The sequence below is a fragment of the Homo sapiens genome, chromosome 1 (genome assembly GCF_000001405.40).
Source record: "Homo sapiens chromosome 1, GRCh38.p14 Primary Assembly".
Classification (NCBI taxonomy): Eukaryota; Metazoa; Chordata; class Mammalia; order Primates; family Hominidae; genus Homo; species Homo sapiens.
In genome coordinates, this window is record NC_000001.11 from 89,336,091 (window position 1) to 89,480,269 (window position 144,179).

Genomic DNA, 144,179 nt, shown 5'->3' on the forward strand with positions numbered 1-144,179 from the left:
CTCATGAGATCTGAAGGGTTTATCAGGGGTTTTTGCTTTTGCTTCCTCCTCATTTTCTTTTGCTGCCTCCATGTAAGAAGTGCCTTTTGCCTCCCGCCATGACTCTGAGGCCTCCCCAGTCATGTGGAACTGTAAGTCCAATTAAACCTCTTTTTCTTCCCAGTCCCGGGTATGTCATTATCAACAGCATGAAAATGGACTAATATAGTAAAGTGGTACCAGTATAGTGGGGTGTTGCTGAAAAGATACCCCAAAATGTAGAAGTGACTTTGGAACTGGGTAACAGGTAGAGGTTGGAACAGTTTGGAGGGCTCAGAAGTAGACAGAAAAATCTGGGAAAGTTTGGAACTTCCTAGAGACTTGTTGAATGGCTTTGCCCAAAATGCTGATAGTGATATAGACAATAAGGTCCAGGCTGAGGTGGTCTCAGAGGAACTCAGAGGAGATGAGGAACTTGTTGGGAACTGGAGTAAAGGTGATTCTTGTTATTTTTAGCAAAGAGGCTGACAGCATTTTCCCAATGCCCTAGAGATTTGTGGAACTTTGAACTTGAGAGAGATGATTTAGGGTATCTGGTGGAAGAAATTTCTAAGCAACAAAGTATTCAAGAGGTGACTTGGGTACTGTTAAAGGCATTCAGTTTTATAAGGGAAACAGAGCATAAAAGTTTGGAAACCTTGCAGCCTGACTATGTGATAGAAAGGAAAACCCCATTTTCTGGGGAGAAATTCAAGCCTGCTGCAGAAATTTGCATAAGTAGCAAAGAGCCTAATGTTAATTCCCAACACCATGGGGAAAATGTCTCCAGCCCATGTCAGAGACCTTCAGAGCAGCCCCTCCTGTCACAGGCCTGAAGGCCCAGGAGGAAAAGTGGTTTCTTGGGCCAGGCCCAGGGTCCCAGTGCTGTGTGTAGCCTAGGGACTTGGTGCCCTGTGTCCCAGCCACTCCAGCTGTAGCTGAAAGGGGCCAACATACAGCTTGAGCTGTGGATTCAGAGGGTGGAAGGCTCAAGCCTTGGAAGCTTCCACATGGTGTTGAGCCTGTGGGTGCCCAGAAGTCAACAATTGAGGTTTGGGAACCTCCACCTAGATTTCAGAAGACGTATGGAAACTCCTGGATGCCCAGGCAAAAGTTTGCTGCAGGGGTGGGGCCCTCATGGAGAACCTCTTCTAGGGCAGTGCAGAAGGGAAATGTGGGTTCAGAGCCACCACACAGAGTCCCTACTGGGGAACTGCCTAGTGGAGCTGTGAGAAGAGGGCCACTGTCTTCCAGACCCCAGAATGGTAGATCCACTGACAGCTTGCACTGTGCACCTGGAAAAGCCACAGACACTCAACACCAGCCAATGAAAGCAGCCAGAAGAGAGGCTGCACCCCGCAAAACCACAGAGGTGGGGCTACCCAAGACCATGGGGACCCACCTCTTGCATCAGCATGACCTGGATGTGAGATCTGGAGTCAAAGGATATCATTTTGGAGCTTTAAAATTTGACTGCCCTGCTGGATTTTGGACTTGCATGGGCCCTTTTTCCCCTCTATTTTGGCCAAATTTCTCCCATTTGGAACAGCTGTACTTATCAGTCCCTGTACCCCACTATATCTAGGAAGTAACTAGATTGATTTTGATTTTACTGGCTCATAGGCAGAAGGGACTTGCCTTGTCTCAGATGAGACTCTGGACTGTGGACTTTAAGGTTAATGCTCAAATGAGTTAAAACTTTGGAGGACTTTTGGGAAGGCATGATTGGTTTTGAAATGTGAGGACATGAGATTTAGAGGGGCCAAGGACAGAATGATATGGTTTGGCTGTGTCCCCACCAAAATCTCAACTTGAATTGTATCTCCCTGAATTTCCACATGTTATGGGAGGGACCCACGGGGAGGTAATTGAATCACGGGGCTGGTCTTTCCCATGCTATTCTCATGATAATGAATAAGTCTCATGAGATCTGATGGGTTTATCAGGGGTTTTCACTTTTGTTTCCTCCTCATTTTCTCTTGCTACACACACTGCATCTAACAATCACACAGGGTGAGAATAAGCTGCAGCCGCCACCCAGGCCTCAGGGTAGTCTTGGGGGCCAGCTCTTTCCCCTGTTAAAGGAATTTATTTGCATAGAACAAGAAGATTTTCTCTCCAGGCACCTCTGCCAACACTTATGCTTAAGCCGTCTCATTTTTCCTTTTCTCCACCATGTCAGGAAGTCATAGCCCTGCAAATACAGGGAATTTTTCTATGTGAGAGGGTTTTCTTTTTCCTACCTTAACACTCTGCTTACCATAGGGATGAAACAGAGGGGTGATCCCACCAGCGGCTGGCTGCAAATTTGGCAAGGGCCATCTGGGACTTAATCTAAAGGAATCCATGCACTCCCCTGAGACAACTTTTTGTCCCAAATTCAATTCCAAGCTTCAGGTTGAAGTCCTAGGTCTGAGGGATTCAAAAACTAGGTCCGAGGGATTCAAAAGCAGGTAACAATGGAAGATACGTGCACAACTTAGGTGGGCAAAACTAATCCTGCCAATTAAGCCCCTGTTTCATGGATAGAGGTCATGCTAGTATCCATGGCATAAATGAGGTCCAGGAAACTCAAAGGTTATCAACAGCCAGGGGGATAGACAGTGTAGGTAAATGCAAATAACTCCTGCCTTCTAGGCCCCCTGCTTCATGGGTGCAGGTCACACCAGGTCTGTGTCACCAGGACTTGGGGATGAAAAGATGGAAGAGAAAAGGGGACATTCTTCTCTCTCTCCCTCACACACCCTGAGCTTTTGCTGAAAGAGAGAAAGGAATTAAGGAATGCTTATTTTTCTCTCTTTCAGATGGGTAACTAGCTATCATCAGTCTATACTCCTCTGAAGTGTATCCTGAATCATTGGGACTGCTTTGACCCTCAGACTCTGGAGAAAAAATACCTCATGGTCCTTTGCACAAAAGTTTGGCAAAATTTTGATTTGCAGGATGGACTGGCTTGGTCTCAGGAAGGAGCCGTTCATTTCGACACCATCCTGCAGCTGGATTTTTTCTGTAAACATAAGGGCAAATGGTCTGAGGCTTTCTATGTGCAGGCTTTCTTCACCTTACAGTATAATTCGGACCTTTGCCAACATTGCAGGATTGATCCAGCCCTCCTGTTTGTCATCTCAGGAGAGGCTGCCAAGGGACAATCCCAGGGAACTAAAGGAACAAACCCCAGAGGCATGTCTAGCAGGGGAACAAGCTTTCTCTGGCCCTGCTCCTCTGGGTCCACCCCATCGTCCCCCTCCAGTTTCTCTCTCTTGTTTGCCCCCTCCTAGAAATCCTCACTCTAGACAGGCCCCAGTCTCACTCCTGCCCCTACAACAGATGCCTAGTGAATACGGCCTCAGTAAGGTCCAAGTCCCCTTGTCTCTACAGGACTTAAGGCAAATGAAGGGGAATCTTGGCAAATTTTCAGATGACCCTGACAGATACATAAAGGCTTTCCAGAATTTCACCCAAGTATTTGAACTGTCCTGGAAAGACGTTATTACTTTTGAACCAAAGCCTGACAGATACTGAGAAGCAGGGTGCTCTCTGCTTCTCAGAGAGAAGAGAAGCAGCAGAGAGATTTGGGGATAGCATCAGGGAAGGCGGCAAACTTTATTCAACTGAAGAGAAGCAGTACCAGTGGATGACCCTGGATGGGATCCCAATGATGAGATGGGAGACTGGAAGAGGAGGCACTTTCAGGCCTGCATAATGGAGGGCTGATGTAGGGCTAGGACCAAGCTTTTCAATTATACCAAGTTCTGCATGATAGACCAGGAATTTGATAAGAATCCCACTGCCTTCCTAAAAATGCTAAGCACACCTTTCTATCTCCTGATTCGGCCGAAGGACAACTTATCTTGAAGGATAAATTTATTACCCAGGCATTCCCCGATATCAGGAGGAAGTTTCAGAAACAGACCCTGGGACCAGATAGAATTTAGAGAACCTCCTGAAAGTGACCACCTATGTTTTTTTAATAGAGACAGGGAGGCCCAGCAGAGAGAGAGGTAATACAGGAAAGAGACAGAGGCTTTAATGGCCACCACGAAAGCCCTGAAACCCCATAATTCCCAGGGTGCACCTGTTAACTGCTACAGATATAGAAAGCCAGGACATTTCAAGGATTACCCAGGCAGCATGAGGAAGCCACCTCAAGCCTGTCCAGTCTGCATCGGGGGAAACTGGAAGGTGGACTGTCCCCAGGGATGTTGGTCACTGGGTCCAGAACCAATCACCCAAATGGTCCAGCAGCAAGACTGGTGGGACCCTGGGCTCCTCTCCCCACCTCCAGTGGTCCAGACCTCCATTACCATCCAGGGACCCTGGGTGAATTCTAGAAATGGAAAGGAGGAAATTGGACCTCCTTTTGGAACACCAGGGCTGGTCTCTCGCTTCTCCTCTCTAATCTGGGCCCCCTCTTCTCTCTTAACATGACCATGACGGGTGTCTCAGGAAAGCCTTTAACCCGATATTTTTCCCAACCACTTAATTGTAGTTGGAGAGACCTTTTGTTCACCCATGCTTTTCTAATTATGCCTGAAAGCCCAGCTCCTTTGTTGAGAAGAGATATTCTGGCCCATATGGGGACCACCATCCTCATGGCCCCTGGGAAAACTCTTTGTCTCCCCATAGTACAAACCAATATTAACCCAGAAGTTTGGGCAACTTGAGGGAAGATTGGCTAAGCTACAACCACCATACTGGTCCAGGTCCACCTTAAGAATCCCACCTCCTTTCCTAACGAGAAACAATATCCCCTGAAACCAGAGGTTAGGAAAGGACTAGAAGCCACTATCAATAACTTGAAGATGCAGGGCCTCCTCAAACCCTGCAACAGCGGTCTAATACCCCAATATTGGGCATACAAAAACCCAACAGGGAACGCAGGCTAGTTCAGGACCTGTGCCTCAATTCATGAGGCTGTGGGTCCAATACACCCGGTGGTTCCCAATATGTATACCCTGCTAGCTCAAATACCTGAGGAAGCTAAAATGTTCACAGTCCTGACCTAAAGGATGCCTTCTTCTGCATACCATTACACCCTGACTCCCAGTATTTGCTTGCATTTGAGGATCCTTCTAACCAAATCACCAAGTTAATCTGGTTGGTGTTACTTTAGGGGTTCCAAGACAGCCGTCACTTGTTTGGGGAGGCATTACCAAGAGACCTCTCTGAGTTCCTTTACTCTCAGGTTAAAGGTTTGCAACATGTGGATGACCTTCTCCTCTGTGCTCCAAATGAGGAAATCTCTCAGGAGGGCAGTAAGGCTCTTCTAAATTTTCTGGCTAATCGAGGATATAAAGTTCCAAAATCTAAAGCTCAGTTCTGTCAGACTTTAGTGAAGTACCTAGACCTGGTCTTGTCAGAGAGAACCAGGGCATTGGGCAAAGCAGGATTAAACCCATCTTCTCCCCTGCCCGCCACCCCCCTTTCCCGACCCCAAAACCCTCAAGAAACTGCAAGGCTTCTTAGACATTACAGGATCCTCCAGACTATGGATACCTGGGTATGGTGAAATAGCTTGTTCCTTATATCACCTAATAAAGGAGACTCAGGCAGCTAAAACTCACTGTCTTATTTGTGAACTGTAGGCTAGAAAGGCCTTTGACCAACTAAAATAAGCTTGCTTAAGGCACCAGCCTTTAGTCTCCCCATGGGGAAAACATGTAATCTTTATGTGTCAGAAAGAAAGGGAATGGCACTGGGAGTTCTACCACAGGCCCAGGGCTCAGCCCAGCAGTCTGTAGGCTCCCTGAGTGAGGAACTAAATTTGGTAGCCAAAGGATGGCCAGCCTCACTCCTGGTAATCACAGCAGTAGCCCTGCTGGTACCGGAGGCAACTAAGTTAACCATGAGGAATAACTTAACCATTCATATCCCACATAATGTGGGAGGACTACTGCCTTCTAAGGGAAGTCTCTGGCTAACATACAACTGACTCCTCAGGTATCAAGCTCTGTTATTAGAAGAATCTTCAGTTCAATTAAGAATCTGTCCCTCCCTAAATCCAGTCACCTTCCTCCCAGAGGAAGCCGAGGAGCTTGAACATGACTGCAAGCCAAATAGTAGTACAAACCTATGCAGCCAGAGAAGACCTCAAGGAAACCCCCTTAGAGAACCCAGGCTGGATTCCCTTTGCAGATGGAAGCTCTTTGGTAGAACAAGGAACCCATAAAGCAAGGTATGCAATAGTTACTCTGAATGATATTGTTGAGAGCACACCTCTCTTCTCAGGTACAAGAGCTTAACTAGCCAAACTAATCACCCTCACAAGGGCATTTGAATTAAGCAAAGGAAAAACAGCCAACATTTATACTGATTCTAAGTACACTTTCCTAGTCCTACATATCCATGGCACTATCTGGAAAGAGAGGATCTTCCTCACAGCTAATGGGTCTCCTATTAAATACCATCAGGAGATAAATAGACTATTATCCTCCATTTTCCTCCCATGGAAAGTGGCAGTAATACATTGTAAAGGCCACCAAAGAGGGATAGATAAAATAACTGACAGAAATAGGCTGGTGGGCTGAGCAGCTAAATCAGCAGCAAGGGGGTCCCAGATCTCTGACCCACTTGAATCCCCACTAATCTGGGAAGGACCCATCAGAGAAATAAAACCTCAATATTCTTTTGTGAAAATAGAAGGGGCCACCTCTCAGGGATACATCTTTCAATCCTCAGCATGGCTACAACTGGAGGATGGCAAGCTTCATCTACTGACTGCCAACCAGTGGAAAGTTCTTAAAAGGATAAAATCTATCAACTGGCCCAGAGATTGTTCTCAGGTAAAAAACTGATAGAAATGGTTAAACAGGTTGTTAATGCTTGTGAGACCTGCCTTAGAAACAATCCTCTTAATTGACAGCTTCTTCCCTCAGGAACCCAAAGTATAGGAGGCTACCCAGGGGAAGACTGGCAAATGGATTTCACTCATATGCCAAAAGCAAAGGGCATCCAGTACCTCCTAGTATGGATAGATAATTCACTAACTGGGTAGAAACATTTCCATGCCAAACAGACAAAGCCTCTAAGGTGACAAAAGTACTAATCAATGAGATAATTCCTTGCCTTGGACTCCCTAACTACCTCCAGAGCAATAATGGTCCCTTGCTCAAGGTGGCTGTCACCCAAGTGTTCTCAAAGTCACTAGGCACACAGTACCATCTTCATTGTGTCTGGAAACCACAATCCTCAGGAAAGGTAGAAAAGACAAATGATATTATCAAAGGCATCTCAGGAAACTATCTTAGGAGACTCACCTCCCCTGGATTACCCTTCTCCCCGTAGCCCTACTGTGTATTAGAAACACTCCTTCAAAGATAGGTTTGTGTCCCTTCAAAATGATGTATGGACACCCTTTTCTCACCAATGATTTCTTGCTGGACCAAGAAACCTCTGATTTAATTAAACACATAACCTTTTTGGCCCATTTCCAACAGCAACTGAAACAACTGTCAGAGGCCCAATCCCATGAACCAAGGCCACTTCTATTAAACCCAGGGGTCCTAGTGCTAGTAAAGGTACTTCCTTCCCTCTCTCCCTCTATAGGTCCAGGTTGGGAGAGACCTTTCACTGTACTTCTTTCTACTCCTATGGCAGTGAAGGTCACTGGAATAGAGTCTTGGATTCATTATACTAGATTAATGGCCTGGAAAGCCAATGGAGTCACCTGAGGTGACTCTGTCAACCCAAAAGAGCACTCAAAGTACCAATGTGAAGAGATTGGGGACCTCAAGCTAAAAATCACAAAAGATAAGTGTTAATAATTAACCTTCCATGGATATCCTCTTTATAGTCTTTCCCATGCTTGCTGTTCTTACCTTTGTTCTGTTCTATACAGTGAGGCACAATATTTTTTTCAGAATGATTAGTATATTTCACTTCTTATTGCTGTAATATTTGGCAGTAGATTCCTTCCTTGTATAATACACATGTTTAACCCATGCATACTTAACCTTATAAAAACTTACTTTTTTTTCCTCTCACCTAGAGGCTATCAAACTCCAAATTGTCAGGCAATGGAACCCCAGAAGAACGGCTCCCTTCTGCTTGGGACCCCTAGATAGACCTCTGGGAGAAATCTGACTGCTGTTTTCCCTGAAACAATGCCCCTTATTAGCAGGAAGTAGCTAGGATTGGTCATTGTCCATATTCTAATGGCAGTTAGATGTGCCTCTTCAGAGGGGAGAAATGATACAGACAGGAAACAGGGAAATACTGGTTAGAAGAGGGTGGTTCCCCAGGAAAGACCCTGCCCTCAAGCCTGAAAAACTATGGCCCTAAATGAGAATAGGCATTCTGTTTTTGCAACAGAAAGTTGTCTTTTGGCCCACCACACACCCCTATTTTGTACCCATATAAACCTCAAACCCCCAGTTCCACAAGGAGACATACAGGAGAGCAGAATGGCAGAACAGCAGAGCAGAGAGGAGAAGGAGCATCTGAATATCGAGAGTTCAGTTGGAAATGGTTGGAGAGATTGGCCACTAGACAGGCAAACTCCAGAAGAAGATTATCTTCCCACTCCATCCCCTTTCCAGCTCCCCATTCATCCCACTGAGAGCCACCTCTACCACTCAATAAAACCCCCGCATTCACCATCCTCAAGTCTGTGTGTGAACTGATTCTTCCTGGACAATGGACAAGGACCTGAGTACCAAGGGGGCACTAAGCTGGTTAAAACATAAGCCATCTGCAGATGGCAAAGCTAAAAAAAGTGTACTGTAACACACACCCATTTGGGCTTTAGGAGTCACAGGCACCCACCTCTAGATGCTACCATGGGGCCGGAGCCCTAAAGTGCATATCCCAGCTCCTGCACCTGCCTGACTGCCTGCTCATGTTCCTGTAAAGGGATTGAGCACATACGATGGCTGAAAAGATGAGACATACCCTGTCACACGTCCTGTGATGGGGGTCACGGGACTCTCCCATTTCACTACCGGACACTGGCTCTGAGCTGACATTGATTGCAAGGGACCCAAAACATCATTGTGTTCTTCCTCTTAAAGTAGGAGCCTATGGAGGTCAGGTAATTAATGAAGTTTTAGCTCAGGTCCAACCTACAGTGCGTCTGGTGTGTCCCTGGACTCATCCTGTGGTCATTTCCCCAGTTTCAGCATGCATAATTGGCAAAGACATACTTAGCAGATAGCAAAACCACCACATTGGCTCCATGAATGGTAGAGTGAGGGCTAATTATGGTGTGAAAGGCCAAATGGAAGCCATTAGAGCTGCCTCTACCTAGAAAAATAGTAAATCAAAAAGAATATTGCATCCCTGGCAGAGATTAGTGCCACAACAAGATCTTGAAAAATGCAGGGGTGGTGATTCCCACCACATCCCCATTCAACTCTCCACTTGGCCTGTGCAGAAGACAGATGGATCTTGGAGAATGACACTGGATTATTGTAAGCTTAACCAAGTGGTGACTCCAATTGCAGCTGCTGTACCAGATGTGGTTTCATTGTTTGAGCAAATTAACACATCTCCTGGTACCTGGTATGTAACCATTGATTTGGCAAATGCCTTTTTCTCCATTCCTGTCCATAAGGCCCACCAGAAGCAATTTGCCTTCAGTTGACAAGGCCAGCAATATACCTTTACTGTCCTACCTCAGCAGTATATCAACTCTCTGGCTTTGTGTCATAATCTTGTTTGGAGTGATTTTGATTGCTTTTGTCTTCTACAAGATATGACACTGGTCCATTACACTGATGACATTATGCTGATTGGATCCAGTGAGCAAGAAGTAGCAATCACACTGAACTTACTGAAGTCTGTTGAGATATTTCTTCCAAGGTGAATGATAAGTTTCTGCATTTGGCCCCTCCTACAACCAAGAAAGAGATGTAACGCTTAGTGGGCCTATTTGGATTTTGGAGGCAACACATTTCTCATTTGGGTGTATTACTCTGCCCCATTTATCAAGTTACCTGAAAGGCTGCCAGTTTTGAGTGAGGACCAGAACAGGAGAAGGCTTGGCAACTGGTCCATGCTGCTGTGCAAGCTGCTCTGCCACTTAAGCCATATGACCCAGCATAGTGCTAGAGGTATCAGTGGCAGATAGGGATGCTGTTTGAAGCCTTTGTCAGGTCCTCATAGGTGAATCACAGTGGAGGCCTCTGGGATTTTGGAGCAAGGCCCTGCCATCTTTTGCAGATAACTACTCTCCTTCTGAGAGGCAGCTCTTGGCCTGTTACTGGGCTTTGGTGGAAACTGAACATTGGACTATGGGTCATCAAGTCACCATGCGACCTGAACTGCATATCATGAACTGGGTGCTTTCTGACCCATCTAGTCATAAAGTGGGTCATGCACAGCAGCATTCCGTCATCAAATGGAAGTGGAATATTAGTGATCAGGCTCGAGCAGGTCCTGAAGGCATAAGTAAGTTACAAGAGGAAGAGGTTCAAATGCCCACGGTCACCACTCCTGCCACCCTGCCTTCTCTCCCCCAGCCTGCACTGATGGCCTCCTGGTGAGTTCCCTATGGTCAGTTGACAGAAGAACAGAAGACAAGGGCCTGATTTACAGATTCTGCACGATATGCAGGCACCACTAGAAAGTGGACAGCTGCAGCACTACAGCCCCTCTGTAGCACTGCAGCCGGTTTCTGTCCCTGAAGGACATTGGTGAAGGAAAATCTTCCCAATGGGCAGAAAATTAAGCAGTGCAACTGGTGTGCACTTTGCATAGAAGGAGAAATTGCCAGATGTGTGATTATATACTGATTGATGAGCTATAGCCAGTGGCTTGGCTAGATGGTCAGGGACTTGGAAGAAGCATGACTGGAAAATTGATGATAAAAAAAAATTGGGGGAACAGGTATGTGGATGGATCTCTCTGAGTGGTCAAAAACTGAAGATATTTGTATCACATGTGAGTGCTCACCAATGGGTGACCTCAGCAGAGGGAGATTTTAATAATCAAGTGGATAGGATGACTCGTTCTGTGGACACCACTCAGCCTCTTTCCCCAGCCACCCCCGTCATCGCTTAATGGGCCCATGAACAAAGTGGATATGGTGTCAGGGGTGGAAGTTATGCATGGGCTCAGCAACATGGACTTTCACTTACCAAGGCTGACCTGACTATGGTCACCACTGAGTGCCCAATTTGCCCATGGCAGAGACCAACACTGAGCCCTCGATATGGCACCATTCCTTGGGGTGATCAGCCAGCTACTTGGTGGCAGGTTGATTATATTGAACCTCTTCCATCATGAAGAGGGCAGTGGTTTGTCCTCACCAGAATACACTTACTCCAGAGATGGGTTTGCCTATCCTGCACACAATGCTTCTGCCAAGAATACCATCAGTGGACTCATGGACTGCCTTAATCACTGTCATGGTATTCCATATAGTATTGCCTCTGACCAAGGCACTGACTTTATGGCTAATGAAGTGCAGCAGTGGGCTCATGCTCATGGAATTTCCTGGTTTTATGATGTTCTCTATCATCTTGAAGCAGCTGGATTGATAGAACGGTGGAATGGCATCCTGAAGTAATAATTACAATGCCAACTAGGTAACTATACTTTGCAGGGCTGGGGCAAAGTTCTCCAGAAGGCCGTGTATGCTCTGAATCAGCATCCACTATATAGTACTGTTTCTCCCACAGCCAGGATTGATAGGTCCAGGAATCACGGGGTGGAAGTGGAAGTGGCACCACTCACCATCACCCCTAGTGACCCACTAGCAAAATTTTTGCTTCCTGTTCCCATGACATTACATTCTGCTGGCCTGGAGGTCTTAGTTACAGAGAGAGGAATGCTGCCACCAGGAGACACAACAATGATTCCATTAAATTGGAAGTTAAGATTGTCACCTGGACACTTTGGGCTCCTTCTACATCTGAGTCAACAGGCTAAGAAGGGAGTTACAGTGTGGGCTGGGGTGATTGAGCCAGACTATCAAGATGAAATCAGTCTACTACTCCACAATGGAGGTAAGGAAGAGTATGCATGTGAGATCCCTTAGGGAATCTCTTAGGATTATCATGCCCTGTGATTAAGGTCAATGGGAAACTACAACAGCCCAATTCAGACAGGACTACAAATGGCCTAGACCATTCAGGAATGAAGGTTTGGGTCACTTCACCAGGTAAAAAACAATGACCTGCTGAGGTGCTTGCTGAAGGCAAAAGAGATATAAAATGGGTAGTAGAAGAAGGTAGTCATTAATACCAGCTACGACCACGTGACCAGTTGCAAAAATGAGGACTATAATTGTCATGAGTATCTCCTCCTTATTTTGTTAAGTACCTGGTTGTACATGTGTACACTTGTACTAAGAAAATATATTCATTTTATTTCCTTTTTTTCATTTGTCATGTGACATAAGATTTATTGACTTCATGTCAGCATTTAAGTGTTGTTAACTTTGTGTAATAGCATTTGGATTGGGGATTGGAGCATTTCCGATTGTACAAAGGATAGTTAGTTGTATTATGTTAGGTGTAATTATGACCCTATTATTTTCTTTATTTAAAAAATATGTATGATTTCAGGAGATGTGTATGTGTTCAAGTTGACAAGGGGTGGACTTGTGATGGTTAATACTGAGTGTCAACTTGATTGGATTGAAGGATGTAAAGTATTGATCCTGGGTGTGTCTGTGAGGGTGCTGACAAAGGAGATTAACATTTGAGTCAGTGGACTAGGAGAGGCAGACCCAACCTCAGTCTGGTTGGGTAGCATCTAATCAGCTGCCAGCATGGCTAGGATAAAAGCATCCAGAAGAACATGGAAGGACTAGACTAGCTAAGTCTTCTGGCATCCATCTTCTTCCCGTACTGGATGGTTTCTGCCCTTGAACATTGAACTCCAAGTTCTTCAGCTTTTAGACTCTTGGACCTACACCACTGGTTTGCCAGTGGCTCTCAGGCCTTCGGCCACAGACTGAAGGCTGCACTGTCGACTTCCCTACTTTTGAGGTTTTAGGACTCGGACTGGCTTTTTTGCTCCTCAGCTTGCACACGGCCTATTGTGGGACTTCACCTTGTGACTGTGTGAGCCGATACTCCTTAATAAACTCCCTTTCATATATACATGTATCCTATTAATCCTGTCCCTCTAGAGAACGCTGAATTTCATTTACTGAGTGTTTTGAATATTCTTTGCTCTCATATGCTAACATAACGGGAAAACTTAAAATGGAAGTATTCTCTTTGTCTTCTAAGGCCAATAACTTTTATTAGAACTTAAAATTAATAAATCTGTTTTGTTATTTATTAGCATTCAGTACCAATTTACATTTATAATTCATAAAACATTTTCTTAGTCATTACAGAATTTGATTTAAAAAATAATAATCCTGGCCGGGCGGGGTGGCTCACACCTGTAATCCCAGCACTTTGGGAGGCCAAGGTGGGCGGATCATAAGGTCAGGAGATTAAGACCATCCTGGCTAACACGGGGAAACCCGTCTCTGCTAAAAAAAATATGAAAAAATTAGCCGGGCGTGGTGGCAGGCACCTGTAGTCCCAGCCACTCAGGAGGCTGAGGCAGGAGAATGGCATGAACCCAGGAGTCGGAGCTTGCAGTGAGCTGAGATAGTGCCACTGCACTCCAGCCTGGGTGACAGAGCGAGACTCCATATCAAGAAAATAAAAAATCCTTCTAGGTATCACCATTATACACATATAACCAGTAAGGAAGCATACTCAGAGTTTAAGCACACAACTAGTGCACGGCAGAGCTAGGACTCAAACTCATGTCTTCCAACTCCAGCATCTATGCATGATAAGGGCTTGATGAAAGAAGCAACTTTGGGGACATATACAAATTTAAATTATTCCTATTACTTTTAACAAGTTAAAATGATCCTACATATTTCAAAATGTCTAATTAAAACATTTTGATAATGTCTTTTTAAAATACACCATCTGTGATTCAAATATTGTACATAAATAACATTAATGATTAATCTGTGGTTCATTTTTAGTATCTACATTATTAACTCATAGTCAAAGTGAATTGCAATCCTAGTCTAAAAAGTTCACCAACAAATACATCTATCATTAAAGGAAAAATTTCTCAAAGTTGTTCTTTTAGCTAATTATTAATAAGATCTTGAAAGTAAACTTTTTCAATTCTACCACGTTGATATGTAATAATACATCAGGTTGGGGAAGTATTTTAACTACAGCATTGTCTTTACTCATAAACTCTTACGTTAGCATATGGAAAATTACATTTAAGAAGACCTTCCTCCCTGCCCCTGTCAGCAATTGATAACTGTGTTACAAAGATTTCTTCCACTGTTATTCTAAAATACAAACCTGATTTGTAACCAACAAAAACTAACTGGAGAGAGAGTGACGCATTATTACTGTTATGCAAATGGAGATTCAATCCTGATTCTCAGAATGTGTTTCTATAAAGCAGACAATTATACTAGGTGCAAAAGCACCATGCTGGGTTTTTTGAACTGAGCAGAAGTAGCGCTGCATTTTAGGGACCACAAAATAAACCCAGAGACTGTTTCACTAATCAAAGAACAATGCTCATTTACCACTACAAAGAAGAGGCCAAAATATTTTCTAATTCTCTTTGTAACTTTTTTGTGACACATGGGTCATTTGAAACATGTGGATATTTTTCTAGTTCTTTCTCATTACTGATTCCTAGCTTAATTTATTGTGTCCAAAGATATACTCTGTATGACTTCACCCCTTTGAAATTTGTGGAGAATTTATTTTAAGGCTCTGATATTTATATACATAAGAATTCAGAAATATTTTGTCTTTCTCTTGAATTAAAACATTTATCATTTTGAAATGACTCTCTTTATCTCCTTTCTTTTCTCCTGCTTGTCTTCTTCCCCTCCTGCTTCTCCTTTCCTCCTCTTTCTTCCTTCTCCTTTCACATACTATACATACATTGCTCTAGACAAAGCAAAAGAGGTTGACTTTTAATTTATGAAAAATGTTAATCCAATTGCTCTGAAAGAAAGTTGAATGATTTACAAAAACTATGTCAATCTCATTTTAAGAAAACAGTGTATATTTCATATGACTTCATGTGATGGGTGCATTCAGGTGGCGGGAACTTAATGACACCGCCAGTTTGCTGTGGCACACAGTTCTTTCCTTGTGGATGAGGAAGTGTCTGCTAACCACCAAATACCTTCATTTACCAATATCACAGGGGATATCACTGGGAAGACTGCTTTGTATGACCTGTCCTAACACAAATTTTCTGTTAATTTGATCTGGGTTTTTCCTTCCCACAGCAGGTTCAATATTACACTAAACTTCACTGAGGACAAAAGGATTCTTCCCTAGCACAGAAATGCAGGAATATGGTATTAGGGTTTCAACACCAGTTGATGGACTGGCTATTGCCCTAAATGCTGTTACCCATGACTAGAGCATTTGTTACATTTATCTTTCTGAACAGATATTGATCAATGGCTATTTTCCTACCAACAATAGAAAATACGTGTTTATTGAGCCCTCATCCTCTGCCAGCATTATAGAAGTGTGTATCATAGAGGTATTTAGTCCCCAATTTGATATAATCATCCTGTTTAAAGGAGCTAAATTGGATGACACAAATGGTCATTGCTCAAAGGAAGCTGAAATACTCCTGTCATTTGTATGTTCATAAACACTTGCAAAATACTTCCTAAGACTTCTCTAATCCTCAGGATGACTTCATGGACAGCTATTATAATAAAGAGCTTCTAGTAGAGGGAACTGAAGTTTAGAGATGTTAAGTAATTTATCCAAGTTCCCTTTAGTGGTGGTAGAGTAGGGTGCCAGGGCATAGTAGAAAGGGCATGGTGTCAGAGTCCTGAATTCAAGTTCCACCATCTCCATCATTTCCTAACTGTGGTACCTTGGACAGGTTTCTTAAATATATCTGAGCCTGTTTTTGATATGTCTTGGCTTTGACACGGGGTTCTTGATGGTTTTAAATTAATGAGTGTGGAAGTGTCTGGAACCTGAAAAGTGTTGTCAGAGTGTGAGTCACTATTATTTAATCTTGATGTAAGTGATGACAGTGTCACAGACCACATTTCAAGTCAACAGAACTGGCTCTAATTAGCAAGTGCTCCATGAATTTGAGTGTGTTACTTGAGCTCTCTGGGTATCTGTCCCCTCAGCTGTAAAATATGTATTATAATGCAACCTTTTATGTTGTGAATATTGACCAACACAGCAGAGTGAAGTGTGGAGCATGGCTCACAGGAGGTACTTGATGAACGTCAAGGCTCCTCTTTCTGGCTTCAGACCACTGTCTGTTAGGACAGCACCATCTACTCAGGAGAGCACTGCCTGGCTTAGTGTAACACAGAACAGCTGTAATGGACCATGCACTATTCCATGGGTGAGAAATCTTACATAGAGTGGTGTGTATCGTACATATCAGAGCCTTTTTCAGGTCACAGAGCTAATGGCAGAGTTGAGAGTTGAACTCCATTCTGATTTCAAATCCAGTACTTTTGAACAGTGTTACAGTAATCTCAGTAACAGCATTCTTTTTACTATCCTTGCCCTATAGAAGTGATTCATATTAAGAGCACCTCAGTATATGTAGATAGCATTGCTAGTGCAGTTGAATCAAACCTGAATTGTTCTACATCACAAATAGCCAGTATAGGAGTTTAAGCACAGAAAGGGTTTCTCTGTATATCTTCTAGTATTCACTGCAACCGAATCACAGAAATTATTTGGTTTCTATGCCTGGTGTTCATGCCTGTGCTCCCTTGGAAACAAGTTATCCACTTTTAATGTCTATGTTTTACTTGTCTTTTAAATTCCCTGTACCTATCATTTCAGATATTTTATACTTATTATTATTATTATTATACTTTAATTTTTAGGGTACATGTGCACAATGTGCAGGTTACATATGTATACATGTGTCATGCTGGTGTGCTGCACCCATTAACTCGTCATTTAGCATTAGGTATATCTCCTAATGCTATCCCTCCCCTCTCCCCCCACCCCACAACAGTCCCCAGAGTGTGATGTTCCCCTTCCTGTGTCCGTGTATTCTCATTGTTCAACTCCCATCTATGAGTGAGAACATGTGGTGTTTGGTTTTTTGTCCTTGAGATAGTTTACTGAGAATGATGATTTCCAATTTCATCCATGTCCCTACAAAAGACATGAACTCATCATTTTTTATGGCTGCCTCCAGGAGCTGGTTTTGTGAAAGGATTAACAAAATTGATAGACCGCTAGCAAGACTAATAAAGAAAAAAAGAGAGAAGAATCAAATAGACGCAATAAAAAATGATAAAGGGGATATCACCACCGATCCCACAGAAATACAAACTACCATCAGAGAATACTACAAACAACTCTAAGCAAATAAACTAGAAAATCTAGAAGAAATGGATAAATTCCTCGACACATACACTCTCCCAAGACTAAACCAGGAAGAAGTTGAATCTCTGAATAGACCAATAACAGGCTCTGAAATTGTGGCAATAATCAATAGCTTACCAACCAAAAAGAGTCCAGGACCAGATGGATTCACAGCTGAATTCTACCAGAGGTACAAGGAGGAACTGGTACCATTCCTTCTGAAACTATTCCAATCAATAGAAAAAGAGGGAATCCTCCCTAACTCATTTTATGAGGCCAGCATCATCCTGATAACAAAGCCGGGCAGAGACACAACCAAAAAAGAGAATTTTAGACCAATATCTTTGATGAACATTGATGCAAAAATCCTCAATAAAATACCGGTAAACCGAATCCAGCAGCACATCAAAAAGCTTATCCACCATGATCAAGTGGGCTTCATCCCTGGGATGCAAGGCTGGTTCAATATATGCAAATCAATAAATGTAATCCAGCATATAAACAGAACTAAAGACAAAAACCACATAATTATCTCAATATTTTACACTTGTTGACTGTAAGATGCAATGGAAAGAGCCTAGCACTGAGGAAATCAAGAAATGCAAATTCCGTTTTCAAATTTGGCATTACCTAGCTGTTGCACCTTATTAGAAACATAACTACTACTCCTACAACAGCTTGAAATGTTACAGGTAGATAGATAGGCATGAGTGGGACAGGAGAGGCCTCTCCCCCAATGCAGTAGAAATGTTTGGTGATAGGTAAGCCATTTTCACATTGCATTTCTAAAAGTGATAAATTGGCAGCTGGTGTCAGGGAGAGACCCTTTCCTGATGGCCCATACCTGTTAACATTAAAATGTTAACTAAATGCAGACCCCAGGGAGAAGCAACTTCCTGGGCGTGCAGTTAAGAGACAAAGTGGTGAAATATGACCTTCCAGTTACACTCCACCAGAAAAGGGAAGAAAGCCTCAGATGGGCATGCACACGACTTCGTAAACACACTGCATGTGCTCAATTCCCAAGGTTAAGAAGAGCACTGCACATGCAGGCAGCCCACCCTAAGGGAAGAATCCTGGGAAAGAGATCAGCCTATCAAGCTCTGGGATCAAGGTTAAAGGCTCTTTTTCTCTCTTTGATCTTCAGGTGCCCACTTGGATTTCTTTTGGATCAAGGTTAAAGGCTCTTTTTCTCTCTTTGATCTTCAGGTGCCCACTTGGATTTCTTTTAGATCAAGGTTAAAGGCTCTTTTTCTCTCTTTGATCTTCAGGTGCCCACTTGGATTTCTTTTAAGAGTTCTTTCCTTTCTTTCCTCTTCTAAAGCCTTTTTAATAAACTTCCCCTTCTGCTCTGGAACTTGCCTCAGTCTCTTTTTCTGCTTTATGCCCCTCAGTCAAATTCTTTCTTCTGAGAAGACAAGGGCTGAAGTTGCTGCAGACCCCCATGAATATGCTATCAGTAACTCAGGGTAACTCAGATCTCTTCCACCACTAACAGAAATACCACGAAGTGAGTCTGAATTATTACTAACTATATTAGTTTCTTGTTGCCACTGTAACAAATTACCACAAAGTTAGTAGCTTAAAAGAACACAAATGTAATCTCTTAGTTCTAGAGGGAGGTCAAGGTGTTGAGTCCTCCTGGGGACTCTAGAGGAAAATCCATTTCCTCACCATTTTCAGCCCTTAGAGGCCCCTGCACTCCTTGATCATGGCCCCTTCCTGGGATCACTTCCACCTCTTGCTTCATTATCATGTCTCCTACTCCTCTCTGACTTCTCCTACGTCCTTCATATAAATACCATTGTGATTTCATTGTGCCCCCTTGAGTAATGCAGGAGAATCCCCTCATCTCAAGATCCTTGACTAGGACACAATTGCAAAGTTTCTTTTACCATACAAGGAAATATTCAGAGGTTTTGGAGGTCAGGATGTGGGCATATCTAAGGAGCATCATTCAGCCTACCAAAGAAACTGTAGTGGTCAATGATGGAGAACTAGGGAATGGAGTTAAAAAAAAAAAAAAAAGAACTTATTTTTGGTAGCTTCACTTATTTCTTAATATGTGAACAGATAGCAAGGAATATAGTGTATGAGATTCAGAGTTATACAGACCTGCATTCAAATCCCAGCTATGCCACTTACTAACTGTTTGACCTTAGGCAAATAACATAAACTCTCTGAGTTTCTGCTTCCTCATGGGTAAAATGAGAATAATAATATGGCTAGTATATGTGCACATGCATTATGTATTTGTTTTTAATTAAATGGGATGTACAATACATTTACAACTTTTTTTCACTCACTATTGTGTTGTTCAAGATTTGTCCATCCAGCATGCTAGTTATCCACTCTGTAGTGATGGCCATCTAGGATGCTTCAATAACCCCTGGCAAAGATGCATATGCATGTGTGTGTCCCTGTACAGGACTTGGAAACAATTGCTCTGGCATAAACATCCAGTAGTTGAAAGTACAGTTATGGGATAAGTATTGCCAGATTGCTCTCTAAAAAGAATACACCATTTCTTCTTTCACCGGAGAAACAAATGTTCTTTTTCAGCATCTTTTTGCTGACACTTAATGTTTTCTGACTCTACTTTTTCATATGATGGGTACAAAGTGGTGTCAGACTTGTTTTTTAATAGTAGTAGGGTTGAACACTATACATTGACCAGTTTTCAGGTTTTTTCATTCTATGAATATAAAAATATATGTAATTTATATTAACATAAATTTGTTGCTTATCACTGTTTTAATTAGTTTTTTGTTTTTATTGATTGTAAATTTGTTGGTGTCCCCTGAATGTTCTAGATACTACTTCTTTGCTGGGTTAATACATTTAAAATTTCTTTCAAAATCTCTCAGCTTTTTGTTATCACATATGCATGTGTGTATATATATTATAATGTTGAATATTCTACATATACCGAGATGTAGACATTACATCAATTTTACGTGCTATAACTAGCTTTGCCAAATCACCTGTATTTTGTGGATCGGGAGATTCTCTTAATGAAAAGAAATTCAACAATTTTCCCTCTATCATGTGTGATTTTTTGGAGTCTTCTTAAAAACATCTTTCCCACACCAAGATAACAAAGATGCTCTCCTATATGGTTTATTTGGCCTTTCTGAAAAGTAACCAGTTGCAGAAGAGACTCATTCAGGCTAAATCAATAAATACAGAAGAAGCATCACTTGATTACTACAGCAGCTCAACACTAAGGAATATGATGGTTGTTTTGGTTAAATTTTACTCAAAGTGATTCAACTTAAGCTTCGAAAATAAAAAGTTTAGGCCAACAATTACCCAGCACCTAGTCTCTGCCATGTGTGGACTGAATCTCCAAAGCCATGTTGGAGTTGGAAAGAGCTAATGGGAGGAATGAAGCGCGAGTCATGCTGAGTTCAACTCAGGATTCTTGGCATGCTCTACAAAACCCTGCTGTCCGGACTGCCCACAGAGTCACTGGGGCAAAATGACCAACAAAACTGTAAAAGTGTGTCTTGTGGAAACAGCCATTTTAAAAAACGCTTTGATGGTGACAGGAATGCATGTGTCAACCGTGGATCAAGAGAAGAATAATCACACTTTGTAGCAGATCTTAGACACACACTGCTTGCTTGTGGTGAAAGTCCTAGAAAGCTACTTGCGGAGCTTAACAGCTTCTACTTTGTAACTATCTAGTTACCTGGAACCTTTTTAAAGGTAGAGATCATGTATTACTTGTTTGACTTCCTAACACGCAGCACAGTGCCCATTGCAGAGTAAATGCTTAGCTAATATTTGCTAATGGGATAACAGCAGCAGATTAGTGCAGGGAGCAGCTTCATCATCTGTCTATGCAGCAAGGCCCATCATTCTGCAAGGTTGTGTTGACATAAGTTCACTGGAAAAACCCTAAGGTCTTCCAATGAATAGTCAGTCACTTTCATGTTTAAAAACCAGAGAAGAGTGCAAAGCACCTAAAGCCATAGATAAGTTTATCAGCCTAGGTAGCTGTCACCTAGCATTGGCTCCAAAGGAATGACATTATATAAGACAGTAGAAATTGGGGATGAGGGTGTGGGCCTAAGGGCAAAGGTAAAAGAAGGAGACAGGTTAAAGGAAAAAGAAATCAGAGTACCTTAGGGGTACTTTTTTGGAGGACAAAAAAGATGGTTCTGTATCAGTGGATATTCAGACTTCTGGGCCTGTTGGACTATGAGAGCGTTTCCTGTGTATCTATTGCGTACGGCAGTTCAGAAGCAGTAAGTAAATGGTCTTTGTTGTTGTTTTTTTAACATACTATTTTTAGAGCAGTTTTAGGTTCACAGTAATACTAAGCAGAAGGTACAGAGATTTCCCAGGTACCCACTGCTCCCACGCAAGTATAACCTCTCCCACTATTCATATCCTGCTCTAGCGTGGCACTTGTGTGACAATTTACGGAACTCCATTGACACATCATTATCACACAAAGTTCATAGTTTACATTAGGTTTACCCTTGGTGTTGTGCATTCCACGGGGCAAATGCATAATGTCAGGTATCCACTATTATAGTGTCATACAGAATAGTTACACTGCTCTAATAATCTTTACTCTGCCTATTCACGCCGTTCTCCCTTCAACTCTTGGAAATCATTATCCTTTTACAGTCTCCATGGTTTTGCCCTTTCTGCAATGTCATATAGTTGGAATCACATATATCTAGCCTTCTCAAATTGGCTTCTTTCATTTAGTAATATGCGGGTTCTGGGGGATTCAGATTTCCTTACCTCTTTCTTCTACTGCCTTTGGATTATTTTCCCTGAATCTCTTCCTGTAAACTTTCACGTTTATAAACTTTTTTTCCCTAAATAACTTTCACTCACCTCTGGAAGCACTCACTGTGTTTTGCCTCTTGGAAATCCAGCCTTGTCCCAAAACGAGAATATGTAAACATAGCTGTTTATTAATTCTTTCTCTTTTTCTGTCTTCCTCCCTCTCTCTGTCTCTGTCTCCCTCTCTGTGTTTCTCTCTGTTAGTTCTGTAGAGAGCGCTTCAACTCTTAAAATCCCTCTGCTGCCCTCACGTGGACATCTGCTGAGAAGCACGATGTCCTCGAAACTGAAGGCCAAATGGGGGAATTGGTGGAATTATCACCTGTCTCCCACCAATGGGCTCCTGGTGCTGCAGCCAGGACTTTGACCCACAGTCACAGCTTTTCCAGGTCTTTGGCTTAATTTGATAGACTCAGCTCGTCTCCTGGGGGTGCTGGTAGTACATGAGTAGTTCTTCCTTATGTTCTTGTCTCAGTACCAAGGTCTGGAGTCAAAGGAGAAAGCAAAAGCAATTTCTTCATTAAAGTGCATGAAGCTTCTCCATGTAGATAGTTGATAGCTCACTTTGGAATGGAAAGAGCTGCCACCTGTTGGACTGTTTCTAGCTGGGATCAGGACGGTCCTTGTCTGGTGTCCAGATTGACCTTCATCCTGGGCACGAGAGAGTTCCTGTGGGCCCTTTCTGCTGTTGCTTTATTTTTCCTCCAGGTGTGAGACACCATGCCAGGTCCCCTCTTAAATGTTTTTAACACGGCAAGAATGTCTTTGTGCAGTAGGACAATTCTTTTCTCCCTTTCAACATTGTAAATAGAAATATTTTAAACATACAGTACAGTAAAAAGAATAGAGCGATGAACACCCACATAACTTTGATCAGGATTAAAAATGTGTTAATATTTTGGCAAACTTATTCTGTCTCTGCACACTTTCTATGATGAACCATTTAAAAGTAATTTGAAGACTTTGTCATACTTCATTATTAAATATTTCAGCATGCATCTTCTTAGGATGAGTATATTTTCCTAAATAAACACATTGCTATTGGCATACCTAGGAAAGTTAGTAATAATAATAATTCTCTAATATAACTTAATAATCTGCCCATATTTAAATTTCCCTTTTGTCTTTAAAGATACTTTTGTAGGTACTTGGTTTACACATATTAATAGTTTTGAACCAGGATAAAAACAAGGTTTATACTTTGTATTTGCATATCTATTAGAATTCAATCCAGAAAGCTAGTTTAAAAAATTATTATTCATTTTCAAGTCACATTGATGGTCTCAAAAATGCAGACCAGTTTTTTTTATGTCCCTCAGGATCTGCTTCCCTATTTCCACATGGTGTAGTTTGCCTTGTTTTTCTTTCTCCTCTGTTGGCCATAGACTGGCAACTGGATCTAGAACCTTGCTCAGGTTATGTGATTATAATCACTGATAGTCATGATTCTTTGTGATGTTCCCATTGTCCGGAATTTGTCTGCAGCGAGTGTCTGTAAGCTAGCTTCTGTCCCTTTTTCATGTGATCCTGTTAATCTCTGAGTGCGCTTTTGCTTCTTGTCACAGGAATATGTCACAGCCACACCTTGTGTTTTCTCCCTATTCCTGGAACCTGAGATTTCTCCAAGGAGCACTGCTTTGTTTTCTTTTTCTTAAAGTGGGTAAAAATTATTTGCAAACAAAAATATAGATGCTGGATTTACTCATTAATATTAGAGTGCTATTTCTTCAAGAATCTTTTAGTGGTCTAAACCAATATCTATATCTATACCCACATAGATATAGATGTAATTTTATTTTTCAACTCAAATTTATAAGGTTTCTTCTTCTTTTATTTTTCTATTTGTATTTTAAACATATAAAAACCAAAATACATGAGGAAAAATTTAGATGTTTTTTCCTGCTGCAGCAAGGAAGAATGCAACCATAGAGAACCATAGGGCATCCAAAAGTGGGGAGGTAGAAAGGATACAGGGGTTTGGGGTTAAAATAGGATGATCTTGGCAGGAACTGGTCAGAATTTATAAACTAAGTGAGTTACTGCCACAGTCAGGAGTTTCACCTTTAGAAATCATGGGTTCCTGATGAGTTGTTAGATCAGTAGACCTGTCTGCTCTTCAAGAAGCTATGTAGCTGAATGAGCTGGTGTTAAAAAAAGTTTGAGCTTGGCCAATTTGTTTTGCATGCTATGATTTGGTGCAGTTTATTTGTTTTGTGAACCGCAGAACAGTTTTGCAAGTTAAGGTTTTTATTTCAATTATCAATTTCCCCTACCTGCAAACAAGAATATTTATTTATCTATTTATTTTATAAACAGTTTCACTGAGGTATAACTGACATATTTTAAATGCATTAATTTATTATATATAATTTAATGAGTTGCATACACTTAAAAAATTGTCACCACAATCAAGGTAATAGATATACCCATCCCCTCCAAGTTTCCTCATGCCTGTTTGTTGTTGCTGTTGCTATTTGCTTATGTTTTGTAACAGCATGTAACATGGATCTAGCCTCTTAGCACATTTTCAAGTGTATAATACAGTATTTTTAACTATAGCTATGCCCTATGGTTCTTATGTTGTACAGTGGATCTCTAGAATTTACTTATCTTTATGACTGAAACCTTATACCCATTGAATATACTCCCCATTTCCCTCCCCCCGAACTCTTGGCAATCAGCATTCTATTCTCTGCTTTTATGAGTCTATTTTAGATTCCACATATAAGTGAGGTCATGCAATTTTTGTCCTCTGTAACTGGCTTTATTTTTTTAGCATAATGTCCTTCAGGTTTATCCATGTTGTTTCAAATGACAGAACACACTTGTTTTTTAAAGTTGAATAATTCTCTCTCTCTCACAGACACACACACACATACACCAAATTTTCTTTATCTATTTATCTGTTGATGGACATTTGTGTTTTCTCATATCTTGGCCATTGTGAATAATGCTACAGTGAACATGGGAGTGCAGATATTTCTTTAAGATTCTGATTTTTATTCTTTTGAATATATTCCTAGTAGTGGTATTGCTGGATCATGTAGTAGGTAATTTTTTGGGAAACCTCCATACTGTTTTGCAGCGTTGCCTCACCATTTCACATTCTCAACAGTGTAAAAGGATTCCGGTTTCTCTATATCCTTATCAATGCTCATCTATTTTTTTGTAATAGCCATCCTAACAGGTAGGAGGTGATATATCACTATTGTTTTGATTTGCATTTCTCTGATTATTAGTAATGTTGAGAACCTTTTCAATATATTTTCAAAATATTGTATTTTATTTCTGAGCTCTCTATTCTGTTTCATTCATCTATGTGTCTATTTTTATGCCAGTTCCATACTGTCTTAATTACTGTAGATTTGTTATACATTTTGAAATCAGTAAGTGTGATGCCTCCAGCTTTGTTCTTCATTCTCAGGTCACTTTGACTATTCTGGGTGTTTTGTGCTAAGCTCCTGGCTTGACTTCATGGACCATCCAATATATGCAACCCCATAATTAACACATTTTCTAGTTTCCCTATCTAAAGCTTTAGACATCTTGGGGCTTTGCTGATCCTGGAGAGACTGACCCTCCCTGGGCTTGCCAGTTCTTAGAGATACTACAGGATTCTCCTGCAAGTGTGCCTTTCATATGCAAACCAACCAACCTGGAGCCCACACCCCGCCACTTTCTCTGTTGGCTCTCATTCTCTGGGCCACTATCCATCTGCCCTACTCACCGAAAGGCCAAATATCAAAAGTAAGAACAATCCCTCTGCCCCAGAGCCCACTGAAATTATTCCAGCTAGCCAGTCCTAAACCTGCTTGCCCTGCTAGTTCTAGTTCACAGTTGCTCTCGACATTTACTCCAGTTCTTTGCCTCCTTGACTGCAATTGGAACCACCTGGAGGTGGGGCGAGGCTTTAAAAAAACACTCACACTCACCCTCAACTCTAGACTTACTAAATCAGAGTCTCTGGTGATGGATCAGAGCTCAAGTTTTTAAGGAGAACCTCAATTGATGTTTATGTGCAGCAAGTATTAAGAATCACTGGTTTAGTCTTATAACATCTAAAGGAGGCCTCCTACTAGACTCTTTACTTTAGACAAGCTCTGGTCTTTGACTTTTGGCCTCTTCATAAATGCCTTCCAAACTGAAGGTCACATTCCCTTGGTTGGCAAATGCTATTAGAAAAAAAACAGCTTCAATACTCCACTTAACTCTTTGGGCGTTCACCTTCCCTTGGAATTTGGTCTTTAAGATCATTCATGACAAATTAGTCAATTTTTAATATTGCTTTTGAAAATATTAAACATTTTTGAATCCAGAATTTTCCTTTTTTTTTGAGATGGAGTCTCGCTCTGTCGCCCAGGCTGGAGTGCAGTGGCACAATCTCGGCTCACTGCAAGCTCTGCCTCCCAGGTTCACACCATTCTCCTGCCTCAGTCTCCTGAGGAGCTGGGACTACAGGTGCCCGCCACCACACCCGGCTAATTTTTTTGTATTTCTAGTAGAGAGAGACAGGGTTTCCCCCTGTTAGCCAGGATGGTCTTGATCTCCTGACCTCGTGATCCGCCCGCCTCGGCCTCCCAAAGTGCTGGGATTACAGGAGTGAGCCACCGCACCTGGCCCAGAATTTTACATTTTTAACACAAGTCTTTGTCTGAATAGAGTATTCAGATTAGTCTACCACACTCCCCAAATCCTCAGCCTAAGTTATTGCCAAAACTCATGTCTGCTCATTCTGCCACTTGCTTCTGTTCTCAAATCCATTTAGCAGTGCAGCCATGGTAGACAGTCCCAGCATGCTGCTATGTCCTCTGTAGAGAGTCTTTCTCCTTTTCTCACTCAGATGTTTCTCCAAGCTGTGAAAGGGTGTCTATTTTGCCCAAGGGCAGCTTGTGAATTCAAAATAGTTAAAGTCCCTGGGGATAAGACTCAACCAATGGAAACTGTGGGTTGTTGGATAAATAGTCCACATCAAGGGTCCCAAACCCCCAGAGCATGGTCTGTTAGAAACTGGGCCACACAGGAGGTGAGTAGGGAGAGAGCACTAAGGCCTGAGACCTGCCTCCTGTCAGATCAGCAGCAGCATTAGATTCTCATAGGAGCTTGTACACTGTTATGCACTGCACATTCCACCTTCTATGTCCATGTATGCAGATTTTTTAGCTTCCACTTATGAGTAAGAATGTGGTATTTGACTTTCGGTTTCTGAGTTGTTTCACCTAAGATAATGAACTCCAGTTCCATCCATGTTGCTGTAAAAGACATGGTTCATTCTTTTTTTAAACCAGTAATATCTTTAGCTCTCTCTCTTTCTCTCTCTCTCTTCTGTGTGTGTGTGTGCATGTGTGAACACATTTAAAATATCAAAAGTTCTTCACTAACAAAAGACCCCAGAACTCAAGAATTCCCACTAAGAGAAAAATGCTTAAAATATTCTTGGTTTCTAAGGCTTTGCTTATGTGACTACTGTAGATTTCCTGTTTTTCTTGTGTGCCTAGGAAACTAAAGCCACCTGGGAACGGTATCAAGAAGAAAGCCTGTGAAGCCTTCTAAGATGGGAAAGACAAAAGAAAGCTGGCAGGATTGTGCTTGCTAAGGTGTGACTGTGCAGTATCTGTGGCTTTTTCTGACCTCCTCCCACCCCTGCACCCAACACCCATCCTCAAACTCACATCGGATGATTCAGGCATGGCTCTGCTAACACTTTATTAAAAGCATGGATTAATTTTACTTCCAAGTTTATTTTTACTGCACCATCCCATTTGTGGAAACAACTAGCTTACTCAGCTTTTTTTTCCTTTTATAAAGGAAAGAACAGAAAAGTAAAAGGAGGAAAGAAAACAAGAGGTGAGTGAGGCAACTGAAAACTGTTCTTGGACCTGCGGTGCTATAGAGCAGGTATGTTCACTTTCTTTTAAATGCAACTTAGTTCCTAACTCAAGACTTGGTTTCTGATTCAGAGTGGTAACTGAGGAATGGGCAGGAAGGGCAGGGTGCCTGCTGCCTGGCCTGCAGGAGTCTGTGGCTGGCTTTAGTTCTGGGGAAGCTCAGCTTCTCCACTTGAACCAGTGACAGCCGGGCACGCCGCGTCCCCCTGGATGTGCTGTTCCCTGATCATCAACTCAGGACAGCAGTGAGTGGCCTGGAATGAGCCCTGGTGGGCGCCTGCCTGGCTATCTCTCTCAGGTCCTGCGGCAAGCCCCAGAATGCAGAGAACAAGGAGCTTCCAGGCAATTATACCGGAAGGGAGAGTTTCTTGTCTATCTTTCTAGTGGTCACACTTAGGAAAGCTTCAGAATAAGAGCTCTATAAATCTCTATGTAGAAATAAACTTAGGCCCCACATCACTGGTCTTTATTACTTAAAAATAATTATATAGTCCAAACTCTGTGTGTGCGTGTGTGTGTGTGTGTGTGTATGTGTGTGTGGGGAGGGGGTGGGGGAGGAGGGGGGTGTTAGTTTCCCATAGGAACATCAGAGTCTCTTGTAGCTCTTGCTAAACAGATGGATACTTAGGCCTGGGAATCTGGGTTTGAACAATCCTCTCAGTTGATTCTTTAAAAAAAAAAAAGATGAAGAATAGACACTATGTTTAAAATAAAAAAGATTTTTTTAAAAACCACCATGTCCCATGGTGGTTTGCTGCACCTATCAATCCGTCATCTAGGTTTTAAGCCCCGCATGCATTAGGTATTTGTCCTAATGCTCTCCCTCCCCTTGCCCTCCACCCACTGACAGGCCCCAGTGTGTGAGTTTCCCACCCCCACCCCCAGCGCCAACCCCCCGCCGCCCGTGTCCACATGTTCTCATTGTTCAACTCCCACTTACCAGTTAGAACACGCAGTTTTTGGTTTTCTGTTCCTGTGTTAGTTTGCTGAGAATGGGATCTAATTAAAGAGCTTCTGCACAGCAAAAGAAACTATCATCAGAGTGATCAGGTGATTCTTATGTACATCAGAGTGTGAAAACCAGTCCTGAATAGGATTGAACAGCTGTATTTCATTTAGTAGAAGTTAAAAGGTCTGTGGTTCCCACACAGCTAAGAAACCAGAGACCTGGTTTATATAAAGTTGTTTGCAGGAGCAGCCACATCTTCCTAGAGCTGCCTTTATTGTTCACTTTAAAGAAGGGACTGTACAGTTGCAGTCACTGTAATGTGATGAACACGTTACACATCACATTACAATGCATTTCACTGTGGAAATCAGGACCTCGTGTTTGATCTCCATTTTCCTTACTCCCCTCAGTGAAGAATCAGACAAGAGCAGGTTGTACAGCAACAGCGTGCTTGAACTTTACAGTTTTGCTTCCGTGAAAAATTTATTTGTAGTTTTTGTTTCTTAGTAACTTATAGTTTGTATATTTTGTTGAAATATATAATCTAATGGACCAATTGTTATTGTAATTATTGTAGTAACCTCCATTTAATTCAACATTTACTGAAATCCTATTGTGTGGTGCATGCTATGCAAAGATATAAACTTATAATGTCTCGTTTTATTATCAAAACACCCTCCAGGTTGGATGTATGATTTAACTCACAGACCCCTATAATTAACAGGCTCAGCTAGCTTGACCTCCTTGGTCAAGGCCACATAAGTAGTGAATGATAGAGCTGGTATTTTTGGTGGCATTAGATGCATCTTGAGTGTCTGACATATCAATTCTAAACTGAGTATTTGAGGCATTTGAAGACAATATTATGTTTACATTTTTCTAATTATAAGGAAATACAGGTATCATAGAAAACCATTTTAATATAATGGCAATAAAAATGTGCCAGGAGACCTACAGAATAATTGTACTTTCAATACTAAATTTATGGAATTAAACTTCACCTCTAAAAATATTACAATTAAATCCCATATGCCTTTCACCTCGATTCACCCAAAAGTGACATTGACTTTATCTCTCAAAAAGAAATCTCTCTAACTTATCTATTAATATGTATGTACATAATTTCTCTCTCTCTCTAGATATCTATAATTTATCTCCATAAATAATATGCAATATTATATGTATTGTTATTCTTATTCTTTTTCTTATTCTTGTCTGTGGGAGTAAATTGCAGAGAACCTGACCCTTCTAGGCTACGTATTTCAGCCTGTACTTGAATTCTTTAGATTCTGGACATTCTCCTGCTTCCCTTTTGGAAAGATAGCCTGTATTCTCTAGAGTTTTCTCATCCCATAGTGGATCCTTTCCCTTCTCCCTTCTATTCCCATCACTCTTCCAAACCTGTAGATAAAAGACAAACATATAAGGTCACACTGATGCATTAGAGAACAAGTTTCAGTATATGATGATCATTAAAAAGTTACTGCAGGTTGTCGATCAAAAACCTTATAGCATAACCACTGTCTTTGAGGTAGGTTATTTTGACAGATAAGTGGTTGCAGTAGCATAACACAGAGGAATAGGTTGCCCGATTATCCAGGCTTTTGTCTTTTACTCTCTTTTTTGTTGGTAAAATATACATAATAAAATTACTATTTTACTAATTAAGAAAATACTTCGGTGACATTAGTTGTGCAGCTATCTCCAGAACTTCATCATTGTAAACTGAGACTCTCTACCTTTAAACAATGATTCTGCATTCCCTCCTCCCCCAGCCCATGGTAGCTACACTTCTACTTTCTGTCTCAATGTATCTGATTATTCTAGTACCTCATACAATATTTGTTCTTTTGCGCCTGGCATATTTCACTTGGCATAATGTCTTCAAGGTGATCCATGTTGTAGCATGTGTCATAATTTCCTACATTTTTATGGCTGAATAATAGCTGATTGTAGGTATATACAACATTTTGTTCATCTATTCATCTGTTTAGAGTCATTTGAGCTGTTTTCATCTTTTGGCTATTGTGCATAATGCTGCCATAAACATTGATGTACAAATATCTGTGTGAGTCCCTGCCTTTAATTTTTTGGAGTGTATATGTAGAAGTAGAATAGCTTGATCAAATGTTAATTGTATGTTTGGTTTTCCAAGGGACCATCATACTGTTTTCATAGTGACAGTACCAGTTTGCATTCCATGAACAGTGCACACAGGTTCCAAATCCTCAACATCCTAGCTAACACCTGTTTTCAGTTTTGAAGTTTTGGGCTTTTTAAAAAAAATAACAGTCCTAATGGGTGGGTCTAACATGTACCTCATTGTAGTTTTGATTTTCATTTACCTAGTGATTAATGATGTTGAGCATGTTTTCATGTGCTTATTGGCCATTTCTTCTTTGGATAAACGTCTAGTCTACTCTATCCATTTTTGAATTTTTATTTTTGGCTATTGTTGCTATTGAGTTTTAGGAGTTCTTTATGTGTTCTATCAGAAACATGATTTGCAAATATTTTCTCCCTTTCCATAGATTGCCTTTTTACTCTGTTGATAGTGTTCTTTGATGCACAAAAGTTTTTAATTATGATGAAGTGTGGTGTATCTAATTTTTTTCACTTGTTTCCAGTGGTTTTGATATCATACACAAGAAATCATTGTGTATGACATACCAGAAATCCAAGGTAGGCAGAACAGAAACCAGAACAGGTAGCTCCCAGTCAGGTTAGTGTGTTACAAATAAGGTCTTCTTTGCTCCCTCCACTTCAAGGGAGAGAACTGGGAAGTGAAAAACCACCTCCTCCAAACTAAGACTATGTCACTGAGTGGAGTGGGCAGAACTGGCAAACAAAATGCCATGAAATCGCCTACCATTTTGAATATGCCTTTTAAAAATATTGGACATTTGCCTGGTTGCTATAGACTTATGACTGTTTTCCAGAGCTCCTATAAGATCATTTTAGCCATTTTTTTAAAGTTGTTTTGTGATGTCTCCAAGGAGAGAAAGACTTAGAACTTCCTAGCCTGCTATTTTAATCAATTGTCCAGGTTTGTAAGCCGGGTTCTATGATTTCTGCATTCATCCTTTGTAAGACTCGTGATATCATTTGTGTATTTGTGGCTATAATAATCTACAACTTGCAGATTTTTGTGTCAGTGGGGTTGGATACTTAAGGCATGCATCACAGGACTTGGAGTATTAGTGGGCCCCCTATTATGGTAACAATTACTTGGATTTTAATAGTACTACTGAAGTAAAACTTTAAAGAAGATAATGTTCCATGTTTCATCACTTAATATCATTACAGACTTGGGAGAGTGATAAAAGAAGCCTTGTGCAGTCAGCTAATGCTAGATTACATGTTGTCCAGTAGAAACACAGAAGTCTCATTAGTCCTATGTTGATGGGTGCTTGGGAAACACTGAGACAGAGAATGACAATGTAACGTTATTTCTACTGGGAGGCTCTTCTAGGTTGGCAGTTGCCATGGAATCTGGACCCAAAATGTTGGCCCCCGTTTGCCTGGTGGAAAATAACAATGAGCAGCTATTGGTGAACCAGCAAGCTATACAGATTCTTGAAAAGATTTCTCAGCCAGTGGTGGTGGTGGCCATTGTAGGACTGTACCGTACAGGGAAATCCTACTTGATGAACCATCTGGCAGGACAGAATCATGGTAAGTGGTATCCTGGGACACAGGCCAGTTGCTTGATTCCAGCTATATCTCAGCTTCTTGATTCTCTACCCCAGAGCACATGAAGGTAGACTCCAATTCCTTTCAATAAACCAACCTTCTCATTCCAATTCTTACCACCAAACCACTACCTTACGATAATCCATTCTCATATTTTTTCCCTCATTCCCATTAAGGAAACTCTACATTACTAGTGCCCAGAATCCTACCTTCCCTTGTGTATTCAAGTCCTGGGCTCCTGTAATTGTGTCTCCTTTGTCTTATAACATATTTTGCTTTCCTCATGTAATATTCCCATCAACATACAAAGATGTTTTAATCTATGTAATCTTGAAAACGCTTCCTGAATTCCACATCCCATGTGGCCACCAACTTCTGTTTTGTTTTTGTGTTTGTTTTAGTTTTTAATCACTTTTCAATGCAAAAAAAGATCTCAATTTCCCTTTTTGAGTTTTTTCCTTCTCGTGTCTTTCTTCAACCCACTCTTCTCTGACTTTGAACCCCACCACTTTTCAAGATGTTCCTGTTATCAGTGACCTCCTCTTTGTCTGATTCATAGATTTCTCTTTGTCTCCATTTTGAGCCGTTACTTGGCATCATTCTCACATTTAATGTCCCTCGCTTTTTTATATAGATTATTCACAAAGTAAGCCATTCTTGAGGAAATACAGAAAGGACCATCATGTATGTTGGGGTAGTTACAATCCAACCAGTCTGATGCTGTGGCCCCAGGGCGGCTTGGCTGCTCTGCTGTCCCTGTGCTTAGCTTCCTCCTCTTCCCTGCAGGCTTCCCTCTGGGCTCCACGGTGCAGTCTGAAACCAAGGGCATCTGGATGTGGTGCGTGCCCCACCCATCCAAGCCAAACCACACCCTGGTCCTTCTGGACACCGAAGGTCTGGGCGATGTGGAAAAGGTAAGACAGAGAGTCATAGACAGGTTCCTTTTATTCCAGACGTGATCCTTGTAATTAAACTGTTGTGATCTATTTGTGCAAACTAGAAATCCAACTATAGCAAATAAGGCAAACTTTGACCTGTTTGAATCACACTTCTAGACAAGGTTAGATATCATGGTATATTAGGTAAAACATTCTTTTATTTCTTGGCACAGTGGTGAATGATTTGATTCAATTTGATAAAAGGTTGTTAAGCAGTTGAGTTCCAGGCCTTGGGGCTGAGTAGCATAGACATTGGTGAACAAAGTAAAGGTCCTGCCCACAAAGAGCCTTCAGGATGTAGTGTGACTGGGAAAGAAGCAGGTTGCTGAGAGGGAGGAGATGGGAATGCAATGCAATCCCTGCCCTCTGTCAATTCCATAGGGAACTCTGTGGCTGGAATGGCCCTTTTGAGTTATCATGTTTTGGGACAAGGGTGCTAGGCCTTCATCCCTGGTGCTGGTCAATCACTGGAAGTCTGCCCTGGAAAACTTTCTCATTAAGAGAGCTGACACCTGTGATCCAGGCAGCACCTCACAGCTTTCACCACATACAGTTGTGTATAACAGTGCTTTGATAAGAAAGAGAAGAGGTATTGACTCCAATCTCAGGAGATGAGGAGAGGCCTCTCACCCACCTTCTGAGCTACCATGTGAAGAGTACATTTGAGGGTTGGAATTAGGAGAGTTCAGTTTATATTTCTCATGATGAAGCTCATCAATTACCCACAGAGCATTCTGGAAGGCTTTGAGACATTTCTGATTGTGCTCATCATAAAAAAGTATTTGTTCTTCCTACAATAAACATTATAAGATGAATTTTTGATATTTAGCTTCTTATGAATGGGTGAAATAAATAATTTCTCTCTTTTATTATCTTACTTTGAGAGTTATTTGGGAATGGGTTCTAAATTTCTATACACTTTATTTTTGCCCAAACAGGCGTTAGAAATTCTGTTTATTTTTCTGCTTTAGTGTTGTATAATTGACAAATAAAAATTATATATAATTAAGCTGTACAACTTAATGTTTTGGTATGTGTATACACTGTGAAATGATCACCACAATCCAGCCAATAATATAGCTGTTACCTCACATAGTTACCGTTTTCTTTTTTCTATGCTCTCTTTTTATTTTTTGGTGTGGTAAGAACAATTAAGATCTGTCCTCTTAGCGGAAGTGAAGGTCACAATCAATATAGTATTGTTACTTATAGTCACACTGCTGTACGGTAGATCTCCAGAGTTTATTTATCTTTCATAACTGAAATTTTGAACTCTGTCACCAACATTTCTTCATTTCTCGCATCCCCAGCCCCTGGCAACCACTATTATACTCTGCTGCTATGAGTTTAACTATTTGACTATTTTAGATTCCACAAATAGGTGAGATCATGCAGTATTTGTCTTTCTATGTCTGACTTATTTCACTTAGCATAACGACCTCAGTGTTCATCTATGTTGTTGCAAATGACAAAATTCCCTTTTTTGAGATTGAATATATATAGACGGATTCGCAGCTGAATTCTACCAGAGGTACAAGGAGGAGCTGGTACCATTCCTTCTGAAACTATTCCAATCAATAGAAAAAGATGGAATCCTCCCTAACTCATTTTATGAGGCCAGCATCATCCTGATACCAAAGCCTGGCAGAGACACAACAACAAAAAAAGAGAATTTTGGACCAATATCCCTGATGAACATCAATGCAAAAATCCTCAATAAAATACTGGCAAACCGAATCCAGCAGCACATCAAAAAGCTTATCCACCATGATCAAGTGGGCTTCATCCCTGGGATGCAAGGCTGGTTCAACATATGCAAATCAATAAACATAATCCAGCATAAAAAGAGAACCAAACACAAAAACCACATGATTATCTCAATAGATGCAGAAAAGGCCTTTGACAAAATCCAACAGCTCTTCATGCTAAAAACTCTCAATAAATTAGGTATTGATGGGACGTATTTCAAAATAATAAGAGCTATTTATGTCAAACCCACAGCCAATATCAGACTGAATGGACAAAAACTGGAAGCATTCCCTTTGAAAACTGGCACAAGACAGGGATGCCCTCTCTCACCACTCCTATTCAACATAGTGTTGGAAGTTCTGGCCAGGGCAATAAGGCAGGAGAAAGAAATAAAGGGTATTCAATTAGGAAAAGAGGAAGTCAAATTGTCCCTGTTTGCAGATGACATGATTGTATATCTAGAAAACCACATCATCTCAGCCCAAAATCTCCTTAAGCTGATAAGCAACTTCAGCAAAGTCTCAGGATACAAAATCAATGTGCAAAAATCACAAGCATTCTTACACACCAATAACAGACAAACAGAGAGCCAAATCATGAATGAACTCCCATTCACAATTGCTTCAAAGAGAATAAAATACCTAGGAATCCAACTTACAAGGGATGTGAAGGACCTCTTCAAGGAGAACTACAAACCACTGTGCAATGAAATAAAAGAGGACACAAACAAATGGAAGAGCATTCCATGCTCATGGATAGGAAGAATCAATATTGTGGAAATGGCCATACGGCCCAAGGTAATTTATAGATTCAATGCCATCCCCATCAAACTACCAATGACTTTCTTCAGAGAATTGGAAAAACTACTTTAAAGTTCATATGGAACCAAAAAAGAGCCCACATTGCCAAGACAGTCCTAAGCCAAAAGAACAAAGTTGGAGGCATCATGCTACCTGACTTCAAACTATACTACAAGGCTACAGTAACCAAAATAGCATGGTACTGGTACAAAAACAGAGATATAGATCAATGGAACAGGACAGAGCTCTCAGAAATAATACCACACATCTACAACCATCTGATCTTTGACAAACCTGACAAGAACAAGAAATAGGGAAAGGATTCCCTATTTGATAAATGGTGCTGGGAAAACTGGCTAGCCATATATAGAAAGCTGAAACTGGATCCCTTCCTTACACCTTATACAAAAATTAATTCAAGATGGATTAAAGACTTAAATGTTAAGCCTAAACCCATAAAAACTCTAGAAGAGAACCTAGGCAATACCATTTAGGACATAGGCATGGGCAAAGACTTCATGTCTAAAACACCAAAAGCAATGGCAACAAAAGCCAAAATTGACAAATGGGATCTAATTAAACTAAAGAGCTTCTGCACAGCAAAAGAAACTACCATCAGAGTGAACAGGCAACCTACAGAATGGGAGAAAATTTTTGCAATTGACTCATCTGACAAAGGGCTAATATCCAGAATCTACAATGAACTCAAACAAATTTACAAGAAAAAAACAAACAACCCCATCAAAAAGTGGGCAAAGGATATGAACAGACACTTCTCAAAAGAAGACATTTATGCACCCAGCAGACACATGAAAAAACGCTCATCATCACTGGCCATCAGAGAAATGCAAATCAAAACCACAATGAGATACCATCTCACACCAATTAGAATGGTGATCATTAAAAAGTCAGGAAGCAACAAGTGCTGGAGAGGATGTGGAGAAATAGGAACACTTTTACACTGTTGGTGGGACCGTAAACTAGTTCAACCATTGTGGAAGACAGTGTGGCGATTCCTCAAGGATCTAGAACTAGAAATACCATTTGACCCAGCCATCTCATTACTGGGTATATACCCAAAGGATTATAGATCATGCTGCTATAAAGACACATGCACATGTATGTTTATTGCGGCACTATTCACAGTAGCAAAGACTTGGAACCAACCCAGATGTCCATCAGTGATAGACTGGATTAAGAAAATGTGGCACATATACACCATGGAATACTATGCAGCCATAAAAAATGATGAGTTCATGTCCTTTGTAGGCACATGGATGAAGCTGGAAACCATCATTCTCAGCAAACTATCACAAGGACAAAAAACCAAACACCACATGTTCTCACTCATAGGTGGGAATTGAACAATGAAAACACTTGGACACAGGGTGGGGAACATCACACACCAGGGCCTGTCGTGAGGTGGCAGGAGCAGGGAGGGATAGCATTAGGAGATATACCTAATGTAAATGATGAGTTAATGGGTGCAGCACACCAACATGGCACATGTATACATATGTAACAAACCTGCATGTTGTGCACATGTACCCTAGAACTTAAAGTATAATAAAAATATATAAATTATATATATATTCAATAAATATATATATGCATGCTATGGATAGTTTGGCTGTGTCCTCACCCAAATCTCATCTTGAATTGTAGTTCCCATAATCCCCGCATGTCGTGGGAGGGACCTGGTGGGAGGTAATTGAATCATGTGGGTGGTTTCCCCATGCTATTCTCGTGATAGTGAGTAAGTTCTCATGAGAGCTGATCATTTTATAAGGGGATTCCCCCTTTACTTGGCTATCATTCTTCTCTCTCCTGCTACCATGTGAAGAAGGATGTGTTTGCTTCCCCTTCCACCATGATTGTAAGTTTCCTGAGGCCTCCCTAGCCATGCTGACCTGTGAGTCAAACCTCTTTCCTGTGTAAATTGTCCAGTCTCGTGTATGTCTTTATTGGGCAGCATGAGAACGGACTAGAGCAATGCACATACATGTACTCTACATTTTCTTTTTCTGTTCATGCATTGATGGACATTCGGGTAGTTTCCATATCTTGGCTATTGTGAATAATGCTGCAATTATTATGGATATATTTAAATATTCATACTTCCATATTTAAATATAAATATAAATATGAAAGTACAGATATCTCGTTAAAATACTGATTTAATTTCATTTGGATTTATACATAAAAGTAAGATTGTTGGATCACATGGTAGTTCTATTTTTAATTTTTTGAGGGACCTCCATACTTTTTCCATAATAGCTGCATGAATTTACACTCCAAAAAACAGCAAATGTTCTCTTATTTTATATTCTTGCCGACAATTGTTATTTTTAACTCCTTTGGTAATAGCCATCTTAAATGTGTCAGGTGATATCTTATTTTTGTTTTAATTTGCATTTCCTTGATAATTAGCTATTTTGTACACCTTTATATATACATATTAGCCATTTGTACGTCTTCTTTTGAGAAATGTGTATTCAGGTTCTTTACTCATTTTTTTACTGTTTATTTTAACTTCAGCGGTACATGTGCAAGATGTGCAGGTTTGTTACATAGATAAACATATGTCATGGGGGTTGGTTGTACAGGTTATTTTATCACCCAGGTATTAAGCCTAGTATCCATTAGTTATTTTTCCTGCTTCTCTCCCTCTTCCCCTCCCACACCCTCCCCTAATCCCCAGTGTGTGTTGTTCCCCTCTATATGTCCGTATGTTCTTATCATTTAGTTCCCACTTACAAGTGAGAACATGCAGTGTTTGGTTTTCTGTTCCTGCATTAGTTTGCTAAGGATAATGCCCTCCAGGCCCATCCATGTCCTTGAAAAGGACATGATTTTGTTCTTCTTTACAGCTGCATAGTATTTTATTGTGTTTATGTACCACATTTTATGTATCCAGTCTATCATTGATGGGCATTTAGGTTGATTCCATGTCTTTGCTATTATGAACAGTGCTGTAATGAAAGCAAGACATACATGTGGCCAACAATCATATGAAAAAAAAGCTCGACATCACTGATCATTACAGAAATCCAAATGGAAACCACAGTAAGATACCATCTCACACCAGTCAGAATAGGGTATTAATAAAAAGTCAAAAAATTACAGATACTGGTGAGGCTGTGGGCTTTTACACCATTAGTGGAAGTGTAAATTAGTTCAACCATTGTGGAAGACAGTATGGCAATTCCTCAGAGAGCTAAAGACAGAACTACCATTCAACCTAGCAATCCCATTACTGGGTATACACCCAAAGGAACGCAAATCATTCTATTATAAAGACACATGCATGCATAAGTTATTGCAGCACCTTTGCTCATTTTTAATGAGGTATAAGGATTTTTTTTTGCTATTGAGTTATATAAGTTCCTCATGTATTTTGGATATTAGCCCCTTATCAAATATATGGTTTGCAAATATTTTTCTCCTATTCCATTGGTTGCATTTTCACTCCGCTGATTGTTTCCTTTGTTACCTGAAGCATTTTAATTTGACGCAGTCTCACTTGTCTAATTTTGCTTTTGTCACCTGTGCTTTCGGTGTCATATCCAAAAACATCATTGCCCAAACCAATGTCAAGTTTTTTCCTTGTATATTCTTCTGGTATTTTTACGGCTTCATATCTTTTTTTTCCCCTTCTATCTAACTAAAATTTTGTATCCTTTGACTAACATTTTCCAACCTTCCTGTTCCCCTCTCCACTAGCCCCTCGTAACCATCATTCTACTTTCTACTGCTATGAGTTCAACTCTTTTAGATTTCACATATAAGTAAAATCATGCAGTGTTTGTCTTTCTGTGCCTGGCTTATTTAACTTAGCTTAACATCCTCTAGATTCCTCCAGGTTGTTGCCAATGACAGGATTTCCTTCTTTTTGAAGGCTTAATAGTATTTCATTGTGTATAGATTTCACATTTTTTAAAATTCATTCATCTGTTAATGGAAACAGATTGACTCCATGCCTTGGCTATTGTGAATAGTACAGCAATAAATATAAAAGAACAGATATCTCTTTGACATAGTCATTTCATTTTCCTTGGATATATACACAGCAGTGGGATTTCTGGATCCAGTTTCTGGTTTTCCATTTAAGTCTTTAATCCATTTTCAGTTGTTTTTGTGTATGGTGTGCAATAGGATCAAATATTGCTCTTCTGCATACATGTGGATATCTGTTTTCCCAGCACCATTTATTGAGGGGACCATCCTTTCTTCAATATAAGTTCTCAGCACATTAGTCAAAAATGAGTTCGCTGTGGATGTATACATTTATTTCTGCATTGTCTAGTCTGTTCCATTGATCTATATGTCTGTTTTTATGCCAGCATCATACTATTTTGACTACTGTGGCTTTGCAATATATATTGAAATCAAGAAATATGATGCCCCCAGCTTTGTTCTTCTGGTTCAAGATTACTTTGATTATTCAGAGCATTTTGCGATTCTGTATTAATTTTAGGATTTTTTTATATTTATTTAAGAATATTATTGGGGCCAGGTTGAGACAGCGGAGGTGGCTTGAGGCTAGGAGTTAGAAACCACTGTGGGCAACATAGTGAAAGCCCATCTCCACAAAAAAGAATAATAATAAACAAAATGTCTTTGGGATTTTTATAGAAACTTTAAAGTCGTCTATCAAACAGTGATATACTCCTGTCTAAATAGTTTATTGTTTGTCACGAGTCCCACTTCTAAGAAGAATCCTCATTGATTACTTTTTTAAAAATTAAGGAGTGGGGGACATAAAAAAATGAATAGGCTATTCTTCCTACCTCCAAAATCCCATATAGAATCTCCTGGAATTATGTAGAAATCTCTAGATCTCAGTTTTTATATTTGCTTTAGGAACCAGTTACACATGCTTTTTAGGATAGAAATAATTCCTGGACTATGTATAATTTAGACATGCTATAGTTTATAAAAACAAATTTAGCCTGACCTTTAGTGTCCTTAATCAACCAGGTACTGGAGCTCCCTATTCAGTCTTATCTTCTGCACTTACCCTCTGCTCAGTCAGGCCAATAAACTCTATTCTTATTGCAAAGACTCCTGAAATCTACAATCTCTAATTTTGTTTCTGTGGGTCTTTCTACTTGCAGAATCACCTTCATTTCTTCAAATCCACATTCTATCGATTTTTTAACATTCAGCTCGTGACTTCCAGGAAACCCTCATATCACATACACTCTTCAATTTTCATAGCTCTTATCTTCCTGGATAGACTTGTAATTTTTAATTTAACATTATAGCTATGGGTTCCACTTCTTATGTACATTACTAAGATGTTATCTATAAATATTGCCATTTTTATTGAATTCATCATTATGAAAGTTTGTCACAGCTTTGAAATAGTCATCATGACAGTAAATTTATTAAATTTGCTTTTCTAAACATAAGAACAGTGAGAAACATTCTTCAGTTTCCTATAAGTGTTTGCTGAATTTAATTGAATATAATTACAATCCCCAGTTATGCATACTATGGTATGGTTTTTATATGTGATGCATGGCCAATAAATATGTGTAGACTGAAGAAGTGTTAACACTCATCATGAATATCCAACTGAAAACCAGATATTGTACTAGTTTTTCCATATATGCATCTTATTTCATCCAACTGAGGAAAAGAAAAACCCTATGAAGATTAGAATCCTTTTATATGTAAAGAAATTGTGATTAGAAGACATATTGTAACAAACTGTTGTTTACATTCATGTCTATGTTCTTTGTACAGCAAGTACATTAGCTGAAATCATAAGTGAAAGACTGACAAAATAAATGTCTCAGTGAATTTCTAAAGACTACACTCCTAAGTCCTTTGCTCTAATGTGCTTTTTAGGGTGACCCTAAGAATGACTCCTGGATCTTTGCCCTGGCTGTGCTCCTGTGCAGCACCTTTGTCTACAACAGCATGAGCACCATCAACCACCAGGCCCTGGAGCAGCTGCAGTATCCTTCCAGGAACAGAACAGAACCACCAGGTTTCATTGACTTTATAGGAATGGAGATCAAGTCATTTCCTCCTTCCCTTTGATGTAATTACCTGTGGTGCAGCACAGGGAACCCAAGACAAAAGAGAGTGTTTATAATATTTTTATAAAAGAAATGTGTGAATTGTGGGCAGACAGTTGCTTTTCCTTACCTAAGTCCTAGTTATGTGACGGAGCTCACAGAACTAATTAAGGCAAAGTCCTCCCCAAGGCCTGATGGAGTAGAAGATTCCACAGAGTTTGTGAGTTTCTTCCCAGACTTTCTTTGGACAGTACGGGATTTCACTCTGGAGCTGAAGTTGAACGGTCACCCTATCACAGAAGATGAATACCTGGAGAATGCCTTGAAGCTGATTCAAGGTATCAGAATGTGGCCTGGGCTGTGGGTGGTCCACTGGGTGTGTGATCTGCTAAACACTGCCCATCATCTCTGGGGTTTCATTTGTATTTGAGACTAGATTGAGGTCTGTAGAAACGGGGACTGAGGGGTATGTTGAAGAGCTCTAGGAATGGAGCCTAGTTCACTTAAGAAAAGTAGAGTCTAAAGTGCAGATAAATTATTCAAGACAGATTTGTTCTTTGTACAATTAGTACCTCAGCATTCAGATTACAATGGGTGCTAAGACTTTCTAATAACAAGATGCTTGTGATCTGTGTTTTGCCCTCTGCTTTTCTGTGTTTAGAAAATGATTGACCAGATAATTGTTAGACATGAAATTACAATGAAAAGCCTATCTAATAAAAATATAAATGTGTGTGTTAGTCCATTTTGCATTGCTATAAAGGAATGCCTGAGCCTGGGTAATTTATAAAGAAAAGAAGTTTATTTGGCTCATAGTTCTGCAGGCTGTACAAGCATGGCACCAGCATCTGCTTCTAGTCAGGACCCCAGGAAGCTTTTATTAATGGTGGAAGGTGAAGGGGGCAGCTGGTGTGTCACATGGTGAGAAAGGGAACAACAGAGGGGGGTGGTCTCAGACTTTTAACAACCAGATCTTGTGTGAACTCATTACCACAAGGATGGTAACAAGGTATTCATGAGAAATCTGCCCCTGTGACCCAAACACCTCCCACTAGGCCCACCTCCAACATTGGGGGGGGGGGGTCATATTTCAACATGAGATTTGGAGGGGACACACATCCAAAATACATCAACATGTTACACAGATATTATTCTTCTCATGGAGGGATATAACTTTTCAATATCCATATAGTTATATCATCTACAAAAATGATTTTGTTTTCTAAAGCAACCTGAAGAAGCACGTCTTTACAATCTGTGCCTTTTCAAAATTTCTGATAATTGTCGGAATATTCATTTTACTTTCTATGTTATGATTTTTCTCTTAAACCCAACATATGTATCCATGCTAGAATTTCATAATAATTGTTTTAATGGGTTACATTTATCTGAGTGTGTATCTGATAAAACCTTATGAGAAATATCAATTCCAGTGAACTCGTTGTTGCTTTCATTTTTCTATTTATGCTTTCTTGAAACATTTCTTAAAAATTCATAGGCAGAAGAGCAATACTGTCAAATCGAATACAGTCTTTTAAGAGTTTATAAAGAAGTGATGATTATCTTAAAACTACCTTCTTGGCTGGGCAAGGTGACTTGCACCTGTAGTGTCAGCACTTTGGAAGGAAGAGGTGAAAGGATTATTTGAGCTCAGGAGTTTGAGACCAGACTGGGCAACATAGTGAGACCCTGTCTCTATAAAAACTAGAACAAATCAGCTGGTGTCATGGTGCACACCTGTAGTCTCAACTACTAAAGAGGCTAAGGTGGAAGGATCACTTGAGCCTAGGAAATCAAGGATGCAGTAAGCCGTGATTGTGCCACTGCCCTCTAGCCTGGGCAATAGAGCAAGACCTCGTTTCGAAAAAACAAAACAATACAAGATTATATTCTTGTTACATTTAGTCTTCAGAGGATTTTACTAAAAAATAGCTAACATTATACAAATTCTTTTAGCATCAATGTGCACAGAAGTATTTAATTTTTATGTTAAAGGAGGTCTGTAAGCATAGAAGATGGCAAAAAGACAATACACCCTATCAAAAATACCTTTAGCTCCCTTATACCAAGACTGTTTTCACTATATTCTCTGTTTTTTTTTATCCCTCAGGCAATAATCCCAGAGTTCAAACATCCAATTTTCCCAGGGAGTGCATCAGGCGTTTCTTTCCAAAACGGAAGTGTTTCGTCTTTGACCGGCCAACAAATGACAAAGACCTTCTAGCCAATATTGAGAAGGTGTCAGAAAAGCAACTGGATCCCAAATTCCAGGAACAAACAAACATTTTCTGTTCTTACATCTTCACTCATGCAAGAACCAAGACCCTCAGGGAGGGAATCACAGTCACTGGGAATCGTGAGTCTCCTTTTTACTTTTCTGTGGGGCCTCATGTGTGTTGAATATATTGTATAATGTGTTTCTCAGAATTTTTGTTAGATTCCATATAGAAAAACTACGTGTATACAGGTATTCACACTCAGTGAAGAAATGTGTATAATTATCACACTTATTGCAATTTACAAATTCCTCTCCAATATTGCAAACTCTGTCACTGATATCTGTGGCTTCCACATATCTGAAAAAAATCCCCCACTGATAAAATAACTAACTGAATATAAAAACATCTATAATATTTTCTTAGGGGAAATATTTTCTAAGTCCTATGTGTTCAGTATTCTTTGCCAAGAGAATAGAAAAGATATGTTCAAGTTTAAAAACCTCTAGAAGGCTGAGGGTGGTGGTTCACACCTGTAATCCCAGTACTTTGGGAGGCAGAGGCACGCAGATCGCTTGAGCTCAGGAGTTTGAGACCAGCCTGAACAACATGGTGAAACCCCATCTCTACAAAAAATACAAAAACTAGCTAGTCATGGTGGCACATACTTGTATTCCCAGCTACTTAGGAGGCTGAGGCAGGAGAATCACTTGAGTCTGGGAGGCGGAGGTTGTAGTGAGCCGAGATCACACCACTGCACTCCAGCCTGGGCCTCAAAAAAAAAAAAAAAAAAAAAAGTCTAGAAATAAATAAATATTAGCCCATAATTCCCTGAAAATACATTGGTAGCTTCAGAATTAGGAATAAATGTGATATGATTTACCCTGCCTCATTTTATCTGTGTAAACTACTTTTCTTGTAATTTTTTAAATGAGAAATTGTACTTCCTGCATACCCTCTAGTATGTTAGATACAAGTAGATATTTAAATTTTTTAGCACTGTGGACTGGAGATCCATAAAATTGAAGAGTCATTATGAAAATAAGAGTGATAATAGCAGAAGGAGGTAGGGATGTGGGTGTATGTGTTTGCATGTGTGCACGCGCGTGTATGTAAGTGCATGTGTGTGCTCAGAAATGTAGCCTAGGATCCCACTGAGCTTTAATTTCATATTTAGCCCCTAAATCTCCTGGTTCATTTAGGTCTGGGAACTCTGGCAGTGACTTATGTAGAGGCCATCAACAGTGGAGCAGTGCCTTGTCTGGAGAATGCAGTGATAACTCTGGCCCAGCGTGAGAACTCAGCGGCCGTGCAGAGGGCAGCTGACTACTACAGCCAGCAGATGGCCCAGCGAGTGAAGCTCCCCACAGACACGCTCCAGGAGCTGCTGGACATGCATGCGGCCTGTGAGAGGGAAGCCATTGCAATCTTCATGGAGCACTCCTTCAAGGATGAAAATCAGGAATTCCAGAAGAAGTTCATGGTAATTTGCCTTAGTCATTACTGTTCATCATCCTTCCCCTTGAAGAATGAAGCCTATAGTTGCCTTTATTGTCACCAATGCTCATCTGTCACTGAGGAATAACTTATTGTGGATTCTCATGAGGGATAGAGTTTCAAAAGACTACATATAAGCACTTAACTAGAAAATCTTCTGATAACTGAGGTAAAATCAATACAGATCACTTAAGATCCTCAAGTGAACACTTCTAAGGATTCCAGGCCTGCTCTGAACACGCACAAGTCATCCCTGAGCAGTGCACTTTTTCTGTGCATAGTTTACCTTTCCCAGGAAACAAAGATTCTCTTACCAGATCGTAATTCCGGGCCATTGTTCAACTTACATTGCTCCTTCTTGTATCCTTGTACCATTGAGGACAGGAACACAGGATGATACCATTGCAACAAACCATAGAGATTATGGAATGTAGTCTCATCATGTCACAGATAAGGAACCTGAAGCTCAGGAAGATTAATGAACTTTTCCATAGCCTTGAAGAGAATTTCTAGCATTGTAAATGTATGAAGTTTTGTGTTTCTGATTCCACATCTACTCCACTAGAATGTTTTTCTCATGAGGACCACAGTTAGATTGACTCTACCACCAGATTCTTTAGAATTTCATCTCCTCCATGTTTCTTCTGGTGACATCTCTCTACATTTCCCTTGCAGGAAACCACAATGAATAAGAAGGGGGATTTCTTGCTGCAGAATGAAGAGTCATCTGTTCAATACTGCCAGGCTAAACTCAATGAGCTCTCAAAGGGACTAATGGAAAGTATCTCAGCAGGAAGTTTCTCTGTTCCTGGAGGGCACAAGCTCTACATGGAAACAAAGGAAAGGATTGAACAGGACTATTGGCAAGTTCCCAGGAAAGGAGTAAAGGTAAGGAATAAGGGGAGCATGGGGAAGTTTATAGGATAGAGTGAATGGAGTCTTCAGCACCAGCCGTGGGTAATAAGAGAGCAGAGGGATAGCATAACGCCTTAGCTTTCAATGTCCACTAATTAATATTTATTTCTTAGAATAAAAATTTTTATTCCAAAACAAAGAGTATAGTATTCAGAAATCCAGGAGAGACAGAATGAAAATTACCACCTAGGTGGTGGTAATAAACATAATAGTAGTAATAATACAACTAACTCACGAGCTGTTATTACCTACAGTATACTGTTAAATTCTTCCCCAGACATTTTAATTTCATCTTCCTAATGACTTTAAGAAGCACCTTTATTTGGAAATTTTACAGATCTGAACTTAGTACCCAAGGATGATTACATAACTTGCCTAAAGTTCTAGCCAGCAAGTGGCAGGAGAAAGCAACAGCATAGATTAGAGGCAGCATTGCACACTGGAAGACAGACATGTATAAGCATCAGAGATTGGGAGTTTGTACACCTGTGCACATAGTTCTGCCTGGCCGGAACCCAAAACGGGTACAGGGAGATATTACAGCAGTGGGAAAGGCACTGGAGGGAGACAGGAAGCAGGAATTGAGGAGGGGCTCTGGTCACCCTAAAGAGCCCGCACACTTTGTAGGGGGCCACTTTAGAATTTTAGGCATAAAGCAAAAGTTACAAGACCATAATTGTTCTTGCAACACTAATACCCAGAACATAGATTTTCAAAGAAATCTAAGTGCTTTTTCTTCCTTCCATAGGCAAAAGAGGTCTTCCAGAGGTTCCTGGAGTCACAGATGGTGATAGAGGAATCCATCTTGCAGTCAGATAAAGCCCTCACTGATAGAGAGAAGGCAGTAGCAGGTATGGGGCAGGGCTCAGCTTACACAGGAGGGGTACGTTTATACAATGCCCTCTAACAGATCTAACAGGAAAACCTTCCCAAAATGAGGAATTTCCTCTTCTGTGGAACACACACTCTGCTAAATCTTAAAATAACAAGGGGAGCTATGATTGTACATCAGCCAGACAGGCAGAGCCTTTCCCATCACATTCTCAAATGCGCTCTTAATGGTGTGGACCTGGGTGAATTCTGTGATTTCTCACCCTGCCTTTCAGATTTGGTTTAGTCTCAGCTCAGAAAAGTGGAGATGAATCTTCACCTATTATTTTCTTCTCTTTCTAATACCTTCATGGAGCAGTGGATCGGGCCAAGAAGGAGGCAGCTGAGAAGGAACAGGAACTTTTAAAACAGAAATTACAGGAGCAGCAGCAACAGATGGAGGCTCAAGATAAGAGTCGCAAGGAAAACATAGCCCAACTGAAGGAGAAGCTGCAGATGGAGAGAGAACACCTACTGAGAGAGCAGATTATGATGTTGGAGCACACGCAGAAGGTAAGTCTGCCCTTGGCCTCAGCAGGCCAGACGGTCCTCACCCAGGTACCTCAGGAAGGGCTGGTGAAGGTTACAGCAACATCATGAAAGGAAGCACATCACCATTTGCTGCTTGGCAATCACTAAAAGCCCTGAATCCTTTTTTTCTTAATTGTTTCAGTAAGACTTGGAATTCTTCTCTATATTCTCTATACTTAGATTCTGGAGAGGTAAGGTTGACTATGATCCCTACAAGTCCTTGGGGAATATAAATAGGGTCGAAGCTGCTGTTTTGGGAGATTTTAAAAGTAATCTCAAGAAGTTAAACATATGTTCCACACAGTGTATTTGATGTGAACAGCAGCTGGTTTCCTTCACCAAGACCACATATTACCAGGAGCTCTAGTACCATCCAAACACCCTGAGGTAGATCCATGCTGACATACAACTCTTAGAAATTTCCAGACTTAAAAGGACAGGAAAGGGACAGTTTCTAAACTTGCTGCAGTTGTCACCCTGTATAGGTAGCCTGCCCAAATTAGCACACAGTGTAGGGAGAATTCTTGCATTGTCCATCTGAAAGTTCTCTCATAAGGGATTTCTACATCAGCTTATAAGTTTTTGGTATTCCTACAATATGGGTGACCATGCTGCCCAACTGGGACTGAGAATTTATGCAATCAGACCAATGGCTACCTCCTAACTGGCATCTTTTGGGCAGGAACATGTAGAATTTGTCCTCATACCTAGGTTAGCACCATAGCAAAACCATAATGGTGGGTGGATATTAGTAAAGTTATAAACTATGCTTCCTCACAATGTCTAGGTCCAAATTCTCCTCTAATAACTGAGAAAATGTTTTTAGGAGTAAAATAAAGTTTCACACAGGTTTTAAATACAAAATGTAAGTCTTAAAAGAATAGGGATTTTTAAAAATTTACTTTCCTTCCTACATTGTCTTTAGGTCCAAAATGATTGGCTTCATGAAGGATTTAAGAAGAAGTATGAGGAGATGAATGCAGAGATAAGTCAATTTAAACGTATGATTGATACTACAAAAAATGATGATACTCCCTGGATTGCACGAACCTTGGACAACCTTGCCGATGAGCTAACTGCAATATTGTCTGCTCCTGCTAAATTAATTGGTCATGGTGTCAAAGGTGTGAGCTCACTCTTTAAAAAGCATAAGCTCCCCTTTTAAGGATATTATAGATTGTACATATATGCTTTGGACTATTTTTGATCTGTATGTTTTTCATTTTCATTCAGCAAGTTTTTTTTTTTTTTCAGAGTCTTACTCTGTTGCCCAGGCTGGAGTACAGTGGTGCAATCTCAGCTCACTGCAACCTCTGCCTCCTGGGTTCAAGAGATTCACCTGCCTCAGCCCCCTAGTAGCTGGGATTATAGGTGTACACCACCACACCCAGCTAATTTTTGTATTTTTAGTAGAGATGGGGTTTCACTATGTTGGCCAGGCTGGTCTCGAACTCTTGACCTCAAATGATCCACCCGCCTCGGCCTCCCAAAGTGCTGGGTTTACAGGCATGAGCCACCATGCCCAGCCCTCATTTAGCAAAGTTTTAAACATAAAAAGTGCTTATTAGAGGATATCAGTGCCTGGCCCACATGAGAGAACAGATCCATACACACTTTGAAAAACTTTGTTCACTTTTAGGAAATATAATTTTGAAAAATCATTTACATACAAGAGGTCCACTGAGGCATTGCTTTTAATGGCAAAATATTGCAATGTACTTGAATGTCCTTCACATTAGATTGGTAAGATAAATTTTAGTATGTGCATGTACTGGAATATTATATAGCCAGTAAACAAATTGACAATGAAGCTCTATTTGTACCAGTAAAGAATGGTCTTGAAGAGACATTGTAAAATGAAAAAAAAAAAAACCAAGTTGTAAAGCAATGTAGATTATCTTATCAGCATGGAAAAAATGCAATTATTATATGGAAGCATGCAAATATATCTCTGGAAAGATTAATCAAAATCTATTATTATTGGCTCCTTCTGGGAAGAACCAAGTGAATGTAGGGGTTGAAGGAACACATACTCTTCACTTTATACTCTTGAATTTTGTAAAGAAATCTTATTTTACCGATTCAGAAATAAATAAGAAAATGTAAGAGACAATGCTAATAATGATAACAATAAAAAAATAGTGAAATTGGCTATCAGATGATGAAATTCCTTGTTGCTTCTAGGAATTACATCAGCCAGCCCAATGAGGGGTCTAAGACTAAGATCTGAGTACTAGAATGCAAAAAATTTGCATCATATTCTTGTTTTCATTTTGGCCTGGTTTTTCGATCCCTTCTATTTGTTTCGAGACTAAGGCATACACTTTTCTGTGGCCTTTGAAATCTCAGCTACAGTAGCCTCTACTTCCTTTCTCTGAATTCAAGTTTTAAGGTGTTAGAAGCATAAATTACCAAACATTAAGATTAAGCACTGATAGGAAGGATCCTGCCAACCTTGTCAGTAGTGGTCTTTTTGCGGTAGCCTCAGATAGAAAGGACAATGTGCCTTTCCAGAACTGAACCCCCTGATGGGGGATGATAGACCCAGACACATAGAGGCCTGGTGTTGACCCTTAATTGTTAGAATCTAAGAAGATTCAGTTATAGTAATGAGTGGCAGACTGCAAGGCCTGATGGAGATAATTCTGAAGATGGTCAATACAATGGACCAGCCATAGGGTTAAATGGGATGGGGAGAAAACAATCAAGTGAAGTAAATGCTGTCTATCAGGATGTTGAGAGGTAGCCCTGATAAAGTGTCACATCCATAGCCTTGATCTGAGCTAATTTCAGACCCTGAACTCAGTTGGAGTGGAGGGCAGTACCCCAGGAAAGGACACTGCAACTCCAGGACCCAAATAAATGATAATGATTTCCCAAGTTCTCCTCCTAGGAAACGTCTGGAGCCATTTACTAGATATCCATATACTAGGGAAATACAAACACCCAAATATTTCAAGGACCCTTGGAATCAGGATCCAAGTTGCCCATGGTACCTAGATCATGGAGAGTCATCGTAAAATGCCTGTTAAAATAGGGAATTAGGGCCTCCAGGTTGTAATTATAGTCTTGGCACACATGAACTTATTGCAATATAGTATTTGTTTGAAATGTAAAGGTAAAGTTTGTTTGAAGACAGATACCTTATTTTTCTGTACATCTCCTTGGGAGTATGTTCAGGCATAGGTTGTGCTAAATAAGCTTCTTTTATAAAAACAATAGGCTGATGCATGGGTGATTATTTTCAATTGATAAAATATCATGAACTTTCCAGAGATCAGTGGTAATAAGTTGTTTGAATTTTCGACACCAGATTAAGGTCTCTGAGGTGGTTTAAAGGCTATGAGGCCAGGTGCAGTGGCTCACGCCTATAATCTCAGCAACTTGGGAGGCCGAAGCAGGCAGATCACTTGAGGTCAGAAGTTTGAGACCAGCCTGGCCAACATGGCGAAACCCTGCCTTTACTAAAAATACAAAAATTAACCAAGTGTGGTGGCACACGCCTGTCATGCCAGCTACACAGGAGGATGAGGCAGGAAAATCACTTGAACCTGGGAGGTGGAGGTTGCAGTGAGCCGAGATTGTGCCATTGCACTCCAGCCCGGGCAACAGAGCCTGGGCGACAGAGTGAGGCTCTGTCTCAAAAAATTAAACTAAATTAAAGCTATGAGAAGAAAATAAATTTTCCTGGTATAGTGTCCTTCTCTAGACCTCATGTCCTACAGTCTCTGTGAAACTGGGCCAAAGATAGAATTTTTTTTTCTGTGCTTTATACAGTGACTCAGACAAACCTATGACCTCACACAAATCTGTAACTTCATGTATCACAGTCTCTATAAAACTATATCAAAGAAAGAATTTTTCTCTGTGCTTTATAGAGTGGTTCACCCAGATCTGTAAAGAAATGAAGACAATTTTAGAGCTTTCAATATCCTGTATTGCATATCAGGTCAAATCTGATACTTTCAAAACTGGATAGATCTATTTCAGATATCTTTGATGCTTTTAACAAGAATCCCATTCAATGTTATCTAAGGACTATAGTTCAAGAAGACTAAGACACTATTCAGTCGGGGCACAATAAGACCACCTTATAAGCACCACTCATCCTTCCTTTTCTGAGCATGCTTTTGCCATGTTTCAATGATTCAGAGACATTCTAGTGAATCCCATTTTGACAACAAAGTGGGATCAAGAGACCCCAAGGCCATCCTCAGGTTCAATGACTCTTTAGAAGACATGGAACTCAGAAAAAAAATTTTTTTGGGGGGTTTTCTTCTTTTTTCTTTTATTTTATTTATTTTTCTTTTATTATTATACTTTAAGTTTTAGGGTACATGTGCACATTGTGCAGGTTAGTTACATATGTATACATGTGCCATGCTGGTGCGCTGCACCCACTAACTCGTCATCTAGCATTCGGTATATCTCCCAGTGCTATCCCTCCCCCCTCCCCCCACCCCACAACAGTCCCCAGAGTGTGATGTTCCCCTTCCTGTGTCCATGTGTTCTCATTGTTCAGTTCCCACCTATGAGTGAGAATATGCAGTGTTTGGTTTTTTGTTCTTGCAACAGTTTACTGAGAATGATGATTTCCAATTTCATCCATGTCCCTACAAAGGACATGAACTCATCATTTTTTATGGCTGCATAGTATTCCATGGTGTATATGTGCCACATTTTCTTAATCCAGTCTATCATTGTTGGACATTTGGGTTGGTTCCAAGTCTTTGCTATTGTGAATAGTGCCACAATAAACATACGTGTGCATGTGTCTTTATAGCAGCATGATTTATAATCCTCTGGGTATATACCCAGTAATGGGATGGCTGGGTCAAATGGTATTTCTAGTTCCAGATCCCTGAGGAATCGCCACACTGACTTCCACAATGGTTGAACTAGTTTACAGTCCCACCAATAGTGTAAAAGTGTTCCTATTTCTCCACATCCTCTCCAGCACCTGTTGTTTCCTGACTTTTTAATGATTGCCATTCTAACTGGTGTGAGATGGTATCTCATTGTGATTTTGATTTGCATTTCTCTGATGGCCGGTGATGGTGCGCATTTTTTCATGTGTTTTGTGGCTGCATAAATGTCTTCTTTTGAGAAGTGTCTGTTCATGTCCTTTGCCCACTTTTTGATGGGGTTGTTTTTTTCTTGTAAATTTGTTTGAGTTTATTGTAGATTCTGGATATTAGCCCTTTGTCAGATGAGTAGGTTGCGAAAGTTTTCTCCCATTTTGTAGGTTGCCTGTTCACTCTGATGGTAGTTTCTTTTGCTGTACAGAAGCTCTTTAATTAGATCCCATTTGTCAATTTTGTCTTTTGTTGCCATTGCTTTTGGTGTTTTAGACATGAAGTCCTTGCCCATGCCTATGTCCTGAATGGTATTGCCTAGGTTTTCTTCTAGGGTTTTTATGGTTTTAGGTCTAACATTTAAGTCTTTAAGCCATCTTGAATTGATTTTTGTATAAGGTGTAAGGAAGGGATCCAGTTTCAGCATTCTACATATGGCTAGCCAGTTTTCCCAGCACCATTTATTAAATAGGGAATCCTTTCCCCATTGCTTGTTTTTGTCAGGTTTGTCAAAGATCAGATAGTTGTAGATATGCGGCGTTACTTCAGAGGGCTCTGTTCTGTTCCACTGATCTATATCTCTGTTTTGGTACCAGTACCATGCTATTTTGGTTACTGTAGCCTTGTAGTATAGTTTGAAGTCAGGTAGTGTGATGCCTCCAGCTTTGTTCTTTTGGCTTAGGATTGACCTGGTGATGCGGGCTCTTTTTTGGTTCCATATGAACTTTAAAGTAGTTTTTTCCAATTCTGTAAAGAAAGGCATTGGTAGCTTGATGGGGATGGCTTGAACTCAGAAAAATTTTATGCTCACAGTTAGAGCTTATTATATCGAACAGTACAAATTGAAACCAACAAAAGCAAAAGGGACATGGACCAGAGTCTGAGACCCAGGATAGGCTTGCATTTGTGTTTTCTCCCTTGAGAGTTGCACAGACATTATCTAATTCTCTCACAAATAATGTGTGACATGTGTCAACCAGGGATGGTCACACAAACTTTAGTGTTTTTATTAGAGGGAAGTCATGTAGGAATGGGGTGCTCATGTGGCTGATATTATTTACTCAGACTCCTGTCCCTTCAGAGCTCAAACTGGTATGGTATAACTTAAGACTTCCACCACAAATCACATTTTTAGCATAAAGTACCTGGTGTCGACCAAGCCCTCAACATGTCCAAAGCATTATTATAAGGCTAGTTGTTCTAAGGGCTTACCTGTTATGTCCCAGGAACAAGTTGAGGGCCAGACCTTTCTTACAGAATTAACCTTTTATTAGATAGTGTTAAAGAATGAAGAAGGTGATAACATGAGAAAGACAAAATAAAGATTTTTATTGTCTTACTGGAAGAATATGTCTATTTTTTTCTTGACTTTTTAAAGTATCAATATTCTTTCTCTGAAAGACGTAACTGTCTAGGCTCTAGTAAAATATGCTGCAAGTACATGTTTTTAAAAGTAGTTTATTTTATTTCTTGTTATTCTGTGCTTAGCAACTTCCAATCTGATTACAGCTGACCCTTGAACAGTGCGGGTTTGAACTATGAGTTCACTTAACATGGACTTTTTTCAACTAAACACAGTATGAAAATACACTATTTGAGGAATGTGAAACCCACATATATGGAGGGCCATCTTTTGGTATATATGAATTCTGCAGGGCCACTGCTGGACTTGAGCATGCAAGGATTTTGTATGGATTATCCACAGTGGTCCTAGAACCAATTCTCTATGTATACTGAGGGATGACTGTAGTTATTTTTCTTGATATAAAAAAGAAAAAGTATTTAATAACGAATGTATGTACATGAGCCTTAAGAAGTTATCACAGTGATTGTAATCTGGATATGGTACAAATTTTATGGTACTAATGGGCCTACAATCACTTGATCCAACATTGGGCCTAAATTTCCTTAATGTGCTCAAACTCAAGCTGCTGGAGTTTCTCAAGGAATAGTAACCCATGAAAATAAATTATCAATCACCTTTCAACAACCAGAAATCACCACTGAAACAGGCTTTGATCAAGTCTTAAATAAAAATTGACATCAAATTTTTAGGTTGATTCCCACCTCCTGCTGAATTTTCTACCACCAAGGTCATGCTCTGTCACCTCGAATCAGTTTAAAGATATGCTTCAGATACTAATCTCTGGTAGTGGGGCATTCAACTGTCTTCAGTTACAGCACAAAATCCCATACAATTCAAACTAAGCTAAAAAGAAATTCCAAACTTAGTGGAGTTCTCTACTTCACTCTAAGTGAGGATCGTGCCCTGGTTAGCTTTGTTAGTTCAACCACATAGATAGACCTTATCTAAGGAAAGATAAGCACCCTATCTCACAATTTCCAAATATCACTTAGAAACAAGTTTTATGAACATTCTCTTTGGCCTTGTATCCTCTTATCTCCAATCTTGATTTTGAGTTATAAGAAAGAGGAACAGCCTTAGTTGCCACTCCTGTAAAATCAATAAATCATGGTGGTTCAGGTCCTAGAAGGATGCCACAGCTTCTCCTGAGCCTGGTGATTGATGGTGCCCATGGTGTTGTGACAAAGTGGCCACTCGAAAGCACTATCAGGGCAAAAATCCACAAGTCATTCTTGCAATCAATCTAGAAAGTATATGGCAGCAAGAGATTTAGGCATCTACTCTTCATTCATTCATTTGTTCTCTGGCTATTTCAGCTAGGCTATATACACTGGATAATAGGATAAAAAGACATACATTTTTGAAGACAGTCTTAAGTTCAAACTTCAGATGTGGATAAGTATTTTTTTAGCAAATTTTTATCAGTTATGGGCTGTATTCAGGATAAAAATGCTATAAATTAAACCCACCAAGTGTTTTATTGTTCATCCACTAAATGCCAGGCACTGCATTTTATTTTATGTATAACTCAATATACCAGTCTCTGCCCTCATAAAGATGACTTTCTGGTGAAGGAAATAAGCAAGTAAAAATATAAATGCAACCAGGGTGATAATGTTTGCCAGAAATGATATCAAAAGCTACAATGTAAAAGAAAATGTGGTAATTCCAACAAATGGGAACAAGTACTCTGTGAGTTCAGAACAAGAGACTATGACCATAAAAAATAGCCCTAGGCTTAAAATAGCTGGTCTTTTAAAAATTTATACAAGGTGTACTTGTAGAGATAAAGGGACCATTCAAGTGGAAAGACCAGCATAAGCCAAGTCAGATATATTAGAAAGTGTAGGTCTTACTAAAGGTACTGTAGAATTATTCCATTTGACTGAAGCACTGAATAGGTGTGTTGAAATGAAAGATGAGACTGGAAATGAGATTAGGGCCTGACAAGAAGGGACCTGAAGATCAGGAAAATAGAATTAGACATCTTCAAACCATACCAGAATTCTAGATTTGGCCTATAGTTTCACTGCCATCAAGAATTTATAATTTGGTATCATTTGGGGGTTTTTTGATCAAATTCTTAATAGATTCTATCTGGAAGATTGGAAATAACTTATATTTTAGGGACAAATCATATCCCCAGATCCCTTTATATTATTCCTAATCAATTTAAACTAAAAAACGAACAAAAATAGGACTTAGTCCAACAAAATCAATTTATTTTAACATCAGGAATTCATACGGGTGCTTTCTGAGATTATTATTGAAAATTCAAACTGGGTAAATCCATTTTTAAAAAGTATAGGAAGCCAAAGATCTATTTATGGACTACTTTCGAGTTATATTTAGAAAATGTATAATAAAGAGAAATGATTCATTGCAAATAATACTATAAAATTATCCCATGTATAATTTTTTCAATGAGTCAATTTTATAATATCAGACAAACAAAAGCTGAAGGATTTCATCAATAACAGACCTGTCTTACAAGAAATGCTAAAGGGACTCCTTCAATCTAAAAGAAATGGACATTAATGAGCAATAAAAAAATCATCTGAAGGTACAAAACTCACTGGTGGTAGTAAGTACACAGGGAAAAAAAGAATATTATAGCACCATAAATGTGGTGTGTAAACTCCTCGTATCTCAAGTAGAAAGACTAAAAGATGAACCTATCTAAAGTAATAACTATAACAACTTTTCAAGACATAGACAGTATAATAATAAATAGAAACAACAAAAATTTGAAAAGCAGGGAGATGAAATTAAAGTATAGAATTTTTATTAGTTTTCTCTTTGCTTGTTTGTTATTTGTTTATGCAATCAGAGTTGTCATCAGTTTAAAATAATAGGTTATAAAATATTATTTGCAAACCTCATTGTAACCTCAAATCAAAAAACATACAATAGATACACAAAGAATAAAAAGCAAGAAATTAAAACATACCACCAGAGGAAATTACCTTTGCTAAAAGGAAGACAGGAAAGAAAAGAAGACCACAAAACGACTAGAAAACACATAAAATAACAAGATTAAGTCCTTACTTATCAATGATTACATTGAATGTGAATGGACGAAACTCTCCAATCAAAAGCCATAGAGTGATCCCCCACTGATCAGGCCTCCAAGCACATTCCCCAGGCCCCTATCCAGGTCTTCATCTCTCCTTTTCCTGACACTGCCCCCTCCACCCTTCAAGAATGAGTTAACTAGGAATATGTCTCCTCACATCCAGAGGTCTGGCAGTCAGTTCTTCAGCAGAGGCAGAAGAGGTGGCAGAGTGGCCGTGTGCTTCCTAGGTGGAATCATTAGCTCCATCATGGAGGTGGCTACACAGCACAACCTGGAGCCCCTGCCTCAACACACACATTGCTCCAACACTGAGGCCAACAAGAGTGAGGAGGTCCATCATTTCTGGAGGCTCTTTGCCCGGTTGGCTGGAGATGACATCGAGGTCAGCGGCACAGAACTCATGAATGTTGTCAACAAGGTTGTGATCAGTAGGACTGAACTGAAGACTCATGGTTTTGGCATTGATACATGTCAAAGCATGGTGGCCATGATGGATAGTGACACCATAGGCAAGCTGGATTTTGAGGAATTCAACTACCTGTGGAACAACATCAAAAAGTGACACAATATACAAGCAGTTTGATGTTGACCGATCCGGAACCATTTGCAGCAGTGAACTTGCAGAGGCCTTTGAGGCAGCAGGGTTCCATCTGAATGAACAACTCTACAACATAATATTCTGACACTACTTGCATGAAGGAGAGAACATGGATTTTGGCAACTTTATCAGCTGCTTGGTCAGGCCAGATGCTTCGTTTCATGCCTGGAAATCTCTTTACAAAGATGACACTAGACCATTCTAAGTGAATATCCAAGAGTGGCTGCAGCTGACAATGTATTTCTAAATGGGAAACCCAGGCCTGCCCCTTCACTGCCTTGCTATAGGAGTCACCTTGGAGCCTCAGCCTCTCCCAGTGCTGATCCCATTTGCAGTCACATCTTCATGGGTCCTGCTGACCCATGGGCCTTTTGTTCTTCCAGCCCTTGGCACCCAGCTTCTCAGTCAAGATCCAGGGTCAAATGTGCCTCAACATGCCATGCCCTGAGTTGGCCCCAACTCTAAAACATGCTAACACGCTCTTCCAACAGTCACCCCACCCCACCATACCCATCTCACTCTCATGCCATAACCTCACTCTTGTATCTGTGCCAACCTCAACACTTGCATTGCTTGCATCCCCCAAGGGCCCTCTCTCAGTTCTGGGAGGATGACTCTGCTCCCTACACACCCTGGTCCACCCATTCACAGTTACCACCCAAGCAGTCAAACATCAGGCTATTCCAGTCCCACATGTTCCAGTGGTTTCGTCTATATTCTGCTCCTAGCCTGCCAGGCCCAGGAAGAAGAAAAAACATATGAGAAAAAGAAGGGGAGAGAGAGAGAGGAAGGACGGAAGGAAGGCAGGAAGGAAGGAAGGAAGCAAGCAAGGAAGGAAGGAAGGAAGGAAGAAAGGAAGGAAGGAAGGAAGACAGAGTGGTTGAATGGATTTTTAAAAACCAAGCCCCAATGATCTGTTGCCTACAAGAAACACACTTCACCTATAAAAATACACATCAAATTAAAATAAATGGATAGAAAAAATGTTCCATATTTCAACATAAATACTGGAAGAAGAGAAAGAGATAGTAATTATATAATAATAATGGAGTCAATTCAGCAAAAGAATAGCACAACTGTAAATATATATGCACCAACATTGACAGCTATTAATGTATTGGGGTCTATCTCTGTCTTCACCTCTAAAGAGATAATAGCTGGAGATTTCAACAGCCCACTTTCAGCATTGGACAGATCTTCTAGACAGAAAATTAACAACAACAAAAATCAGATTTAATCTGCACTAGACAACAAATGCAGTATAGACCAAACAGATACTTAAAAACTTTTCATCCAATAGCTGTACAATGCACATTCTTCTCTTTAGCACATGTATCATTCTCAAGAATAGACCATATGTTAGGCCACAAAACAGTCTAAAACATTGAAATTATAACTAGAAATTAATAACAAGGTGATCATTGAAAACCATATGTATATCAAAAAAGTAGAAAAATGTCAAGTAAACAACCTAATAATGCATCTTAAAAAACTAGAAAAGCAAAAGCAAACCAAATCCAAAATTAGTAGACATAAAGAAATAAGAAAGATCAGAGCAGAAATAAATGAAGTGAAAATGAATAAGAATACAAAAAATTAACAAAACAAACTTGATTTCTTGAAAGATAAAATTGACAAACCATTAGCCTAAGAAAAACAGAGAGAAGATGCAAATAAATGAAATTAGACATGAAAAAAGAGACATGATAATAGACACCACAGAAATTCAAAAGATCATTAGAGACTACTCTGAGGAGCTATATACCAGTAACTTGGAAAGCCTAGAACAAATGGATAAATTCCTAGACAAATACAACCTACCAAGATGAAGAAATCTGAAATCCAAATAAGCCAATAACAAGTAATGAGATTGAAGCCATAATAAAAAGTATCCCAGCAAATAAAGCCTGGCATTCAATAGCTTCACTGCTTAATTTTACCAAACATTAAAAGAAAAACTGATACCAATCCTACTCAAATTATTCCAAACAAAATAGAAGAAATGGGAATACTTCAAATTCATTCTACAAGGCTGATATTATGACACATCATGATACCAGATGAAAGACATCAAAAATAGAAAGAGAAACATACGTCAAAAATAGAAAACTACAGGCCACTATCCCTGAGAAATGTATATTTTTAATTTTTATTTTTAACTTTTGTGGGTACTAAGTAGGTGTATATATTTATGGGGAACATGGGATACTTTAATACATGCATGCAATGCATAATAATCACATCACGGTAAATGTGGTATCCATCCCCTCAAGCATTTGTCCTTTGTCTTGCAAACAATCCAATTACATTCTTTTAGTTATTTTAAAATGTACAATTAAATTATTATTGACTATAGTCTCCATCTTGTGCTATAAAAAACAGGTCTTATTCATCTTTTCTAACTACTTTTTCTACCCATTAGTCATCCCCACTTCCCCTCACACCACCCCACTACCCTTCCTAGCCTCTGGTAACCATGTTTCTACTCTCTATTTCCACAAATTCAACTGTTTTAACTATTGGCTCCTACATGTAAGTGGGAACATGTGAAGTTGGTCTTTCTGTCCCTGGCTTATTTCACTTAACATAATGACCATGAATTCAACCCAAGTTGTTGCAAATGACAGAATCTCATTCTTTTTGATGACTGAATAGTACTCCATTGTGTATATGTACCACATTTTCCTTATCCATTCATCTGTTGATTAACACTTAGGTTGTTTCCAAATCTTGGCTATTGTGAAGAATGCTGTAACAAATGTGGAAGTGCAGATATCCCTTTGATATGCTTATTTCCTTTTGGGGTGGTATATGCTCAGCAGTAGAATTGCTGGATCATATGGTAGCTCTATTTTTAGTTTTTTAAGGAACCTTGTGATTTGAGCTCCTTATATATTCTGGTTATTAATCCCTTGTCAGATGGATAGTTTGCAAGTATTTTCTCTTATTCTGTGGGTTGTCTCTTCAGTTTTTTAATTTTTTTCCTTTTTAACTTAATGTGATTTGACTTGTCCATTTTTGCTTTGGTCACTCAGGAAATCTTTTTCCATTCCAAGGTAAAGAGTTTTCCTAATGTTTTCCTGTGGTAGTTTCATAGTTTGAGGTCTTAGATTTAAAACTTTAATCCATTTTGATTTGATTTTTTGTATATGGTGATAGGTAGGGGTCTATTTTCATTCTTCTGCATATGAATATGCATTTTCCCAGCACTATTTGTTGAAGAGATTTTTCTTTCCTTCATGTATGTTCTCGGAACCTTTGTCAGAAATGAGTGCTCTGTAGGTTTATGGATTTGTTTCTGGGTTCCATATTCTGTTTCATTATCTACATGTATGTTTTTATGCCAGTAACATGCTGTTTGGGTTACATAGCTCTGTAGTATAATTTGAAGTCAGGTAATATGATTCCTCCAATTTTGTTCTTTTTGCTCAGGACAGCTTAGGCTATTCTGAGTCTTCAGTGGTTCCATATAAATTGTAGGATTTATGTGGAACTTAAATAGTTTTCTCTATTTCTGTGAAGAATGTCATTGATATTTTGATAGGGAATTCACTGAATCTGTAGATTTCTTTGGGTAGTATGGACATTTTTAAAATGTTCATTCTTCAAATCCATGCAAATGGAATAACTTTCCATTTTTTGTATACTCTTCGATTTCTTTCCTCAGTGTTTTGTAGTTTTCATTGTAGAGATTTTGTTTTTGTTTTGTTTTGTTTTTGTTTTTGTTTTGAGACAGAATTTTGCTCTTGTCACCCAGGCTGGAGTGCAATGGCACAATCTTAGCTCATTGCAGCCTCCACCTCCCAGGTTCAAGCAATTCTCCTTCCTCAGCCCCCCAAGTAGCTGGGATTACAGGTACCTGCCACCACAGCCAGTTAATTTTTGTATTTTTAGTAGAGATGGAGTTTCACCATGTTAGTTTCACCATGTTGGGCAGGCTGGTCTTGAACTCCTGACCTCAGGTGATCTGCCCACCTCGGTCTCCCAAAGTGCTGGGATTACAGGCTGAGCCACCATGCCTCAGACCTCGTTGTAGAGATCTTTCCATTCTTTTGGTTAATTCCTAGATATAAAATTTTATTAGCAGCTACTGTAAATGTGATTGCTTTTTTATTTCTGTGTCAGATTGTTTACTGTTGGCATATAGAAATGCTATGAGTTGTGTATATTACTTTTGTATCCTGAAACTTTACTGAATTTATCAGCTCTAATAGTTTTTGGTGGAGTTTTTAGGTTTTTCCAAATATAAGATCATGTTATGTGCAAACAAAGATAATTTGACTTCTTCCTTTCCAATTTGGATACCCTTTATGACATTCTCTTGTCCAGTTGCTCGACCTAGAACTTCTAGTACTATGTTGAATAACAGTGGTAAAGTGGGTATCCTTGTTATCTTCCAGGTATTAGAGAATGGGCTTTCAGTGTTCCCCCATTCAGTATGATATTGGCTGTGAGTCTGTCACATATGGCTTTTAGTGTGTTGAAGTATGTTCCTTCTATACCCAGTTTTATTAGGGTTTTTATTGTGAAAGGATGTTGAATTTTATCACATACTTTTTCAGCATCAATTGAAATGATCAAATGGTTTTTGTTCTCCATTATGTTGCTATAATGTATCACATTGTTTGATTTGCATATGTGGAAACAACCTTGAATCCCTGGGATAAGTCCGACTTAGTCATAAATTATTTTCAATGTATTGTTGAATTTGATATGGTAATGTAGTGTTGAAAATTTTTGCATCAATATTTATCAGAGATATTGGCCTGTAGTTGCTTTTTTTAAATAGAGTTTAAGTTGTAGGGTACATATGCAGAACGTGCAGTTTTGTTACATAAGTATGCATGTGCCATGGTGGTTTGCTGCACCCATCAACCCATCAACTACTTTAGGTATTTCTCCTAATGCTATCCCTCCCCTAGTCTCCCACCCCTAACAAGCCCCAGTGTGTGATATTCTCCTCCCTGTGTCCATGATTCTCATTGTTCAGCTCCCACTTATGAATGAGAACATGTGGTGTTTGGTTTTCTGTTCTTGTGTTAGTTTGCTGAGAATGATGGTCTCCAGCATCATCCATGTCCCTGCAAAGGACATGAACTCATCCTTTCTCATGGCTGCGTAGTATTCCATGGTGTATATGTGCCACATTTTCTTTATCCAGTCTATCATTGATGGGCATTTGGGCTGGTTCCAAGTCTTTGCTGTTGTGAAAAGTGCCAAAATAAACATATGTGTGCGTGTGTCTTTATAGTAGAATGATTTATAATCCTTTGGGTATATACCCAGTAATGGGATTGCAGGGTCAAATGGTATTTCTAGTTCTAGATCCTTGAGGAATCACCACACTGTATTCCACAATGGTTAAACTAATTTACACTCCCACCAACAGTGTACAAGCTTTCCTATTTCTCCACATCATCTCCAGCATCTGTTGTTTCCTGACTTTTTAATGATTGCCATTCTAACTGGCATGAGATAGTATCCCACTGTGGTTTTGATTTGCATTTCTCTAATGACTAGTGATGATTAGCTTTTTTTCATATGTTTGTTGGCTGCAAAAATGTCTTCTTTTGAGAAGTGTCTGTTCATATCCTTCACCAACTTTTTGATGGGGTTGTTTGTTTTTTTCTTGTAAATTTGTTTAAGTTTTTTGTAGGTTCTGGATATTAGCCCTCTGTCAAATGGATAGATTTCAAAAATTTTCTCCCATTTTGTAGGTTTCCTGTTCAGTCTGATGATGGTTTCTTTTGCTGTGCAGAAGCTCTTTAGTTTAATTAGATCCCATTTGTCAATTTTGGCTTTTGTTGCCATTGTTTTGGTGTTTAGACATGATGTCTTTGCCCATGCCTATGTTCTGAATAGTATTGCCTAGGTTTTCTTCAAGGATTTTTATGGTTTTAGGTCTTACATTAAGTCTTTAATCCATCTTGAGTTAATTTTTGTACAAGGTGTAAGGAAGGGGTCCAGTTTCAGTTTACTACATATGACTAGCCAGTCAACACCATTTATTTAATAGGGAATCCTTCCCCATTGCTTGTTTTTGTCAACTTTGTCAAAGATCAGATGGTTGTAGATGTGTGGTGTTATTTCTGAGGCTTCTGTCCTGTTCCATTGGTCTATATATCTGTTTTGGCACCAGTACCATGCTATTTTGGTTACTGTAGCCTTGTAGTATGGTTTGAAGTCAGGTAGCGTGATGCCTCCAGCTTTGCTCTTTTGGCTTAGGATTTTCTTGGCTATGCGGGTTCTTTTTTGGTTCCATATGAACTTTAAAGTAGTTTTTTCCAATTCCGTGAAGAAAGTCAATGGTAGTTTGGTTGGGATGGCATTGAATCTATAAATTACCTTGGGCAGTATGGCCATTTTCACAATATTACTTCTTCTTATCCATGAGCGTGAAATGTTTTTCCATTTATTGTGTCACCTCTTATTCCCTTGAGCAGTGGTTTGTAGTTCTCCTTGAAGAGGTCCTTCACATCCCTTGTAAGTTGGATTCCTAGGTATTTTATTCTCTTTGTAGCAATTGTGAATTGGAGTTCACTCATGATTTGGCTCTCTTTTTGTCTATTATTGGTGTATAGGAATGGTTGTGATTTTCGCACATTGATTTTATTTCCTGAGACTTTGCTGAAGTTGCTTATCAGCTTAAGGAAATTTTGGGCTGAAACGGTGGGGTTTTCTAAATACACAATCATGTCATCTGCAATCAGAGACAATTTGACTTCCTCTTGTCCTATTTGAATACCCTTTACTTCTTTCTCTTGCCTGATTGCCCTGGCCAGAACATCCAATACTATGTTGAATAGGAGTGCTGCAAGAGGGCATCCTTGTCTTGTGCTGGTTTTTAAAGGCAATGCTTCCAGTTTTTGCCCATTCAGTATGATATTGGCTGTGGGTTTGTCATAAATAGCTCTTATTAATTTGAGATACGTTCCATCAATACCTAGTTTATTGAGAGTTTTCAGCATTAGGGGTGTTGAATTTTGTTGAAGGCCTTTTCTGCATCTATTGGGATAGTCATGTGGTTTTTGTCATTGGTTCTGTTTATGTGATAATGTTTATTGATTTGCATATGTTGAACCAGCCTTGCATCCCAGGTATGAAGCTGACTTGATCATTTTTGATGTGCTGCTGGATTCCGTTTGCCAGTATTTTATTGAGCATTTTCGCATAGACGTTCATTAGGGATATTGGCCTGAAATTTTCTTTTTTTGTTGTGTCTCTGCCAGGTTTTGGTATTAGGATGATGTTGGCCTCATAAAATGAGTTAGGGAGGATTCTCTCTTTTTCTGTTGTTTGGAATAGTTTCAGAAGGAATGGTACCAGCTCCTATTTCTACGTCTGGTAGAATTTGGCTGGAATCTGTCTGGTCCTGGGCTTTTTTTCATTGGTAGGCTATTAATTACTGCCTCAATTTTAGAACTTGTTATTGGTCTATTCAGGGATTCAACTTCTTCCTGGTTTAGTCTTGGCAGGGTGTATGTGTCCAGGAATTCATCCATTTCTTCTAAATTTTCTAGTTTATTTGTGTAGAGGTGTTTATAGTATTCTCTGATGGTAATTTGTATTTTTGTGGGATCAGTGGTGATATCCCCTTTATGATTTTTTGTTGCGTCTATTTGATTCTTCTCTCTTTTCTTCTTTATTAGTCTGGCTAGTGGTCTATTTTGTTGATCTTTTCAAAAAACCAGCTCCCGTATTCACTGATTATTTGAAGGGTTTTTCGTGTCTCTATCTCTTTCAGTTCTGCTCTGATCTTAGTTATTTCTTGTCTTCTGTTAGCTTTTGAATTTGTTTGCTCTTGCTTCTCTAGTTCTACTTTTTTTTTTTTTTTGAGATGGAGTCTTCCTCTGTCACCTAGCCTGGAGTGCAGTGGCACGATCTCAGCTCTCTGCAACCTCCGCCTCCCAGGTTCAAGCAATTCTCCTCCCTCAGCATCCCGAGTAGCTGGGACTACAGGCGCATGCCCCCATGCCTGGCTAATTTTTGTATTTTTATTAGAGATGGGGATTCACCATGTTAGCCAGAATAGTCTCAATCTCCTGACCTCATGATCCACCCGCCTCGGCCTCACAAAGTGAGGGGATTACAGATATAAGCCACCACGCTGGGCCTAGTTATTTTAATTTTGATGTTAGGGTTTCAGTTGTAGATCTTTTCTGCTTTCTCTTGTGGGCATTTAGTGCTATAAATTTCCCTCTAAATACTGCTTTAAATGTGACCCAGAGATTTTGGTACATTGTGTCTTTGTTCTCATTGGTTTCAAAGAACATCTTTATTTCTGCCTTCATTTTGTTATTTAACCAGTATTCATTCAGGAGCAGGTTGTTCAGTTTCCACGTAGTTGTGTGGTTTTGAGTGAGTTTCTTAATCCTGAGTTCTAATTTGTTTGCACTGTGGTCTGAGTGACTGTTTGTTAAGATTTCTGTTCTTTTGCACTTGCTGAGGAGTGTTTTACTTCCAATTATGTGGTCGATTTTAGAATAAGTGCTATGTGATGCTGAGAAGAATGTATATTCTGTTGACTTGGGGTGGAGAATTATGTAGATGTCTATTAGGTCTGCTTTGTCCAAAGCTGAGTTCAAGTCCTCAGTATCCTTGTTAATTTTCTGTCTCCTTGATCTGTCTACTATTGACAGTGGGCTGTTAAAGTCTCCAACTATATTGTGTGGGAGTCTAAGTCTCTTTGTATGTCTCTAAGAACTTGTTTTATGAATCTAGGTGCTCCTGTTTTGAGAGCATATATATTTAGGATGGTTAGCCCTTCTCATTTTATTGATCCCTTTACCATTATGTAATGCCCTTCTTTGTCTTTTTTGATCTTTGTTGGTTTTAAGTCTGTTTTATCAGATATTAGGATTGCAACCCCTCCTTTTTTTTTTTTTCACTTTCCATTTGCTTGGCAAATATTTCTCCATCCCTTTATCTTGAGCCTATGTGTGTCTTTGCAAGTGTGATGGGTCTCCTGAATATAGCACACGGATGGGTCTTGACTCTTTATCCAGTTTGCCAGTCTGTGTCTTTAATTGGGGCATTTAGCCCATTTACATTTAAGGTTAATATTATTATATGTGAATTTGATCCTGTCATTATGATATTACCTGGTTATTTTGCACATTAGTTGATGTAGTTTCTTCATGGTGCCAATGGTCTTTATATTTTGGTATGTTTTTGCAGTGGCTGGTACCAGTTTTTCCTTTTCATATTTAGTGCATCCTTCAGGAGCTCTTGTAAGGCAGGCCCCATGGTGACAAAATCTCTCAGCATTTGCTTGTCTGGAAAGGATTTTATTTCTCCTTCACTTACGAAGCTTAGTTTCGCTGGATATGAAATTCTGGATTGAAGATTCTTTTCTTTAAGAATATTGAATATTGGCCCCCACTCTCTTCTGGCTTGTAGGGTTTCTACAGACAGATCTGCTGTTACTCTGATGGGCTTCCCTTTGTAGGTAACCTGAGCTTTCTCTCTGACTGCCCTTAACGTGTGTTCCTTTGTTTCAACCTTGGAGAATCTGACGATTATGTGTCTTGGGGTTGCTCTTCTCAAGGAGTATTATAGTGGTCTTCTCTATATTTCCTGAATTTGAATGTTGGCCTGTCTTGCTGTTCTCCTGGATAATATCCTGCAGTGTGTTTTCCAACTTGGTTCCGTTCTCCCCGTCACTTCTGGGTACACAAATCAATTGTAGGTTTGGTCTTTTCACTTAGTCCCATAGTTCCTGGAGGCTTTGTTCGTTCCTTTTTATTCTCTTTTCTCTAATCTTGTCTTCACGCCTTATTTCAGTAAGTTGATCTCCAATCTCTGACATCCTTTCTTCTGCTATTGATTCGGCTATTGATACTTCCGAATGCTTCATGAAGTTATCATGGTTTTTTTTTTTCAGCTCCATCAGGTCATTTATGCTCTTCTCTAAACTGGATATTCTAGCTAGCAGTTCCTGTAATCTTTTATCAAGTTTCTTAGCTTCCTTGCATTGGGTTAGAACATGCTCCTTTAGCTCAGAGGAGTTTGTTACTACCCACCTTCTGAAGCCTACTTCTGTCAATTTGTCAAACTCATTCTCTGTCCAGTTTTGTGCCCTTGCTGGAGAGGAGTTGGGATCATTTGGAGAAGAGGCATTCTGTTTTTTGGAATTTTCAGCTTTTTTGTGCTGGTTTTTCGTCATCTTTGTGGATTTGTCTACCTTTGATTTTTGAGGCTGATGACCTTTGAACAGGGTTTTTGTGTGGGGGTCCCTTTTGTTGATGTTGGTATTTTTGCTTTCTGTTAGTTTTTCTTCTCAAAGTCAGGCCTCTCTTCTGCAGGTCTGTTGCAGTTTGCTGGAGGTCCACTTCAGACCCTGTTTGCTGGTATCGCCAGCAGAGGCTGCAGAACAGCAAGGATTGCTGCCTGCTCCTTCCTCCAAAAGCTGTGTCCCAGGGGGGGCACTGGCTTGATGCCAGCTGGAACTCTCCAGTATGAGATCTCTGTCAACCCCTGTTGGGAGGTCTCTCCCAGTCAGGGACCTACTTGAGGAGGCAGTCTGTCCTTTAGCAGAGCTCAAGCATTGTGCTGGGAGAATCCTCCTCATCAGGATCAACTGCTCTCTTCAGAGCTGGTAGGCAGTAACATTTAAATCTGCTGAAGCTGTGCCCACAGCCACCCCTTCCCTCAGGTCTCTGTCCCAGGGGGATGGGAGTTTTATCTATAAGCCCCTGACTGGGGCTGCTGCCTTTCCTTCAGAGATGCTCTGCCCAGTGAGGAGGAATCTAGAGAGGCAGTCTGGCCACAGCTGCTTTGCAGTGCTCTGTTGAGTTCCACCCAGTCCAAACTTCCCAGCCTCCTTAGCACTGTCAGGAGAAAACCGCCTACTCAAACCTCAGTAATGGTGGACGACCCTCCCCCAACCAGGTTCAATTGTCCCAGGTCAACTTCAGACTGCTGTGCTGGCAGTGAGAATTTCAAGCCAGTGTTTCTTAGCTTGCTGGGCTCCGTAGGAGTGGGACCCGCTGAGCAAGACAACTTGGCTCCCTGGCTTCAGCCCCCTTTCCATGAGAATGAATGATTCTGTCTTGCTGGGATTCCACCACTAGGGGAAAAAAAAAAATTCCTGCAGCCAGCTCGGTGTCTTCTCAAACAGCTGCCCAGTTTTGTGCTTGAAACCCCAGGGTCCTGGTGGTATAGGCACGAGGGAATATCCTGGTCTGCAGATTGCAAAAACCACACGGAAAAGCGTAGTATCTGGGTGGGTAGCACAGTCCCTCAGGGCTCCCCTTGGCTGGGGGAGGGAGGTCCCTGGCTCCTTGCACTTCGCAGGTGAGTCAATGCCCCACCCTGCTTCTGCTCGCTCTCTGTGAGCTGCACCACTGCCTAACCAGTCTCAATGAGATGAACAGGGTACCTCAGTCGGAAATGCAGAAGACTACACCCACTGCCTAACCAGTCCCAATGAGATGAACAGGGTACCTCAGTTGGAAACACAGAAATCACTTGCCTTCTGCATTGGTCTCACTGGTAGCTGCAGACCGGAGCTATTCCTATTCAGCCATCGTGCCAGATCTAAGACATGTTAAGCATTTTTTTATATACTTGTTAGCCAGTTGTATCTCTTCTTTTGAGAAATGTCTATTCAGATATTTTGCCCATTTTTTAATAAGAGTATTTGTTTGTTTGTTTTTGAGTTGAGACTCTTGTATATTCTGAACATTAGTCCTTTGTAAGTTGAATAGCTTGCAAATACATTATCCCATTACGCAGGATGACTCTCCATTCTGTTGGTTTTTTTCCTTTGCTGCACAAAAGCCTTTTAATTTAACAGTCTCATTTGTCTATTTTTGCTTTTGTTGAGTGTGCTATTGAAGTTTTACCCATCAAATTGTTGCCTGGACAGATGTCTGCAAGTGTTTTCCCTATGTTTTCCTCCAGTAGTTTTATTGTTTGGGGTCTTACATTTAAATACTTAATCCATTCTGAATTGATATATGGCATATTAATATCCACGTTTCCCAGCACCAATTGTAAACATACATTCCCCAATGTATATTACTGGTCTCTGTGTCAAAAATGAGGCAACTTAAAATATGTGAATTTATTTCTGAATTCTCTATTCTGTTCCATTGGTCTATGTGTCTGTTTTTACTGTCAGGTCATTTTTTATAAAACTAAAACTCAACCCACTTCACATAAGTGACATGAAAGGAAATTCTTCATGGGTAAAAGTTTGAAGTCTTCCAATGTGCAATCTTGGGCTACATATTTCAGTGTTCAGTGCTCCACTCTTCCACTCCTCTCCAGGCCTTTGCTTTTAAGCTTTGAGTGCAAGTCATTCTTACCCTCTAGAGTAAGTCCAGTTAAGGGCAGTGGCTGTGTTTAATTCATCTTCATACACTTCTCAGCACCTAGTACAGTGCTGTGCATGCAGTATATTTGCTCTCTATACACACATGTACAGATGGTTGATTGTTTTTCTAGCTTGCAGGTCTTGCTTCCATTTGATATGAGACTCAGTAACCCCAGCTGAATCACTGAATCCCTCTTGCTATGAACTCTACAGCCGGCTGCATAGAGCTCTTTGTGTGAAAATAAGCTTATTATCAAAACATTCCACACCTGAAATTCAGTCTGTTCATTGGATGCTAATATCAAGACAATCTTTGAAATCACTAGGCATATACACATTAATTATTGCATCATGTAATAATACTAAATTGTGAATTAATTTTATCTGTGACTATCTACTAGAAGGATTCCATAGACTGCAAACCAAGTGAACTGAAAAGTGAGGAAATGATGCTTCCTCATCCCCACCATCTAAATGAAAAATTCCCTACTTATTTTTTTCCAGCTGTCTGACTTTTTATGTCAGACAATGTGTTAAATATGCCCTTTCCTTATTTACCGCACCTCTAAAAGAATAGGCAGCTCCATTGTGAGTGTGTCTATTATTTTAGGAAATTATAGCTGAAAATTAACATGATGCCTCCTCATTCTAGGATTCTCAAACTGACTCAATCCATGAGACATGTATCATTGTATTCAAAACCTAATGGGCATTTTGTTAGACAACAAATGGTCTCTAAGATTTCCAACAAAAAACTTTGAAGCTTCTGGTTGAGCAATCATTAAACCCTCCCACTGGCACACTCCAGTAATTTCATTTATGGTAGTGGACTTGAATGAAGTACTTTCAGTTTCATATTACTCTAAATCCATTACAAATATGCTTAACCTTTAAATATTTCATCACTGAAGAAATCCCAGCCCTACAACGTTGGAACAGTAAAATATTAGTCCAAGGATCCAGTGAGAGACACAGAAGTGCTAGAAGCCACTCCTCATGAACTAAGGAGAAAAAGAACAGGTAAGAACTTTTACTACTTCTCATTAAGCAGCTTTCTCTTTAGCTCCAAAGGATCTCAGCTCAGGGATATGGAACCCATAAGGTTGTGGCAGGGATGGGAAGGAATTTATAAAGGTCAGTTCATTTTCTTAAACATCGTCAGAACCAAATTAGGCTGCAGATGAGCCTGAAGTGGGACGCAGGTCAGATGAAATCCTGGTGTTATCAGGGACAGCATGGCCTTAAGTGACACTACAGTGTTTGTGTTGAATTAGGCACCAGTAGACAGGGGCTAAACTGAGAGTTTGAAATGCACTAGGATAGTCTTTCTCTTTGTTGTCATTCTCTGTGTTGACTGGAGACATGATTACATTTCCATTATCAGTGATGGAGCTTGCTGAATCCTGCTCCTATGCAGCTAAGAAATGGAAAGAGCTACAAATGGGTTCTTTTCATAAGGAAAGAACAGCAAATGAGAAGCAGAGTAATCAGCCCACTGACATGGTTAAAGACAAAGAAAAAACTGAAACTCAGCCTGAAAGATGAAGATTCATGAAAACAGTATACTTTTTATTACACTTGTGAACTTCGTTTCAGAATGGATTACTTTCTTTAGAAATAGTCCAGACTCACTAATTTCCTAGTGCCCACTGATCCCTGTCCCTTAGAAGTGAAATTCAACCCCACTGCTTCACTAAAGTGCTTCCAATTTTGTCTTCTTTTAGTAGAGACTGGGGCCTAAAGTGTTTCCTCTTTAATTCTCCTGTAATGCATCTCTAGAGAAAATATCTTTGCTTATTTTAACCTCTCTATGCAATCAGACTACTTTAATCCTGCCTTCTGGAAAGTCCTCGCCTGAATTCCTTGTCAAGACACTAGCCTCATTCATCACCTTCTGGTCTGATAGCTCTTTCTCGCTCTCTCTCTCTCTCTCTCTCTCTCTCTCTCTCTCTCTCTCTCACACACACACACACACACACACAAACACACACACACCTTCCCAGCCCCTTCTCCTCCTCCTCTCCACTCCTACTATTCCTCCTCTATTTCTCTTTCTCCTACCCTACCAAATGGAAAACAGAACAAAACAGAAATCCTAAAGCTGTATCGCTGGAAATATATTTCATTTGAACAACTTCCTAGGTAGCTCTCTTTATCTGCCTCTTGATCTTTTAATCCTTATTTCATTATCTGGGGGAAACATTCAGCATTTGCAATTTTGCATTCATACCCTCACTGAGTTAGAGGCTACCTTATTGTGACTCTAACGCAGCTTAAGTTTCAGGGCCCTTCTCTTGGACATGACCCTTCAGAGTCCTTGGAAGGTTCCTCAGCCATGTGTTTCACATGTTTGTATAGTTTTCTAAAATTTGCAAAAGTATGTTACGTTGTTTCCACTTCCAGAATGGCACCGTGAAAAGCTTTATTGATCCTCATTGCGGTGAAATAAGCATAACCACTTGAAGATGGAGGAAGGAACACATTTAAAAATCTTTGGAAATTGTTCTAAGGGTAAACATCAAACTATGAATACTGATTCACTGTATTATTCACTGTAAGAATTAATAAGTAAATCAATATTGAATTCCTTATACACAGCCAGGATGCAAAATAAATCCTCTAAATCCTGTTCTATCTTCCATTAATTGACTAGTGAAAATATTTAAAAAGAATCCAAAAAGAAAGTTTTCCACTATAAATTAAATGAAATATTTGAGTTGTGAGCATAGTTGAGTGTTGATGAGGCAGGAAATTAAAGAAAAATACAATTAAAAATAAAAAGAAATAAGTTTTCCTGTATTAGGCTGACTTGTCCCAGAGGCAGCAACAGGCACAGACCAGACCCAGGAAAAGTCTTGATAATACTATCTAAGGTGCTCTGGAGACTCTCCCAGCACTCCCTCAACATAGGAAGAAGAAAAATAAATTTTCCTTTGTTTTATGGAAAAGTTTGTAGATTCCTGTTCTCTGTAACTAGTGACTTCAAGTATTCTGTTTTATCTAAGAAGTAGAGTGAAGGTCATGAGAAGCCTGAATAGGCCTGAACTACAGCTGCCTGGGCACCATAGTGAAGGTTATAATATAAACCAGTGCAAGGCTCTTTAGAGCAAAACGTAGATAACAGACATCTGGGTTGCTTGGCAATGGTCATGTGTAATCCTGAGTTTGTCCTGCCTCTATATCCCTGCTTTCATGCCACTGTAAGCTTGCTTCAAGCTAGCCCACCTGCTTTTGTGAAGTGTGTATAAAAGTCAAGTGCTGTCTTTGCATGTGAGTGTGCTGGGGCCTGAGTGTACTCAATAAAAATTCTCCTGTTTTAACCCGAGGTCTCTCTCTCGTCCTCCTGGATCCCACAACATTGATAAGTCACTGTCATGCTAACATTTTTTGTAATGAGCTACTTTGACAATACTTCCATAATTTTCTCAAATGATACAGATTTTGCCTCATCTCTCTCGCTGTCACACACAAAACTTTTGGCCATAATGGGGAATCTTATGATTCTCCCTTATAATTGCAAAACACTAGAAACTCTCATTTATTTCACCTCTTCTCTTGCAGACAAGGGAACACCCCAGACATGGTATCAGAGATCCACATGACAGGCCCAATGTGCCTCATTGAGAACACTAATGGGCGACTGATGGCGAATCCAGAAGCTCTGAAGATCCTTTCTGCCATTACGCAGCCTGTGGTGGTGGTGGCGACTGTGGGCCGCTAGCGCACAGGAAAATCCTACCTGATTAACAAGCTGGCTCAGAAGAAAAAGGGTGAGTGGCATGAGCAAAGCTCTGCCAAGTCCCTTCTGTCCATCTACACAGTCAGCCTCCATCATGAGGATGTGAAGAGAGAAAGAGATGAGGATGAATATGGAAAGCTAACTTTCCATTCACAGTCGGGCTCCTTATCTTCACGCTGCTCTAAGGGATAATTTTAAATTCATTAATTATTCCCATGATACATTAGTTTCCCTTTCAAAAGCACAAACTGTGCCTTTCCTAAAAGGAGTAAGACTGTAATAAAAATAATTAATGTACATAATAATAACTATAATAAACTACAATTTTTATGCCATAACAGCGAGTTTACAGTGATCTTTAAGGTTGAAAAAATGTTTGTCTGTATTGGATATTCTTTTTTATTGTTGTAAAAAAATAACATAAAATTTAACCTCGTAACCATTTTTAAGTGTACAGCTCTGTGGCATTAATTAAATTCACATTGTTATACAGCTGTCACCTCCATCCATATCCAGAAATCTTTCATCTTGCCTAACAGAAACTCTGTACTAACTAAACAAAAGCTCCACATAAACCCATTGCCTGCCATCATTCTACATTCTATCTCTATGAATTTTACTACTACAGAAACCTCATATAAGTGGAATTATTCAATATTTGTCCTTTTATGACTGGCTTATTTCAATTCATATGTCTTCAAGGTTCATCAGTGTGTTAGCATGTGTCAAAACTCTTCCTTTTTAAGGCTTAGTAATTGTACATGTATACTAATTTGTTTATCTCTTCATCTGTCAATGGACAATTGGATTGCTTCCACCTTTTGTCTATTATAAATAATGCTAATAGGAACATGGGTGTCTGAATATCTGTTCAAGTCCCTGCTTTCACTTCTTTTGGGAATATACCCAGAAGGGTAATTGCTGGCTCATGCAGTCATTCCATGTTAACTTTTTTTTTTTTTAAGAAATCACTATACTATTTTCCACAGTGACTGTACTGTTTTACATTCCCAACAGAAATGCACAAGGGCTCTAATTTCTCTACCTCCTCACCAACATTTTTTATTTTCAGTGTTTTTTTTGATAGTGGCCATATGAATGGATGTTAAGTAGTATCTCACTATGGTTTTGATTTTCATTTTCCTAATGACTGGTGATACTGGGCATCTTTTCATGTGCTTATTGGCCACCTGTATATCTTCTTTGGGAAAATGTCTATTCAAGTCCTTTCTTCATTTATTTTTTTTTTTTAAATTCAGAAAAATTTTCTTCCACTTGAAAATGTTAAAACTCTTCATTAAACAACTATTAGATCAAGTAGAAAATACAAATCAAAATAGGTGAACATATAAACATCAAAATAGTGATATATATATCAGAATCTATGGAATATAATGAAAATAATTATCAAAAACAATTTGTAGTCTTTAAATCATATATCAATAGAATTATAAATTAAAATACATAAATCTAATGTGAAACACAGAAAGCTAGAAAAAAGATCAAGAAAATAAAGCAAAAGGAAACATAACAGACATAAAGAGATAAGAGCAGAACTTCAGTTAGTTCTGATTGTAAGCTATGTTATAAATTAATCAACATGCTAGTTCTTTGAATAGAACATAAACAAAATATGCAAACCAACATCCAACCTAATCAAGAAAAACAGGGAGAAAACAAAGTTACACAGAATAATACACGAAACAAGAGGAAATCATACTAAAACTAAGGACATTTTTAAACTTTTGAGTTAAATCATTTTACACAGCTCTAAGCAGGTAGATATAAAAGCCTACATAAAATGGGTAATCCCATAGGGAAATTATTAACAGTGATACCAATGGAGACAGAAAGTTTAAGAAAATGAGAAAGTTATTAAATTACTACTCCCACCCAAAAGTACAAGACACAGATGACTTTATAATGGAATTTTATGAATTTTTCAAATATTAGATAATACCAATGCTACATAGACTGTTCTTAAAAAGAGATTGCCAAGCTATGGCCAGTGGGACAAATATGGCCTGCCGGTTATTATTTTATTTTATTTTATTTTATTTTTTAAATCAATGTATATTTTATTTTATTTTATTATTTATTTATTTATTTATTTTTATTATACTTTAAGTTTTAGGGTACATGTGCACATTGTGCAGGTTAGTTACATATGTATACATGTGCCATGCTGCTGCGCTGCACCCACTAACTTGTCATCTAGCATTAGGTATATCCCCCAATGCTATCCCTCCCCCCTCCCCCCACCCCACAACAGTCCCCAGAGTGTGATATTCCCCTTCCTGTGTCCATGTGATCTCATTGTTCAATTCCCACCTATGAGTGAGAATATGCGGTGTTTGGTTTTTTGTTCTTGTGATAGTTTACTGAGAATGATGATTTCCAATTTCATCCATGTCCCTACAAAGGACATGAACTCATCATTTTTTATGGCTGCATAGTATTCCATGGTGTATATGTGCCACATTTTCTTAATCCAGTCTATCATTGTTGGACATTTGGGTTGGTTCCAAGTCTTTGCTATTGTGAATAATGCCACAATAAACATACGTGTGCATGTGTCTTTATAGCAGCATGATTTATAGTCCTTTGGATATATACCCAGTAGTGGGATGGCTGGGTCAAATGGTATTTCTAGTTCTAGATTCCTGAGGAATCGCCACACTGACTTCCGCAATGGTTGAACTAGTTTACAGTCCCACCAACAGTGTAAAAGTGTTCCTATTTCTCCACATCCTCTCCAGCACCTGTTGTTTCCTGACTTTTTAATGATCGCCATTCTAACTGGTGTGAGATGATATCTCATTGTGGTTTTGATTTGCATTTCTCTGATGGCCAGTGATGATGAGCATTTTTTCAAGTGTTTTTTGGCTGCATAAAGGTCTTCTTTTGAGAAGTGTCTGTTCATGTCCTTTGCCCACTTTTTGATGGGGTTGTTTGTTTTTTTCTTGTAAATTTGTTGGAGTTCATTGTAGATTCTGGATATTAGCCCTTTTTCAGATGAATAGGTTGCAAAAATTTTCTCCCATTTTATAGGTTGCCTGTTCACTCTGATGGTAGTTTCTTTTGCTGTGCAGAAGCTCTTCAGTTCAATTAGATCCCATTTGTCAATTTTGGCTTTTGTTGCCATTGCTTTTGGTGTTTTAGACATGAAATCCTTGCCCATGCCTATGTCCTGAATGGTAATGCCTAGATTTTCTTCTAGGGTTTTTATGGTTTTAGGTCTAACTTTTAAGTCTTTAATCCACCTTGAATTAATTTTTGTATAAGGTGTAAGGAAGGGATCCAGTTTCAGCTATCTACATATGGCTAGCCAGTTTTCCCAGCACCATTTATTAAATAGGGAATCCTCTCCCCATTGCTTGTTTTTCTCAGGTTTGTCAAAGATCAGATAGTTGTAGATATGCGGCGTTATTTCTGAGGGCTCTGTTCTGTTCCATTGATCTATATCTCTGTTTTGGTACCAGTACCATGCTGTTTTGGTTACTGTAGCCTTGTAGTATAGTTTGAAGTTAGGTAGTGTGATGCCTCCAGCTTTGTTCTTTTGGCTTAGGATTGACTTGGTGATGTGGGCTCTTTTTTGGTTCCATATGAACTTTAAAGTAGTTTTTTCCAATTCTGTGAAGAAAGTCATTGGTAGCTTGATGGGGATGGCATTGAATCTGTAAATTACCTTGGGCAGTACGGCCATTTTCACGATATTGAGTCTTCCTACTCATGAGCATGGAATGTTCTTCCATTTGTTTGTATCCTCTTTTATTTCCTTGAGCAGTGGTTTGTAGTTCTCCTTGAAGAGGTCCTTCACATCCCTTGTAAGTTGTATTCCTAGGTATTTTATTCTCTTTGAAGCAATTGTGAATGGGAGTTCACTCATGATTTGGCTCTCTGTTTGTCTGTTGTTGGTGTACAAGAATGCTTGTGATTTTGGTACATTGATTTTGTATCCTGAGACTTTGCTAAAGTTGCTTATCAGCTTAAGGAGATTTTGGGCTGAGACGATGGGGTTTTCTAGATATACAATCATGTCGTCTGCAAACAGGGACAATTTGACTTCCTCTTTTCCTAATTGAATACCCTTTATTTCCTTCTCCTGCCTAATTGCCCTGGCCAGAACTTCCAACACTATGTTGAATAGGAGTGGTGAGAGAGGGCATCCCTGTCTTGTGCCAGTTTTCAAAGGGAATGCTTCCAGTTTTTGCCCATTCAGTATGATATTGGCTGTGGGTTTGTCATAGATAGCTCTTATTATTTTGAAATATGTCCCATCAATACCTAATTTATTGAGAGTTTTTAGCATGAAGGGTTGTTGAATTTTGTCAAAGGCTTTTTCTGCATCTATTGAGATAATCATGTGGTTTTTGTCTTTGGCTCTGTTTATATGCTGGATTACATTTATTGATTTGCATATATTGAACCAGCCTTGCATCCCAGGGATGAAGCCCACTTGATCATGGTGGATAAGCTTTTTGATGTGCTGCTGGATTCGGTTTGCCAGTATTTTATTGAGGATTTTTGCATCAATGTTCATCAAGGATATTGGTCTAAAATTCTCTTTTTTGGTTGTGTCTCTGCCCGGCTTTGGTATCAGAATGATGCTGGCCTCATAAAATGAGTTAGGGAGGATTCCCTCTTTTTCTATTGATTGGAATAGTTTCAGAAGGAATGGTACCATTTCCTCCTTGTACCTCTGGTAGAATTCGGCTGTGAATCCATCTGGTCCTGGACTCTTTTTGGTTGGTAAGCTATTGATTATTGCCACAATTTCAGAGCCTGTTATTGGTCTATTCAGAGATTCAACTTCTTCCTGGTTTAGTCTTGGGAGAGTGTATGTGTCCAGGAATTTATCCATTTCTTCTAGATGTTCTAGTTTATTTGCATAGAGGTGTTTGTAGTATACTCTGATGGTAGTTTGTATTTCTGTGGGATCGCTGGTGATATCCCCTTTATCATTTTTTATTGCGTCTATTTGATTCTTCTCTCTTTTTTTCTTTATTAGTCTTGCTAGCGGTCTATCAATTTTGTTGATCCTTTCAAAAAACCAGCTCCTGGATTCATTGATTTTTTGAAGGGTTTTTTGTGTCTCTATTTCCTTCAGTTCTGCTCTGATTTTAGTTATTTCTTGCCTTCTGCTAGCTTTTGAATGTGTTTGCTCTTGCTTTTCTAGTTCTTTTAATTGTGATGTTAGGGTGTCAATTTTGGATCTTTCCTGCTTTTCTTGTGGGCATTTAGTGCTATAAATTTCCCTTTACACACTGCTTTGAATGCGTCCCAGAGATTCTGGTATGTTGTGTCGTTGTTCTCGTTGGTTTCAAAGAACATCTTTATTTCTGCCTTCATTTCATTATGTACCCAGTAGTCATTCAGGTGCAGGTTGTTCAGTTTCCATGTAGTTGAGCCGTTTTGAGTGAGATTCTTAATCCTGAGTCCTAGTTTGATTGCACTGTGGTCTGAGAAATAGTTTGTTATAATCTCTGTTCTTTTACATTTGCTGAGGAGAGCTTTACTTCCAAGTATGTGGTCAATTTTGGAATAGGTGTGGTGTGGTGCTGAAAAATATGTATATTCTGTTGATTTGGGGTGGAGAGTTCTGTAGATGTCTATTAGGTCTGCTTGGTGCAGAGCTGAGTTCAATTCCTGGGTATCCTTGTTGACTTTCTGTCTCGTTGATCTGTCTAATGTTGACAGTGGGGTGTTAAAGTCTCCCATTATTAATGTGTGGGAGTCTAAGTCTCTTTGTAGGTCACTCAGGACTTGCTTTATGAATCTGGGTGCTCCTGTATTGGGTGCATATATATTTAGGATAGTTAGCTCTTCTTGTTGAATTGATCCCTTTACCATTATGTAATGGCCTTCTTTGTCTCTTTTGATCTTTTTTGTTTTGACATCTGTTTTATCAGAGACTAGGATTGCAACCCCTGCCTTTTTTTGTTTTCCATTTGCTTGGTAGATCTTCCTCCATCCTTTTATTTTGAGCCTATGTGTGTCTCTGCACGTGAGATGGGTTTCCTGGGTACAGCACACTGATGGGTCTTGACTCTTTATCCAATTTGCCAGTCTGTGTCTTTTAATTGGAGCATTTAGTCCATTTACATTTAAAGTTAATATTGTTATGTGTGAATTTGATCCTGTTGTTATGATGTTAGCTGGTTATTTTGCTCATTAGTTGATGCAATTTCTTCCTAGACTTGATGATCATGCAAAATTTTGGCATGATTTTGCAGCGGCTGGTACCGGTTGTTCCTTTCCATGTTTAGCGTTTCCTTCAGGAGCTCTTTTAGGGCAGGCCTGGTGGTGACAAAAATCTCTCAGCATTTGATTGTCTGTAAAGTATTTTATTTCTCCTTCACTTATGAAGCTTAGTTTGGCTGGATATGAAATTCTGGGTTGAAAATTCTTTTCTTTAAGAATGTTGAATATTGGCCCCCACTCTCTTCTGGCTTGTAGGGTTTCTGCCGAGAGATCTGCTGTTAGTCTGATGGGCTTCCCTTTGTGGGTAACCCGACCTTTCTCTCTGGCTGCCCTTAACATTTTTTCCTTCATTTCAACTTTGGTGAATCTGACAATTATGTGTCTTGGAGTTGCTCTTCTTGAGGAGTATCTTTGTGGCGTTCTCTGTATTTCCTGAATCTGAACGTTGGCCTGCCTTGCTAGATTGGGGAAGTTCTCCTGGATAATATCCTGCAGAGTGTTTTCCAACTTGGTTCCATTCTCCCCATCACTTTCAGGTACACCAATCAGACGTAGATTTGGTCTTTTCACATAGTCCCATATTTCTTGGAGGCTTTGCTCATTTCTTTTTATTCTTTTGTCTCTAAACTTCCCTTCTCACTTCATTTCATTCATTTCATCTTCCATTGCTGATACCCTTTCTTCCAGTTGATCGCATCGGCTCCTCAGGCTTCTGCATTCTTCACGTAGTTCTCGAGCCTTGGCTTTCAGCTCCATCAGCTCCTTTAAGCACTTCTCTGTATTGGTTATTCTAGTTATACATTCTTCTAAATTTTTTTTCAAAGTTTTCAACTTCTTTGCCTTTGGTTTGAATGTCCTCCTGTAGTTCAGTGTAATTTGATAGTCTGAAGCCTTCTTCTCTCAGCTCGTCAAAGTCATTCTCCATCCAGCTTTGTTCCGTTGCTGGTGAGGAACTGCGTTCCTTTGGAGGAGGAGAGGCGCTCTGCTTTTTAGAGTTTCCAGTTTTTCTGTTCTGTTTTTTCCCCATCTTTGTGGTTTTATCTACTTTTGGTCTTTGATGATGGTGATGTACGGATGGGTTTTTGGTGTGGATGTCCTTTCTGTTTGTTAGTCTTCCTTCTAACAGACAGGACCCTCAGCTGCAGGTCTGTTGGAATACCCTGCCGTGTGAGGTGTCAGTGTGCCCCTGCTGGGGGGTGCCTCCCAGTTAGGCTGCTCGGGGGTCAGGGGTCAGGGAACCACTTGAGGAGGCAGTCTGCCCGTTCTCAGATCTCCAGCTGCGTGCTGGGAGAACCACTGCTCTCTTCAAAGCTGTCAGACAGGGACATTTAAGTCTGCAGAGGTTGCTGCTGTCTTTTTGTTTGTCTGTGCCCTGCCCCCAGAGGTGGAGCCTACAGAGGCAGGCAGGCCTCCTTGAGCTGTGGTGGGCTCCACCCAGTTCGAGCTTCCTGGCTGCTTTGTTTACCTAAGCAAGCCTGGGCAATGGTGGGCGCCCCTCCCCCAGCCTCGCTGCCGCCTTGCAGTTTGATCTCAGACTGCTGTGCTAGCAATCAGCGAGACTCCGTGGGCGTAGGACCCTCCGAGCCAGGTGCGGGATATAATCTCGTGGTGCACCGTTTTTTTAAGCCCGTCGGAAAAGCGCAGTATTCGGGTGGGAGTGACCCGATTTTCCAGGTGCGTCCGTCACTCCTTTCTTTGACTGGGAAAGGGAACTCCCTGACCCCTTGCACTTCCCAAGTGAGGCAATGCCTCGCCCTGCTTCGGCTCGCGCACGGTGCGCGCACCCACTGACCTGTGCCCACTGTCTGGCACTCCCTAGTGAGATGAACCCGTTACCTCAGATGGAAATGCAGAAATCACCCGTCTTCTGCGTCGCTCAGGCTGGGAGCTGTAGACCCCAGCTGTTCCTATTCGGCCATCTTGGCTCCTCCTCCTTTATTCATTTATTAATCTGGTTGTTTATCTGTGTTGCTTTGTAAATTTTTTTTATATTTTCTAGATATAAATCCCTTATCATATACATGTTTAACAAATATTTTCTTACATTCTGTGTGTTGCTTTTTTTTAACTCTGTTGATAGTGTCTGTTAATACACAAAAGTTTTAAATGTTGATGAAGTCAACTAATCTATTTTTTCTTTTATTGTCTATACTTTTGGTTTCTTATTAAAAAAAATCATTGCCAAATCCAATATTATATAACTTTTACCCTTGTTTTCTTCTACAAATTTTATAGTTTTAACTCTAATGTTTGGTTCTTTGATCCATTTTGAGTTCATATTTGTAAGTTATAAGGTAAGAGCCCAACTTTTTTTAAGGAGATATCTCATTTCCTCAACATCATTTGTTAAAGAGACTCTTCTTTCTTAATTAAATGATCTTGACACCCATCCTGGAAATCACTGACCATATATGTCAGAGTATATTCATGGGCTGTCTTTTCTATTCCATTGGTTTATATGTCAGTCTTTATACCAGTACCACACATGGTTTTGTAATAAGTTTCAGAACTCAGAAACTGTAAGACTCCAACTTTGCTCTTCCTCTCTTCCTTTTTAAGATTATTTTCATAATTAGGGGATCTCTGGAAATTTCATATGAAAGTTATGGTAGATTTTTCTATTTATACAAAGTAATTGGAATGTTGGTAGAATTACCTCAAACCTGTACATCACTTTGGGTAGTAGTGACATCTTAAGAATATTAAGTCTTCCAATTCATAAACGCAGGATGTTTTTCTAATGATTTATGTCATCTACAATTTCTTTAAAGGGTGTTTGAAGTTTTCACTCGACAACTCTTGCGCCTGCTTGGTTAAGCTTATTCCTAAGTGATTTATTCTTTTGATGCTGTTAAATGGGATTGTTTTCAAAATTTCCTTTTCTTTTTGTTTAGGAAGGAAATTAGAATTCCTGTTCTAATTCTATTTTTATACACTAGCAACTGATTTCTCCATATTGGCTTTGCATCCTGCAACTTTGATGAATTCTTTTAATAGTTCTAATAGTTTTTTGTGGAATATTTAATGTTTTCCACAAATTAGATACTACCGTCGGCAGACAGAGATAATTTTACTTTTTCATTACCAATTAGGATGCCTCCTTTATGCTTTTCTTGTCTAATTACTCTGGATAGGACTTGCAGTGTTCTGTGGAATGCAATTGGCAAAAGTAGGCATCCTTTTCTTGTTCCTGATGTTATAGGAAAAGCTATGACACTTCATCATTAAATGTGAAGTGAGCTGTGGGTTTTTAATATATGGCCTTTATTATGTTGAGGTATTGTCTTTCTATTTCTACTTTGTTGATTATTTTTATCGTGAAAGCCTCCTGAATTTTTCCATGCATTGGATATTCAAATTTCCTATTTCTTTGATTGTAAGTAAGTAAGGTGAATACTGATTGTTGTTTCAGTTCTCTCTCTTAACCTTAAAATACGCTACCTTTTCCTTCAGTTGCTAGAACTGCCTGTTACTAAATCCCCATCTCTGGTCTCCTCTCTCCCTTGCAGGCTTCTCTCTGGGCTCCACAGTGCAGTCTCACACTAAAGGAATCTGGATGTGGTGTATGCCCCATCCCAAGAAGCCAGGCCACATCCTAGTTCTGCTGGACACCGAGGGTCTGGGAGATGTAGAGAAGGTGAGACTCAAGGATCCAATTGTGGAGTGAGCCCCTCTTCTCTGAATATTTTATGCACTGTTTAATTGTTTATTAACCATTAACTACAGGCTGTAATATGTGTGGGTTAACACAGATGCATAAAGGGAGCACAAATAATCCCAGTGTCATGAGTCTTATCCTGCACAGAACTTTAGTTAAGAATTTGGGTGCTAAAGCCCCGTGACTTTGTATTTAAATTTAAATTCTGTCACTAATTCAGTAGCCTGAGAAAATTGACCTATTTTAGCCTCAGCATTCTAAGCTTTAAAATGTATGGAAAAGACCTATGTTGGCCACATAGTATAATTTTGAATATTTAATAAGAAAATACGTGTCAGGTGTATATTAATTATTCGATAAAACAGCAACTAATAGTACCAATCTTATATGTGAATTCTGTTATTGAAAAAAGAAGAGAAAATTTTAAATTTACATTGTACTCAGGCCTTAAAATGCCCACCAACCTTGAATTTTAATTTTACAATTATCTGTTGATGATCATTAGAAGACCTAGTAAGGATCATTGTAACCCAAAACATTCATCGAAAAACTACCCAAAAGCCACATCCTACTGAGAATACTTTTTGTATTTGGCTTCTTTGATAGGTCATTAGTGCTAAAGAACAAACAAACAAAAAACCAAAAACCCTCTAACATATGAACATAGTTTTACTACTCTTACTCTGGAAAGTGCTGTGACTACGAAACGTGCTCCTGACTCCAGTGTGTCTTGACTTCCAGGGTGACAACCAGAATGACTCCTGGATCTTCGCCCTGGCCGTCCTCCTGAACAGCACTTCCATGTACAATAGCATAGGAACCATTAACCAGCAGGCCATGGACCAACTGCAGTATCCTTTGTGACCCAGAACAGCACCAAGGTCAGAGGGCACCTGTGTTCATAAACCAGCTGCCTGACTGTGAATCCTGATGAATCAAGCTCAAAAGGAGAAAACATAAAATACATAAAGTACAGAGGAGTGATCCCATATATCCACTTTAGACTTGACACTTAGGTTAAGAACAAAGGAAAATGGAAGGTTTGGGAATGTGTTGAACTAATATGGGATGAGGTCCATGTTCATTTTGTCACATTTCTTTAGTTAGCTACTCAGCTATGTGACAGAGCTGACACATCGAGTCCAACCAAAATCTTCACCTGATGAGAATGAGAATGAGGATTCAGCTGACTTTGAGAGCTTCTTCCCAGACTTTGTGTTGACACTGAGAGATTTCTAGCATTACAGAAAGCGCTTTTGGACAAAACTGTGATAAAATAAACTAAATGGAGGACTTTTTTTTATTGGAATAGTTTCATTTGTTTCATACATATTGATCAAATGCTTACTATGAATAGACTGAAGATACAGATATAAATGAAATAGATATGGTTCCTGTCCTAATGTTGCTTGGGGTTAAAATGGATGCAAACATTCAATTAACACAGGTCTATGTAATCTAGTACAAGAACTCTCAAATGTTGGTATGCATACGTATCTTCTGAGGATCTTACCAAAGACAAAAGTCTAATTCAATAGATCTTGGACAGGGTCTAAGAGTCTGTATTTCTGAAAAAAAAAAAAAAAAAAAAAAAAAAAAAGAATTACAGGGAATAGAGACTTTCTTTACTACAAGAAACATTAGCATTTGTTCTCCATAGGCAGGTCTAGAGAGCCTGGTGCTGACCTATGTCAATGCCATCAGCAGTGGGGATCTACCCTGCATGGAGAACGCAGTCCTGGCCTTGGCCCAGATAGAGAACTCAGCCGCAGTGCAAAAGGCTATTGCCCACTATGAAAAGCAGATGGGCCAGAAGGTGCAGCTGCCCACAGAAACCCTCCAGGAGCTGCTGGACCTGCACAGGGACAGTGAGAGCAAGGCCACTGAAGTTTTCATCAGGAGTTCCTTCAAAGATGTGGACCATCTATTTCAAAAGGAGTTAGCGGTAATTTTTGTCTCAAATTTATATGGTTTAGGGTCATGGAAGACAAAGTACTACAAAGAAAGAAAACGAGTATTATTTTGATAGAAGTAATTCTTCCTAGCTTTCATAATGGTGACAACAACAGATTTGTAATCACATCAATCAAGAGGACCAACTGTATTATTACAGACTCAAAGTTTTAAAACATTTTTTCCTGAATAATTTTCCCTTTACCTAAATGCATACAACTGATAACCAGAGCTTCTAATAAAATTACCTGCCCACTCTTCTCAGACTGATTTGATATTCTAGCCAAACACAAAGAAAACTTTCATCCTGCTTATCTTGAGCATGCTTCTGTTCAGCCACATTTATTCCATATGAAATCATTAGTCCAATATGCAAAACCAGAGTTTTCCTCTAACGGTTGACATAAAGCTATCAATCTCGGTCCTGAACCTCACCTCCAAAAAGAAAGCGACTTCAGTAGAAAGTGGGGTCAGAAGGAAGAGTGTGGTCCTGGTGAGGAGTCTGTCAATTTCTCCAGCATCATTGACTTTTATTTTCAGAAGTCATTCCCGAAATTCTGAGGTCAAGCTAACATCCTTTCCCTGTTACTCTTTTTACTTCCTATTTTTACATTAAAGGCCCAGCTAGACAAAAAGCGGGATGACTTTTGTAAACAGAATCAGGAAGCATCATCAGATCGTTGCTCAGCTTTACTTCAGGTCATTTTCAGTCCTCTAGAAGAAGAAGTGAAGGCGGGAATTTATTCGAAACCAGGGGGCTATCGTCTCTTTATTCAGAAGTTACAAGACCTGGAGAAAAAGTACTATGAGGAACCGAGGAAGGGGATACAGGTAACCAAAATTCATCTGTCGATTATGGAAACCTGCTGACCTGCCTCCTACAAACACCAAGGTGACCAAGCTTCACTGCACACAGATGTGCTTTTTTGTTTGCATAACATTCATGCTTTCATTCAATAACATATGCAAAGAGGCTGTTATTCCAGATATGCCCTAGGTGCTCATCAAGGAGAGTGCAATTAACTACTGAGTTACAAATTCAACTAGCAGATGAAGCACCAAGTTGTCATTATCATCATTACAGCTGGGCTTTTCCTGTTGCAAGAGACAGGAACCTAATGATGGCTGCTTAAACAAAAATAGTAATTCATTGATTTAGGCTGCAAACTGGCTTTACAGGACAGGTGGGTCTAAGGTTTCAAGTAACATCATGAACTGTCTCTCTGTCCAGTGTTCCCCCATCCCCACAGTTTTCTCCCTCCCACCCTCCCTCTATCTGAGTCACTCTGATATTTGCTTTCTCAATGATGGCTTCATTCCCCAGCAGGCTCAGCCCATATGGGACCACAGCATTAACAGTTCCAAACTTAGAGCCCTTAATCTAAACAGGACAGAGACTCTCCTTTTCCCAGTATCTATATTAGCCTACTAAAAATGACTGCTAAGTAGGATGCTCTGATCAGCTTGCCAGGAGCATGTGCCTCTCGCTCTGACAGGGAATTTCACCACCAAGGACAACAGGGCAAAGGAAAGAATTCCCAGAGGAAAGGATGGCAGGAAGACAAACAGGAACACCTGCTTACAGCCGTCTCCTACTTCTCACTTTGTGTTCTCTGGGTCCTAAGGCTGAAGAGATTCTGCAGACATACTTGAAATCCAAGGAGTCTATGACTGATGCAATTCTCCAGACAGACCAGACTCTCACAGAAAAAGAAAAGGAGATTGAAGGTGAGGAGTGAGTTAAGAGATTAGATGGCCTCAAAAGCTCCAAAAATTGAAATAACTTGACTGGATAAACATGGGACCCTTTAACTAGAGCAAGATCCACAAAGGTGTGTCTTACTTGCCGAGGTCATCTCTGAGTAGGGCATATGCAGTCAGCAACAACGACAGGTAAGTGTATAAGGAACAATGAGGCAACAAGATAACCCCACACAAATTTTCCTTCTTTCTTTTCCTCCACAGTGGAACGTGTGAAAGCTGAGTCTGCACAGGCTTCAGCAAAAATGTTGCAGCAAATGCAAAGAAAGAATGAGCAGATGATGGAACAGAAGGAGAGGAGTTATCAGGAACACTTGAAACAACTGACTGAGAAGATGGAGAGCGACAGGGTCCAGTTGCTGGAAGAGCAAGAGAGGACCCTCGCTCTTAAACTTCAGGTGTCTAATTGCATCACCTTGAGGTTTCTGTTTTTCTGTTTTCTCTCCATTCTCCCCGATCACAGGCTTACTGTGGCAGAGAGAACATGAAGCCCAGGGGAAGAACCCTGCTTGCTTACTTGTACTTTTCAATTCCTGTCTGTCCAGCCTGAACTGGCTACTGCCAAGTCTGGTCACTAAACTGCAAATATTGCAGTTGTGTCACATTCAGTGCTTTATCTATATATCCTTCATTTCAAGGCAGGTATTATCTGCTAGCCATCATTAAAGTATCTGTATCTCTTGCTTAATACCATGTGAAGCAAGAACTATATTCTTATTACTTAGGAGAAGAAACAAAGTTTCCAAAAATAATAAATAAATAGAGTCACACAGCTAGTAAATGTATCAAAGCTGTCTTCATCACTTAGTGGAATCCACAATGATTATTTTTTTCTGTGACACCTAGTATGAAATTAAACTTAAGAAAACCTTTGTGAGCAGAAAGTCTCCTAACCCTCACACCTGTGTGATACTCTGCTAATTCTGACAATTTTTTATGTCCTGCTCCCAGTTTGTTTTGAGTTGTGAGCTATATGCAGAAACTCAGTATGGTCAGTCTGGCACTCAGATTTCTTACCTATCTTCTGCTACCCCTGACACCAAGGTGTGGCAGCTTAGATCAAATTTCCTAATCCATGATTCATACACCTTATGAGATTTTGAGGATACTTTGTTTATTTCTGTGTTATGTTATATACATACTAGTGTAAGGAACATGGCTGTGCTTTGGTCAAGGATAGGCCAAAGTACGATGTTTACATCTTGCATGACTCAGCGAGTCTAGAGCACAGGTGTATAACTCCACTTGTCATCACAGCCATGCAGACATAACATAGAGAAGCTCACCACCATAGCCATAACATAGGGAAGGCCATCACTTGGCTCTAAGCCACTATTGTCTATAAAAGGTATAATTCCCTGTTGACACTGTGCAGGTGCTGGCGCCCAAAGAGAAAGCCAAAGCTGTCCGTCTTTGCAGACAGAGAGGAACCAGGACACAGCTCAGGCCACTCATGCCTAGAGAGAGAGAAAGAGTTAAGCTGCTGACCCTGAAGGCAGGGAAGAGCCGGCTGCACAGCTGTGTGGGGGGCTGCCAGGCTAAGCAGCCAAGACAAGGCAGACAGTGTAGACAGCTAGTGTGAGAAAGCTGTTAAGAGCTGGTGCTGAATAAAATCATATTCACCTGCCCACGGCCCGCTGAGTATTCTTTCGGCTCATCCGCCCATTCCCTCCCGACCTCAGCATGACCTGTGGCATAGTCGTGAGCCTGACAAATAGTAAACATGTAGGTAGGTATATAAAAGAATGTATAATGCATAGATAAGAGTTGAAGCCAAACATATGATCAAGATTGCCCACCAAGGCTGTATACAATTAATGGGGGGAAAATCAAGCCTGGTAATTTAGGTTCATCAAACATAGCAAAATGTATGGCTGAAACTCTCTCTTAGCTAAAGGATTCGCAGGAGAAGAAATCACTGAGCCTGGATGCCCAAGCAAAAGTATAATGAAAATTAAGGCTAGAGAAAAGTTTAAGAGAAAATTAAATAACAAATCATTGAATGTGGAAACCAGATAGAATATTTCAATTTTCCCGATGCCACACTTTATTCAGCCTCCGTTTGTCCCTCTTTAGGAACAAGAGCGACTACTAAAAGAGAGATTTGAAAACGTAAGCAGAAGAATCCAAAATGAGATACAGAATCTCCAGAGGACAATGATACAACCAAGGACATGTACCATAAACTAAAGACCAGAGCCTTCCTGTCACCCCTACCCAAGGCATAATTGAAACAATTTTAGAATTTGGAACAAGCGACACTACATTTGATAATAATTAGATCTTGCATCATAACACCAAAATTTATAAAGGCATGCAGTACAATGATCAAAATCATGTTTTTTCCAAAAAAAAAAAGACTGTAAATTGTGCAAAAAAGATGCATTTACCTCTGTACCAACTCAGGAAGGTTCATGAGCTGGTACCACCCAGGAGTTTATTCTTCCAGATGACCAGCAGTAGACAAATGGGTACTGAGCAGAGTCTTAGGTAAAAGTCTTGGGAAATATTTGGGCATTGGTCTGGCCAAGTCTACAATGTCCCAATATCAAGGACAACCACCCTGGCTTCTTAGTGAAGACAATGTACAGTTATCCATTAGATCAGGGCTACACAGTCTATGAGCAATAATGTGATTTGTGGACATTGCCCATGTATTGTCCTCACTGATGATTTCAAGCTAAAGCAAACCACCTTATACAGAGATCTAGAATCCCTTTATGTTCTCCAGAGGTAGGTGGAAGAAACCATGAGCAGGAGCAGGAATTGAGTGATAAACAAATGGGCTAAAGAAGAAAACTTTTCTTCTTGTTCAGTTCATCCAGATTATAACTTTAATGGGACACTTTAGACCATTAGACAGTTGACACTGGATTAAACAAAGTCACATAATGCCAATTACACACTGTATTTATGGCAATGTATAATTTGCAAAGATTGACTTTAAAAGATGCTGTGTAACAGAATTGAATTAATTCAATTACTTATTATTTAGAATGCTAAAGCTTATGCTAGTCTTTTCTAATTCTTAACACTCATACTTGAAATCTTGCTGAGTTTCCCCAGAAGAGAATATCGGATGTTTTTTGACATTTTTGACCCATTTAATAATGTTCTTGTGTTTACTTAGTATACATAGACTTTATCTCATGTGTCAAAAGTCCTAGGAAAGTGGTTGATGTTTCTTATAGCAATTAAAAATTATTTCTGAACTGTAAATACAATGTATTTCACTAGGCTTCTTATTTCTGATTAAGTTTTCTTTTTGCAGTTATTTTTGTCAGAAAAGAAGGTTTTAGTCTTTATAGCAATGGTTGGCAATCTTTTCTGAAAATACCAGATAGTAACTATTTATGACTTCGCAGGTCATACAGTCTGTCTCAAGTACTCAGCTCTGCATGTAGTGCAAATGCAGCCATAGAAAATACATAAACCAATAGGTGTGGCTATGTTCCAATCAATTTTTATTTTCAATAACAGGGTGGCACCCATAAGCCATAGTTTGCAGAACTCTGATTTACAGACACATTGGTCAAAGTTTTATATACCGGCCTTGTGTAACTCACACGTACAAAAATCATATGGATTAGATTATATATATTAGAATCTTGAAAAAACTATGTGGTTATTCAAAATAACACAGTGAGAAAAAAGGAGGGAAGCAGTTAATGCCATTAAATCCACATTAATAATTCTGTCTTTTCTAATTGCTTTGAGGCCTTTTATTACCTTGAGCTACCTCTGATCCAATCACATGGCAAATGCCTCCTTTCATAATAGAGCATGGTGCTGTTTCCTCACTTGAACTGAAACTTCATAGAAGACCAGGTGAGACCACAGAATACTAGATGAAATGTTCATGTAGGTAAGCTTTATATTTTCTTCCAAGCTCCATTGCTACAAAGGTGTAAATAAAATACATTTTTATGAGTTGAAGTAACTTCATGGTAGAAAATAATAACTCTGCCTTCAAAAGCAAATAATGGTTTCTTTGTTAACCAATAAAGCATAAGAAAATGAAAAATCAGCAAAACTGAGTTACTTCCTCCCCAGTTTGGTAGCATTAATATTTAGACCACATTCCAAAGCATCTGACTTGGTTTAGTACTTTTCTCTAGCATATGCCAGAATAGAATCAAGCTCTCTCCAGGGAGGCATGTTGCTTTCCTGCCCTTAGACCCTCCAATGGTGTGCAAGTGTGCAGGCTATGGTGAGTGGGGCCAGGAAATCACCAGGCCCCTGGATGGCATGCTTGGGTCCCAGTGGCAGGTGACCTGGGCCTGCTGTCAGACTTCCTGATGTTGCATGCACATGCCCACAGCTACAGTTGAGGCAGCATGATCCCCAGGCCCTGGGCAGCATGTTTGCATGGTGGGTGGTGTGAGAGCCTGTCCTCAGGACACAGAACAGTGTCTGGGTAGACCAGCTCCAGGACCATTGGAGGCACATGCAGATGCTTGGTGGCCCTGCTTCCGGTGGAAGGTTGAGAGGGTTGCTGTTGGTGGCAGTGGCCCCAGGCAAGTGGCTTTCAGAAACTGAGGAGTGTGCATTTAGGCTCCCTTTGTCCTGGGGGCAGCCTCCCTGGTGTGGTGCACTGCTGTTCCTTACTGCACCACTGGATTCAGCCCACGGGACAAAGTTGCAGCCCTCTGGGTGGAAATGAAGAGATGTCCGCAGGGTTCCAGGGACGTGGAGATGATGGGGCTGTTCGCCCCAGAGCAAGATACAGTCTGATGGGGGCTGGGCTTTCAAAATAGTGCTGCACGGCAGCTCCTTGAGTCTTGGGAGTGTCAGTTACCTAAACCAATGCAGGCCGTTTGCCTGATTGCAATGGAAAGCCAAACAAGGAAGCACAAGGATTTTTTAGAGGGAAAGGTTTATTTTTAGTCGACTAGGAAGTAGATGGGAGAAATGTTCAAATTTGTCTCTCAGATCTGGGGGTTGGGGCAGGTTTTATAGACAGCGGATAATGAGGTAAGATCTGACTGCATCGTGCCATGAGGTGATGTCAGGGCTGGATGTGATCAGATCACAGATTAAGCCCTGAGGTGTCTCCTTCTTAAATCAGCCCTGCTCCTTGGTCCAAGTACTTAGGTTCCACCGTGGTTGCATGCCAAGTGTATCTAGGCATACTCAGGTAACATAACCTGAAACCAGGTGTCCATGGCAACTGTAAAACAACGCATTATTTTATTACACAAACTTGAACCACACTGGGCTGGTTCTGCAGTTTCAAGTCCCCTTTTTTTGGTTTTTCATTTCTCAATCTTGTGGGAGAATGGGCGACAAGCACTCTAGCACTTCCGGCTGATTGGGGCACAGACCTTGGTTAGAGGAATAAAATTGTTTAGCACGGTGTTGTACGACTTCCCTGATATCAAGGTAATGTTTCAGAAGGAGTTGTTTGATTCAATTTTAGGAAAATGCATAAAGTGTTAGCAACTTAAACATTTTCTTCCAGAGAACAGAAAGAATGCTCAGGTTTTATAGCCAAAGTTCCCACACAGGTTCCCAATCAGGTCCGTTCATTCAATTGAGAATTAAAACTCGAAACTCACTTAGTTCTGATTGGTCAACCCAACTGAGTGCTAATGGGTCAATACAGCTGAGCCCTGATTGACAGAGGCAGGTGAGCTGAAGAGCCCCAAAATAATAAGGTATGTGTTTTGGGTGAACTCAGAACATGTGTGTGTCCCCTCGTTAGCAAATGGCCCCTTGGCTCAACTTGAAATGCAGGCCCAGTTAGCCACTCAGGATGCATCTTGAAAGACTGGCTCAAACTTGTTGGCAGACAGCACTGCATTCCATCACGGCATGGAAGTGATTAGCTACGTGCTTCAGGTTTATCTGGTCTCTTCTAGGGATCCTGGTGGCAGAGCAGTGGCCAATTGAGCAACTAGAGCCATTTACTTACAAAAGGCACTCAGGTACCTGTTAGATTCTAATCAAAGTCTCGTAGGTTATGTTGATTCTGGTTCCTGTCTGGAGTAAATTTAAAGTCTCATGGGTTAGGTCAGCATGATCCAAGTCTCTTGAAGATATCTGTTAAAACAGGCTAGAAGAGCTGGGCGCAGTGGCTCACACCTGTAATCCCAGCACACTGGGAGGCCGAAGTGGGCAGATCACCTGAGGTCGGGAGTTTGAGACCAGCCTGACCAACGTGGGGAAACCCCATCTCTACTGAAAAATACAAAATTAGCCGGGTGTGGTGGCACATGCCTGTAATCCCAGCTACTCTGGAGGCTGAGGCAGGAGAATCGCTTGAACCCGGGAGGCAGAGGTTGCAGTGAGCCAAGATCCCACCATTGCACCGCAGCCTGGGCAACAAGAGCAAAACTCCATCTCAAAAAAAACAAACAAACAAACAAAACAAAACAAAACAAAAAAAAACGAACAACAAAAAACCAGGCTAGAACAATTTCAGGAGTACCCAAATGATTAGCCCAAATAGAAGGATCATTTCAGATCTGTAGGATAGAACACAGAAGGTATCCTAGACTAGAGACAAAAGCCAACTTAAAATATCTGGAAATTGTACATTAAACCAGGAAGTCTAGCCAGGAGGCTTTTTGAAGGGTTCCCTTTCAGAGATTTGGCTAACTTTAGGATCTTAGATGTTTCCAATTCAATCTAATTGGATGTATTTACCCAGGTGCAGCAGCAAATGTTAGCAACAGCACAAACATCACCCTGTACAGCAAGGAGATAGTCGAAAACAATGTAGTTGTCTAGGACCACATGAGCAAGGGAGTTTGGGACTTCTGCTGTGCTCTGATGGTTTGGCCAGTAGAGCAGGTCATTCTATTAACAGTACAAGAAAGATTTCTGACCATATATTCATTCCAAGCAAGGCATAGTCCAAACCTGGACCCCAGTAACCTTCCTGATCTAGCTGCTTTGCTAGAGTTAATCCTTCTGGGTAAATCACATCTTTGGTAATATCCCCAGCTAAAATCTAAAGATTATCATTGGTGTTCAGTTGTGTCTCCAAGACTCTCAGGTAGCTCTTTGGGTAGCAGTGGTGAGACTAGCTGAATAGATTAAAAATTGGGTTATTCATTTCTGTAGCCAAATCTCCTGGTGAGAATAACCTAAATATTATTTTTGCCTTTTGGTAGAAGGAAATATGGGCCTGATAGGTTTCTAAGAAGTCTTCAGGCTCATGTGCTTGGTCACTGTTTCTTTATCCCACCAAATATTCCCTTATCAGACCTTGAAACCCCATCTCTCCCACATCCTGTTTGTCCTATATTCTTAAAACTCCCACATGAAACACCTTCTTTCTGTAAGGATTGATGGTGGTGTTGTTTCCATGACCAAATCCAGACTGATTCACCAACATTTTGTATAAGAATAAAATTCTAATAGAGAATGATTCCAACATTCCCAAAAGCGTTCACTGTTCTGTGCCCCTACACTTTTCCCACAGTATGAGTACTGGGTAAAAACAGATGAGTGTTTTGACTAGAAGATGGTGTCTATAAAGCCATGGTCTGACAACATTGATTTAGACTATGTTTATTCTATACAGATACACAATGCTATGTAACTTCTTTGTATACTCTCTCATCCTGAACACACATTTTATAAATATGTATGAAATTTCAAAACAGGCCTGGCATGGTGCCTCATGCCTATAATTCAGCACTTTAGGAGACCAAGGCAGGTGGATCGCTTGAATCTAGGAGTTTGAGACCAGCCTGGGAAACATGGCAAGACCCCATCTTTACCAAAAAAAAAAAAAAATAGTCAGATGTTGTAGTGCATGCCTGTGGTCCCAGCTATTTGAAAGGCTTAGGCAGGAGGATCACTTGAGCTGGGGAGACAGAGGGTGCAAAGAGCTCAGATGGCACCACTGCACGCCAGCCTGGGTGACAGACCCAGACTCTGTCTCAAAAAAAAAAAAAAAAATCAAAACAGAAATTAGGAAAAATATTTGTTAAACTCAACTCTTTATTATGTTAAAAAGAATTTTGATAATTTCAACAAATGGTTTATTTGGAATTTCCTATAACACTAACTGTACACGGATATGTTACAATGCATTGCATTATTTTGTACTGATTGCTAATAGCAACTGGATGAGCAAAATCATAATTAAATTGCAAGAAAATTAATATTCAATACATAATTGATTAGATGAAACAGGAAAATCTTACAAAACAATGTATAATAATGCAGCTGCAAAGGAATCACTATTTTCTCACACTATTAATTTTTTTATTATATGCTCCAACAAGAACATTGTTTACTATGTTATACTTGGTTCACAGTGCAGTCTTCTCTTGATAATCATATCATGTTCTATTAAATGGAATTCTCTTGACTGGGGTTTCTACATTTTTTAAAATGTGAATTAATATTAGGAAGGATGTGAATCTGAGTAGTCATAGAAAGGGTTAGCATTGTGGACAACATTATTTTAATTCCAAGAGCTCTCTGTTTCTTGCTACTTCCATGATATTTGGCAATAATTAGGGGCAATTGTTTCCAAATGGTTCTTAAGTCCCCTACACTTCACCCAATGGTGGGAACAGTGACAAAACAAGAAACGGGTAAAGTCAGTGGAACTCCTGCTTCAATCAGAGCAATCCCACTTCTTATTTGTTTCCTATACTAGCATTTCATGCACGGTTTTATTTGCAAAAAATGTTCCGGTGCTACCGTAATTTTGAAAAACACTGATAAAGGGCATGGGTGCTAATTAGCTATTAACAATAAAGATTTAATTAACAAAACATGCGATCTTTGACTCAGAAAATAGTGGATATTCTAAAGATTTCCTATCTTTTTTTTACCTTCTATTATGCAGATATGTGGGTATATCTCATATTACATAATTTCTGGATCCTTGCTGGATTTCACATTGAGCCTTATTAGAAAATTAGTAATACATTTGTTCTGACCAAAAAATGGCTCAAAAATATAATGGAAATAAGCTTTACTCTATTTTAAAAGAAAGCTAGTATTTTCATTAAAATATGCAAATGCACTATGACTTTTAATACAATTAAAATACATAGCAATGAACTGACAGAATACACTGGATTAGAAAATGAGGGCAAACTCTGTGCCCATTAATTTGTCAGGACTGAAAACTCAAGCGGAGTAAACATATATGGAAAGCAGGCAAGATGACAGCGTCAACTGGCAGAACCAGGCCTCCAGTGTCTTGTGTCAGTTTCTGCTTCTTCCTGTCAACACGAAACTGCAGCACCATGGCTTCTCTAGAATTCCCAGAAAACACGTTAGTCCAGAGCTGGATTTAAACACAGAATAAAGAGAATTCCAATGAAAAAGCTAAGATCAAAAGAAGTTCATAATGAACTGCCTTCTGTATTTATACCCATTTTGTTTATTTGGTGGGTTTTATGGAGGGAAAGCAGGAAGACTGCTGAAAATAACCGAAACCCCAATTAAAACCAGGGTAAGCAATTAGAAAAAAAAATGTTACATTAGGGGAAGTCTAGGCATTGATTCAGCAGCCTAGTGATGTTAACAAGGACACCGCTCTTTTTATTTTTCTGCTCTGCTGCCCTTTCTTTTCCCTTCTTTCTGAGACAGGCCCACCCTGTGGGTATGCCTAATGGCAAGCACAACTGGGGCAATGGGCTTTACTTAATCACACAGAGAAGGAAAGAAAACATCTCTCCCAACTGTAGACTATAAAGTACTCATTCTGTCTAATGGGGCAAACCTGAAACACATACACCAATAAAACACGTTAGGCAAATTCCGTGTGCTGATTCTCATTTATACTAACCCAGATTCAGCTCCACAGTTTTGGATGAGAAGGATACATGAAAAAAAGGAGTTTCTCTGAAAAAGGCTAAAGGAGACATTTGATGCTAAAGAGAAAACAGATCAGATTCTCTACATGCCATCAGAAAATATGGGGAAAAATATTAATGATAACAACACAAAAGATCACACATTCACACCTTATTACAAATTTTGTGCCATGGAAACCTTTTTAGAAAGAATGTATATTTAAATATCATGTTTAGGAAATGTGCTGATATTTAATACTTAATTGAAACTTATTAAATATTCAGTGTTCAAAATAAGGTAAGACTTCGGTGTACATTATCTCAATCAGCCTCACAAAACAATATGAATTGGATATTGATGTGCTCATTGAGAAGATGATGAAATAAGGTATAGAAAGCTCACAAACTGAGGAGTGGCAGAGATGCTAGCACCTCCCTCTAGGGGCGACACCCTGCTTTTCCTCTATATTCCTAATGTGACAGAGCTCGAAGTGATGTAGATTATATACCCTTCTTCCTTCTTATCTTTGCTTCCAAATCATTTGTCCTCTTTCTTTAGCTTCTAAATCTCCTGGAAACCCACAAAACAACAAAACACATAAAGTGAAACACATGTCATCAGGCTATATTACTCACGACTCCCTTGCTCTAGGTATTCTGGATCTCCCAACCCCTTTATTCACTGAATATTTTAGCACCTGCCTCTTCCTCTCTTTACCACTACTCTTGTTGTTAATCTTCGGGGCTTTTTGCATGTGGTAGACAAGGATCTAATACCCCAGCGTCTCAGCTACTTGACCTCCGAGGAAGTCTTCACTATCATCTCACCTCAGCCTCAACCTTTTCTTTACAGTAACTAAACCTCCTCCATAATCTCACTGTCAAGCATCCCACACAATCAGCCCCTCTCATGACCTACCTGCTCCATGTCGATATGTCAAATTGTCGATTCTCCATTCTCATCTTATGTTATGTCTCAGCAATACTACAAAGATAAGCATCCCTTCCTTCTTCAGGCATTTCATATTTCGGGCTGCTTATCTAGCACACAGTCTTTGTTTTTCTCTATCTCATTGGCCATTCTTTTTCAATTTCCTTTTCTGAATTCTTCCTACTTCTTAATTTCTAAATATTATAGCTCTTCAGTTTTTGAGCCCTTTTTTTCCTTAATCCACTGCCTTGGCTTCAGCAAATCTCTATTCAACGTGTCCAAATTTACGGCTCTAACTTCACTGCCTGTTTAGCATTCCCACACTGATGTCCAATAAAAATCTCAAGTTTTACATATCCAAAGCAAAACTCTGATTTCTCCTGTGATCCTAAACCTCATCCTCCCACAGTCTCCCCTATCTTGGTAAATATAATTGCTTTAACCCATCCTTGGTCCCTATTTTCCTCTCTGTCCTCAAATTCAATCCAACAGCAAATCCTGTTAGCTCTAAATTGGAAATGCACCTAGAGGTGAATAAAACCTCACCCTTTCTAGTCTAAGTCCATATTGTCATTCACCTGGGATTCCATACTAGATTCCTAATTTGCTAACTGTGTTCACTTTTGTCCTTCTAGATCTACTCCAGTCTTAGTGACTTTTACTTTTTAAAAATAAAATGAAAAACAACATACATAAGGAAAAATAACCAAATTATAATCTTACAGTAGATGATTTTTGAGAAGTATGTCTGTTCTCGCACCATCGTGTAAGGAACTAAACCAAGGAACTAAATTTTGCCAAATACCTTCAGAATCTTAGTCATAGCATCATCCAAATTTCCATCTTGCTAGCCCATGTGCTCTATCACTTGCTTACTCTCTGTGTGTGTCTCTCTCTCATTAGCTCACATACTCTCTCACTCTCTCTTTCTACTCCCCTTTCTTTTTTTCTCTCCCTCTCTTTCATGGCTTGCTCATACTAATGAAGGAAGTTATCATGGCAGAAAGCTCACACGGCTAGCAATTGAGGATGACCTTTAGTAGACAGCCATAAAGGAACTGAGGACCTTAATCTAACAACTTAATGATAAAATGAATCCTGCCAATGACCATGAGACTGAGTTTGGGGAGTGGATTCTTCCCCAGAAAAGCCTTGAGATGTCTAAAGCCCAGGAGGCACTTTGATTGCAGCCTGTGAGAAACCACCAAGACACAGCTAAACCTTACCTAAAAGATTCTTGTGAACTTTAGAAAATATGAGACAATCAGTGCTGTTTCAAGTCACTACATTTGGGAGCATATTTCTTATACAATAGCAGATACTAACACAGAAATGTTACCTGACTTGGAACATCACAGATTGTTATTGTCTGCTTTTTGTCTTTAAATAAGCTGAAATATATACCATGTTTTGTTTTTTGTTTGACTTCTTAACTCAATATTATGTGTTGAAATTCATGCAAACTTTTGCGTTCTGTAATAATACGTCACTACAGATAACTAGGAGTGGAATTATAAAATATATAGTATGCATTTTTCACTTTATAGTAGATAATATCAAATAGATTTTTAATATAATTGTCACAATTTATACTCTCACCAGCAATATGTAAGAATTCCCAATGCTGCACACTCTCATCATCACCTGGATATGTCAGCCTTTTGAATTGTAGTCATCTTAGTGGGTACATGTAGATTTTATTCACAGTCTAATTTGCTTTTCCTTGAGAATGAGAGATAATTAGGGAAGTTGAGCCCCTGTTCATGTCCACTGTTTATTAGGGTATCTTCTTTGGGATGAGACTGTTTAAGACTTTTCTTCTATTTCTAGTGAATTGTCCTTTTTTTTTTTATTTGAAGACATTTTTACATATTCCATTCATGTGTATATACATATTTAATTTTTTTAATCTTTAGTCTTTTTTTAATCTTTGCCTTTCAGTCTCTTCATTGTATCTTTGGATAAATAGCAGTTCTCAATTTTAACATAGTTAAATGTATTGATTTTTTATTTACACTTAATAGTTTTGTATCACATTTCCCAACTGGGAAAACATGAAAATAATGTCTTTGATTTTTTTCTAAAAGTTTGATTGTTTTGTCTTCCACAACTATATCTATAATCCATCTGGAATTGATCGGTTTTTAATGTCAGGAGGGTAGGAACCAAGTTTAATTACTTTTTAACATGTGTATAGTAAAGCCCTAATGATGGCAGCCATGGCCCATCTAGAGTGGCTGCTGCCATGACACTGGCTGCACCGGGGAGGTGTGGCCGGGGCTGCATGCTCCACAGAGCCGATGGGAGCCAGAAACAGGTGGAAGGCCTGCCCGCTTCTGAGTTGGCTGGGCAGGAGCCTCAGGCTCCGTGGGCACAGCTGCACGTGCCCAGCAATGGCTCTAAGCCTGGACATCCCTGTGCTCTTGGGAACCAGGAGCAGGCATGAGCTCCAGGCACAGCTGCAGCCACCCAAGAATCTCTGCACTCCTGGGGGCCCAGCAAGTCCCCCTTGCCCCTGCAGGCTTGGAAATGCCTGTTCCTGCTGTCTGGCCTCTCCCTGCTCCTGTGCCTGATCTGATCTGGAGCAAAATTGAGGCAAAGTTCCCTCCCTCTGGAACTAAGATCTCTAGGAAGGCAGAACATAATGTTGTGGGAACAGGAAGCAAAAATTTTGCTAGTGGATCACTAGAGGTGATGGTGAGCGGTGCCACTTCCATTTCCACGACTTGATTCCTGGACCCATGAATCATGGCTATGGGAGACACAGTACCATATATTGAGTGCTGATTCAGAGCGTAGATGGCCTTCAGGAGAACTTTGCCCCAGCCCTGCAAAGTATTGTTACCTAGATGGCATTGTAACTGTGACTTCAAAAGGCCATTCTACCATTTTATCAATCCAGCTGCTTCAGAATGATGGGAAACATGGTAAGACCAGTGAATTCCATGAGCATGAGCCCACTGCCACACTGCTTTAGCTGTAATGTCAGTGCATTAGTCAGAGACAATGCTGTGTGGAATATCACGACGATGAATAAGGCATTCTGTGAGTCCACAGATGGTAGCCTTGGCAGAAGTATTGCATGCAGGATAGGCAAACCCATATTCAGAGTGTTGTGGGAAGTCAGGGACCCTGAATGGAGGGACCAGCTGGAGCTGCTGCAGAGGAACATAAATTGTGAAGATTTCATTTCATTTTGATATGGACATATATCAGTTCCCAAAATTAATACTTTTATAATTTCTTATGCCTGTCTTTACTTCAATCTCTGAATATAAATTGTGGAGATTTCATTTTAATATGGACATTTATCAGTTCCCAAAATTAATATTTTCATAACTTCTTATGCCTATCTTACTTTAATCTCTTAATCCTGTTATCTTCATAAGCTGAGGATGTACGTCACCTCAGGACCACTATTGTGTTAACTGTACAAATTGATTGTAAAACATTCGTGTTTGAACAATATGAAATCAGTGCACCTTGAAAAAGAACAGAATAACAGCGATTTTAGGGAACAAGGGAAGACAACCATAAGGTCTGACTGCCTGCAGGGTTGGGCAGAATACAGCCATATTTTCTTCTTGCAAAGAGCCTATAAATGGACGTGCGAATAGGAGAGATATTGCTAAATTCTTTTCCTAGCAAGGAATATTAATATTAAGACCCTAGGAAAATAATTGCATTCCTGGGGGGAGGTCTATAAACAGCCACTCTGGGAGTGTCTGTCTTATGCGGTTGAGATAAGGACTGAAATATGCCCTGGTCTCCTGCAGTACCCTCAGACTTACTAGGGTGGGGAAAAACCCCACCCTGGTGAATTTGAGGTCAGACCAGTTCTCTGCTCTCGAACCCTGTTTTCTGTTGTTTATCAAGACAATACGTGTACTGCTGAAGATAGACCCTTATCAGGAGTTTCTGATTTTGCCCTGGTCCTGTTTCCTCAAAAGCATGTGATCTTTGTTCTCCTTTTTGCCCTTTGAAGCACGTGATCTTTGTGACCTACTCCCTGTTCATACAACCCCTCCCCTTTTGAAGTCCTTAATAAAAACCTGCTGGTTTTGTGGCTCAGGTGGGCATCACAGTCCTACCGATATGTGATGCCACCCCAGGAGGCCCAGCTGTAAAATTCCTCTCTTTGTACTCTTTCTCTTTATTTCTCAGCCAGCTGACACTTATGGAAAATAGAAAGAACCTACGTTGAAATATTGGGGGTGGGTTCCCCTGATACCAGATAAGTGTCTATTCCAGTGAGGACCAATCTCTACCCTTTCCATGATAGAAGAGGTCCAATAGCAGTGGCTGTAACCAGATTAGCCTTGGTGAGTGGAAGTCCATGTTGCTGAGCCCATGCGTAACCTCCATCCCTGCCACTATGGCCACTTTGTTCATGGGCCCATTGGATGATGACAGGGGTGGCTGGGGAAAGAGGCTGAGTGGTGTCCATAGAACGAATCATCCTATCCACTTGGCTATTAAAATCCTCCTCTGCTGAGGTCACCTGTTGGTGAGCACTCACATGGAATACAAATATCTTCACAATTTCTGACCACTCAGAGAGGTCCATCCATATACCTCTTCCCCATATTTCTTTGTCATCAATTTTCTAATCATGCTTCTTCCATGTCACTGATTATCCAGCCAAACCATTGGATACACCCCATGAATCAGTATACAATCGCACATCTGGCCATTTCTCCTTCCATGAAAAGTGCACAACCAGGTGCACTGCTCGAAGTTCTGCCCACTGGGAAGATTTCCCTTCACCAGTGTCCTTTAGGGATGTCCTAGAAAGGGGATGTAGTGCTGTAGCTGTCCACTTTTGGGTGGTGCCTGCATATCATGCAGAACCATCTGTGAACCAGGCCCTAGGCTTCTCTTCCTGTCAATTGATCATAGGGAACTCCCCATGAAGTCATTGGTGCAGGCTGGGGGAGAGCAGGCAGGATGGCAGGAGTGGAGACCATGGTCATTTGAGCCACTTCCTCATGTAACTTACCTGTGCCTTCAGGACCTGCTCAAGACTGATCACGAATATACCACTTCCATTTGATGGTGGAATGCTGCTGGGCACAACCCAATTTGTGGCCAGATAGGTCAGAAAGCACCCAGTTCATAATAGGCAGTTCAGGTTGCATGGTGACTTGATGACCCATAGTCAAAGGTTCATTTTCCACCAAAGTCCAGTAACAGGCCAAGAGTTGTCTCTCAAAAGGAGAGTCATTATCTGCAGAAGATGGCAGGGCCTTGCTCCAAAATCCTAGAGGTCTCTGCTGTGATTCACATATGAGGGCCTGCCAAAGGCTCCAATCAGCATCCCTATCTGCCACTAACACTTCAAGTACCATTGGATCTGCTGGGTCCTATGGCCCAAGTGACAGAGCAGCTTGCACAGCAGCCTAGATCTGTTGCAGAGCCTTCTCCTGTTCTGGACCCCACAAAAAACTGTCAGCCTTTTGAGTCATTCAATAAATGGGCTGGAGTAACACACCCAAATGAGAAATGTGTTGCCTCCAAAATCCAAATAGGCACACTAGTAATTGTGCCTCTTTCTTGGTTGTAGGAAGAGTCAAATGCAGCAACTTATCCTTCATCTTAGAAGGAATATCTCAACAGGCCCCACACCACTGGACCTGTAGAAATTTAACTGAGGTACAAGGTCCACGAATTTTAATCAGATTTAGTTCCTGTCCTCTGGCATGAAATGTCTCACCAATAAGTGTTTGCTACTTTTTGCTCACTGGATCCAATCAGCATAATATCATCAATGTAAAGGACCAGTGTGATATCTTGTGGAAGTGAAAATCAATCAAGGTCTCTTCAAACAAGATTCTGACACAAAGCTGGAGAGTTGATATACCCCTGAGGTAGGATAGTGAAAGTATATTGTTGGCCTTGCCAGCTGAAGGCAAATTGCTTCTGGTGGGCCTTATGGACAGGAATGGAGAAAAAGGCATTTGCCAAATCAATGGCTGCATGCCAGGTACCAGGAGATGTGTTAATTTTCTCAAGCAATAAAACCACATCTGGTACAGCAGCTGCAATTGGAGTCACCCCTTGGTTAAGCTTACAATCATCCAGTGTCATTCTCCAAGATCCATCTGTCTTCTGCACAGGCCAAATAGGAGAGTTGAATGGGGATGTGTTGGGAATCACCACCCCTGTGTCTTTCAAGTCTTTTATGGTGGCATTAATATCTGTAATCCCTCCAGGGATGTAATATTGTTTTTGATTTACTATTTTTCTAGGTAGAGGCAGCTCTAATGGCTTCCATTTGGCCTTTCCCACCATAATAGCCCTCCCCCTATCAGTCAGGGAGCCAAAGTGGGAGTTCTGCCACCTGCTAAGTCTGTCTATGCCAAGTATGTATTCTGGCACTGGGGAAATGACCACAGGATGAGTCCGCAGACCCAACGGACCCACTGTAAGTCAGACCTGAGCTAAAACTTCATTAATTACATGACCTTCATAAACCTCTACTTTAACTGGAGGACCACAGTGACATTTTGGGTCCCTTGGAATCAATATCAGCTCAGAGCCAGTGTCCAGTAGTCCCCAAAATGTCTGACCATTTTCCTTATCTCAATGCACACTTAACCTGGTAAAAGGCTGGAGGTCTCCTTGGAGAAGGATAAAAGATTGATTCACTGCATAAATTGTCAGTAGTGTAATGGGGTCCTTCCTCAAGGGGACCCAGCCTCCCCTTTATTCAAGGAATTCTGGGTCTGTAAACTGGCTCAAGTCTGGAAATTGATAGATGGGCCATGCTTCTCTGTTTTTATACTTCAAATTAGTCTTTATAATTTGATGAGAAGTTTTCTGCTTATATAAATTAAGTAGGAATGCAGTAGGCTCCCTATTAATTTCACATCTAGGAACACTGTGATTAGTCAATGCCAGAGCTCTACATAAGTCAGACTATTCTGATTGCCACTTTGTCTCTTGTGTCCATTACGGTAGCTACACCCACCTTGCCTTTGACGGTTGAGTCCTGCCACTTGGCCCCTGCCACCTCAGGATCCAATTATTCCCATTGTATTTAAATTTTGTAGTTGAGTGACTGAAGTTCCCATTGTTATATCTGACAGACAGAGAAGAGCAATTATGAGGCTCTACAAAGATGCAGGTGCTGCCCTCACAAATCTTGCAAGGCATTGATCAAGAGTATATCTTCTGAACCCTCCCAGCTTGGTTGAGTAGGTCTAAAGTGACTAATCCCCTCCACCATCCCAATCTCCCTAAGCCTTTGGAGCCCTTCCCCTACATTAAGTCAAGGGAGATGAGGCATTTCCAGCTCACTGACAGTGGGCCATCTTTTACTCTATATTTCAGCTAACCAAGCAAATTAACTATTAGGACCTTTTTTAACTCCCCAAGCTGCAACATTAAATGCAGAGTCTTGACTTAGTGGGCACAAATCGATATATTCAGCCTGATCCAACTCTATGTTCCTTCCACCATTATCCCATACCCTTAATAACAATTCCTATGGCTGTTCTCCAGATTTTTGTTTATATAAATTAGAAAACTCAAGCAGTTCTTTTCGAGTGTAGCACACCTCCTCATGGGTCACAATCCCAACTTCACGTGTAGGGGCCTGCCAGGACTTTAACCTAGTTATAGGTCTGGAAGCAAACAGGTGTGTTGGGAGAGGCTCCTGAGGAGAATCAACATTATCTTGCCTGGCAACTGCCTCACGGAAGGCCATCACTGTTGCCTCAGGCAGCACAAGGTTCATCTCCTTAGACAAATGTGGAAAGGCTGATAGCAGCATGGGTTCGGGAAGGGATGTTGCCACTACTGGGGATGGGGAAGCTGTTTCTTCTGGCAAAAATGTTTCATCAGTGTTTACAAATTCAGTGTCTCCAGCTTCATCAGGGTTCACCCACATGTCCCCATTCCAAGTTGCAGGCTCCCATTCTTTTCCAATCAATGACCTCACTTTAACAATAGACACCTCATGAGGCTGTGCATGCACCTTTCATTGCAGGTCAGCCACTTGCATGATAAAAGCTTTGTCTGTTTTTCCACAGTTTCAGCTCTTTCTTTATAGGAGATAACTCTCTTACTCAGGGCAGTCTTAGCAGATTTGAGGCTCAGTATCTGCTTCTGAATCCAGGAGACAGAAGCCTTGAATTTATCATTTACTTTCATCACTTTGTCCACTAAACTTAGGAGCAACTAACCAGCTTCATTATGTTCCATGGTTCTCCACAAATGGTCAAAGTTATTATGCATAGAATCACTAAACTCCTTGCCTCTCATAAGGAATGAATCAGGAGTATCAAATGCATTTATTTTGCATAACTCTCTAAACAGTTCATGCCAAGGACTATCAGTGTTCTCCATACTATTAGAAGTAGAGTCCTTAGCATTTTGGGGTCTAATCATATTAAGCAGCCAACTCCAGAAACCTCAAAACCAAAACAGAACTCCATCCTTAATATTCTGTTCCTTTAGAACCACTCCTAGTACCAAAATCTGTATTAGTCAGGGTTCTCTAGAGGGACAGAACTAATAGGATGGATATGCATATGAAGGGGAGTTTATAAAGGAGTATTAAATTCACACAATCACAAGGTTCCACAATAGGCCATCTGCAAGCTGAGCAGCAAGGAAGCCAGTCAAACTTCCAAAGCTGAAAAACTTAAAGTCTGATGTTCAAGGGCAGGAAGCACCCAGCACAGGAGAAAGATGTAGGCTGGGAGCCTAGGCCAGTCTAATCTTTTAACATTTTTCTGCCTGCTTTATACTTAGGCCATTCTGGCAGCTGATTAGATGGTATCCACCAGATTAACAGTGGGTCTGCCTTTCCCAGCCCACTGACTCAAATGTTAATCCCCCTTGACAACACCCTCACAGCCACACCCAGGATCAATACTTTGCATTCTTCAGTCCAATCAAGGTGACAGTCAGTGTTAACCATCACAATAAGTATAGCTATTCCTGCTCTTTTTTGGTTTCCATTAGCATGGAATATCTTCTTCTACTTCTTTATTCTCATTCTATGTGTGTCTTTGTAGGTGAAGTATGTTTCTTGTAGGCAATAGGCAACAGATCATCGGGTTTTGTTTTGTTTTTTTGTTTGTTTGTTTTTTTGAGACAGAGTTTCACTCTTGTTGCCCAGGCTAGAGTGCAGTGGCACAATCTTGGCTCACTGCAACCTCCACCTTCCAGTTTCAAGCAATTCTCCCGCCTCAGCCTCTGGAGTAGCTGGGATTACAGGCACCTGCTACCACACCTAGCTAATTTTTGTATTTTTAGTAGAGATAAGGTTTCACCACGTAGGCCAGGCTGGTCTCGAACTCCTGACCTCATGATCCACCAGCCTTGGCCTTCCAAAGTCCTGGGATTTCAGGCGTGAGCCACCACGCCTGGCCTGGGTCTTTCATTTTTTTATTTTTTTGAGACGGAGTTTCACTCTGTTGCCCAGGCTGGAGTGCAGTGCCGCGATCTCCACTCACTGAAAGCTCCGCCTCCCGGGTTCACGCCATTCTCCTGCCTCAGCCTCCCAAGTAGCTGGGACTACAGGCACCTGCCACCACACCCGGCTAATTTTTTGTATTTTTAGTAGAGATTGGGTTTCACCGTGTTAGCCAGGATGGTCTCGATCTCCTGACCTCGTGATCTGCCTGCCTTGGCCTCCCAAAGTGCTGGGATTACAGGCATAAGCCACCACGCTCAGCCCGGTTCTTTTTTTTTTTTTTTTTTAAATCCATTCAGGCACTCTTTCTTTTGATTGGATAGTTTAGTCCATTTACATTCAATGTTACTAATAAGTAAGGACCTACTCCTGCATTTTGTTATTTTTTTCTGGTTGTTTTGTAGTCTTTTCTTTTCTTCCTTAGATTATTACTGTCTTCCTTTTACTGAAATTGATTTTCTCTGATGGTACAATTTAATTTCTTGTTCTTTACTTTTTGTGTATCCATTGTATATTTTTTTGATTTAAGCTTACTATAAGGCTTGCTAGTACTAGCTTATAACCCATTATTTTAAATTGATGACTACTTAACACTAATTGCATAAACAAAGAAGCAAAAAGAAAACTAATAAAAACTCTACACTTTATCTCCCCACTTTGTAACTTTTGTTGTTTCTCTTAATGTCTTAGTATACTATCTATGTCTTGAATAATTGTTGTAGTTCTTATTTTTTATTGGTAATATCCTGTGTTTTTCTGTATACCTCATATTACTAGTGAGTTTTGTAACATCAGACAATTTCTTATTGCTCAATAACATCCTTTTCTTTCAGATTGAAGAACTCCCTTTAGCATTTCTTGTAGGACAGGTCTGATGTTGGTGAAATCTCTCAGCTTTTGTTTCTTTGGGAAAGTTTGTATTTCTCCTTCATGCTTGAAGGATATTTTTACTGGAGATACTAATTTGGGTAAAAGTATTTTTTTTCCCTCAGCACTTTAAATATGTCATGCCACTCTCTCTTAGCCTACAAGATTTCCAATGAAAAGATTTCCACTGAAAAGTCTGCTGACTGAGGTATTGGAGCTCTACTGTACATTGTTTCTTTTCTCTTGCTTCTTTTAGGATTCTTTCTTTATCTTTGTCCTTTGGGAGTTTGATTATTAAGTACCTTGAGGTAGTATTGTTTGGACTAAATCTTCTTGGTGTTCTATAATCTTCTTGTACTTGAATTTGATATTTTTCTCTAGGTTTGGAAAGTTCTTAAATATTATCCCTTTAAATAAACTTTCTACTCCTATCTCTTTCTCTACCTCCTCTTTAAGGCCAATAACTCAGATGTGCCTCTTTGAAGCTATTTTCTAGATTTAGTAAGCATGCTTCATTCTTTGGCATTATTTTTTCCTGTGTCTCCTCTGGCTGTGTATTTTCAAATAATATGTCTTCAAGCTCACTCATTCTTCTGTTTGATCAGTTCTGCTATTAAGAGATTCTGATACATTCTTCAGTATATCAATTGCATTTTTCTTCAACTCTAGAATTTCTGCTAGATCCCCTTTAATTATTTCAACCTCTTTGTTAAATTTATCTGATAGAATTCTGAACTCCTTCTCTGTGTTAACTTGAATTTATTTGAGTTTTCTCAAAACAGTTATTTTTTATTCTCTGTCTCCACAGTCATATAACTCTTTCTCCAGGATTCGTCCCTGGCGCCTTATATAGTTCATTTGGTGAGGCATGTTTTCCTAGATGGTCTTGATGCTTGTGGATGTTTGTCAGTGTCTGGGCTTTGAAGAGTTAGGTACTTATTTTAGTCTTCACAGTCTGGGCTTATTTGTGCCCATATTTCTTTGGAAGGCTTTTCCGGTACTCAAAGGAATTTGGGCCTCAGCCCCAATAATGCTGTGATTTTTTAATACTCCAAGGTACCATCTTGATGGTCATGGATTAGATCCAGAAGAACTATCTGGATTGCCAGGAATATAATCTTGTTCTTTCCCCTTACTTTCACCCAAACAAATGGAGTATGTCTTTCTCTGTGCTGAGCCACCTGGAGCTAGGGGTGAGGTGACACAACTACCACCGTAGCTACCACCACAGGGATTGCACTGAGTCAGATCTGAAGCCAGAATAGCACTGAGTCTTGACCAAGGTCCACTGTAACCACTACCTGGCGACTATCTATGTTCACTTAAGGGCCTAGGGCTCTACAGTCAATAGGTGGTGAAGCCAGTCTGATTTCTGTTCTTCCTTTCAGGGCAACAAGTTCCCTCAGGTCCTGGGTGGGTCCAGAGATGCTGTCTGGGAGCCAGGGATTAGGATCAGAAATCTTAGAAATTCACCTGGTGTTCTATTCTACTGAGGCTAAGCTAGCCTTCAACCCATAAGACAAAATCCCTCCCACTATTCCCTCCCTTTCCATAGGCAAAGGAGCCTCTCTCAATAGCCACCACCACTACCAGCCCATGGGGAGTTCTTCCAGGCCACTGCCAATATTCACTTAAAGTCCAAGGGCTATTCAGTCAGCTTGTAGTGAATGCCAGGCCTGAGAATCACCCTTCAGTGCAATGGGCTCCCATCTGGTCTAGGGCAGGTCCAGAAATACTGTCCAAAAGCTTAGGCCTGGACTCAGGGATCCCAACAGCCCACTAGGTGCTCTGCCTCACTGGGGTCAAGCTGTACTTCAGGTACAAGACAAAGTCCTCTTTGCTTTTCCCCCTGCTTTTCTCAAGCAGGAGTCTTTCACCATAGCCACCACAGCTGGGAATATGCTATGTCTCACCTAAAACCAGGACATCTCCAGTCTTATCCAAGGCCCATAACATACTACCTGAGTATCACCCTTGGTTATTGAGGTCCCAAGGGCTCTTTAGTCAGCAGGTGATGAATCCTGCCAGGACTGGGTCATACTCTTCAGGGAAGCAGTTTCCCTTCTAGTCCAGGGTATATCTAGAAACGTAGTATGGGAGCTAGGGCCTGAAATATAGGGGTCAAGACTCTGCTTGTGTCCTATCCTATTGTGCTGACCTGGTATTGAAGATGCAAAATGAAGCCATCTTTACTTTCCACTCTCCTCTCCTCAAGGAGAAGGAAGGAGTCACTTTCATTGCTGTGAGCTGAGCTTCCTGGGGATGGAGGAGGGGAGGTACAAGCACTCCCTTAGCCGCCTGGCTGGTATCTCCTTGGATCACATGCCACTCTAGTCCACCTGCTCTAAGCCCAGCCTAGCACTAAGACTTGCCTAGGAATTGTAGCCCTTGTGTCCTAGACTGCCTTTCAAGTTTTCCTAGGACCCCAGAGCCCTTTAGCCCACAGTGGTGAGGCTTGCCAAGAAACTAAAGTTCCAACTGCTGGGATGGGCAATTTCCCTCTGGATAGGGTTTATCCAAATACTCCCTCCATGGGGCAGCCACCAGCTGAGTTCAACATGATTTTGCTTTCCACTATGACAAGGCAGCACTGAGTTCAATGCCAAGTCCCTTAGTCATTGTGCTTGCCCTCTTCCAAATACACAGATTCTCTCTCCAGAATCGGGGAGGTAAGGCATTGATGACTGATGATTGAAGACTGTCTTTCCTACCCTCTTCAGTGCCTCTTTTAGTGGTATGAAGCTAAAACCAGATATTGTGATTGCTTACCTGATATTTGGTTCTTATGATGATGGTTTTGTGTGTAGTTGTTAAAATGTGGTTGTTTCTGCAGTGAGGACAATCAGTGGAGAGTTTTATTCAGCCATCTTGCTCTGTCACTTTCTAAATACCCTGATGAATTGATGCTAAAATCTTCAACAAAACACTAGTAAACCAAATTCAACAATATATCAAAAAAAATAATTTATCATGACTAAGTGGGATTTATCCCAGAGATGCAAGGATGTTTCAACATATGCAAATCAATCAATGTGAAACATCATATATATTACATGAAGAAAAAAGCAAATAATCATTTCAATTGATGCTGAAAAAGCATTTGATGAAATTCAACTTCCCTTCACAATAAAAAAAATCTTAAAAAACTGAGTATAGATGGAACATAACACAATAAAATCCACATATGACAGACTTACAGTTAGTATCATACTGAACAGGAAAAACTGAAAGCCTATCCTCCAATACCTGGAACTGGAAAAGCATATCCACTTTTACCACTGTTATTCAACATAGTACTGGAAGTCCTAGCTAGAGCATTCAGATAAGCAAAGAAAAAAAGAGCATTTGAATTGAAAAGGAAGAAGTCAAGTTATTTTTGTTTGCAATTGATATGCTCTTATATTTGGAAAAACCTAAAGACTCCACAAAAACTTTCTTAGAACTAATAAACAAATTTAATAAGTTTGCAGAACACAAAATTAACATACAAAAATCTGTAGCATTTGTATGTGCCAATAGCAAAAAACCTGAAATTAAGAAAGTAATTTCATTTACAATAGCTACAAATAAAATAATATACCTAGGGATAAACTTAATCAAAGAAGTAAAAGATCTCTACAACACAAACCATAAAGCGTTGATGCAAGAAACTGAAGAGGACTCAAAAAATAGAAAGATATTGCATGTTCACAGATTTGAAGAATCAACTGTCCATACTCCCTAAAGAAACTTACAGATTCAATAGACTCTCTATCAAAATATCAAGGACATTCTTCACAGAAATAGAAAAAACAATCCTAAAATTTATATGAAACAACAAAAGATCCAAAAGAAACCAAGCTATCCTGAGTGAAAAGAACAAAACTGGAGGAACCACATTACCTGACTGCAAATTATACTACAGAGCTATATAACCAAAACAGCATGGTACTGGCATAAAAACATACACAGAGACCAATGGAAGAGAATAGAGAACCTAGCAATAAGTGTATACATCTCCAGTGAACCCATTTTCAGCAAAGGTGTCAAGAATATACATTGGGGAAAGGACAGTCCCTTTAATAAATGGTCTTGGAAAAACTGGATATCCATATGCAGAAGAATGAAATTAGACCCCTACTCTTGTTCTATATAAAAATCAGATCAAAATGGATTAAGATTTAAATTCAAAACCTCAAACTATAAAACTACTAAGAGAAAACACTGGGGAAACTATGAAGGACATTGGGCTGAGCAAAGATTTCTTGAGTAATACACCACAGGCACAGGCACTATAGTCAATAATTAATTGTACATTTTAAAATAACTAAAATAATGTAATTGGATTGTTTGAAACAAAAAAATGATAAATGCTTGAGAAGATGGATACCCAGTTTTTCAAGAGGTGACTATTACACATTGCATGCTTGTATCAAAGTATCTCGTGTTCCCCATAAATATACATACCTGTTCTATGCCTACAAAAATTAAAAAATAAATTTAAAAAATAAAATAAAATGGACACTGAGCATGAAAAATCCCTGAGCAAACAAATTAACTGGGCCTTAAAAATAGCCTTAACCTTACTTAAACTGCAAACATAAGTGAAAAGTTAACTTGGGTAATTTCTGGCAAATGCTTATGTTAGAAAAAAAAGCTTAAGCTCAGCCAACTGAAAGAGTTGAAATATGCTATTCTGCCATATTGAATGTTTAAGCTAAAGACACTAGAAAAAAAGCAGGGTTTGATCATAATGCTGTTTCTTAAAAGCAGAATATGAAACTCCCATGTAAAAGACACACTCTCTATACTAGAAGGAAAGGCAATATCCTTGTATTCAGGATGCGAAGTTGAAACCAAGAGAATTCTGTACAGACCTTGTTAAAATAGTTTTATCTTTTAAGCCTCTCCAAATAATTTAGCTACTTCTTCACTGCCAATTGTTCTTTGTTTAATCCACTATACAAGTAACTAATTCTAAACACTTCTTTGGGTCTTCATTTCTTTACATGGCTCTCATGCCATGTAAAACATCCTATGTGTCTTTCCTCTTAATCTTACTTATGTCAATTTTTCTCCCACCAAGGACTCTAAAAGGATGGAGGTAGAAGTTTTTCTGCCCCGACTCAGTCATAAGCAGTGAAATAAAGTATGATTACATGACTAGAGACTTTCCAACAAGGTAAACTAAAAAAGGCAATCTTGTAACTGCTAAAGTAATTTCTTTATTTTGCTTCCACAGTTGCCTTATAAATACTTGCCTCTGATGCTTTGTCATCCTAATGCTGAACTTCCTTGGGTTTGGTGCTTTCCAATTCATGTTTTCTTCCTCAAATAAACTCTAAACTCTAAACACCCATTGTGCCACAGATTTGTGTGTGTGTGTGTGTGTGTATATATATATGTTGTGTATATATATATATATATGTTGTATATATATATGTTGTGTGTATATATATAGTGTGTATATATATATAGTATATATATAGTGTGTATATATATGTATAGTATGTATTCATATATATATATGAATACATACATACGTACAAGTAGACCTCATTTTATTGCACTTCACTTTATTGTACTTTACAGACTTTGTGTATTTACGGATTGAAGGTTTGTGGCAACTCTGTGTACAGCAAATCTATCAGTTTCATCTTTCCAACAGCATGTGTCCACTTCAAGTCTCTGTGTCACACTTTGGTAATTATCACAATATTTCAAACGTTTTCATTATTATTATACCTGCTGTGGTGATCTGCAACCAGTGATCACTGGCGTTACTATTGGAATTGTTTTGGTGTACCACAAACAGAAACTTTAAAAATGTGTGTGTTCCCACTGCTCTACTCACCAGTTATTCCCCTGCTATTCTCCCTCTCCTTAGGCAACCATAGTTTCTAGGACACAACAATATTGAAATTAGGATAGTTAATAAGTCTATAATGACCTCCAAGTGCTCAAGTGAAAGAAAAAGTTGCAAATCCCCTACTTTAAATCAAAAGCTAGATATGATTAAGTTTAGTGAGGAAGGCATGTAAAGCCGAGATAGGCCTCTTGTGGCTGTTACTAACTTGTGAATGAAAAAGAAAAGTTCTTGAAGGAAATTAGAAGTGCTACTCCAGTGAACATATGAATGATGAGAACGTGAGACATCCTAATGACTAATAGCAAGAAAGTTTTTGTGGTCTTTTATCACTAACATTTCAGTGGAGACAGCTTTAGTAACAGTGGAAAGTTTAGTGATAGATCAAAGCAGCCACAAGTTTCCCTGAAGCCCAACCCTAATCCAGAACAAGGCTATAGCTTTTTTCAATTCTGTGAAGGCTGAGAGTGGTGAGGAAGCTGCAGAAGAAAACTTGGAAGTTAGCAGAGATTGGTTCATGACGTTTAAGAAAAGAAGTTGTACGTATAACAGAAAAGTGCAAGATGAAGCAGCAAGTGCTGATGTAGAAGCTGCAGCAAGTTATCCAGAAGATCTAACTAAGATAATTGATGACGGTGGCTGCACTACACAACAGATTTTCAAAGTAGAAGAAACAGCCTTGTATTGGAAAAGATGCCATCTAGGACTTTCATAGGTTGAGAGAAGTCAATGCCTGGCTTCAAAGCTTCAAAGGACAAGCTGACTCTCTTGTTAGGGGCTAATGTAGTTGGTAACTTTAAATTGAATCCAACATTTGTTTACTATTTTGAAAATCCTAAGACCCCTCCTAAAAATTATACCAAAGGTACTCAGCCTATGGTCTATAAATGGAGCAACAAAGCCTGTATGACAGCACATCTGTGTACAGCATGGTTTATGAATATTTGAAGCTCACTGTTAAGACATACAATTCAGAAAAAATACATATCTTTCAAAATATTACTGCTCATTGACCATGTACCTGGTCAACTGAGAGCTCTAATGGAGATGTACAGGGAAATTAATGTTGTTTTCATGTCTATTAACACAACATGCATTCTGTAGCCCATGGATCAAGAAATAATTTCAACTCTCAATTTTCATTACTTAACAAATACATTTTGTGAAGTTATAGCTGACATAGATAGTAGTAATTCCCCTGATAAATCTGGGCAAAGTAAATTGAAAACCCTTTAAAAAAACTTATCCATCCAGGTGCCTTTAAGAACATTTCTGATTCATGGGAGGAGGTCAAAATATCAATGTTAACTGCAGCTTGGAAGAAGTTGATTCCAACCTCCATAGATGACTTTGAGGGATTCAAGACACAAGTGGAGGAAGTAACTGGAGATGTGGCGGAAATAGCAAGAGAACTAGAATTGTAACTACAGCCCGAAGAAGTGACTGAATTGCTGCATCTCATTAGAAAACTTGAATGGATGAGGAGTTGCTTCTTATGGATGAGCAGAGAAAGTGGTTTCTTGAGATGAAATCTACTCCCGGTGAAGATGGTATGAACATGTGGCAACAACAACCCAGGGTTTAGAATATTACATCAACTTAGTTGATAAAGTAGTGGCAGGGTTTGAGAGGACTGACTACCATTTTTTTAAAAACTGGGTAAAATAATACCAAATAGCATCTCATGATACAGATAAATATTTTGTAATGGAAGAGTAAGTCAATGCATCAAACTTCACTGTCATTTTATTTTAACAATTTGCCACAGCCACCCTGACCTTCAGTGACCACCACCCCAGTCAGCAGCCATTGACATTGAGGCAAGACTCTCCACCAGCAAAAAGATTACAATTTGCTGATGGCTCAGACGATTATTAACATTTTTCAGCAATAAAGTATTTTTTAATTAAGGTATGTAATTTTGTTTTTAGACATAATGCTATTGCACACTTAGTAGACTACAGTATAGTGTGAACGTAAGTTCCATGTTGCACTGGGAAACCAAAGTTTTGTGTACTCACTTTATTGCAATATTCACTTAATTGAAGTGGTCTGGCACAAACCTGCAATACCTTTAGGTATGCCTGTGGTGGGAGGTAGGAGTCATGGAGACGGGGGAAACATATTTAAAATGTCAAAAGCTGTACACTAAAAAAATAACCCAGGAATTCTAACTAGAAGAAAATGCTTAAAAATATTCTTGGTTTCTAGAGCTTTATGTTTCTACTGTGGATTTTATCTTCTGTGCCAAAAAAAAAAAAAAAACTAAACTAAAAAAACTAAAGCCAACTGGGAGAGGTATCAAGAAGAAAGCCCGTGAAGCCTTCCAAGATACAGAAGACAAAAGCAATCTGACAGGACTGTGCTTGCTAAGGTGTGACTGTGCAGTATCTATGGCTTTTTCTGACCTCCTCTCACCCCTGCACCCAACACGCATCCTCAAACTCACATCAGATGATTCAGGCATGTCTTAGCAAACTCTTCAACAATAGCATGGATTAATTTTACATTCAAGTTTAGTTTTGTTGCACCATCTCATTTGTGGAAATAACTAGCTCCCTCAGCTTTTTTATTTTTTCTTCCTTTAATGGGGAACAAAGAAAAGTAGAGTGAGGAAAGAGACCAAGGGGTGAGTGAGGCAACTGAAAACTGTTCTTGCACCTGCGGTGCTGTAGAGCAGGTATGTTCACTTTCTTTTAAATGCAACTTAGTCCCTAACTCAAGACTTGGTTTCTGATTAAGAGTGGCAACTGAGGAATGGGCAGGAAGGGCAGGGTGCCTGCTGCCTGGCCTGCAGGAGTCTGTGGCTGGCTTTAGTTCTGGGGAAGCTCAGCTTCTCCACTTAAACCAATGACAGATGAGCGGTGACAGCCAGGAATGCTGCGTCCCCCTGGATGTGCTGCTCCCCAAACATCATCTCAGGGCAGCAGTGATTGGCCTGGAAAGAGCCATGGTGGGCGCCTGCATGGCTACCTCTATCAGGCCCTGCAGCAGGCCCAAAAATGCAGAAAGCAAGACCGTCGCTGTCAAGGAGCTTCTAGGCAATCATAACCTGAAGAGAGCGTTTTTTTTTTCTATCTTTCTAGTAGTCACACTTTGGAAAGCTTCAGAGTAAGAGCTGTATACGCTTCTATTAGAAATAAAATTAGTCCCTATCTGGCTGATCCTTATTACTTAAAAATAACTATATAGTCCAAACTCTGTGTGTGTATGTGTGTGTTTTATGGATATATATATACATATATATATATATATACACATAAAATATGATCTTTCATAAGTAGAGAAGAGAAGTCAATGCCTGGCTTCAAAGCTTCAAGGGACAAGTGAACTCTCTTGTTAAGAGCTAATTATATATAACATACCAATATATAAATATGAATGTATATACTCATATATATGTCTAGTTCAGCAGGTAATCATTTTACAACAAAATAATTAAAAAATAAAGACAAGTAAAGATAAAAATGACTAATCCTTAATTGCATATCTAGAGAGGCTCATCCTTAACATTTTGCTCAAACTCTTGCACTTTTTTCATGAAAGGCTAAATAAGCCAAGCATGTTATCATGCACCAGGAGTAATAGCTACTCTAGAGGCTGAGGCAGGAAGATCGCTTGAGGCCATCCACTACACTCCAGATGTAGGCAACTCCATCTCTGAAAAAATTTAAAAGCCAAATAGTAATATTTTAGGATTTGCATACCATAAGTCTCTGTCAAATCTATTCTTCCAGAGCAACCATAGACAATATGTAACAAATGAGTGTGGCTGTGTTCCAATAAAACTTTATTTACAAAAGTAGGCAGTGGGATAAATTTGGCCCATCTCTTGTTTGCTGACCCCTGGATTAGGTAAAGTTAATGGAACAATATGCAAGGGATTATTACCAGCCCAGGTATCTTACAAGTTAGTGGATCAGTTCCAGGCTCTCAGTCTAAGTGTCTACTTCTAAGGTGATTTGGATCAAACAACATATAAAAATTCTCATCGGAGCAGAGATACCAACAAAAAATGTGTTTACTCTGTCTATCTGACTATCAGTCAAGTGAATTTCTGCCTGGATTCCTGAGCAATGAATTGACATGTCTGCTCAATTAATTGTCTAACTCCCAACAGCATAGTGCTGCCCACAGCTCCTACATAAGCCACAGAGTAATACGTGGTGATGGAACAAAATCAGTAGTAAAGAGGAAGAACCTGGTCTGGCTAGGGGGACACCTGCCCAGGTCTGCAGGCCCCTGTGAGTGAGCAAGAAAGCCTAACATTTGGATGTATGTCATGATGACTCCGGCTAGTCCTAGCGGGGTGGACAATGAAGTTATAAATACAGATTTTGCAGAGATATTTCTGCTTGCATTTGCTAGATACGGCCTGTTCACCTCAAACACAGATTAAGGAACAGCAGTGTTATCATGGATGTATCATGCCTACACTGAAGAGATAAGCGCTTGCAGGCACTGCCATCATGTGGCTATGTTTGGTAATTTATTTGGTAATATACGAATGAATTTTCCTGTGGAAAGTGATATCAATATAGAATATATAGATATCAGTATAGAATTTATGGAAATTTATTGATGGCAATATAGAGTTTATAGAAATTCATAATAAATTATAAATTATGGTGAAATCAAATTTATTTTTCAAATATTTGAAATAAATTTTATATATAAAGTTTACTATATTAATATTTATTGTAAATATAAACTTTATATATGTATTATTTATTAAATATTGATTAAATGTGTTATAATGGTATTAATATAAATATTTATTATAAAATGAATTTTGGTAATATATTAATTATAAAATAAATAATAAACATATATTTGAAATATAAAATTCACAATAAAATTTGTTATAATAAAGTTGAAATCCAGCTACATAAATAAATCAAATTCATACATTGATAACACTGTATGCATTTTCTAATGTAAACATGACTATGATGGAGGTTTTTTAAAGGTTAATTGAAATGATGAAAGAAATGGTAAGGTCTTAGGTTCCCATGGGGATAATGTGTTTTTATTTGGTTTCTCTCTCCAACAAGGAAAGACTTGGATGTGTATAGTTTATTTGGGAAATGGTGACAGGAAGCCAGGGAAAGGGAGAGTAACACACGGACAAAGCTAAAAAGGCGAATTAATGAGTTGGTTACTATTGTGAGCAACTGGAGATCAATCCCAAAGTGGATATTCTGAAGAATTATATAGAGTGCATTTCATAATTGTCTCTTTGAGGGACAATGTGGAGTATTTATTTAACAACCCAGTTTCCATTGGTTGAGAGTTCCCCTCAGGGACTTTAGCTCCTCTGAATTTATAAGCTGTGCTTGGGCAAAAGAGGCAGCCTTACATAGCCTGAACAAAAACCTGAGTAAGTAAAGGAGAAAGACTCTCAACAGAGGACATAGCAGCTGCTGGAACTGTCTGCTATGGCCGCACTGCTAAATGGATTTGAGAATAGAAGCAAGTGGCAGAATGAGCAGATACGAGTTTTGGCAATAACTTAGGCTGAGGATTTGGGGAGTGTGGTAGACTAATCTGAATAATCTATGCAGACAAAGATTTGTGCTGAAAAAAAGGTAAAATTTTGGATTTAAAAATGTTTAATATTTTTAAAAGCAGTATTAAAAATGGACTAATTTGTCATGAATGATCTTAAAGACCAAATTCCAAGGGAAGGTGGGAGACCAAAGAGTTAAGTGGAGTTATTGAAGCTGTTTTTTTCCTAATAGCATTTGCCAACAAAGGGAATGAACTTTCAGGGATTTTTGTTTGTTTTGCTTTTTATTTTATTTATTTTTATTATACTTTAAGTTCTGAGATACATGTGCAGAATGTGCAGGTTTGTTACATAGGTATACATGTGCCATGGTGGCAACCTTCAGTTTTGAAGGCATTTATGAAGTAAGCAGACAGAGGTCAAAGACCAGAGCTTGTCTAAAGTAAAGAGTCTAGTAGGAGGCCTCCTTTAGAAGTCAAAAGACTAAATAAGTAATTCTTAATACTTGCTGCACTTAATCATCAACTGGGGTTCTCCTTAAAAATCCTTACACTCGAGCTCTGACCCATCACCAGAGACTGATTTAGTAAGTCTAGAGTTGAGGCTGAGTGTGAGTGTTTTAAAGCCTCGCTCCACCTCCAGGTGGTTCCAGTTACAGTCAAGGATGCTATTCAGAGCAACTGTGAACTAGAACTAGCAGGGCAAGCAGGTTTAGGATTGGCTAGCTGGAATAATTTCAGTGGGCTCTGAAGCAGAGGAATTGTTCTTACTTTCTGGTATTTGGCCTTTGGGTGAGTAGGGCAGATGGGTAGTGACCCAGAGTGTGAGAGCCAACAGAGAAAGTGGTGGCGTGTGGGCTTCAGGTTGGTTAGTTTGCATATGAAAGGCACACTTGCAGGAGAATCCCTTAGTATCTCTAAAAACTGCCTAGCCCTGGGAGGATCAGTCTCTCCAGGATCAGCAAAGCCCCAAGATGTCTAAAGCTTTAAATAGGGAAACTAGAAAATGTGTTAATTATGGGGTTGCATATCTTGGATGGTCCATGAAGTCAAGCCAAGAGCTTAGCACAAAACACCCAGAATAGTCAAAGTGACCTGAGAACGAAGAACAAAGCTGGAGGCATCACACTTCCTGATTTGAAAATGTAATACAAATTTACAGTAATTAAGACAGTATGGAACTGGCATAAAGACAGACATATAGACCAATGAAACAGAATAGAGAGCCCAATAAAACAGAATAGAGAACCCAGAAATAAAATATTTGGAAAATATATTGAAAAGGCACTCAATATCACTAATAATCAGAGAAATGCAAATCAAAACCACAGTGACACATCACTGCACACCTGTTAGGATGGCTACTATTTAAAAAAAAAAGGCCAGGCACAGTGGCTCATGCCTGTAATCCTAGCTCCTGGAGAGGCCGAGGTGGACAGATCTCTTGAGCCCAGGAGTTCAAGACCAGCCTGCATAACATGGCAAAACCCTATCTCTACTAAAAATACAAAAATTAACTGGGTGTGGTGGTTTGCACCTATAGTCCCACCTGCTCAGGAGGATGAGGTTGGAGGATCACCTGAGTCTGGGGAGATCAAGGCTGTGGTGAGCCCAGATCATGCCACTGCACTCCAGCCTGGGTGACAGAGTAAGACCCCATCAAAAAAAAAAAAAGAAACTTTAAAAAATAATGGTGTTGATAATGATTGTAGAAATTGGAACCCTTGTACACTGTTGATTAGAATGTACAAGGGTGTGGCTACTATGCAAAACACTATGAAGGTTCCTCAAAAAATTAAAAATATTACTACCACACGATCCAGCAATATCACCTCTAGGTATACATTCAGAAGAAGAAAAACCAGGACCCTGGAGAGATAGCTGCACTCCCAAGTTCATTATTCACAATAATCATTCACAATAGTCAAGATATGGAAATAACACAAATATCCAAAAATGGATAAAAATGTGTGTGAATATTATTTAGCTTTTAAAAAGAATGTTCTGTCATCTGAAACAATAGGGATAAACCTGAAGACATTATGCTAAACAAATAAAGCCAGTTACAGACGACAAATACTGCATGGCCTCACTTATATGTGGAATCTAAAATCGTGAAACTCATAAAAGCAGAGAATAGAATGGTGGTTGCCAAGAGTTGACGGAAGGGAAAATTGGGAGTGGTTATTCAATGGGTATAAAGTTTCAGTATCATACACTTAAAAATTTGTTAAGAGGCTAGATCTCATGTTATATGTTGCTACAAAATAAACAAAGAGGTACAAGGAAACTTCTGGAGGGGTGGATATATCTATTGCATTGATTGTGGTGATGATTTTATAAGTATATGCATACATTGAAACCTATCAAATTGTATATAATAAATATGTGCAGTTGTTATATATCAATTTCACCTCAATGAAGTTGTTTTAAAAATAAATAAATATTCCTGTTTGCAGCTGGTCAAAATGGGGAAATTGATACTTAAAATAAAAGCCATTACTTACAAAAGAGTACTATGGTTCACAAAATAGATGAACTGTACTAAATCACAGCCTGCAAGACAAACTAAGTTCAAATTCTTTTTAATACCATATTTAATTATGAAGTATTACAAAGTCTTCAAATTACTTTTAAATGGTTCATTAAAGAAAGTGTACAGAGAGAAAGTGTGCCAAAATATTAACCAACTTTTAATTTTGATCAAAGTTATGTGGGTGTTCATTGCTGTATTCTTTCTACTTATCTGGATGTTTAAAATGTTTCAATTTAAAATGTTGAGAGGAAAAAAAGATCTGTCCTACTGCACAAAGACATTCTTGTAATGTTAAAGTATTATAAATGGGCCTGGCATGGTGGCTCATTCCTGTAATACCAGCACTTTGAGAGGCTGAGGTGGGAGGATCGCTTGAGTCCAGGAATTCGAGGCTGCAGTGAGCTATGATTGCTGCACTGCACTCCAGCCTAGGTGACAGAGGAAAACCTTGTCTCTGGAAAACAAACCAATGAAACAGAATAGAGAGCCCAGTGAAACATAATAGAGAACCCAGAAATAAAATATTTTGAAAATATATTGAAAAGGTGCTCAATATCACTAATAATCAGATAAAATAATCAGAAAAAAAACAGTACAATTGAGATCTTGGCAATAAGAAATTGCTTGAATGCATTTGGTACATTGGTGCAGCAACTGAGTGGATTCAGTCTGTCAGTCTACAAATATCTACTGAGGAAATTATCTGCATCACATACTATTCTAATCCCTGAGGATGTGTCGTAATAAAGATAGAGAAGGTTTCAGCTCTCAGGAAGCCCATATTCTACACAGGGCAGAGCCAACACAAGCAAACAAATAAATGAACAAGATCATTTCAAAGGATGAGTGACTTATGGTATGGGAAATGACAAGTGGCAGAGACTCTTTAAATTGAGGACAAAGGAAGGCCATGCTAAGGTGGTGGTATTTGGGCTGAGGATTGCATGACAACAAGAAACCAACCAAAGGAAGACCTTTCAAATCCTCCTATCCTCAGAAAAGGAAATCCAAGTGCAAAAGCACCAATGTCAATATGAGAAATGCTGAACAGCATTAAAAACATGATGTCAATTATACATCATAGCATAGAAAAATTCTTGCAATATGCTGTTTTGTGTAGAGTGGTATAAAACCACTTCTAATCTGCAATGGGATACAATGATTCTAAGAAGTATATACACATATAGGATGACAATGCAAACTATTAACAGTATGACAGTATGTTGAAATTCATGGGTCACTTTTATTTTCTTTCTTTCACTATCTGCTTTTCTTAAAGGTTGTACAAATAAACACGTGTTATTTTTCTAACTTCAAAAAATGAATTCTGCCCAGTCCTAGAGGAAAAATAAAGCAACAGCAGAAAGAGCCCACCGAGACTCTCTGGTGCCCAGGATGAAGGTCAATCTGGACACCAGACAAGGACCATCCTGATCCCATCTAGAAACAATCCAACAGGTGGCAGCTCTTTCCATTCCAAAGAGAGCTATCAACTCTCTACATGGAGAAGCTTCATGCACTTTAATGAAGAAATTGCTTTTACTTTCTCCTTTGACTACAGACCTTGGTACTGAGACAAGAAAATAAGGAAGAACTACTCATATGCTACCAGCACCAGGAAATGAGCTGAGTCTATCAAATTAAACCAAAGACCTGGTAAAGCTGTGACTGTAGGTCAAAGTCCTGGCAGCAGCCAGAGATGGAGGCAACTCACCAGGAGCCCACTGGTGGGAGCCAGGTGATAATTCCACCAATTCCTCTTTAACCACTTGGCCATCAATTTCGAAGACATCATGCTTCTCAGCAGATGTCCACATGAGGACAGCAGGGGTATTTTAAGAGAGTTGAACTGATCCTTACAGAACTGACAGAGAGAAACACAGAGGTACAGAGGGAGACAGAGAGAGGGAGGGAGGAGGAAGACAAAAAGAGAAAAAGAGAGAGAATTAATAAACAGCTATGTTTACATACTTCTCTTTTGTGGAATAAGACTGGATTTCCAAGAGGCAACACACTGTGCTTCCAGAGGTGAAAGATTTTGCCTGGAGAAAAAAAGTTTACAAAGGTGAAAGTTTATAGGAAGAGATTCAGGGCAGATAAGCCAAAGGCAGTAGAAGAAAGAGGTAAGGAAATCTGAATCCACCAGAACCCGCATATTACTAAGTGAAAGAAGCCAACTTGAGAAGGCTGGATATATATGATTCTAACTATATGACATTGTGGAAAGTACAAAACCATGCAGACAGTAAAAGAATAATGATTTCTAGGGGTTAAAGGAAGGGAGGCACGAACAGGCAGAGTACAGAGGATTATCAAGGCAGTGATACTATTCTGTATGATGCTATAATGATGGATACCTGACATTATGCATTTCCCCATAGAATGCACAACACCAAGGGTAGCCCTATGCAAACTACGCACTTTGTGTGATAATGATGTGCCAATGGAGGTCCATAAATTGTCACACAAGTGCCACTCTAGAGGAGGATATGAATAGTGGGGGAGGTTATACTTGTGTGGGAGCAGTGGGTACATGGGAAATCTTGGTACCTTCTGCTCAGTACTGCTGTGAACCTAAAACTGCTCTAAAAATAAAGTTTATTAAAAAAAAAACAAAGATCATGTACTTACTGCTTCTGAACTGCCATATGCGATAAATGTAAAGGAAACGCTCTTAGAGTCCAAGAGGCCCAGATGTCTGAATATCCACTGATACAGAACCATCTATTTTGTCCTTCAAGGTACTCTAATTTCTTTTTCCTTTAAGGTACCTCCTTCCTTTACCTTTGCCCTTACACCCACACTCCCATCCCCAATTTGTACTCTGTCTTACATAACGTCATTCCTTTGAAGCCAGTGCTAGGTGACAGCTACCTAGGCTCATAAACTCATCTATGGCTTTAGGTGCTTTGCACTTTTCTACGGTTTTAACCATGAAAGTGACTGAGTATTCATTGGAAGGCTTTGGGTTTTTTCCAGTGAACTTATTTCAACACAGTCTTTCAGACTGCGTTGCCTTACAGCATAGACAGATGATGAAGGTGCTCCCTGCACTAATCTGCTGCTGTTATCCCATTAGCAAATGTTAGCTAAGCATTTACTCTGTGCTGGGTGTTGTGCTGCATGTTAGGAAGTCAAACAAGTAATACATGATCTCTTCCTTTAAAAAGGTTCCAGGTAACTAGGAAGTGACTAGAAGTTATTAAGCTCCACAGGTAACTTTCTAGGAATTTCGCCATAAGCAAGCAGTGTGTGTCTAAAATCTGCTGCAAAGTGTTATCATTCTCTTAATCCATGGTTGACACATGCATTCTTATCACCATTAAAACATTTTCAAAATGGCTGTTACCCCAACACACACTTTTACAGTTTTGTTAGTCCTTTTGCCCCCAGTGACTCTGTGGCCAGCCCTAGGCAGCACGGTTTTGTAGAGCATGCCCCAAATTCTGGGCTGAACTCAGCGTGACCCTTGCCTCATTTCTCCCATTGGCTCTTTCCAACTCCAGCATGCTTTGGATAGTTCAGTCCACACCTGGCAGAGACTAAGTACCGACTAATTGTTGACCTAAGATTTTTTCCCCCCAAGTTTAAGTTGAATCACTTTAAGTAAAATTTAACCAAACCAACCATCATATTCCTTAGTGTTGAACTGCTACAGTAATCAACTGATGCTTCTTCTATATTTACTAATTTCACATAATTGAGCATCTTCTGCAACTGGTTACTTTTCAGAAAGGCCAAATGAGACCATATAGGAAAGAATCTTTTTTATCTTGGGTGGGAAAGATCTTTTTAAGAAGACTCCAAAACAATTACACATCATAGAGGGAAAATCGTTGAATTTCTTTTCATTAAGGGAACCCTCAAATCCATAAAATACAGATGACTTGGCAAAGCTAGTTACAGCACCTAAAATTGATGTAATATCTACATCTGGGTATATGTAGAATATATAACATTATAATATATATATACACATATATATGTGATAAAGTTAGCAAAAGCCTGAGAGGTTTCAACAAGAAATTTTAAATGTATTAACCCAATAAAGAAGTAATATCTAGAACATTCAAGACATACCAACAAATTAACAAGCAACTAAAACAAAAAGCTAGTTAAGCCAATAATGAGCAAATAATTTATATCCATATAAATTATGCATACTATTTGTATCCATAGGATGGAAAAACCTGAAAACTAGTAAATATATAGTGCTCAACCCTACTAGTGTTAAAAAATTAAAAAATAAATCTGATACCACTTTGTAACTATCACCTGTAAAAAAAAAAAAAATCAGAGTCAGAAAACACTAAATGTCAGCAAACCAATGCTAAACAAGAACATTTGTTCTTCTGGTAGAAGAAGAAATGGTATAGTCTTTCTAGAGAGCAATCTGGCAATACTTGTACCATAAGCCTTCTTCCAACTGCTGAATGTATATCCCAGAGCAACTCTTTCCAACTTCTCTACAGGGACATGTAAATGCATAGGCATCTATGGCAGGGGATACTGAAGCACCCTAGATGACCATAGCCAGAGAGGAAAACTAACATGCTGGATGGACAAATCTTGAACAACACAAAAGTGAGTGGAAAAAAATAAGAAACATTAAATGTATTTTACATCCCATTTAATTAGAAACACACACGTATAAAATAATGCTATATGATTTTATATAAAATATGTACATTCAAAGACACATAGCAAGTGTGTTAAACAGGACTTATTGAAAAGGCAGGGGAAGAAATGGGAATGATAACTGGAGGGGAAAGATAAAAATATTAAAATTAAGGTAACAGTAAACAAAACTGGTCCCTTGCACAGATAAATATTGAGAAGTACACTGAGTTAGAAGCAAGGCTCAGCTTCAGTTGTGATAGCCTCATTTACTGAGACCTTGATCTGTACTAGTTATTGTACTAATCGCTTCACATATGTTATTTTAATCCTCACACAAAAACACGCACAGACATATAGAACTCATATTATTATTCCCATTTTACAGATGAAGAAGCAGAAACTCAGAGAAATTATATTTTTTGCCTAAGGTCAAACAGCTAGTAAGTGGTATAGCTGGGGTTTTAATGCAGGTCTACATGACTCTGAATCTCATACACTATATTATCTGCTATCTGTTCATATATTCAAGAAATAAGTGAAGGTACCAAAAATAAGTTCATTCTTTCTGACCGCATTCCCCAATCATCCATCATTGACCACTGTGGTTTCTTTGGTAGGCTGAATGATGCCCCTTAGATGTGCCCACATCCTGACCTCAAAAACCTCTGAATGTTTCCTTGTATGGTAAAAGAAACTTTGCAGGTGTGATCCAGTCAAGGATCTTGAGATGAGGGGCTTCTCCTACATTACTCAAGGAAGCACAATAAAGTCAAAAGGGTATTTACACGAAAGACATTGGAGAAGTCAGAGAGGAGTAGGAGACATGATGATGATGGAAGCAAAAGGTGGAAGTGATCCCAGGAAGGGGCCATGACCAAGGAGTGCAGGGGCCTCTAAGGGCTGAAAACGGCGAGGAAACTGATTTTTCCCTAGAGACTCCAGAAGAATCCAATGCCTTGATTTTAGCCCCATGAGACCCATTTTGGACTTCTGACCACCCTCCAGAATTGTAAGAGTTTATATTGTGTTCTTTAAACCACTAAATTTGTGGTAATTTGTTACAGTGGCAACAGGAAACTAATACACTTAGAAATCATTCAGATTCACTTCAAGATATTTCAAGCTGTCATAGGAGTAGTAGTTACATTTCCAACAGCGAACAATAGCTAAGTAATGCCAAATCCAGAACTAGAATCCAGATCTCTTGACCGCCTCAGTGCTAGGCTCTTTCCACTACACATAGCTGTCAACAAGTATAAGTCTCTGAAGTAATAGCTATAGAGAATTTAAAATCAAGTAAAATGTAGACATTAAAAGTGGACACCTTGTTTCCAAGGGAGCACTGTGGTTCTGTTACAGAGAATACCCCAAGATATACAAAGAAATCTTTCTGCACTTAAACTTCTATACTGGCTATTTGTGATGTAGAACAATTCAGGTTTGATTCACCTGCACTAGCAATGCTATCTACATATACGAATGTGTTCTTAATACAAATCACTTTTACAGGGCAAGGACAATTTTTAAAATGTATTATTGAATTTTGAAAATGTTAATAATGTTAAAAAAAATTACTGAATTTGAAATCAGAATGCAGTTCAACTCTCAACTCTGCCATTAGCTCTATGACCTGAAAAAGTCAGTTCACCTCTCTAGGTCAGATTACTTATCCATGGAATGGCCCGCATAGTCCATTACAGATCTCCTGTGCTAGACTAATGCAGGCAGTGCTCTCCTAAGGAGATGGTGCTGTCCCAATACAGACACTGGGCTGATTCTAGAAAGAGAAGCCTTGACATTCACCAAGTGCCTCCTGTGAGCTGTGCACCACAGCTTCACTTCTGTGGCTTTGGTCAATATTCACAATACACAAGGTTGCATTATGACACATATTTTACAGCTGAGGAGACACATACCCAGAGAGCTCAAGTAACACACTCAAATTCATGCAGCACATGCTAGTTACAACTAGTTCTGTCTGACTTGAAATGTGGTCTGTGACACTGTAATCACTTACCTAAAGATTAAATAAGAGTGACTCACACTCTGACAACACTTTTCAGGTTGCAGACACTTCCACACTCATTAGTTAATTTAAACCCATCAAGAACCCCATGTCAAAGCCAAGGAATATGAAAAACAGGATCAGATATATTTCAGGAACCTGTCTAAGGTAACGCAGGAAATGACAGAGACGGTGGAAGTTGAATTCAGGTCTCTCTGATGCCATGCCCTTTCCAGTATGCCTCAGCACCCTACTCTACCACCACTAAAGGGATCTCGGAAAAATCACTTAATATCTTTAAACTTCAACTCCCTTTACTAGAAGCTCTTAATTATAATACCTGCCCCTGGCATCATCCTGAGGGTTAGGGAACTCATAGAAAGTATTTTGCAAGTGTTTATGAACATACAAATGACAGGGTGTTTCAGCTTTACTTGAGCAATGACCATTTGTGTTATCCAAATTGGCTTCTTCTTTAAAAGTTTAGACAGAACTATCAAAACAAATTGGGGACTAAATACCTCTGTGATGTACACTTCTATAAGGCCTGGCACAGGATGAAGGCTCAATAAACGTGTGTTTTCTATTTTTGGTAAGCAAAGAGGCTTTAATCAATAGCTGTCCAGAATGACAATTGTAGCAAATCCTGATCATGGATAACAGCATCTAGAATAATAGCCAGTCCATCAACTCATGTTAAAACCACAAAACCACATCCCTGCTGTGCTAGGGAAGCATCCTTTTGTCCTGAATGAAGTTCAGTATAATATCGAAACTTCTGTGAGAAGGATAAATCCAGAACAATTAAAAATAAAAATTATTGTGTTAGGACAGGTCACACAAGTAGTTTTCCTGGTGATACCTCTGTGATACTGGTAATGAAGATATTATGTGGTTAGTAGACACATCATCAACCACAAAGAAAGAGCTGTGTGCCATAGCAAACCGGCCATACCACTAAGCTTCTACTACCTGAATGCCCCTATCGTGTGGAGTCACGTGGAAATGTAACATGGGTTCTTTTTTGTTTGAGACTGACCTGGGTTTTATAAATCATTAAATTTTCTTTCAGAGCAATTGGATTAACTTTTGTTGTAAGTAAAATGCAACTTCTTTTGGTTTGTTTAGAACAATGTATGTATGGTATGTGGGAGGAGAAGAAGGAGAGGGGAGAAAAGGAGAAGCAGGAAGGGGAAGAAGATAAGCAAAAGGGAAATGAGATAAAAATGGCCATTGTGAAATAAATGTTTTAATTCAAGAGAAAGACAAAATATTTCTAAATTTTTTTTAACTTTTATTTTACGTTTCGGGGTACATGTGCAGTTTTATTATGTGGTAAATTGCCTATCACAGGGGTTTTATGTGCAGATTATTTCATCACCCAGGTGATAAGCATAGTACGTGATAAGTAGTTTTTTGATCCTCTCTCCTCCGGCTCTAAATTGTTATGTATGTAATAACAGAGCCTCAAAATAAATTCTCAACAAATTTCAAAGGGACAAAGTCATATAGAGTATATATTTGGCCACAATAAATTAAGAAATCAGTAATGAAAAGGAGCTTGAAATAAAAACACATATTTTAAATGACCCATGTGTTACAAGAAGTCATGATGAGAGTTAAAAAATATTTGAACCCTTCTTTGCAATGATAAATGGATATATCCTTCTTTATTTTGTACAAAAGTCTCTGTGTTTATTTTGTGGTTTCTAAAATGCTGGGCATACCTCTGCTTGGTTGAAAAAAAAAAAAACAGCATGGTACTTTCATACTGAGTGTAATTCTCTGCTTTATAGAAACAAATTCTGAAAATCAGGATTGAATCTCCATTTGCTTAACATTAATAACCTCCCGCTCTGTCTCAAGTTAGTTGGTGTTGGCTACAAGCCAGGTTTATATTTTAAAATAACAGTGGAAGAAAGCTTTGTACTGTGGTTATCAATTGCTGAAGGAAAAAAAAAGTCTTTTTAATGAAATTTTCTATATGCCAAGATAGGTGTTTATGAGTAAAGACAATATTGTAGTCAAAATAGTTTCTTAACCTGATATAGTATTGTTAGCTTGCTAGAATTAAAATAATTTTACTTTCAAGATGTTATACATTAACTAGCCCCAAAGGAACAACTTTAAAAAAATTTCCTTTAATGATAGATTTATTTGTTGACAATTTTTTATACTAGCATTGTAGTTCAATTTGATTATGAATTAATAACCTGTGTATTTAAAATAATCATAAATGTTGCTGAAGAATCACAGGTGGTACATTTAAAAAATGTTTCTGGCCGGGAGCGGTGGCTCACGCCTGTAATCCCAGCACTTTGGGAGGCCGAGGCGGGCGGATCATGAGGTCAGGAGATCAAGACCATCCTGGCTAACACGGTGAAACCCCGTCTCTACTAAAAATACAAAAAAAATTAGCTGGGCGTGGTGGCGGGCGCCTGTAGTCCCAGCTACTTGGGAGGCTGAGGCAGGAGAATGGCGTGAACCCAGGAGGCGGAGCTTGCAGTGAGCCGAGATAGCGCCACTGCACTCCAGCTTGGGTGACAGAGCGAGACTCCACCTCAAAAAAAAAAAAAAGATGTTTCTAAAGTGTTTTAATTAGACATTTTGAAATATGCAGGATCATTTCAACTTATTCAAGGTAATAGGAATGATTTAAATTCATATACATCCCCAAAGTTGCTTTTTCCTGATGAAGCCCTTGCCATGCACACATCCTGAAGTTGGAAGACAAAAGTTTAAGTCCTACTTCCACCATGCACTAGCTGAATGGTTAAACTCTGAGCATGCTTCCTTACTGATTGTATGAGTATAATGGTGATACCTAAAAGGTTTATTTTTTTATCAAATTCTGAAATGACTAATAAAACATTTTATGAATTATAAATATAAATTAGGACTGAATACTAATAAATGACAAAACAGACACGTTTGTTTCAAGTTCTAAAAGAAGTTATTGACATTAAAAAACAAAGAGAATACTCACATTGTACATTTCTCTGTGTTCTGTTACCATATTGAGAAAGCAAAGAAGAATATTTAGAACACTCAGTAAATGAAAGGCATGGTTTAACCTGGAATAACTGAATCTGTGAAATAATGAGGAGCTTCAAAAATTGTCTCCAGATTATTTCTCATGCTGACTCTAGCTGGAATATGTTAGTACAGTTTAGCAAAAAAAATTATGAATGCCCTGCCACATGAAGTTGACAGATAATGTTGTGTGTTAGAGAAACTATAAAGATGAATAAGGTAAAATTTCTGTCTTCAAGAGCAAAGAGTAATGAAGGTCTTAGTTATGCATTATCAGCTGGGATAGTTGGCTCCAAAATTATTTACCCCTTACCTCTCTCTCATTATCTCCCTCTCTCTTTCTCTCTCTCCCTCTCTCTCGTTATACATCTGCATATATTAAATCTATGCATGTATACATGAACAATTGAATATATGCTCATACATATTCTTAACAGCCTCTAGAATCATTCCTTGCAAAATTACATATTTTTGTCTCATTCCTTCTATTTTAGTAAAGGGCATCATCATCAACCTGGCTGTTTAAACTACAGGGAGCCTAGGAAAATACAAGTTAAAATAACTATTATGTTATAAATGTGCTTGAAATCATAAGGGAAGATAATAATAATAGTTCATAATAATTGAATGCTTATAGACCTTATATTGCCCATCTCATTGCAGCTTCAGAACAATGCTGATGGGGTGGTAACAAACCACCCCAAGCTATATATAATAGGTAACCGAAACACCTAGAAAACTGGTTCCCATACTATATTTCACATTGAGCTACAGGAGCAAAAGCCATGAATGTATAATCACTTGCTCAGTTTTTTAATCAAGTTGAAGCTAAATAACAACATCTTATTGTTTGCAGCTTTGTGGTGACTATAAATCTTTTGTTAATATAATGCCGGTAGTGATTTATTTTTGCTGTTTAAATTCATAAATTGCAGGATTCTAGGCAAACATCGCACTTACCCCTCAAGGGTAATATACCAAATTTTAAAAGGTTATGATAAAAATCCTGAGTCTTTCAAGAGATATGACTGAAAAACTGGGATACCTAAACAAATTATAAATAGAAAATGATTCATCTCGAAGTCTTTTTCAGTTTATTTAGTTTAAAACATCATAAATTAAATTTAGTGAAGCTGGAGAGTTTGAGAAAAAGAATAAGAAAAGACAAACAAAAATCAGAAATTGTTTTACAATAGCTGGAGACAGAGTGAGATTAATTTTTTTATTTTAATTCGTGCCAACCTGGGAAAGAGATGAATAAATGAGCTCCAAAACCTACCTTCATCCACAGAGTGGGCATTCATTTTTACCTTCTCCTCCACTAAAGTTAAACAAGAGCTACTTAGGTGAGCAGTATTTCCCTGGGCTGCATTCCAAATTCCAACCAACCTTCCATGGTCATCTGGTGAAATTAGAAATGGCCAGAATATAGACAAAACCAAAGACTAAGAAAGATTCCTGAATATTAAGAGACATTTTAAATGCACAAAATGTTTACTCCAAAAACCTCTGCAGAAATTCTGGAAATAAAAGCCTTCTGTCTGCCTCATATGTCACTCTATTTATCTTTAGAGCTGATGGTTGACTAGGATGGTTTGAGAGTCCTGTCTCCTCTAAGTCTCATGTATTGCTGCCAGTGCTACGAGGTCAACCCATGAGGACAATATTCCTCTCCAAGCATACATGAGTAACTGCAGTTCCCTAAACTTTTCTTCTCTAAAAAAGGTCTATTTGTATCAGAGTATTCAGGAAATATCTTGAAATTCTATTAAATGACAAGGAACCTCACATTCCAAAAATCTCTAGCTTTTTGACCCTTCCAAATCTATTTATGTATTAATCTAACAAACCTAAGTGATATAACAAATTTAAGAAATAATCAATGTATGCCCTAAGCTCTGAGCTAGAAAACAAATGTTAAAAGTAAAGAAAACATGGACACAGGGAGGGGAAAATTACACACTGGGGCCTGTTGGGGGGTGGGGGTCTAGGGCAGGGATATTATTAGGAGAAATATGTAATGTAGACGACGGATTGTTGGATGCAGCAAACCATCATGGCATGTGTATACCTATGTAACTAACCTGCACATTCTGCACATATATCCCAGAACTTAAGGTATAATAATAAAAAAAAAGAAAAAAATGAGACAATGAACTTTCTAAAAAATAAAGAAAAGCAAAGAAATTTGCCAACTATATAAATCTTTATCTGTAAAATTAATTATTTAGATAAGAATCTCAATCATTACAATCAGCACAAAAAGTGATTTTGCTGAATGGAGTTCTCTGATACAAAATGAAATAATAATATACTATATTTTTCTTAAATTCCAATTTGTTTTATCTTTAGTAGTTAACATAAGCATGTGGTTCAAAATTCAAAAGGTATATAACATAAAAAGTCAAATTTCTAACCTGTCTTCCCTCTATCCAGTTTCTCTGCCTACAGTTGCTTATGTACTCTTCTCAAGATATTTTATGCCTTTACAGGCATATATTCCCCACCCCTACCACCACAGGTTTTTAAAATATAAGTGGCTGCCTTATATTTGTATATTATTCTACAATGCACATTAAGATAAATGTGCACTTATGTTTTTAAGTTTCAGATCTCCTTGAGGTAGTCATTTGTTCGCATTTTACAAATAAAGACACAGAAAACATTTAAAATACTTGTCCACGGGCAGAGATCAACACTCCTTGAGGTAGCCATTTACTTCAGTTTCACAAATAAGGGCACTGAGAAAACGTTAAAACACTTGCCCAAAGGCAGAGACAACAAGTAAACCTACCTCTTCTTATTCCAATTAACATTCCTTTCACTGCACTCCAGCATCTTTATTTATTATTCATTCATCCATCTATTTATTTTCCAAATATATACTAAGTTCTCATTCTATGCAAAAAAAAAAGTTAGGTATTTTGGAATGTGTATATTTTGGTAATACACAATTTCTTCTTCCTAAGCTTAATTGTATAGCAGAAATAAAACAGATATAAACCACATAGATGGTTACAGTGATTTTAAGACTGTAAAATAAATATGGAGATCCTAAAGAGAAAACAACTATTTTGCCTGGAGATATCAAAAAAAGGCTCATGGTGAAAATAACATTTTTGTCAAGTCTTGAACTACAAATAGAATAGGAAAAATTAAAACATACCTGTACAACTAAAATGTTTGTTTGCAGAGCATTATACACAAAACAGAGGTCTTTAATTAAGTAAATAAAACATTGTCCAGAGAAATAAAACGTGAAACCCCCATATTTCATTAATTCATTCAATAGTCTTCCCTTATTCAAAATCAGAATAGGTATAAATATGGATTTTTTATAGAGAGTATACCATATTTTGGACATTCAATAAAAAAGTAAAACACACTCATCTAGTAATGGCAAAGTAATCAGACCAATCATTCCACTGAGAACAGATAAAAAGAAGTGAAAAAGCTTATGCAAACATGGATCTCACAGCATCTAAGGACTAAAAATATAGAGAAAAATTAGGTGGCCAAATTCTGGGAGAAACCCAGAGTTAAACCAGGTACCTCAGGCTGATTTTCCCCTAGGGATATCTGCCAATTCCAGGAGACACAAGCTAAGCAAGGATGTAAACAGATTTCATAGTTAGTAGGACAAAATTGGGGTTCAAGACCTGCCAAGGATTGAGGATCCTGATGGACTACAGGTCTTTTGTTAGAACCCTAAAGGGCACTACAGTAGGAGGAAGGTAATACTAGAAATTGACAGGGCTTTGCAGGGACTGATATTCAGCTTAATACACTAATTCCTGAATATATATCTGGATTTGTAAACATAAATCATTTCTAGAAGAACATGACATCATTCTAAACTTCTAACAATCTCTATAATTTTCAAATACAATTTTGAATGACCAATAATTGAAAGTAATAAGACATATCATGAGGCAAGACACATACGCAAAATAAGAAAGTAGACCCACATGAGATACAAATAATGGTTACTAAACATGTACTTTTTAAAAAACCATGATGAATATGGTTAAGAAAATTGTTTTTAAAGATTTGGAAGGTAGAACATCAGGGAGGGTCCAAGATGGCCAATTAGAAGCAACTGTGGTCCACAGCACTCACAGAGAGTAACAAAAAAGGTGAGTGAATACAGCACCTTCAAATGAAATACCCAGGTTCTTGCCAAGGGAACCCCCATCCCTAGCCAAGGGAAGCCATGAGTGATTGTGCAACCCCAGGAAACCAGGCTTCTCCCATGGATCTTTGTAATCCATGGATCAGTAGATTCCCTTTGTGAGCCCATACCACCAGGGCCTTAGGTCCAACACACTGAGCTATGTGGAGTCTTGGCAGAGCAGCTGTTCAGGCATGCACAGAGACCCAGGTGCTTTACGTACTCCGGCACTGGGATTTCCAACAAACATGTTTGCAACTCAGGCAAGGCAAGAGGTCTGCACATACCCCTAGGAAGTGGTCAGAATCCAGGGAGCTGAGCAGCATTGTTCTGCAGGCCACACTTCCACGGCACCTGAAAAGATAAGACCCACTGGCTTGGAATTCCAGCCAGCTACCAGCAACAGGGTGGAGCTTGCCTGAGACCAGATGGAGCCCCAGGGGGAAGGGTGGGCACCATCTCTGCTGTTTGGTCAACAGCTGTTCCAGCCCATAGGCTTTGGAGAGTCCAAACAGTTGGGACAAGTAATGGTCCCCCTAGCAGCACAGCATACTGGCTTTGCCAGATCATGGCCAGACTGCTTCTTTAAGTAGGGCCCAATCCATTCCTCCTCAATGGGCAGGACCATACAGCCAGGCCCTCCAGCCAGCCTGCCCTCACCTCTTATGGACAGAGCTCTGATCTCCCCATAAGATGGAGTACCCAGGGGAGGGGAGGGCCACCACCTGGGTTGGTTGAATAACTCAGCCATTCCAGCCTGTGGGCTTTAGAGAATCCAAGCAGACAGGAGCAGAGGAAGTTCCCCAACACAACACAGCTGTTTTGTTGAGGTGTGACAAGACTGATTCTTTAATCGGGACCTTGATTCACTCCTTCTTACAGGGCAGGCCCTCCCACTGGTATTCTCCCAGCTGGGGCCTCTAGCCACCCCCACCCATATTCTACCAGCCAACAGAGCCCTAATTTCTCCCTGGGACAGAGTGCCTGAGGGTCAGGGCAGGCTGCCACCTTGGCCATTCAGGCTTCTCAGCCAGTCCACCCTGTGTCCTTTGGAGAGCCCAAACCAATTGGGAGCTGAAGGGATCCCCAACACAGCACAGCTGCTCTACTAAAATGCAGCCAGTCTGCTTCTTTAAGGGAGTCCCTAATCCTGTTCCTCCTAACTGGGTGAGATCTGCCAACCATGGTCTCCAACTACTTCCTACAGGCACCCTTGGGCCAGCAATAGGTCAGTCTCACCTGGAACAGAGCTTCCAGAGGAAGGGGCAGGCTGCCATCTTTGCCTTTTTACAGCCTTCACTGGTGATACCCCCAGGTACGGGAAAAACTAAGGCAACTAGGGTCAGGAGTAGCACCCCAGCAAACCACAGCAGACCTATGGAAGAGTGGCCAGACTGTTAGAAGAAAAACAAACAAACAGAAAACAATAACCACCACCACCAAAAAAAAAAAAAAAATCTGAAAGTCAGCAACCTCAAAAATCAAAGGCAGATAAACCCACAAAGATGAGAAAGAATCATTGCAAAAATGCTGAAAACTCAAAAAGCCAGAGGGCCCTTTTTGTTCCAAATGACTGCAACACTTCTCCAGCAAGGGCTCAGAATTGGGCTGAGGCTGAGATGGCTGAAATGACAGAAGTAGGCTTCAGAATGTTGGTAATAACTAACTTCACTGAGCTAAAGGAGCATGTTGTAATTCAATGTAAAGAGGTTAAGAATCATGATAAAATAATGTGTGAGCTGACAGCCAAAATAGCCAGTTTAGAGAGGAATATAACTGACTTGTTAGAGCTGAAAAACACACTACAAGAACCTCACAATGCAATAAATCATGAGTATTAATATCAGAATAGACAAAACAGAGAAAAGAATCTCATAACTTAAAGACTATCTTTCTGAAATAAGACAGGCAGACAAAAATACATAAAAAGGATGAAAAGGAATGAACCAAACTTCTGAGAAATATGGGATTATGTAAAGAGACTGAATCTACAACTGATTGGGGTACCTGAAAGGGACAGTGAGAATGGAACCAAGTTGGAAAACATACTTCAGGATACCATCCAAGAGAACATCCCTGACCTAGCAAATCAGGCCATCATTCAAATTCAGGAAATGCAGAGAACCCCGGTAAGATACTCCATGAGAAGATCATCCCCAAGACATATAATCATCAGATTCTCCAAGGTCGAAATTAAAGAAAAAATGTTAAGGGCAGCTAGAGAGAAAAGCCAGGTCACCTACAAAGGGAAGCCCATCAGACTAAGAGTGGACCTCTGGGTGGAAACCCCACAAGCCAGAAGAGATTGGGGAAAGACTTTCAATTCTTAAAGAATTCTTAAAGAAATTCACAAAGAAAAGAATTTCCAACCCAGAATTTCATATCCAGCCAAACTAAGCTCCATAAGTGAAGGAGAAATAAGATCCTTTTCAGACAAGCAAATGCTGAGTGAGTTCATTACCACCAGACCTGCCTTGCAAGAGCTCCTGAAAGAAGCACTAAATATGGAAAGGAAAAATTGTTACTAGTGACTACAAAAACACACTGAAGTACACAGACTAGTGACATTATGAAGCAACCACATAAGCATGTCTATAAAATAACTAGCTACCAACATGATAGGATCAAATCCACACATAGCAATCCTAACCTTAAATGTAAATGGGCTAAATGCCTCAATTAAAAGACCCAGAGTGGCAAGCTGGATAAAGAGCCAAGACCCATCAACATGCTGTCTTCAAGAGACCCATCTCACATGCAAAGACACACATAGGTTCAAAATAAACGGATGGAGGAAAATCTACCAAGCAAATGGCAAACAGAAAAAAGCATGGGTTGCAATCCTAGTTTCTGAACAGATATTAAACAAACAAAGATCAAAGAAGACAAAGAAGGACACTACATAATGTTAAAGGGTTCAATTCAACAAGAAAATCTAACAATCTTAACTATATATGCACCCAACACAGGAGCACCCAGATTCATAAAGCAAGTTCTTAGAGGCTTTTATAGAGACTTACACTCCCACACAATAATAATAGGAGACTTTAACACCCCACTGACAATATTAAACAGATCATTGAGACAGAAAATTAACAAAGATTTTCAAGACCTCAATTCAGCTCTGGATGAAGTGGACCTGATAGATGCCTACAGAACTCTTTACCCAAAAACAACAGAATACACATTCTTCTCATCCCTACTTGGCACGTACACTAACATTGATCACATAATCAGAAGTAAAATACTCCTGAGCAAATGCAAAAGAATTGAAATCATAAACAGTCCTTCAGACACAGCACAATCAAATTAGAAACTAATATTAAGAAATTCCCTCAAAATAGCACAACTACATGGATATTAAACAACCTACTCTGGAATGACTCTTTGGTAAATGATGAAATTAAGGCAGAAATCAGTAAGATTTTGAAACCAATGAGAACAAAGAGACAGCACACCAGAATCCCTGGGACACAGATAGAGCAACGTTAAGAGGGAAATTTATAGCACTAAATGCAGAGACATCAAAAAGCTTTGCCCACATCAAAAAGCTAGAAAGGTCTCAAGTTAACAATCTAACATCACAACTAAAAGAATAGAGAACTAAGAGCAAACAAACACCAATGCTAGCAGAAGACAAGAAATAACCAAAATCAGAAATGAACTGAAGGACATAGAGACACACACACACTCTTCAAAAAATCAACAAATGCAGGAGTTGGCTTTTTGAAAAAAATAATGAAATAGACCACTAACCAGACTAATAAATAAGAAAAGAGAAAAGACTCAAATAACACAATAAGAAATAATTTGGGGGTATCACCACTGACCAACATAAAAGAAACCATCAGAGAATACTATAAACACCTTTATGCACATAAACTAGAAAATCTAGAAGAAACTGATAAGTTCCTCAACATGTACATCCTCCCAAGACTAAACCAGGAAGAAACTGAATTTCTACATAGACCAATAATGAGTTCTGAAATTGAGGCGGTAGTAAATAGCCTACCAACAAAAACAACAACCAAAAAAAAAAAAAAAAAAAAAAAAAGCCCAGGTTCAGACAGGTTCACAGCTGAATTCTACCAGAGATACAAAGAACACCTGGTACCATTTCTACTGAAACTATTCCAAAAAACTGAAAAGGGGGGACTTCAACCCTAACTCATTCTATGAGGGCAGCATAATTCTGATACCAAAACCTAGCAGAGATACAACAAAAAAAGAAAAATTCAGGCCATTATCTTTGATAAACATTGATGCAAAAATCTTCAACAAAATACTTGCAAACTAAATCCGGCAGCACATCAAAAAAGGCATATCCACCACAATCAAATAGGCTTATCCCTGGGATGCAACGCTGGTTCCCCATACACAAATCAATAAACGTGATTCATCACATACACAGATCTCAAGAAAAAAACACATAATTATCTCAATAGATACAGAAAAGGCCTTCAATAAAATTCAACACTCCTTCATGTTAAAAACTCTCAATAAAGTAGGTATCAAAGAAACATACCCCAAAATAAGAGTCATATATGACAAACCCACAGCCAATATTATACTGAATGGGCAAAAGCTGGAAGCATTTCCCTTGAAAACTGGCACAAGGCAAGGATGCCCTCTCTTAGCACTCCTATTCAACATAGTATTGAAAGTCCTGGCCAGAACAATCAGGCAAGAGAAAGAAATAAAGCATATTCCAATAGGAAGAGAAAAAGTCAAATTATCTTTGTTTGCAGATAACATGATCCCATATCTAGAAAACTCCATTGTCTCAGCTCAAAAGCTAATTAAGCTGATAAGCAACTTCAGCAAAGTCTCTAGATACAAAATCAATGTACAAAAATTACTAGCATTTCTAGACACCAATAACAGGTGACCTAAGAGCCAAATCAGGGATGAACTCCCATTCACAATTGCTACAAAGAGAATAAAATACCTAGGAATACAGCTAACAAGAAAAGCAAGCGACCTCTTCAAGGAGAACTACAAACCACTGCTCAAAACAAACTGAGATTATACAAACAAATGGAAAAATATTCTGTGCTCATGGATAGGAAGAATCAAGATTATTAAAATGGCCATACTGCCCAGAGCAATTTACAAATGCAGTACTATTCTCATTAAACTACCATTGACATTTTTCACAAAATAAAAAAAAACTATTTTAAAATTCATATGGAACTAAAATAGAGCCTGAATAGCCAAGACAATCCTAAGCAAAAAGAATCTACAGGGAGGCATCACGCTACCGGACTTCAAACTATTCTATAAGGCTACAGTAATTAAAACAGCATGATAATGGTACAACAACAGACACATAGACCAATAGCACAGAATAGAGAACCCAGAAATAAGACCACACATTAAACACCACTTGATCTTCAACAAACCTGACAAAAACAAGCAATAGGGAAAGGAGTCCCTATTTAATAAATAGTGCTGGGAGAACTGGCTAGCCATATGCAGAAAATTGAAACTGGACCCCTTCTTTACACCATATACAAAAATCAGCTCAAGATGGATTAAAGATATAAATGTAAAATCAAAAACTATAAAAACCCTACGAAAAAATCTAGGCAATACCATTCAGGACATAAGCACTGGCAAAGATTTCTTGATAAAGATGCGAAAAGCAAAGATTGACAAATGCAATCTAATTAAACAAAAGAGCTTCTGCACAGCAAAAGAAACTATCATCAGAGTGAACAGACAACCCACAGAATGGGAGAAAATTTTTGCAATCTATCCATCTGAAAAAGGCCTAATATCCAGCACCTACTAGGAACTTAAACAAATTTACGAGAAAACAAACAACCCCATTAAGAAGTGGGTAAAGGACATAAACAGACACTTCTCAAAAGAAGACCACATGCAGCCAAAAAGCATATGAAAAAAAATTCAGCATCACTAATCATTAGAGAAATGAAAATCAAACTATGAGATACCATCTCACATCAATCAGAATGGCCATTATTAAACAGTCAAAAAAACAATAGATGCTGGTGAGGTTGTGGAGGAAATAAATGCTTTTACACTGTTGGTGGAAGTGTAAATTAGTTCAACCATTATGGAAGACAGTGTGGTGATTCCTCAAAGACCTAGTGGCAGAAATACCTTTTGAACCAGCAATCCCATTGCTGGGTATATACCTAAAGGAATATAAATCAATATATTATAAAGATACATGCGCATGTATGTTCATTGCAGCACTATTCACAATAACAAAGACATGGAATCAACCTAAATCCCCATCAATGATAGACTAGATCAAGAAAATGTGGTACATATACACCATAGAATACTATGCAGCCATAGAAAAAATGAGATCATGTCTTTTGCAGGAACATGGATGGAGCTGGACACCATTATCTTCAGCAACCGAACACAGGAACAGAAAATCAAATATCACGTGTTCTCACTTATAAGTGGGAGCTGAATAAGGAGAACATATGGACATATTGAGGGGATATGGCTATGCATATGGACACACTGGGGCCTGTTGCACGGTAGGTGGTGGGAGGAGGGAGAGCATCAGGAAAAATAGCTAATGGATGCTGGGCTTAATACCTAGGTGATTGGGTTATCTGTGCACCAAACCACCATGGCACACATTTACCTGTGTAACAAACCTGTGCAATCTGCATATGTCCCCTAAACTTAATATAAAAGTTGGAAATCAAAAAATAAATAAATAAAAAGTAACATTTAAAAAGATTTAGAAGATATTCAGAAACTCAAGAAAATTTTTTAACTAAAATGGATCTCTAGAAAAAAGAATGAAGTTCTGACACATGATACAACATGGATGAATCCTGAAGACATTGTACTAAGTGGAATAAGCAAAGAATAAAAGGATAAATATTGTATAATTCCACTTACATGGCATACCTTTATTAGTCAAATTCACAGGGACAGAAGATGGAGTGGTAGTTCCCAGGGGTTAGAAAGAAGGTGGAATGGGTGTCATTGTTTAATGGGCATGAAGTTTCAGTTTTAGAAAATAAAAATGTTCTGGAGATGGATGGTGGTAATATATGCACAACAATGTGAATATACATAAATATATTAGTAATTATATTAAATATTAGTCCATTTTATGCTGCTGATAAAGACATACCCAAGACTGGGTGATTTACAAAAGAAAGAGATTTAATGACTCACAGTTCCACGTGGCTGAAGAAGCCTCACAATCATGGCAGAAGGAGAAAGGCAAGTCTCACCTGGTGGCAGACAAGAAAAGAGAATGAGCGCCAAGTGAAAGGGGTTTCCCCTTATAAAACCATCAGATCTCATGAGACTTATTCACTACCATGAGAACAGTATGGGGGAACATGTCCCTATGATAAAATTATCTCCGGGTCCCTCTCACAAAACCAGAGAATAATAGGAGCCACAGTTGAAGATGAGATTTGAGTGGGGACACTGCCAAACCATATCATTCTGCCCTGGCCCCTCCCAAATCTCATTTCCTCACATTTCAAAACTAATCATGGC

At 39.4% G+C, this 144,179-nt stretch overlaps 1 protein-coding gene, 1 long non-coding RNA gene and 2 pseudogenes across 5 annotated transcripts, besides 3 other annotated features; 3 read left to right on the plus strand and 1 right to left on the minus strand.

Moving 5' to 3' along the window:
• Window positions 1,108–1,608: an enhancer, noted in NCBI's record as "H3K27ac hESC enhancer chr1:89802881-89803381 (GRCh37/hg19 assembly coordinates)". NCBI's record gives its function as "activates a minimal SCP1, AML or CMV promoter by ChIP-STARR-seq in primed H9 embryonic stem cells {active_cell/tissue: H9 hESC(primed)}" and the evidence as "EXISTENCE:reporter gene assay evidence [ECO:0000049][PMID:30033119]".
• GBP6 (guanylate binding protein family member 6) lies at window positions 27,969–52,070 on the plus strand. 3 transcript variants are annotated; one of them, NM_198460.3, is made up of 11 exons: window positions 27,969–28,037; window positions 32,439–32,651; window positions 33,456–33,583; window positions 42,013–42,122; window positions 42,327–42,523; window positions 44,296–44,541; window positions 45,604–45,884; window positions 46,574–46,786; window positions 47,562–47,664; window positions 48,003–48,196; window positions 49,140–52,070. In NM_198460.3, exons 2-11 carry the CDS (start codon window positions 32,462–32,464, stop codon window positions 49,377–49,379), a joined length of 1,902 nt encoding a protein of 633 aa, NP_940862.2. In that variant the 5' UTR covers window positions 27,969–28,037; window positions 32,439–32,461; the 3' UTR covers window positions 49,380–52,070. The 3 variants fall into 3 exon arrangements, with proteins under 3 accessions (NP_940862.2, XP_011539137.1, NP_001307186.1); XM_011540835.4 differs by having other exon boundaries at window positions 32,449–32,651; NM_001320257.2 differs by lacking the exons at window positions 32,439–32,651; window positions 33,456–33,583.
• Window positions 57,931–58,570, plus strand: CAPNS1P1 (calpain small subunit 1 pseudogene 1; annotated as a pseudogene).
• On the plus strand, window positions 71,589–88,844 carry GBP1P1 (guanylate binding protein 1 pseudogene 1; annotated as a pseudogene). The gene is made up of 5 exons (NR_003133.2): window positions 71,589–71,668; window positions 74,210–74,418; window positions 84,101–84,228; window positions 84,991–85,130; window positions 88,168–88,844. The product of NR_003133.2 is annotated as a guanylate binding protein 1 pseudogene 1 (transcript).
• Window positions 81,643–82,223: an enhancer, noted in NCBI's record as "NANOG-H3K27ac-H3K4me1 hESC enhancer chr1:89883292-89883872 (GRCh37/hg19 assembly coordinates)". NCBI's record gives its function as "activates a minimal SCP1, AML or CMV promoter by ChIP-STARR-seq in naive H9 embryonic stem cells {active_cell/tissue: H9 hESC(naive)}" and the evidence as "EXISTENCE:reporter gene assay evidence [ECO:0000049][PMID:30033119]".
• Window positions 88,845–135,684: 46,840 nt separating the features above from the next.
• On the minus strand, window positions 135,685–143,882 carry LOC105378844 (uncharacterized). The gene is made up of 3 exons (XR_947581.2): window positions 143,847–143,882; window positions 137,913–138,048; window positions 135,685–137,027 (listed from the first exon to the last, which is right to left on the minus strand). It is a non-coding gene; the product is annotated as an uncharacterized LOC105378844 (long non-coding RNA).
• Window positions 136,680–137,181: an enhancer, noted in NCBI's record as "H3K27ac hESC enhancer chr1:89938329-89938830 (GRCh37/hg19 assembly coordinates)". NCBI's record gives its function as "activates a minimal SCP1, AML or CMV promoter by ChIP-STARR-seq in primed H9 embryonic stem cells {active_cell/tissue: H9 hESC(primed)}" and the evidence as "EXISTENCE:reporter gene assay evidence [ECO:0000049][PMID:30033119]".
• Window positions 143,883–144,179: the final 297 nt, after the last annotated feature.

Excerpts from the sequence above, each read along its gene's own strand:
- GBP6 (NM_198460.3), top strand. The coding sequence starts at position 32,462 with ATGGAATCTGGACCCAAAATGTTGGCCCCCGTTTGCCTGGTGGAAAAT. Across the intron at positions 46,787-47,561 it reads TTCCCAGGAAAGGAGTAAAG|GCAAAAGAGGTCTTCCAGAG; the intron begins GTAAGGAATAAG and ends TTCCTTCCATAG. Across the intron at positions 47,665-48,002 it reads TAGAGAGAAGGCAGTAGCAG|TGGATCGGGCCAAGAAGGAG; the intron begins GTATGGGGCAGG and ends TTCATGGAGCAG.